Below are 144179 nucleotides of genomic sequence, written 5' to 3' on the forward strand. Positions count from 1 at the left end.
TGCGGTAGCCTAAATATATGACCACGTTAGCTATAATCCGTAGTATCCTTTCACTGAGAACCTGCAGTCAAATGTTCTACCACTGAGCTAAACCCTCTTTTTTCACTGATAACCTGAATCCAGATTAATTTCCCCCTTTTCTCAGAGCTCCAGCATCCCCATTTTTATAGAATAAAACATATGGGAGTATATTTGTTGAGGACTTGCTCTCTTAATTGCAAAATTCTTCCAACTTCCACAATTATGCTTGAAAAGCCAGGATGTGCCTGCATGTCTGTGTGTGTGCCTGTGTGTACATGTATGTGGGCTCCCGAGTACGCCTGTGCAGTGCCTACCCACCTACAGTCACATTCTTTGTGAGTGAATACGCAAGTCTGTCCTGGTCTGAATGAAATGAGAATTCGCCCTTTATACATTCAGCCAATCCCCACCCATGCATATTCTTTGCCCTAAAGAAATGTGGCACCTGGCCCCTAAGTTCTGCCAAGAGCAAAATGTTACCCTGTTCCAATCGGTTGCATGAGATTTATTTAGATACTGAAGGCGTTCTTTACATATCATCAGATTACCAAACTTCGTTCACGCTTCAAGGAGTCATCAGTACATGAATTCCTCAGCTCTTCTTGGTCCTTATGGCCCTGTTCAACCTTGTGGACCTCAACATCTGAGCAAATTTCCAGTTGTAATGCGACTTCATTTTTCTTTTGTGCTCACTAGAGTCAACAAACATGTGCTTAGCATGAGTGAGACAACCATGACTCTCAAGCAATTGTTTTCAATCCTGGAGTATCGGGGGCAGTTCTTTGGCAAACAAGGCATTTTAACAGACAAAGAATGGAGTGGCTGACAACAATATTGGCCCGTAATTATAAGCTGAAGAAAGAAGGAAAGGTCTGGAGGCCATGTGGGTTTGGGAGCCAGAGGGTGCTGTGGCTTCAGAAAGTTCCCTTGAAAACCTTCCAGAGTGGACACTCTCCAAACTTTCATTTGTGTACAAATGACTAGGAGGTCTCGTGAACGTGCAGACTCTGGTTCTCTAAGTCTGGGTGGGGCCTGAGAGTTGATACTGCTAATTAGCTCCCGGATGATACTGAGGCTGCCGGGTTGTACGCCACGTTTTGAATAGAAAACAGAAAATTACTGGGAACAAAAAAGTCCACTCCATTCGTATATATTTTCAGAACTATTAACTCCTGATTTGTTCAGTTTCACTCTGTACAATTAAATCTGATGAAAAACAGGTAAGAATGGAAATATTTTTTGTGTGAGTACAAAGTCCCCTTGACTCTGTTACCAGATAGCCTCCATTAAAGATAGCATTTTCCTGCTTGAAAAGAGGGTATTGTAAAGAAATGACATAAAAGGATATGAACTTTCAACATTTCACATTTCACAACATTTCAACTTCCAGCCATAACATCTTTGAAAATTGTTTTGAATAAATACCTTAAGTTATAGCTGATATGCTGCATAGAAATGCATATCCTTTCAACACCAACATGGCTAAATGTCTGTCCACTGGACATGACATTATTTTAATTGCCCTACACCAAGTTTTCGAAACTATAGCCCCATTTTAGAAAGTAGGAATTTTGAGAGTTTGCTTCAGACAAAGCCTTTTTAAAAGGAACCTTCTCAAAACTGGAAATGCTTGCTTAAGTGCCAGGTCAAAGGGAAAAAATGGATTTTGTATGTCTGTATAGTTTTTTAGAAAGAATCCACACATTCTCATTTGCACAGTAACCTGTGCCTTCAAAGGGAGCTCCGACATGGAAAGAGCTCACAGAGTTAAACCCGGGGCGACCACCACCATCAGACATTGCTCTGTTGTAACAGAAGAGTTCTTAGTTCTCTTTCCCTCAGATCTTCCTGCCTGTACTTCTCCTCAAGCTTCTGCTTCTCAGAATCCGCACAGTAGAAGGTGCAATCCGGGCTCTTTCGGATCTGTTCAAACTGACTGAAATCAGCCACGTACTTTCCATTTTTTGAGAGAGAAACCACAGGCACAAACTCAAAGCCCCAGTAGATCTCCTCTGGAATATAAGATGTGCGGCTCTGGCAGACTGCACTGGTGGATTCCACAGTGGCATTGAGGAGGACCACGAGTTCAAACTCCTTCTCCTTCAGGTTTTGGGGTGTGAGATCTCTCAGGGGGCTTGTCTCATCCAGTACGTGGTAGAATGTCATTGGCAAAATGAGGAAGGGGCTCTCTGAAGAGGAGTCCACGTGAAATTTGACAGTGGCTTGGTTGAGAAGAATCCGTTCCCCCTCCTTAGTGACATGGGTCTGGAGGAGCTTGCCGGAGAGCTGGCATTGAATCAGAAGGCTCTTCCTCATGTTGGCCACCTGAATCACCAAGCAGAGCTTCCCATTCTGCTTGGTGATGACGGCACAGTGGCTGAACTTGATGGTCTCCGCCCGCTTTTTGGGTCTGGCAATCTTGGCCAGAAAGGTGCCCGTGATGAAGATCTCAATCAAGGTTGTGATGACCAACTGAGCAACCAACAGGAAAATAGCATGAGGGCATTCCTCCGTGATGGAACGGACTCCATAGCCAATGGTTGTCTGGGATTCCAGGGAGAAAAGAAACGCTCCAGTGAGAGAGTCTACTTTCATGATGCAGGGAGTATGATTTGAAACGTCCTCCCTTGGTTCTAAATCACCATGAATAAATGCAATGGCATAGTAGATCACTCCAAAAAGGAACCAGGTCATCACAAATGTGGCGGCAAACAGGGTGAGCTTGTATCTCCACTTCATGTCAATGACGGTTGTCCACAAGTCTTGAAGATAGAGTAAGTATATGCCATCCACTTTGTCGATTCTCACGTTGCTGTGCCCACTCTTGGACATGACCCGGGGTCTGTTGGTCTTGAGTCCGGCTCCTGCCGTGTGCTTTGCCAGGGGAGCACTGGACATGCTGATGTGAATGGCGTCCATTGTCAGGCTATTGGGACCACCTAAGGAAATGGCAAAGAAAGATGTTCCTTACTGTCACATGTAGCAGAACATCCAGAAAACAGAAATAGGATAATCCCGTGAAATATGTAGGAATGTATATAGACTTATATAAGAAAGGAGAATTTGGAAGGCAAGACTAGTCTACTAGTATATGAGGAAGACAGTAGGAGTGACTAGCATGGACTTCAATTTATTTGCTGTGTGCCCTGGGGGAAGCTATTTAACTTCTCTGGATCTCAGGCCCCTAATCTGTAAAATGGAAATACAACATATTCCTCAAGTTTTTGTGATGGTTGAATGAGATAATAGCTAGAAAGTGCTGAAACAAAGTGTTATGATCAAAAAATGATGCCAGCCTTCTCGTTGCGAGATCACATTCACACGCATCTACCCCAGTGAGGATTATGAATATTTATGTATAGCTAGATAGCACAGATTTCCAGTTTCAGAAAATTTAAAAATAAGTTGTCTGAGCATAGGGTTGGTACTGATATAACTAAAATGTACCATCTATAAGATGGTTTTGATATCACAATAGAGAATATTAACACATATTTTTAGAAGATTTTATTTGACAGAGAGAGAGAGAGAGAGAGAGAGATCACAAGTAGGCAGAATGGCAGGCAGAGGAAGAGGGAGAAGCAGGCTCCCCTCCGAAAAGAGAGCCTGATGTGGACCTCAATCTATGACCCCGAGATCATGACCTGAGCCGAAGGCAGTTGCTCAACCAATTGAGCCACCTAGGCGCCCTGAATATTAATACATATTTTTAAAACTTTGGTAATATTATATAACTTTTAAATACTTACATTCTCTGTAACAAAAATTCATTTCCTCCCCAAACCCATGAATAATTTAGAATCCATAACCTCCCTTAGTTCTTGATGACATTGGAAAAGACTAAGTTATCAACCAACCAACACAACAAACACATAGTAAATAATTACACATTATTAATACCTTGGCTGATATGTTGGTTATCAAAATGTCATATTAGATATGACATTTAGGTGTGTCACAAAATTTCTGCCTCACTGCTTTAGAACTGACTAGAACTAACATAGGAATCTCTTGTAAAAATCTAAAGAACAGGCACCTGACATTGTGGCAGAACAGACCCACCTAGAAGCTGGGCTTGCATGCTGAGTCCCAGGGAATGTTCCCTCCTGCATCAACAGATAGGAACAAGATGGGCGTGAGGCTGTACATTCCCTTATACTACCTGCCTGGTGACTGAAATCAGTCACCCTACATTCTTTGAAAAAGATAATGTGAGTGATTACAGGGTAACTCTACCTGGTTGGCATTTTTTTCATCTCTTTGGTATTTTAAGGATAAAGGAAAAATCCCCCATTTAAAAAGGAACTGGATACAGTGGTCTGTGATTCATGCAATAATCTTTGCTGTTAGAGCAGCATTACCTCAATAGGAGTTTTGGAAGTAATCCTCTGGGCAAACCCTTTCAAGGAAACTGAAACCATCCATCAGAGGCTAACACTTCTTGGGGATGCAGGAGTTGTTGCACTTTTTTATTTTCCTGTTATATTAAGAGCGTGTCATTTACTGAATGGCCTTTGAAATGATTTTTTTTTTTTCTTGGAAAGGAAAGTTACCTTTTCATTTTCATTGCAAAGAAGGACCGTAAGCTCTTCACAATTTGTTTTTCTTGTTGAAGCCTAACCACTTATTTGGAGGTCAATTTAGAAGAAAAATCCAGGATATACCTAATGAGCATAGGCTTTTATCAGCTCCTCGGCAGCAATTCTCAGTAACTAAGAGGAAAGTGCCCACCACGAAAGCTTGGGAACAAAACGCCATGCCGCCATGCCCAAACGCCTAGTCAAGCTCAGAACAGGAGCAACGCCAAAAACAAATGCAGCTTATGTACAAGTAAACACATGCACTTTACAAAGACAGAGAGAAACTGCTAGGGGAAAGTGCATGCCATTCAATACATGGAAATAAAAACAGAGGCTTAACTTTTCAAGTGTGAGTGACACATGAGTGTCCTGCGGCATGAGAGCAAAGCTCCAAGCTCAGCTGTCTGCCAGATTCTGGAAAACTTGGCCCTGTTTACACGAAAGCAATGCTATGAAGCTTCTGTTCTAACCTCTCTTTAAAAGGGACAATGTGCCAGGCTGGGGATGAGCTGGATCTTTTCCCTCTTTTTGCTGAAAGCTCTTTGGTTGCATTTCTGCATGTCTGGTGTTGGAGGTTAAGGACGCCAATAGCTACCCAAGATTGGAGGTCTTAAAGGGGGAACAAGACCTCGAGCCTCTGGAGCGGAGGTCTCGGTGTTAGCAATCCGTCTGCGGAAAAGAGTGGCTGGTGGACCACATTAAAGGGTAGACACCTTTTCCCTCCCTCTCAACACCCTGTGCCCTCAGACTCTTTACTACCTTGTCACTCCCTCAGCAGGTCAGAAGGCGTCTTCTTCAAGGCAGGTGGGACGTCCTTGCTCTCCTTCTCCCACCTGGCTACCATGGGATTCTGCTTCTGCCTGAAAGAAAGAGGGACGTGTGGAGTTCCCAGGTGTTTACGAAGAGACTGACCCGGTGAAGCTGACCCTTAGCCGTCCCCCCGCACCCCCAGTGCTAGGGCCCCAGCATTCACCTTCCAATCCCTGATAATCTGGCATGGTGCCCAGAATAGACTAATGGCTCAAGAATTGTTTTAAGAATTAAATCGAAGTCCCAGCCATAGCCCTCCCTATAGAATTCCCACCCTCTGGAGGGAGCTCGATAGTAAAACACCCTGGAAAGAGTGGGTTAACTCACCCCCATTGAGGCCCACTATCAACTGACCGGCAAACAGGGAGGCAGGAAGGGGAAGTGCAGAGGAAGTAAACAGTGAGCATTGGAAGGGAAGAGTCTAGAATATTTTTACCGCCTGTGGAAATGCATTATTACTGTTGAGTCACAGAACATCAGAGCTGAAAGGATTGTCAAACCCGAGGCATCTGACACACAGTTTTCAAACAAAGACATAGACCTGCGAAGTTGGAGCGATTGGTTTGCATCACAAAGATGGTTCAAGGCAGAAAGAATAAGGTCCAGTCTTTAAAAGCTAGACCAGCACGCCAGACTTCTTGTCAGTACACCACAACTGCCTCTTTAGCCTCCAGGGTTTAATGTAATCTGTTCTCAATTCAAAAGATTGTTTCGCCTTCTGTTTTTCTGGAGTACTTCTTCCTAAGACAGATATCTGTAGATCTCCACACATTTTTGTCTGTCTTAGACCCAGGGGTATACATAGCCTCCACACTTGCTTTCTGATCCACCAGTTATTGTAAATAGTTTACAATAAGTGCTCTCTGATTGTGCCAAGAGTGCCTGTTACCAACCTGGGTAGCCTCTCACACACTTGATTCCCACAGTGTGTTCACCATGTTTGGCTAATGATCTCTTAATCATTTGCATCTGCATCTATTATCACGGTAACCACCATCTGTGAAGGCCCAGCATGGCCTTCTTTGCACCCATCAATCTTACCTGTATGTGTTATCATTTACATTTCATCATACGCTCTGAAGGTACAGTATTGTGTTCTGCAGCAGAATTCCTTCATGAAGTCTATTTCATTGTTCATACCCACACTCATTTCATATAATTTTATGTTGCTGCCTTGGATTTTTTCCTTAGTGATTCTGCAATCTACCTGGGTTCACTTCTAAAATGTTAAGAAATAAGAGCAGCTTTCAAAAGTGAGGGATGGAAAGAAACTGAAAGATATGCTCCTCTTAATTCCCCTGTCCTAATCCCACAAATAAGCACTATTCCATACAAGCCAGTGTAGTTTTCTTTAGCCTCTGGATATTGTATTTATTTCTCCAGTTTTCACTATATTGTTCCAAACTGTGGGTGGGATTGTAACCTTAGAACGGTGATATCTGTATTACAGTGAAGTTCTTGAAACTACTGAATGGAGAGGTCAACATTCCTCTTCCTACTTCAAGCCAATACACACACACACACACACACACACACACACGGAATGAAGTCATTTATTGCCTGTGCTGTGGAGCATTTGTTTTCTGGAGATAAAGGAAAGGAAAACATAGTTTTGAAACAGATCTAAACAGTAGGTACATTGAAAAGGGTATTTAGCTATATGAAGAATTACACTTCCAGTCTTGGGGACAAAACAGTGAGAAGAGAAAAATGAAAGGGAGTCCCCATCATTTCCTCAGAGAGGAAAATTTCTATCAAAGAAGAGGGTCCTATGAGAATGGATGATCAAAGAAATCAGCCACACCGACCTGGGACATTCTGTCCTATCAGGCAGAAATCAATCTACAAATGACCCAGAAAGCCACTGACCAACTAGAAGCAATATGCATGCAAATAGTCAGCATGAATAGAGTCAGAATAGAGGTGGAAGTGGTCCGATGTGGGAAAGATGCAGATGAATAATAACAATGACAATAACAAAATAAAGATGGAGAAATTATAATTATCATCATGATCATCAATAGATAAGCCTACAACACGGGGTGCAGCCATTGTATGCAGTGCCCTCCATGCACGAACTTAATTAACCCTCATGACAACTCTAAGAGGCAAATGCCATCACTAACCCCATGATGAAAACACAGGCACCAAGAGGTTAAGCGACTCACCCAGGCGATTAACTGCTGGCATGTGGTAGCAGTGCCCCTGTGAAGCTCCCATGCCTGCACTCTCTGCCCCCTTGAGAAAATGCTGAAGCTTCAGAATCACTGGGAAGGGTCAGAGTTTCTCATTTCAGTAGGTTTGGGACAGATCCCAAGAACTTGCACATCTAACAGCTTGCAGGTGATGCTGCTGCTCCAGGAACACACACATTGAAAACTACCACACTGTGATATACAATTCAAATAATATCAAGAGATTTTCCCCTCTTGAGAAGAACCCTTGTCCCCTCATTGTCCCCGAGCATTCTAAAATAACACTGTTGCACATAGGTACTGAAAACGTCTGTTCACTTTCAGGAATGTCCTGTCTCTACCATCCTCATAGGTGAATGCCAACTATCTAGTGGGCCAGTGGTAAGAATTGATTTTTTTAAAGCATTAAAGAATGATTTCCCCCCCTCCTAGTTAGTACAACCCACTGATTTCCTTCTAAACACTTAGTGCTCTGTTGCGTCAAATTTTGGGAGTTTTTAACTTGCCCATCATGATAAAAAAAATCATTCTGTGTTCCCTGGTAGGCAAAAAAATAATTAACTCCCATCTACAGAAAAATTGCTAATAAGAAAATAGGGAGGCAGCAGAGCTTGTCAGCCAAAGCTCAAGTGACGTTATCCTACCTACTTGCAAAGGGGTAGGGAGGCATGAAGTAATGAAATCCAAATCAAACTTAACTTTGGTTTTCCAGAATTGCAATTTGAGGGGACCTGACTTTAAAACTCTACCAAAACAGCTTTTTGTTTGTAAGAAAAATTGCTTCAAAAGTTTTCTTGGACATCAAATATTTCTAACAAAACAGTTTTTGCGTGATCTGTCTCTTGGCTATGAATCTAAAATACCTGGATTAAATTTCACTTTAAGGAACCATGGGTTTAACTAGTAAGTAGAAAAAAGAAATACTCGACAAGAATGTACTTGGGGTTCACTGAACTCAAAAGGTTTAAAAATAATTGAAAATAAAATCCATGAGGCTTGGCTCTCCTTTCTTTGGATCCTGTGACTGTGACCACACAAATACATGTGCTGGGACCTTTGGCTCTGGCCTCATGCCATACTCTTCCCTGCCCTTCAAAGCAGTCGACAACTCTCTTCAGTGGCTGGTCTGACTGTTCTTAATGCAGTCATCAACTACATCCAAGTCAGCTGAGGACATGGTTGACTTTGCCCAGGTGGCCTCAGAAATGGGCATGTCTACCGAAAAACAAGAATGTGGACAAAGTTGACGCTCAGCAGATTCCGAAGGGTGGCTCTTTGGTTCTTCTCTGTCGAGGAAATAATGGCTCTTTTCTTCTGCAAACCCGTTTTCCCCATCAGGCCATTGAGGACTGAGGTGGCTGAGAGGAATGACAGCTTCCGGGAAGCCGTGGAATTGTTCCTTCTTGTCCGCAAGAATCTTAATGATCTGAAGGGAAGCACCCGCTGAGATGATGGGAAATTTGTTACTGAGTTTCTTCTATCTCGCTCTGTGTTTTGATGTTAAGAATGTGGATCCTAACTGACAAAGCTAGAATCATTGTTGGTTGTTGTAGCCGACTGTGGCTTTCGGGTGTTTGTGCTTTCCTCTGCCGGGTCCATCCACAAGGAACAGTTCCCTGATCCTAGGAGTGAAGGGGTGGACAATCTGTTTTCATCCTTTTTTGTCGGATGTAGTCATGTGACTGTGTTGGCTAATAGGGTGTGAGCTGAAGTGACTCACGCCACACCTGAACAGAGGTGTCAAACTTGTGGCAGGGTCTCAGGTGGCTTCAGATGAGCTGTTCCTTCTTCTGGGGAATGGGGAGTGGGAGGCACCTGCAGGTGAGCTGTAGCTAAGCCAAAGCTGACTTGCAATGACAAAAAGACTGGTTGTCACTGAATTCTTGGAAGTGATTGTTACTGAGGAAAAATCTAGTGAAAGCCTGACCACAGGGACACCCTTACTGCATGTTTTTGTGTCTTGGGGTTATATGCCTGATCTAAAAGTTACTGTATTTTAAAGGAAATATGGAAAATTTTGAAATACCCTAATGTAAACTTTAAATATTGGTCTATGGCTAAGCACTAAATAGAAAAAGAAACCCAAATCTACAAGATTCAAGTAGGGAGAAAGATCTGCCTGACCTCTAAGACAACATAGAAAAGGCAAAGAAATTATCTTTAAATTGCTTCTAAATCAACATTTGTGTTTATATTGACAAGACAACTTTTCAGGGCGAGATAGAGGGGCCATAGATGTCATCACTCTAATATTCTGTTGAACAAGAGGCCTTTAGTTAAGGTGATGAGAGACCCACATTATCATTATATGAGTGAAAGCTTTCATTCGGGAAGGGGATACTTAAAAGGAACTTCCCAAAGCAGTTACAGACAATATGGTATTTCATTCTTTCTACCTTGTGAAGAAAGTATTTTCTCAATTTTCTAAATGAGGAAATGAAGCCTAGAGAGATGAGATAATTCACACATGTTCATAGAGTTAGTCCACGGAAGACCTTGTTGGCAAGACAAATCTGTCTGTCTCTATAGCTGTGTTCCTATCTAGCCACTGTGCCCCTTGGTCATCAAATTCAACTAACAAAAATCATCTCTACTCATGATGAGCTTTGATGCAGGATAAGGTAAGTTCCTGTTCACTCCATGTGAGTACCCATTACAGAATAAAAAGTTATATTTGCTTTATTGTTGATACTATGCCAGACCTTATAGAGGTATCATCTATTAATTCTCACATCGATTCTGAAAGAGACACTGCTAATTTTGGATTCCAGGTTAGGAAACTATGATACAGCACAAAGATTGTTTGAGCCTGTACTCTATGTCTCTAATCTCTAAACCATGACTTCTCTAACTTCAAAGGGCATCAGACTCTCCCAGAGGTCTTGGACATGAGTGGGCCCCACCCAGAGTTTCTGATTTGGTAGGTCTTGAGTAGAGTATGAGAATCTGCATTTCTAATGTGTTTCCAAGAGATGCTGACCCTGCTGTTATTGGGAACACTCTTTGAGGGCATGATATGCACTATGCATCACTTAATGAATTATAAAAATACGTAGAAATTCACAAGCACATAAATTGGGTTGTCCCCAAGTTCAGTCTCATTTCTTTCAAAGAAATGGACCCTTTGATGTAAGAAAAAAGAGAAAGTCAGTGGGGTTAAATATACAAGTAGGATAGATGCCTGGTAGGGTTTTCGATTGCCAGAAGTGTCCTAGGAGATAGAAGTTCAGGCACATTAGTGAGGGGAGAAAATGAGAAATTTGGGGGAAAAGGAAAATTTTCTTCCCTGGATGGTGGGTATCATCCTAGAGTGGATTTTAGGGTTCCTTGGCCAAGAACATCAGAGGCCTAGGGAGTGAACCTGGACTCTCTCGCCAAGGGAGTTGGAGGGTCTTAGGTGTCCTTTACTGAGTCTCCCCCCAGGTGTGTGGTACAGGCATTCCACAAATAAAGGGATTTGTACTCTGGTGATTTGGGGACACTGTGCCTGTGAAACATCCTAACAGCTCACAGTCCGCACTCACTAGAGATGGACGCCTCCTGGTTGCATACTGCAGGGTCTGAGAAGTCCTGCACAACAATACCCGGCAATTACATAACATTGGAGAACACTTTGGGAAGTGCTGATCCAGTCTAAACTCTGCACTTCGAACCTGGAAGAAAAGAGGACCAAAAAGTTGTGTGACTTGTTCAAGGTCACTGTAATTGTGGCAGGATTGGGGGAGGAAGCAAGGCTCTGTGCTTCTCAGTCCGTTTGACAGGCAGGTATCTGTGTTTGTTGTCATGAAATACCTTGAGATGAGCTCTCCATCTCACTGGATACTGATGACAGGGTATCATAGAGAGGGTGAACCTTTCCCCCCAACAACTGCAGCATCAGCACCACTTAGAAGCTCATTTAAAATGCCAATTCTTAAGTTTCACACTTCAGCTATTGAATTAGAAGCTTTGCAGATGCTGCCCAAAACCTGTCTTAAAAAGAACCCAACTGCCCAAAGGATTATGTGGCCAGAGTTTGTCAGTGATGCCTTGGTGGCTTGGCGAGGGCTTCCTTTTGGAAACCAAGGAGTATTCCTTTAAAGACAAATCCCACATTTTGCATTGCATGTGAGTGTCTGATGATCCAATTTGCCTCTGTGGTCAAATATTTAGACTTTTCTCTATGTTTCCATTCCATTATTATTGTTTCAAATTCCATAAGTACTAAAAAAAATCCGTTTCCATCTCTAAATGTGGTTTTCATCGTTATACCCTTTCTTCCTCAATGCAGATTCTTTTTTTAATTTTTTTTTTTTTTTAATTCTGTAGAACATCAACCTTTTTCTACTCGGCAAAAACAAGTTTAAACAGACACAGGGTTCAACAGGAGACTCATTTTCCATTTTCCATGGCAAAGAATCTGAGCCCTGGAATAAGGCAGAGGTATCATTTGCAGAATATTTTTGTAAAGACAGTTTAATTTCAAGCCCTTTATTTGTGAAAGAGCTGGCTAACCTAAATGAAACATTGTACATCTGTCTGTTGTTACAAGTGACCAACTTCAGCTGAACGTTATTACTTAATAACAGCTAACTTTCCTATAGAGTAAGAATGTGCAGCAGCTAAACAGCAAATGGAAATTTCCTTTGGTTTACCACCCTTGATCTCTCCGTGCTCCAACATGTGAAGAACTTGGGTAATAAGCATACTCTCCCCTCTAATCACAGCATGGCTTGGACATGCATTGTTGTGGAATGACTGGTAAAACAGGAAAATTTATGTCTGAGGGGGGGAAAAAAAACCCAAAGCGAATTGTGTTGCATTAGCTTCTCTAACAACATTGCCCCCGATTTTCTCATCAGGGAAGAGATTTCTTTAACTAGCTCATGGACACTCACTATTCTTGTCTGGGTTAGTTCAAATGTAACACAGAGATGGTGGCTCAGCGTTGTCCCCTTCAGATTTTAGATAAGGAGAAGAAAAGGCAGAGCATTTGGGTTTGTTTGAATGTAACCTGGAATGAATCAGAACGGAAGGCATCTGTTTTTGCAGACAGTGCTTGTAGAGAAACAAGTATTTTGTTTGGTGTTTTCTGTTTAATAAAACTCAAATTGAGCATAGTTGGAGCATTAAAGGAGGAAGAGAAAAACGGGAAGCAAACCACGATGTTCGTTTTCCCAAACCTTCATCTCCCTGCTTGAAAAGTCGCTTGAGACTAGAGCACTGTGCCGTTACAATGTATCATTATATAATTTGCAAAATTTCAAGTTGATCTTCCCCTTAACAAATCTCTCAGTCACCAAGACATTGGATTGGCCACCTTTAACCTCTCACGTCTTGCTTTGCCTCACATTTATATTTTTACTCTAATAAAGGCATAGAAATGTAGAAAGAGTATCACATTATAAATATACATACCAATTTCAGGCTGGCTTGTGTTTCCGGCTGAAAGCTGACTACTTTTTCTTCTGCTTAGAATTAATTTGGAATTGTTGGTCTCTATCAATTGATGATTTATGGACTTTGTTGTGATTCACCTGGACACAAGAGTGGAATTCTTGTCCTTGGTGATTTCCATGCTTATTATTACCATGATTGGAATCTCATCTCAGAAAAAGGAAATTCAGACTTTTGCTTGATTTGGAACCAGGTTATTTAACAATGGGACGAGTGTCAAAAGGTTTTGAAATTCAGTTTCACTGTCGATCTAAACTTGGACCTCATTCTCTGATAGAGAAACTGGATATTGCAGTATCGCAAGGGGACACAGTTTATACCCAGATTCTTAGATTTGTGGTCAGTTACTTAAAGAGCTGGTCATATTTCTGAGTTGCCTGCTGGCCCCAAAGTTGAAAACATAGATGCTTATGATCACTGAGTGATAATAAGAAAATCTTAAGCTTCAAAATCCAGCCCAATTTTCATGTTTTTAGGGTTGCTAGATGAAATATGAGATGCCCAGTCAAAACTGAATTTCAGATGGACAATCAATAATTTTCTGGCATAACTATGCCCCATGCAATATTTGATATGTACTTATACTAAAAATTATTCATTTTTATCTGAAGTTCATTTATATGAACTATATAGATATAGTATAAAGGAGACCTATGTATTTTTAAAGACTTTATTTATTTATTTATCGGAGAGAGAGAGAGAGAGAGAATGAGTGCAAAGCAGGGAGCCTGATGCAAAACTTGATCCCAGGACCCTGGGATCAAGACCTGAGCCAAAGACAGACACTTAACCCACTGAGCCACCCAGGGGTCCCAAGGAGAATCATATTTTTATTTACTGAATCTGGCATCCCTAGGGAGGAGCAAATGATGCTCTCAAAAGGAGCTCAGGAGGTCAAAAACTTTAAAGACAAGGTTTCATATACTGATAACATTCTCAGGAGAGCAGTCACCCAGACTCTCCCAGTACCAGGAACCCTGAAGACAAATGTAGTCTTTGTGGGATGAGAGTGTGGCCATTTCATGCATGGCTCACCAGAGCAGTAGGAAAGTCTAGCTAACTAGTCTCATTTTTGGTCTTTCAGTTCTGAGGTCCTTGACCATTTTTGTGTTGTGGTCCTTCAGGTCAGACCGCCTTCTCCGAATGGGTTTAAATACACAAAAATAAGGTAAAGAGGATTATAGAAGACACCAGGAATGTTAAAACACACTCATTAAAACATTTTAAAAAAACTGAGCTTCTTTTCTAAGCATTAATTAATAAGCACTGACATTTTGAAGGTGTACTGAAGTGAAACTTTACTTCAACGTATCTGAAACAAATGCATTGTGAAGTGAAAAACCATGATTCCTGCTCTGACCAAGTCACAGTTGGGACTGGTAGGATTATGGTGTGTCCCCCATTCATATATATATATATATATATATATACACACATACACATATATTTGTTGTTGTTGTTGTAGGTGATTGACAACAAACTGATCCTCCCCCCTGCCCCAGTCTAGGTCATGGATACCCCTGGATTCTGCCCCTAATCTCTCCAGGCTCCATGGACCTGGGTTTAAACCCTGTTGTGAATGAGGTTCTGAAAAGCAGTGCTTTTGATTCTGTCACAGAAGTAAGGCCAACATCTTGCATCCCTCTTGCCTGATTTTCCCATAGATACTCAACATTTTTAGTAATCCTTGTCTCTTTTAGAAGAATAGTTGGGATCCCTAACAATTAGAACCACACTTCATTCTTTTCCAGCATGCTGTCACTGCACAGTTAGTGTTGGCAGCGACCACGCATGGGTGCACAGGGACTGGAACGACAGTACCCATGCGGAGACACCTACTTGGAAGCGATGGTACAGTTTCTTCTTACACTGGAAACAAAGGAGGAAAAGACAGCTCAGATGCACACACAGCCCTCTGTCTTCAGAGCCTGACATATTGCACTTCTCAGAATTGTGAAGCTGGATTTTTACAACAAGTATGCTGTTCAGACGCACCCAGCTTTATCTTACCATGATTTCCTCCTCATTCTTACCAGGAAGAAAGAAAACTCATCTACGGAGTAGTCACCCCGAGAACACTCCCCTTTGTAAATCCTCCAGCGGCCCTCACTGCTGACAGGACCAGTCCTGCACACCTCTGCAAAGCTAAAGGCTCGATTTAAGCCTGGGCTCTTGTTCCCCTCAGGATGTTGTCTGGGTGAATACTTGCTTATTCCCTGTGTGCTTAATGCCCTCTGAGCTCCTTGTCTTGGACAAGCCATTCCTTCCTAAAGGTTCTCCTTCCCCCTTCTCCGTTAACTTCCACCTCTACTTTAAAAGTGAGGTTGAATATTACTTCCTCTGTACTTGGGGGGAAAAAAAGCCTTTCTTCAGAAGCACCATAAAGTTTAAGAGTACAGAGTCCCGCTTCTGTTAGTAGTAGCTGTGGGACATTAGACAACTTACTTAACCCCGTGGCGCCTCAGTTTCTCACCTGCAGAAACTGACAAGAACTCTTACCCATGAAAGGGTAGTGTGAGTTAAAATACATAAGGCACCACAATGTTCTGCCTGCTCACACTAATTATTGTATAAAAGCTATTATCATTATGTGTTTGCAAGGAATAAAACATACAAAATATGACTTAACAAAAGGAATTATGTTTAACAAAGATAACAGCAGAAGGTTAACATTTTGGTTATAGAAATTTCTTGTGAGCTATTAAAAAAACATTGCCCACCATACAGCAACCTTTATAAACATACACCTTAAAAAGGTTAAAAAGCTGAAAACTCTAAAGATATTTCAGTGTTTGTTCATTTGCACATCAAGCAATTACCGAGAACCTGTTATGTGCTAAGCCCTTGATGGGGTGATGGAGATCCAGCAGTGAATAAGACCAACATGGTCCTTGCTTTTGTGTAGTTTATAGTAGAGCAGGAAAGGGAGGTATTAAAGAAATCATTAGGTGGATTTTTAAAGGTATTCGTGGGAAGAATTATGGAGAGATTCAAGCATGGATGAGAGAATCGAACATGGGGTGTATGATACATATCAGTCTGGGGTCCCAGGAAGAGACTGAGGTGGAGACAGAAAGAACGTGGAGCACTAGGCAGGGAAGGAGGTGGGCTGGAAGTGAGACGAGTATTCTGGACAGAGGGACACACGGCGTTTGTGAAGGCCCCACGCAGCACAGAGTTCCCACCTTCTAAGAAGTAGGGAAGGACGTCGCATAGGGAGAGTAGAGGAGGATCCAGCAGGAGCTTGGGGCAAAGCCATGCCATGTAGGGCTTGGGGAACTCCTTGAGGACCATCACCCCTGTCCTAGGGGAACTAGAAGCATCTCAGGATTTTAATCAAGGAAGAGAGGATCAGACTTGTTTTTAAGTCATCATTTCTGGGGCACCTGGGAGGCTCAGCCAGATTAAGCATCTGCCTTTAACTCAGGTCATGATCTCAGGATCCTGGGATCAAGACCCACATTGGACTCCCTGCTCAGCTGGGGAGCCTGCTTCTCCCTCTGTCTACTATTCCCTCTGCCTGCTGCTCTTTCTCTGCCTTATGCTCTTTCTCTCTCTGACAAACAAATAAATAAAATCTTTAAAAAATAAATTCATCGTTTCTGACACAATATGCCGAATGAAGTGGAAGGAGGTGAGCATCGATGCTGGCAGTCTGGTTGGCCGGTGCTTCGCAATCCAAAAGGGAGGCCCCGATGCACGGACAAGGACAGCGTCCGTGGACTGAGAGGAGCCAGGGGCTCTGAGTCACCTGTTCCAGATAGTAAATAGACACCTTTAACAGGTGGGGTGGGGGGCAGGTGAGGTCTCCAAAATGGCTTCTGATGTCCTGGCATGAAAATGAGGTGGATGAGATCGGGGTGGGGAGGGGGTTAAAGTAAACATATGGTCTCATAGAACACTGGATCTAACTCTGGAATTTAAAAATCATTATGTCCTCAGGTCCCCATGCTGTTGCAACCCTTTGCATTTATATGTGTGCGGAGCTCACTCTGGCACACAATCTCAAGACAGAAGGAGGATCCAGAAGCTCCAGGAGTGAGGTCTGAGGGAGAGCTCTGGGGGATGCGAAGGACAGGTCTAAGCAGAGGTAAGACCTGGGGTCTGGGCTGATATTCAAAAGACAGAGCGGGGCAGGACGACTGCCTTTATGTTGAAGGTGGCAAAGGAAATTTGAAACAGGTAAGAGTTGTGGGAGAAGCGGTCCCAGCCTGAGCCTTGGGCAGCCCCGGTGCCTGGCAAAGTAGGCGACCTGGGAGCCATGGGTCTAAGAAACACAGCTGTTCACTGGTCAGGTCATCAAAGATTTTTAAAGATGTGTCAAAGGTCTATACTGACAAACATGCAGAGATGAATGGCTTCCTGAGCAGCTTCTGAGGCCGTCATTGGCCAGAGAGTCTTCTGGTGCCAACTGACAGAATGTTCAAGGTTTAAACTTATTTCTTTAGGCTGTTTGACCCAGCGACTTTACTTCAGAGTTAAGAAGAAGTGTGCATTGGGATTATGTACAAGCACGCCTTCCACGCTAGTTGTAATATTGAAACATTCAAATCAACCTGCATCGCCAATAAGGTAGAAATGATTTTAAATTTATAAAATAGTTATAAGCCAAAATATTGTACAGTCTTAAAAAACCCCTCAAAGTGCTTAATGTGTTCAGTTAAAAACAGGTATTTGATCAAGCCGGACACACAGTGTTCTTGCTCCACGTTTCCCTCTCTGGGGAAGATTAAGATAAAATGCCTCTAAAATGTTAATAGCAGTTATCTCTTGAAGGGGAAACAAAATTAGGAAGGTTTTTCAACCACACTTTCCATTTTTATGGAGTTAATCTGAAAATTCAATTTCCCTAGTACAGACCATTCCCAAACATTCCAGATTTTACTGTAATGGAGAAGTACTTACTGTGCCCTACTGAGAAACTTTCCACACACTGCTGTGGCCAAACAGTATGAAATAACTTACTTTCAGAGACATTTAGAACGTACCACTCTAAGAACCTAGTGTTCATTAAGTGTTCAGGGTTATTATCTCATGTCAACTTAAGGCTTCCTTTAATTGAGTGGATTAGAAGAGTTTGCATCTCACTCAGAAGGTGTGTTGATAAGGCAGGTTTCCTCCCCATTGCCTTTGTTCAGGCAGGTCCCTTTACCCCAAATTCCTTTTTTTTGTGCCCTGTGCCTGGCAACCTCCTATTCAACCCTCAAGGCCCAGCTCAAACATCACCTCCTTCAGCTTCTGGGGAGAGTTAGTCTTTCTCCAGAAGAAACTGCCTTTTGCCATTGTTCCCACTTCATGATAACATTTAAGTGTTGCTGTAGTGATGTGTTTGTGACCTCTGTTTCTCCTTAAACCAGGCTCAGTGTTAACTCATCACACACACACACACACACACACACAGATACATATATATGTGTTTATGTATATATATATACACACACACACACATGCATATACATATACATATATATATGTATGTATATCTATATCTATATATGTTTGAGAGAGAGTGAGAGCTAGAGAGAGAGAACACACACAGAAAGAGAGGGAGAGAGATAAGCAGGCTCCCCACTAAGCAAGGAACCCGATGTGGGATTCGATCTCAGCCCCCGGGATCATGACCTGAGCCAAAGGCAGACACTTAACCAGCTGAGCCACCCAGGCGTCCTGTTAATTCATCTTTTAAACCCTAAGGCCAACACAAGTTCTGCCACACGTTTAGGGACTTCATATCTGAGGGAAGAACGGGGCGGACAAAGATGTCAAGCAAGGGCACTCCCAGCTGTCCAGGTTTAGTACCCAATGACTCATTTAAAGATATGTGAACCGATGTTGTAGGTCGGAGGGGAGGCCAGTCCAGAGCGAGATGCCTCAGAAAGGAGAGGGGTACAAACACGCCACTGACTTGGATCACAACCAGAAATGAAGGTTGAGGCTTTCTATTTTGAGTCCTAGCTCAAAGACTATCCTACACGACCCTGCCTAGAAGAGAAAATGTGGTGTATATTTCTGCCACTGATGAAATTGACAAGCATGAGAGGCATCAATATATTTGATTAAGCCTAACGAACTACTGTCTATGGTCCCATGTTCCATGAGGCCCCAAGCACACTGGCTTTCACACACAGAAGACTCTAAGTTCCCTTTCAGCAATAGCTCTATGTTTGTTTCCTTAGAACGGGAGACTCTGGTATTTTGGGTCTCAGGAAACCAAGAGCAAGGAAGAAATAGAAGGATTCAAACTGAGTTTCCACTTCGGCTTTTCAGTGGTCATATGTTGTGTATATTTTAAAATGTATGTAATATATTACTACAGGACAAGAAGTGTATGTATCATGCCTATAGGTCCCAAAATGTCCGTGTGTGTGTGTGTGTGTGTGTGTGTGTGTGTGTGTGTGTGTGTGTGTGTTGTGTTTCAATCCTTTGCTTTAGGGCAGTGCTTATTAGACTTTGATGTGCAGACAGATTCCCTGGGGCTCCTGTTAAAATGCAGATTCTGATTTAGAAGTTCTGGGTGTGGAGCATAACAAATAACATGGAGGGTATGGGGAGTTAGAGAGGAGAAGGGAGTTGGAGGAAATTGGAAGGGGAGGTAAACCATGAGAGACTATGGACTCTGAAAAACAATCTGAGGGGTTTGAAGTGGTGGGGGGGGTGGAGGTTTGGGGAACCAGGTGGTGGGTATTAGAGAGGGCACGGATTGCATGGAGCACTGGGTGTGGTGAAAAAATAATGAATACTGTTATGCTGAAAATAAATAAATTTATTTAAAAAAATAAATAAAATAAAATAAAAATTAAAAAAAAAAAAAAAGAAGTTCTGGGTGGAGGTCCGAGAATTTGCATTTCTAACAAGCTCCCCAGCCAAGAGGCAGCTGCTACACTTGGGGTTGCAATCAGCATTTTGCAACCACAGTTCCTCATCTGAATGACACAACACAGAACACAGAAAATGATTTCAGGGACTCTGTTCTCTCTCATGGATGGCCATCACCAGCTGTGGGGCCTAGGAAGGCTGATTTCTCTCACATAACTGTGTTGCGAAAGGAGCTTTACCTACGGGAAAGTTCAAGGTCCCCAGCTGACTCCGTTTTTTTTAAAAAAGAGAACATTAAAAAGTATCGTAAGCCAGTCCTGTAGTCAGCAATTCTTTTCCCGTGTTGGCTTATAACTGGGAAACTCCTTTACAAGAAGCATAGCTAGAAACCAACGTCTTGACCACTTCTAACATCAAAGATCCAGCGGTGCTAGCGGTCAGCCGAAGAAAGTTAAGTCATATACCTGCACCCTGATGAGACCCTCATGCTGAGAGTCAGTGGATTGCAAATACTATTTGTCCAGAGGAAGAGGAGAAAAATATGTATAGTGCTCAATGAATATTTGTGAGTGAAAACACACGTAGACTCGTTATTGACAGACAAAATGATTTTCTTAATTCACAGAATGTACCTGGCCACTCTCGTTGGTGTCTCCCAGTACAACTTTCAAAAGACTACTTTGGTCTAATTTGAACCACAGGACTTAGCTTAATTTCTGAGCCCCGTTGTCCTCTGCAAGAGCAGTTGTGAACCCATTTTCAACTATCTGCATCTTCTATACTGTGCAGCTGGTATCAGGGAAAAGTGACATGTCATTGAGTTAGGACGATGCTTCCTCTGAATCTAGGCCCACATCCCACAAACATAAGGTAGCCCAATGGGACTCAGATTGGAACACCCCCCGCCCCATGCCTGGGAGCACATGTTTTGGATTAATAGAGACCGTGGAAAGGATGAAAGAGGAAGTTCTAAGGGGCAATGACATCGGCCACTTGACATGAACTGGCCCCTGAATTAGTTGGCCAATTCTTTATGTTCTACCTTGGATCTGGCTTCAGCCCTGTTTTCCAAGAGAGATGCTATTCTCAGAAGGTGGAACTGGGAATGGGACTCTGGTTGCAAAGCCCGGGCAATGCGTCCTTGTGTTCTCTGTGCGCCATCTCTCATTTCCTCAGGATCACTGGTAAACAACCCTCATGGAAGGAGAAGGGCCAAATTGCTGTCTTTGGGTTGTGGGAGGGACAAAACCTTTGGCTAAGGAGAATGACTTGTATCATGCAGCCAAGCTTGGAATACCCCGAGTTTGTCTCAGCGTCCTTAAAGCTGCCTCTCTCCCTTCTCACCACCACCACCTTGGTTTGGAGGCACATCCTTTCTTTGGTGACCACAGCAGGCTCAGAATCAGGTCCCTGCCCCCAGCAGCCATCCCTTTAAGGCATTCCCCATGGTACACCCTTGATGATCTCCCAAAAGCGCTCCTCCATTGCCCAGCTCAGGGCCCTGAGCTACAAACCAAAGCCTGAGCTCCTGACTGTCTGCATGTGGCATGCCTGCCCAGCTGTGCCACTGACCTCTGTCTTGACACCAGCTCCTCTGAAGCCTGCTCAAGCAGGCTGAATGACTCACAGTTGCCCCAGGGGGTTGGTCCTCTATTGATTGATTTGATGCTCCCAAACATGCCAGGCCATCTGCTAAAAAGATCTCTCCCTTTCATCACCTGCTTTCTCTTGTCTACCTTTAAGACACTGTTCATTCTAGGCAGGTGCTTCCCCTGTTCTCACAGTTTGGTGATTTCCCTACATGTTCCCCAGTCAGTCCCTGTGCTTCTGTCTCTTGGAATATTTACCTCAGTAGGGGGGAACTGTGTGCCTCCTTATGTATATCTCATTGCAGTAACACTTATTAAATTACCAGAAACCATGAGCTGAGAACACAGAGGTGACCAGCACTGTGTTGGTAGTTCCTATTCCTTAACTCTAAATGGTGGAGTAACTTTGGAAGAACTCTAGTAAAAATAAGGGGCTCCAATGGTGATGGTATGTGCTATGGTGAGTGCTGTGAATTGTGTAAGACTAATGATTCACAGACCTGTACCCCTGAAGCAAATAATACATTATATGTTAATAAATTTTAAAAAAAAGGGGGGGGGGACTCACACTCCAGAAAACAGTATGGAGGTTCCTCAAAAAGTTAAAAATTGAGCTACCCTATGACCCGGCAATTGCACTATTGGGTATTTACCCCAAAGATACAAAAAGTACTGACCAGAAGGGGCACATGCACCCCAATACCAGCAATGTTCACAATAGCCAACTATGGAAAGAACCCAGATGCCCATTGACAGATGGATAGATAAAGAATATGTCTAAGGGAATATTATGCAGCCATCAAAAAATGAAATCCTGCCATTTGCAGCAACGTGTATGGAACTAGAGGGTATCATGCTAAGTGAAATAAGTCAATCAGCAAAAGACGATTATGATATGATCTCCCTGATACGCAGAATTTGAGAAACAAGACAGAGGATCATACGGGGAAGACAGGAGAAAAAAATGAAACAAGATGAAACCAGAGAGGGAGACAAACCATAAGAGACTCTTAACTCTAGGAAACAAACTGAGGGTTGCTGGAGTGGAGGGAAGAGGGAGGGATGAGGAGGGTATGCGCTATGGTGAGCGCTGTGAATTGTGTAAGACTGATGAATCACAGACCTGTACACCTGAAACAAATAATGCATTACATGTTAATAAAAAATAAATAAATTTTTTTAAAAGTGGTCAAAAAAATTAGGGGCTCAGGTGAGTTAGAAAGTTTACTCAAGGTCACATGACTAGTCAGTAGTGGTGATAGAATTTAAATCCTGGTCTGTCTGATTCAAAATCTGACTCATTATGCATCAGACTCCATCGTCCCTCATTGGAATATAAGCTGTGGTACCTTATATCGATTGTTCTTATGCCAAGGTTCCAGCAGGGGCTTAATGTGGATGGATGGATGGATGGATGGATGGATGGATGGATGGATGGATCATGGAAGCAAAAGCAGCTTAGAGTCTAGCAGTGCTAGAAGGAGCAGCCATGGGTCTCAAAATGAAGGCTCTTATGTATTGGTGAATTGAGTGGAGAAGTTACTTTGCCTTGGTCCCCTGTAACACATGCCCCTGCTACTGGAGGAAGACTCAGGAGGGATCCTGCGTAGGAAGTCAGCCTTCCCTGGAAGGGCACCATTCTGAGGTCAGCACCCCCACCTGGAAGCTGCTGCTGCCCTTGTGTCCTTTCTGTGAGTGGCTCCATAGTCCCCGACGCCTGATGCCAGCCTGCCTCCCTTCCTCCATTCCTTTGTAACCACAACCTAATTGTCTTCCGTTCTACCTCCAGAATAATCCGTTTCCATCCACAGCTCCTCTCACCTTGTAAGCCTTCACTGTCCTCACTGTGTCCCTGCCTCTTTTTTTGCCCGCCCCCTTCACTCTGGCTCCCTCTTAGAGCAGATCTCCCTTTCAAAAATGAGAACATGTCTGTATCATTTCCCTATGTGGGCCCTCAAACTGTTTTTCATTTCTTACATGATAAAGTCTAAGCTTTTTACCCCATGTCTGAGTTTTCCAAGTGAGACTGCATGGCTACCATTTTGGTGACATCTCTGGATGTTCTCACCTTTGTCCGTGCTTCAGGGATGATGCACTGCTGTCACTTCTCTGCATGCTGCATGCTGTCCCACACCTTTCTACCTGCCGTGTCTTCACAGTGTCTCAGCTGCCTGAGAAGCCCAACCTAGTGAGAGATTCCTCAGCTGAGCCCCCATGGTTCACCCAACTAACTCCTCTCACTGAGGGTTCATTTAAGACCCTGCCTGTCCTTCACCCCTGTAACACATGCTAGCAGTACCTCACCCCAGCATCATGACTTTTCCTTAATGTGTCCATCTCCCCTTATGGATGGTGAGTTCTCCTAGAGCAGGGATTGGGCCGTGTTCATCTTTGTACCCATAGTAACACAATCCCTGACATACAGTGGGAGCTCAAAAAATTGTTTTTGATCACTTATACTCATATCTCTATAAATGAGTCAACAAATGAATCAATAAATGGATTAATAACCAACCTATAAATTAAAGAATGAACAAAGGCCAAATATATGACCCAAAACAGGTGAGCAGTTTCAACCCATTTATCAGTACATGTGATGTTTTCTGAATTCCTTCTTTGAAGTGACTTGTAGTTACATACTGTTTCCCTTCTGCGAGAAGTGAGTTCCCACCATGCTACAATTCCCTTTGTCTGTCCTGACTCAGATGTTCCCGGAAGCTGATCTGACTATTTCAGCTTCCTCCGCCAATGAAATAGTGAATAATCACCCTTAATGCTGTGATTCACAGGCATCCTCAAAGAGTACCTGATATGCCTGTTCTCCCCAAGGATGTCCTCTTTTTAGGGAATGATTAATCGTTCCTGTAGTTACTCAAGGGATGAGAGGTTTCCACTAAAGAAATGTAATTACTTCCACATGTGCTTTGGTTCCTCCCTTATTTCCCCTGCCCAACCCTACACACATGCACACACAAGCACACCACATACACACACATTCATACATACACACATATACACACATATACAACATTAGCCTGGAAATTGCTGCAGAACCCTCTTTGTCTTCATTAGCTTGGCGGCCATTGTAGCAGATTTCTCAACAATATCTTTAAGAGGCTTAACTTAAAGACTGTCATAAGGACAAAGGAAGGGTAGACTGCCACAGGGTAGGCAGCTGTTTCTTCTAATCTCTTCCAGTTCTTCCCTTTAACCATCAAAACCATCATATCTGATCTCTAGGATTTACTTATTAAAACCAAAGGAGCTAAGTATTATTTTGCGCAGACCATTACCCGCTCCTCAGTCATGAGACATGGGACCTAGTTTCTAATGTTATTCTTATCACTATTTCAAATAAACCCTGGAAAGGATGATTGAGCAAAACTATAAAACTCACACATAGCCTAGGATTAAAAATGATGACAAGGGTTTTAAACTCCAGCACTATTTCCTGGAAGCTGTTACTACTTCCCAATGAGGCTTAATTGCCAGCATGTCATTCACTCACTCACTGACTCACTCACTCAGTCAGTCACTTATTCAGCAAACATTTAACACTATTATAAGAAAATGCAGTCTTATGTCTTGTCCTCGTTCTCAAATCACACCACCTAATGGAGGAGATGACATGAACATGAATTATTATAACAACACACGAAATAGAATCCTTTATGGCTAGATGCTATCTTGTGGACACTTACAGACTTCCATCATAAAACTTATGTTACTTACTTGCTCATGTGTTTCTCCTATCCTACAAGACTGTGAGTTGTGTGAAGACGGGGACTTTGTCTTACTCCAATATTGTATGTTCTTATCTAACTCAGTCTCTTTCCAGTTGACATGAATGAATGTAACATGTAGAAAGATACAAAAATGTCCAGGAAAGGATTGATTCTTTACAACTGAAAGAATCACAGAAGTCTTCATGCATTTTTTATAGGAAAAGGAAGTAGACAAAAGAGAATGGTCTTTGAGGGGAATTGCCCAGGCTAAAGAATGATGTGGTGGCGAAGTACTTTACTGAGTACGTTCTTTCGATTGGATCATAGGATATATCAATAATTCTCAACCGCGGCTGCATATAAGAAACTTCTGGGGAAATCTTTAAGTGCCCTGATACCTGGGCTTCCCCACATACCTGCGGAATCAGAATCTCTCATTAGGAGGAGGGAAAAGAGGGACATATTACTTGGAGCCTGAGTTTTGGTACTTTTTCCAAAATTCTCTATTTGCTTCTATGGGTATTGAGGGTTGAGAATCACTGTGGTACCTCAAGAAAGTTAGTATGAGGATAGATTAAAAGCTATCCTGGCAGTAGATTTTGAAAGGCCTTGAAGATCAAATTGAAGAGTTTCAGCAGGTAAAAAGAAGCCAGGTTCATGTAGGAAGACATGTGGAGATGGGGAAAGCAACTGTAGAGAGATTATTCAGGATGCTGTTAAATTCACCAAGCAATGCATGAACTCAAGGGCATCACCACTTTGGCTTACTAACAGGTGAAACCAACATAGACATTAGACGTGAGTGGTGGCAGGGGAACCGGAGCTGACAGGTCTATGTGGTTTGGTCTCTGGAGGAAGGGGAAGACTTACATGAGAAGCAGAGAGCATTGAAAGCAACATCATGAGGTTGGCTCACATCATGTTTGCACTGAGGTGCTCCTCTCTAGGAAATAAATTTGGGACTGGTGATAAAGACTTGTAAATCACTGCACAAGGAGCAGAAGTTAACCACATGGGTCAATGAGATCTATATAAAAGAAAAATACCAAAAGCAGAAGGCAGATGAGGACAGAATCTTGGAGACTGACTACATTGAGGAGAAGGAGAGGGGACTTTCCAGCAAAGCAGCTGGAGAAAAGGCAGCCCGATGGTTGGACAGCCATGTATGTTCATCAGAGTGGACAACTAAGAAAATAAGATTTCAGGAAAGAGAACATGATCTAGAGGTCAAGGATTTGAGGGTGCACAGGAGACACTGACCCTCTGAGAGGTTAAGTCCTAGAAAGGAGGGGAACACCTGTTTCCCAAAGACAGGGCCGAAAGAGGAAATGTCATACCCACTACACATGTATTTATTGAGCACCTACTATTTTCTAGACTATTCCAGACACACAGGATACCAGTGTACCAACAAAACACTTATTCTCATGAAGCTTCTGTTCCAGTTGAGGGGAAGGGGAAGAGAAATAGGAAAAGCTGTAGGAAAATATTAAGCAATAGAGGATGAAACTTGATGAACTCTGCTCTTAGTCCAGCGAATGATAGTATGGTCCTTTGGAGTAAGATGAGCAGGGATGAAGATGTGGAAGGATCTGGGCTGCTTCCCGAGAAGCCAGGAGAAGAGAAAAGAGATGAAGAAAGAATTCAACCAGCCACAGGGTCATGAACCCCTCACACAGGACCTGGTCTCTCGGCTGCACCTGCTGTGACTTTGCAGACGCTGTGCAGCCTGGGAGCCCTGACTGAGTACGGAAGAGGGGAGGTGCCCAGAACCAGGGACTGGCAAGGCCTCCACGGTAAAAGGTTACCGGGCCTTGGGATTACAAATACCACATTAGAAACATAAACATCTGAAAACCACAGAATGTAAATGCTCAAGGTCACAGCACACTCATCAGCTCGTGGGATCCATACGGTAATTGAGCACATTAAGAAGCCTACTAGCTCTGCTATTGAGTTTTAGAAGGGCTGTAATTTAGTATCGCCAGCTATCAATTAGGCCTGTTTTCCTCATCTGTAAAATGAGAGGGTTGGATGAAATGGTCTCCAAGCTCTCTTCAGCATGGGCAGCGGTGAATATCAGAGCACACGCGAAATTCTGAAACTCGTTTACTTCTTTAGCATGTACACTGGATGTGTGACTCTCGGTGCTCAACAGTGCAACTGCAGGGCTAACCCAGCCATGGGCTAACTGAGCCCTTGGTCTTATGGGCCATCCTGGTTTTACAAACAAATTGCCCCATGAAAATACACAACCTAAATTCTGGTGGGAGAGATCTCAGGTGTTATGGGTAATGGATAAGTTATTGACAGGACATTGGAATAGACCGACAAGAAAACTATTAGGGATGAATAGGTTCTCATATTTGCAAGCTGGGGGAATAATTTTGTTAATATTGGGGGGAAGGGGGAGACACGGTTTAAAGGACACCAAGAAAGAAAGGAAGAGAGGAGGGAAGAAAGAAAGGAGAGGGATGAAGGAAGGAAGGAAGGAAGGAAAGAAAGAAAAGGAGCTTTTCAAGTATTAGAATGAATAGCCAAGGATATCAAATAAAGTTATATACATGCGAGAGCATGTGTTATCTCAGAGATAAGATGAATTTATAGCAATGTAGGTAGGCTCTTTCTCACTTCCAAAAATTATGAAGAGCTATTCAGGCCTTAAGTAGGTCCTAAAAACCCAACATAAAATGTAATCACCCGTACAATCAGTAAGGCTAACTAGGATACTAGTAATATTAGATGATTAGATAATCTAATTTAATATTAGATAATATTAAATGACAGTGGCTAACTAGGATACTAAGATATTTTGAATATCTTATCACTTTTCACACGCAATGCCATTGGTGGATAATATGATACATGATATTGAAAGAGATAAACCTAAGGATGTATGCCTGTTCACACAGCTGCATTCTTCGTATACTGTGTTACTAAGATCAAGAGCTTTAGGGCTCAAAACCCAGCACTGATTCTGCAAGTTATTTATTTGCAAATTTAATCTGAATTAAGAGCTAATTGCTATTTTTAGTAGTGTGCTTGATGCATTACTAACAGTTCTATAGCTTTTGTTTAAGCAAATAAATTGGGATTTCAATCTTTACAGTATAGGGTACAAGTATTATTCACTCTTTTTCCCAACAAATTTAATGCTGTATTTTATTTGCAATGTCATAGAGTCGTGCTAATACATAGTCAAGCACCAGACATTTCAAAAGTGGAAGTTTTCTTCAAATCAGTAAGATTCATACTAGTGGAAATGAAATAGAATAGAGAGTAGGGAAAAAATCATGCCTGAGGTCAAGCTGAATCATTTTGGTTGGACCTTCCAGAAATTCCCTGGTCTTTTGAGGTTTGGGTGTTTTATTTTTCCCTTCCTCTGTACCACCCTGGGTGAGCAGCAGGAAGCACTCTGGGGGTCTTACCTCGAGCCCAGGTGCTGGAGCCCAGCTCAGCTGAAGGTCCCAGGAATCCACGGTGGTCATGCCGGGACTTGGCTCTGCAGGAAATAATGCTGGGCTTCTGGGAGAGTGTGTAGTTCAAACCTTGGGCTCCATGCTCATGTGATAGCTGAGAGAATGGGTGGGAACCTGCCCTCTACCCCAGGAGGCAGACGCTGGGCGTTTGAGCAGTCCTCACCCATTTCCATGGTGGATGAACAGCAGGGCTCTGGGGCCACCAGGACTCCCAGCACAGGACTTTGGTTCTTATGAGTAAATGATGGTCCCTTTGTCAAAAAAGGTATCTATATCTGATTTTTTTTAATTTATTTTTTATTTTCAGCATAACAGTATTCATTATTTTTGCACCACACCCAGTGCTCCATGCAATCTGATTTTTTTTTTTTTTTTTTTTTTTTTAGTTATTTGGCAACAGAACTGTTAAATAGAACTACCATGTGAAAGGCAGTATGGCATTTTCTCATTCTTCATAGGTGCTGGGTGGGTGGTGGGAGACACTGGAAATTCTTTCTCTCTCTTGAATTCTCTCCAGAGTGCTCTGGAACCTTGGAAAATGATCTGACCAAGTATCACATTTTAGGGGGCGCCTGGGTGGCTCAGTCAGTTAAGTGTCTGCCTTCGTCTCAGGTCGTGATCTCGGGATCCTGGGATCGAGCTCAGTGGGGAGCCTGCTTCTCCCCCACCTCTGCCCTTACTCCCCCCACTTGTGCTCTCTCTCTCTCTCTCTCTCTCTCAAAAAATAAATACAATTTAAAACAAACCAAAACAAAAATAATTATAATTTAGTAGCTCTCATAGTTGTCACGGGCCTCCCACTCTGTCAGGAGCCTGATCCTGGGGCTAGGTCACAGGTTTTGTGGTTTGTTTTTAAAACACCAGGCTAAGATTTATCTCCAAAATATTTTTTATGTTTATGTTATTATAAATGGTATTGCTTTTTCAATTTTAATTTCTGATTGCTGCTGGAATATAGAAATAAAAATGATTTCTTAAAAATATTTTATTTATTTGAGAGAGAAAGAGTGCGTACAGACTCCCCACTGAGAGGGGAGCCTGATGCGGGGGCTCGATCCCAGGATCCCGGGATCATCACCTGAGCCAGAGACAAACACTTAATGGACTGTGCCACTCAGGTGCCCCTAAAAGTGATTTTTTTCTATGTCAATCTTATATCCACAACCTTGCCAAACTTACTTATTAATTTTAATAGCCTTGTTTTGTTCCATAGGACTTTCTACATAAATGATTGACATTTCTGAATAAAGATAGTTTTTTTTCCAATAAAAAACAAAAACAAATAAAAAGCAAACAAACAAATACCAGGCTACCATGGGCCTCTTGTGGTGAGTAATTATCTTAAACAAATGGGAGCACACTCCCCGACATTGGATGGACCTCATGCACCTTCCTTTTCCGTGACTTCCACAGAGGTTTCTTCCCTGCCAGTCTGCTCCCATAGCGACCTCTGGACAGGATGTGGACTATCTGCACGGAATAATAATGACCGGGCCTGCAGCGGGGGTGTGGATGACTATATAGTGCGAGCAGTGCGGCACACAGGCTCCCTGCTTTCTGACTAGAAGAGATGGAGTTCAGCTCAGTCCTCAGGGGTTTTCCTTATAGGACCGCCCTTAAGAATGACAGTTCAGGGAAGGGGCTGCTGACAGATGTCAACAGTTGAGGGACAGTAGGAATGGTTCACCTGTGTTAAACCTGTTCTCTCGCTCTGTACACACACATACACACACGCTCTGGTCCAATTTATAGATTTTTGTCATCTTCCCTTGATTTTGACAAAACTGGATGAATCACCACATATTCATCGAATGTTATTCCATCGTCAGCTTTGTCCTGTGCACTTTGGTGATAGGGAACAACATGATATCATGGAAAGGTACAAAGTTGGAGCCAGACAGACTTGGGTTCACATCTCAGGTCTTCCGCCACAGCAGTGGGGGGCAAGTCTGCAAAGTCTGAAAGCTAGTGCTGAGGCCGACTGCCGGGTGCATCCAAAGGACAAGGGAAAACGCCCCGTGGAGTGTACTTGGGCTGGTGGCTTCGGACAAGGATCCAGCCTCCCTGATTCCTTTCAGAAAAGGGAGAAGAAAAAGCTGGCCTGTAATAGACTAGGATCACCCAAATGCAGGGTGCAAAGCAGGACTCTGAGGAGGGTAGCTGGTTGCCACTTGGTCAAATGTGACAGACCCTGCTTAAGGGACCTGCCATCTGATTGGGGTGAGGGGTGATGCCTGCACTAAACCCATACACACTCAGGGACCCAATATATGAAAAGGTCTTGGTGTCACAGACATAGTCTAGGTCTGGTTCTGCCCAGAGTAAAGGAACTTCGGGGAGTCCAGGGGTGGGGAGACTCCGTGGAAGGGAAAGCCAAACTGAATGGGCCTTGAAGGAAGGGGGTCGGAGGTGCATAACGAGGCTGGGAGAATAAGGAAAGACGAGCACCTTTGAGGAAAGAGACCACGCGGGCAAAGGCAGTAAGGTGAGGACGAATCCAGAGCAACTGGACAGGGAACTTGGTGAGGAGAGGGGAGAGGAGTGTGCAAACTGAGCTCAGTGACAGAGAGTGCTGGCTCACAGGCACCCGTTCAACGCTTAGGACAGTCAGGTTCCACGCCAGCAAGCAAGACCGCTCCTAGCTGCAAAAGTCCCCGACTCTCAGGGACACCTGGTGTTTTGGTGCCCAACTTCCTCTCTGTCTCCTTTTCCCTGATTTTAGAGAGCACCGTGGTTTCTTTCCATACCAGCCGGTGCAGTATGTACTCAATTTATAGTTTACAGGGATTTCTCACACACCCATGTATGTTTTCCACTGAAGTCTGTACTTTTTCCTAGACCCACCCAAATTCCAGAGCATGGTTCATTCGTATGCCAAGTTCGTCGTATTTCTCTTTGTCACTCTCCTCTCCTCCTAAAACCTAGCAGAAAGTTATCTTTTTAATGTTTCTATGTGTTTTTGATATCAAAAAAAGAAGGATGTCAAAAAATAATTACAAGAGTAATTTCTGATTGAATGTGCATTGAGAACAACCCAGTAAATCAGCTTCTGCCAATTCGAAATCTTGTTCATCCAAGTTTGAGTAGCTATAGGAGTATAATCCCTTTTATAAGTAAAAGAATAATAAAAAAAAAAAATCTGTTTGAAGATTTTGTAAGGGTGGTGACCTGGACTTTGGATTCTAAGTCTGGAATCCAGTCTTCTGGATTCTGAGTTCCTTTATAAAGTCAGTTTTTAAAAAAACAGGATTGTATAAACAGGGAATTAAGTCCCTGGGGAGGAAAGTAAGCTTGTTCTGGTCATTTGGAGAATGATTGTTATCTATTGATTCCTAGAAGACAGAAGAGACTTCCCAACATTTTCACAAAAAGCATCTCATTTAACTCCCCCAAGAATTGCTCCAAGTCTACAGATGAGAGATTGAGAAGTTATGTAACTGGTGGAGGCCACACAGCTCTCCAATCTAGGACTTCTGCCTCCAAATCTACACTTTTCCTCTCTGGCCACCTTAAGGAAAAGCCTGTGTTTACCTTAGACTAGGGCGGGGGGCGGTAGGGATGCTGAGGAGTCCACATGGGGGGTGGGAACCTTGAACAGAAGAAGAAAGAAACAGCATGCTCAATTCAAGTCTTCCCATGTGCCCCCAACTATGCAAAGACGTGGAGGTTCTGAACATCAGTGTGCCTTACCCAAGGGCTCCATGGCTGGGAGTCTGCATGCCCAGAATTCACATCTAGGAATGTCGGCTTCCAAAGTCCAAAGTCTCTTGTCATGAGATCGGCCTGCCTCTCTTAACAACTACCTGCCAGGAGCTTGTTCTCACTCCTCTCCTGTTTCTGTTAGGGCTTTCAGAACTCTTGTCACATGTATATGTTCTCCTATCCAGAAGTTTCCGAAATATTACCCACCGGATTTTTGCTAAGAAAATGAAATTCTCCTATATATATATATGTTTAATTCTCCTATATATTTTAATTCTCCTATATATTTTTTTAAAATGACTCTCATAAGCTCTTTATGTTTTTTTTTTTTCAACATAACAGTATTCATTGTTTTTGCACCACACTCAGTGCTCCATGCAATCCACGCCATCTCCAATACCCACCACCTGGTACCCCGACCTCCCACCCCCCGTCCATTTAAACCCCTCAGATTGTTTATCAGAGTCCATAGTTTTGCTGAACTTTTGTTTAATCACAGCACAGCACCAAGAAACCAGAAGGTAGTCCCAGCAAAACAAACTTTAAGCTATAGGTCCAATGCCAACAGCAGCTAATTGTTCTGAGAGAACTGGCATTGCTTACTCATTCTTTTTCCCTCGTTAGGACTGTCTTTGTCAGATCCTGCTTGTGTTCAAAAGGTCACTGATCTTATGAAAGAATAAACTTGAAAAGTCTTGCTTTAATCACTGCAGTAATTAGCAAATTTGGACACTGCATTATCTTTCCCTTTTTACTGGAAACACAGTCAAGAATGGGCTTGTCATTTATCCAGAGTGTCTGAGGAGAACTGAAGCTTGTAACTTGCAAAAAGCAGGTATCCACCCAGGTGTGAAAGGGCCTGAGTTTCTAGAACCTTCCTTCAGGAGCACATGTAAGCTCCCCTCTGCACTAAGCCTATACTTTTAAATCAAGATAGAGGTGAATTTATTGACTCACTTATTTGAGTTTCAGGAGGAAAGGGAATGGGCTAGCCACCCTTAGAATGGGGCACGGAGGGAAAGAAACTCACTATCAATGGGCTCTGAAGGAGCCATCCTTCAGGCTTCCAAGGACTCTGATTTGCCAACCAAATGAAAATCTCTGTCCTCTAATTTTTTATCTGCAGTGTGCATTGGGAAGAAGCCATCAAGCCCTCTTCACCATCTTTTCTTTCTGGCACCATCAGACCACCAGCAGCTTCCTTCCCTCAACTTCCAAACCTGCTTCTCACCTGCTATGATAAATGAGTCAAGAGGATGTCAACAAGAGCCTCTCTAGAAAGCTCCTGCTGTCGGTTGCTCCTTTAGTCCTCTAACTGCTTCTCTGATGATTCATTCTCTTTGTGCATGGTAGACTTTCCCTCTTCTCTATCCCAGGCCCCCACCAGTTTTGTTCCCCAAGGTCCTATGCTCATCCACCTTTATTTCTCTTTATTCTGTCTCTTGTGTCCACCACCTAGCCCTCTGGACCATGCCTGGTTCCATCACGTTAACTGCTGCTGACCAACAGCACTTATTCTGAGATCTACTCTGTGTTTCCAACATCCCCTGGGATACCTTTCCTAGAGAACTGACCAGAACTGACTTGTCCCAAACATAAATCATATTTTTCATTCTCCTCGAATTAAGTTACTTCTCCTGATTTTTGGTTCCAAACAATGGCATCCTCATTCTACCACCTGTCTGTAAAATCCTTCTCTCCTGCCTAATCTTGTACAAGCCTAGATGTTCTGCCTTCTAATGTAACTTACAAGCACCTTCCTGTCCCTTTCTGCTGTCGCTCTGGGCTCCAGGTCTTCATGTCTTTTACTGGCCTCTCAAAACCACCTGGCAAGTCATGTGGCCTTCACTGCCAGACTGGTGTTCCTAAAGTGTAGCTCAGAGCCCTAAAACCAAAGCTTTCATTGACTCCTCACTGCTTACCAAACTGAACTCCAAACAGTGCTTGGCATCCAGCCTGCCCTTGAGTCTCATCTCTGGAGGCTCACCTTCAAGGGCACGGTCTCTTGAGGCCAATGACCTTGCTTCAAAGATGGCTTCACCTCTTCTGAAGCAAGTTACATAACCTCTGAGCCCTGCTTTCCTCTTGAAAACAATGTTCATAATAAAGTCTACTGGATAAGATGGACAGTTGTTAAAATTAAAGCAGTTCTATAATCAAGTAGCCTTCAGTGAGCACTCAGCATCATCACCTTGGCTACTGCCAGCACTGAGCCTCCTTCTCTCCCTGGTGCACCTGCCATTCTCTGACTGATGGCTTCCCCTCCCATCCTGACTATCAAAGTCCTCTTCATTCTCCAGTGCTCTCTGGAATGCCCCAGGGCTTTCCTGACTCTCCCAAACTATCTGGTCTTATCTCTTGATTATCTCCAGCTGTTCGGAATCGCTCCTCCAGCAGTTCTCATGTTCTGCCTGGCACCACAGATGTTCTGCTCTTAGAGTGGTTTTTATTATTCCTCCACCTCTTTCCCACCCACACATCCTCACAGCAGCAGACTGGGGCTCCTTGAGACCAAGGACTGAGTCTTCTCTCCCCGGATCTAGCCTCCTGCTGAGCAAGTTGCCCGCACACACATGGTGGGTGAAGGGGACTAGGGCTTGAGCTAACTATGCAAAATCCTGGTCAGATTTGATTAAAAACTCATTAAATATGCATTTCTACCCACTTTAGGGCTAGTATGTCACAGACCATTTCTTTAGCTATTGAAAACTAAATGAAATGTTCTACAAAAAGCATAGTTTATAGAACATCCCCAGTAGACTGGACTAGACAAGCTAATATATCCATCATTAAAAAATTTATTTTTGACTATAGATACACTCACACAGCCTTCGACTCTGAAACACTGTGTGTCGGCGTAGACTGCTCCCGGTCAGAGAGAGATGCGTTTGATGATGATCCCAGAAAGGTGGTTTTTGTAAATTTTAGTCCTAGAATGTTTCATCCCTAAAATGGATAATCTTAGGAAACTCTCAACTTAAAATTTAAAACACATTCAGAGCCAAATACCTGTATTGCCCTAGCTAGGCTAATACAAGCCCCGGATCAAACAGCCCTTGAGGGCGACTTGAATGATGTGACGTTAGGGCCTGGTGCCCTGGATTGGCCAAACTGGGGATAAAGATCACTGTCTTCTTCCCCAGCAAATTCCTCCTCTTCTTTCTTTCCCTTGTTTTCATCCTTCAGGTCAGACTTTCGGTCCTCACTCCCACGCCCAAACTATGGAGTTTTATTTCAATTTCCTTCTTTCCTAAATATTTTCCATGGCGCCTATTTTCCATGTATGGGTTTACTCGACTACTTTGTTGTAGGCTCAGTTTGCCCTGTAGAAACGCCTAAAAATGTGTCTCCCTTCCATAACAACCTCACTTAAGCAACTCTAGCAGTCAATCTATCACTGTGTAATGTTCACCAAGGGGGAAAAAATGTGCACCAGTTTGTAGTTTTCAGATATATGTATCTGGGTAAAAGTTTTCTGTTGGCATAAATGCAGGTCACGGTTCAACTGAAGATGTAATTATAGCAAAACCCCATCTGCATGCCAATGCGTGTTGATTCAACAGCATCACCTGAGGGACTGTTTGGGCCAAGCTCTGGGAGTGCCGTGGAAGAATCAGGGAAAATCTCCATTGCCGTGGACTCCCACTTCAGTAGGCGAAAGGGACACATTGATGGGCTCTTGTAATGTGGTGCCAAGTGGGATGAACCAGCTAGTGCGGGGAGGGGAGGGACACCTACACAGGGCCCCTAGCCTAGGTGTCGTGGGTCGTAGATGACTTTCTGGTGCTCGAGCCAGACCTGCCTCTAAGCAGTGGAGGACCTTCGTCCCCTTGCTTACAGACAATTAATTTATAAACATAGTGAAGAAAACAAAATCCCAAGAGGGAGAATAGACATGATCTTTCAAAGGAATTATAAAATGTGGTGCATGGTAAGACTAGACAGAGCAATGGCCTCACTGATTCCCCGGTTCAAATAAGAAGTGTATTTACAACTCACGTTTAATTCTGAGCCACAAACAAGATTCTGTGGCTGTGGGCGCGTACATGTAGTTTTTTTTTTTTTAATACATCAAACCCATAAAAAGCAAGCAGATGATTTAATCAAATACCTCTTCGAGGCTTACCTGTATTTTTCATTCTCATCTGCTTTTACGTCATGCTGTATTTGTGTGAGGGTATGTGGATGTGCCTTTGAAAAGCCATGTAAATCCCGAGGGAGTCAGATGGAGGTAGAGTAACAAAGAAGAGAAGAGTCAGTTCATTCTTAGGGGCTAACTACCTGTGGTCATGTTGCAGTCCCAAAAGCAGGCCAGTCACCCGTGGGGACAGCTCAGGTCCCAAAGGTATAACTCGCAGCCAAGGAGCACATGAACATCACAACATGTTCTTTCTTGGAACACATGACACCTTGCCCACCCCATACCAATCATAGCCCAGGAAGGTGTCTCCAGTGGGGGTCCACGAGATATTAGTCAGAGGAGCGAAGAGTGGTAGGAAGGAAGCAGGAGGAGGTGGGAGGCAGTTCCGTAGCCCAACATGGTTGCATGACTTGGGACTCAAAGTTAAAGGATGCGTCTGCTGCGACATTTGGCGGAGTTTTCACACACTGATGAGGACTGCAAAGGCCGAGTGGGAGCCACAGACTATGATAGATTCCTATCTGAGTACAAGCTGCTGTGTTTTTTGGCAGGGCGAGAGCGACATAGAACCCCTTTCAGGTCTCTTTGTTTGCCGGCGGAACTTCCCAGGGTAGACGATGCTTCAGGAGACCTCCTCCAGCTTTTTGGGTAGGGGAACCACTCCTGCCCCCAGACCCCTGAGCCAGGAAGAAGAGGACCAGCACCTACCAGGTCTCTCCCAGTCCCTAGAAACGGAATCATGGAGGTGCTGAAGGGGCGACCTCAACTCCCCTTACCTCCCAAGGCAGCTTTGGCCGCCTTCGAGAAGCCACGTATCCTGCTCATACAGGCCAGGTGGGTTGAGGTGTCAGAAACTGGACGCTGAGTATCTCTTGGTCGGATTATCCCAGTGTTCTCATGGACAAAATCGAGCCGCATGACGTAAAACCCAGCTCCTTTCCTAAGGAATGTTGTTAAGACCAACATCATGGGCACCTGGGCGGCTCAGTCAGTTAAGCATCTGTCTTCCACTCGGGTTCATGATCCCGGGGTCCTGGCACCCCGTGTCGGGCTGTCTGCTCAGTCGGGAGCGTACGTCTCCCATTGCCTCTCCTCCTGCCACTTGTGTTCTCTCTCTCCCCAATGAACAGATAAAATTAAAAAACTAACAAACAAACAACACACATTACCATGACAGCATTTTTTTTTTTTCTGGACACTGCTTAGATAGCAAAGTGGGGTATGTTTCATCTTTAATATGGACCTCAGGTAGAAATTACAGATTTGAAATTCATTAAAAAAGACAATATGTTGGAAATAAGGCACCACAGTATTGGGATGTTGTGAACACTGGTCTATACACAAACAGTCTCAATATCAGTGTCGAGGCTAAAGGCACAGCCTTGCTGCTTTTGTCACTTGCATATATTTATCTGTCTGTGGTGCGGCTCACTATCTGTTTATATGTAAATTCTTTCCATGGACTTTTGCAAACATAAAGACAGGGCGGGGTCTCATTCCTTAGTATTTGAAGAATTCTAGACAAAGGAACCAAGTATTCTAGGGTCACATATTTCTCTTCAGTCTCTAGCAGGCATGTGGGGCTGGGGTTTTTAGGAAGAGTACAGATGACATCAAGTTTTGTGATGTTTCAAAGCAAAGGATAAACTTCTCCGATGTGTTCTCAAAGGGAGGAGGAAAGGGAAACTCAGGAAGTAAGAAAGCCAGACTCGGGGAGCTGACCTTTGACAGAGTAGCGTAGGATGGAGCAAGATATCCATCCCACCATATTTGAAGACATAAACATCGCTAAGTGAGAGCGTTATCTGGCCTGGTGGGCATGGATTTTGCAAACATTCGTATGGAGAAATGGTGCAGTTACCCTGCTGCCTGACCTGGAAACACCGTTAACAGAAATGGAGGGAAGAGGCTGTCCCTTGCCAGACACATGGATGTTTCATGGACATTCGATGGGGGCAAACTCTCCAGTCTCTTAGAAGAGAAGCACATTCTCGCTGCCTTTAATATCATGCTCGGTTCTAGGCTCACGACTAGCGCGAGGTTCTGGTTTTAACTGGAGTTAAGGCTTTTCAAATGGAAAAGGTGCACCATTAATTCCCATACCCACACAGTCTGCTGAAGGAAAAACAGAACTTTGATAGCATCTTGCCCTTGGGCCTAATTATGGCCTAAAGGTTTGGCCACAGCACAAGGATCTACATTTCACGGCAACCTGCCAGTGAAATGAGAAACATTCTACATATCGCCCAGATCAGTTTTCCATATATCACCGATCATTAGATATGTATAAGCACGATGGTATTTTCGCTTATCACTTTCCAGTTACTCAGAGGCCAGCCAGCAGTTAAAATTTACATAAGTGAATACAACCATTCCTTCAAAAGGCAAGTACTGGGCCTTTATTATGTATGACACAGAGTGGATTTATCATGAAGGTAATGAAACCAAGCTTCAGGGAGCCTCACTTATACTCATACAAGCCCTCTCCAAAACCTTGTACCTAATTTTCTAGTCATGCTTTTGCATTCATTTTCCTTAAAGAGTCCCCCCAACCCCCAGCTGTATATTTTTCAAGCCCCATATGATCTTGATCAGACTTTGGCGAGGTCCTGGAGAAAACACAAGAATCTCAGTTATCAGCCTGAGACTAGGGCAACTTCGACAGAAATAGGATGTAGATTCAAACCCAAACCTGACTACCGGGTCCTCAAATCAGCTGAGAATATGATCCATGCTGCTGGAGTCCCCTTCTGAGCCCCCTGTGTATTCCCATGGCCCCAGAATGATCTGTAACCCCAGGGACGTGGTCAGGGGGAGAAGCCAGAAATGCGGATGGGAGGGTGAGTGTCCGGTGGAGCCTGGTGGCTCTTAACCAGCCGATTCCCTGGTGAGCAGAGAGCTTGATGCGGGGCTCGATCCCAAGACCCTGGGATCATGACCTGTGCTGAAGGCAGACGCTTATCCGACGGAGCCACCCACGTGCCCCAAGGATTTGTTTATTTTCCCCTTTCATCTGAACCAAGTAACACTTACAAAATAAAACTTTTAGATTATACATTATTTTCTCTCATTCTGTGCCCTCATGTCTCCCTTTAAAGGAAGGGAAGGAGGCTACCCTTTTCTCCTTTGGTTGAGGGAAGGTTTGGCATTCCTAGGGCTGCTGGTTTCTGGCTCCACAGTTCCCTTTCCCTGTCTGTGAAACGAGCACAGGGAAGCTGCTGGAAAGACAGCAAGGAGCCAGGGGGTAGGGTCAGATCTGTCCCCTGCCAGGGCTCTGCCTTCTTGAGGGGCACAGAGCACGGCCCAGTTTGGTTTGCTTTGCTCCTCTGCTACCCACTTCCCAGCTCGGTCACTCTCCATTCTCCAGCTGGACCCACAACCCCACAGCCCAGGGCTCCATGAGACAGAAGTACAGGGCAGGGGAGAGGGAAGGATGGATGATAACCGCTGCCTGATACGTCTCCTGCATTTACCCACTAACATGCAACAACCTCTTCTCTGCAAGCCTATAAGCTAACATTAACTCTGGCCAGAGCTCCCAGACTATTTTTGGAATAAACTTACTCTGACTTGAAAGATGAATTAGAACGCATTTGGAGACACCCCCATTTCCTCCAGCGTGAGGTGCTTTAATTGTTGCCAGTGGAGAGACAGTGGCTGAAGTACTCATATATTAATGACTGCGGGAAATGATTAGGGAGGTGGATATGTCCTGAGCAGGGGCTCGCCATCTGTGCCCATCATGCCTACGGCTCCATCTGTGGACTGCTGTGCTGGCTGTAAGATTCCGATGCAGCCAACAGGCAAATAGAGTCCACAAACGACTCTGGACTCTGATGTGGGGCATGTGAGGAAGTCAAGAGGATTGCTCAGTCTCTAACCGAGGAGGGGGTGAGGCAGGAAAGGGTATTTCAAGTGCTTGACATTCACCGATTACTTCTGAAAATGTTTGCCTCTACACAGTCAGTACCACACATTGGTGCTTTTTCTTGTACTGACCATGTTGCTGTCTTTCAGGTATATAATTACACACACACACACACACACACACACACATCTCAAAAAAAGAAAGCGCAGCCCTTCCCAGACTTCCTCCACACAAGGGCAGAGCAGGCGTGCACTGAGCCCTGTGTCAAGGAGCCAACAGACCTGCTTTTGTTGGCTTTCATGACGGCTGGTGTGGGAAGCCTAGGGTCTCTCTCTCTCTCTTCCCCCCCAAAAACAAGCTGTCTGCACTGGGTTTAAGCGTGAGGCAAGGAAATTGGGGAAAGAGCACTTTCCGTAAAATGACCACAACTGTTGGTGGAGGAAGGAGTGGTGAGAGGGTGCATGGGCTTTTTACTAAAAATGTGTTTTCCTTAAGCGACCAGAATCACAACATTCAACCACGTCTATTCCTAACAAACCCCCAAAGTACGTAGGCGTCTCCTTAGCTCAGTGAAGACGTGTCAGCTCCGTTATTTGATTAGCATTTCTGAGATGTGATTACCTGATCTGGTTGAACTCTTCTACTTTCTAGCCTTTTCTGAAGACTTGACAAGTGACCTCTGGGTGGCTCCCTGAATGGTCATTAATTCTATTCTCAGCTAGAAAAGTAGGAAAACTGCTAAAAAATCAAAACCAAACCAAACAAACAAAAAAAAATAACAATCCCCCCAAACCCAGGGAAGGAACAGCGGAGGGAGCTGAGCCCGAGGTGAAGTCCTCACTCCGTTCCCCTCTGAGCCTCCCAACCCGGTCCACAGAGAGATGGTGTTTCAACTCGCGGTAGTGGAGGCAGTTGACTCTTTTCTTGGGATTCTTGGGACAACTTTAAATTGAGAGAATTCTTCACCTAAGGCTGTTGTTGATCGTTACATGGCTGTTTAAACATTGACAAGAGAGGACAAAATGGGGTAAGATCTGGGATAACAGTCGATGGTGCTTCTGTGTGTGTGTGTGTGTGTGTGTGTGAGAGAGAGAGAGAGAGAGAGAAAGAGAGAGAGAGAGAGAGAGAGAGAGAGAGATTTGGGGGTTTCAAAGAAAGGATTTTACAAATCAGTTGTCATTTTTGTTTTCAAAATTATTCCTTCAGGTAAAAAAAAAAAAAAAAAAAGAATGAAAATATTTTCCATTCACAAGACATAAACCTACATGTGTGAACGGAGTGGGACGAATCATTTTGCTCTTTAATTTTCCTGAGTTGAACATTGCATTCGTTGTCAGGGTCCTAACCTGTGACTGTCAGAAGTTGGGAGATCAAGAAACACCTCATTGAAAGACAAATTCTTGTTTCCTTCAGGCGACTAAATGCGGAAGTGCAGACAGGAGATAAAAAAAAAAAAAGCTAGCTTCATGGAGGCAGCGTGGAAATTCCACCCAGAGGAACACTTCTTAGCTGAGAGCCATCTAAACTCACAGGAAATCATGCGCAGGTTCTAAGACACATTATCCACAGGTTGTGAACAAAGGTTCATAATGTTTCCAAAGTCCGAATTGTTTACCTTCCTTCCACCTACCGCGGAAAACTTACGTAACTTTTTTTTTTTTTTTCCTCGTAAGGATAGGTAACAGATTTTAAAATATTCCGGTGAGGTTTCGCCTTAAGGCAACCTACACTGACTTCTCCCTGGACAAAGGAAACTGACTGCCAGAAAAAGACCCCAGAACTCTATAATCACTGAAAATCAGTAACAAACTTGCTCTGACAGACACTGTGAGAGAAAAACACTTGCAAGGAGAAGTCGGAGTCATTCCTTCCCTCCACCTAGATCACTTACACCCACAGCAAACAAGACAACATCTGGATATTGTTTCACAGGCAAGGCAAGAATAAAGCACTTTCCCCCCCATCATTAAGTAAAAAACCCGTTTTCCACATGCAAACAGCACTTGTAAATTTCCCCCAGATAAGCTTGGAAGTTTTGAATGATTTAAGTGAGTTTTAAGAGAGTCACCGCTCGCTCATTGCCTGGGAGTAAAGTTTTTCAGAAATCTCTCCAGCCGGCTGAGTGCTCCGGTGTTGACCGAGGCGCATACCTCCTACCTGCAGGGACAGATGCACTGGACTCCTGCCTCGATGGCGAGCTATGCCCCGGCGAGGGAATGACCGGTGGATGCAGGTTGTCTTGGGGAAGATAGGTGTTCAGGTTCTCTCAAAGTGAAGAAAAGTCTCTCGCTGCTCGCTGTCAGTCAAAAACAAGTTGGTACAAGTTTGAGTAGGATTTACCTGAAGGAACTGAAGAGAGGAAGAAGGAGATTGGAAGAGATTGAGCCGAGGGAGGAGGGACAAGGAGGGAGGAGGGAGGGGGAGAAGCAGAGGGAGAAAGGGAGAGGGAAAGAGGGCTCCGTGATGTCGGCAGTATGCCTTAAGGAGATCTACAGACCAGCAAAAGATTCGAGTGGACACCCAGTCCTGAGCCCTCCGAACACCTGTAGGAAAGAAAACGAACGTCCTTTTAAAGAAAAGAGCCAGTTAATCTTTGAAGAAACTTTGGCTACTCTTATCAAGCCCTTTTTAAAGGCCCTTTTGCCTAAATAAACCGTAAATAAATAACCAGATGATCTCTTCTAACCAGCTCTCCTATACCCCATGTTCCCTCCTCCTCTTCCCTCTCCCCACTGCAAATGAATGGTGACAAAAATCCCTGCTTCTTGAGAGAAGCAAAGCAAACTCATACAGATGACACACATATGAAATATATAGGAGCAAAATGTCACAGACGAAAACTCTGCGTTTTTAGCCCAATCTCCCTATAGCCTCTCTTTTCCCTGACCAAAAAAAGCTTAAAGAAGTTGGATAGATACGGGTAAAATTGGGTTCTTTAGGATCATGGAGGTTGGAATGGAAGCCGGTTTCCAGCATTTGTGCCCAGTGTCCATGCTTTTATGAGAAATGGTCAAGTTTTCATCTTTGAAGCAGAAGTCTAAGGGGAGGTCTCCATCTCTGGAAACGGAGGCAGAGTTTCTTTCTGGAACACAGCTGTATGTCTTCCCTACACAGAGCCATTGCTTATGGCCGTCGCGCCAAAGCCCGGGTAGGTTGCCAGGCTTCCTGCGGCCAGATTGCACGCGGACCCTGGCAAGCCCCCGAAGGAAGGACGGCTCTCCCGCAGGCGCCTTCCCGGCGAGATCCCCTGCACTGGTCCAAAGGCAGCACCAGGGGAAACCAAGGGTCTCTGTCACAAGGATGATGATGACACATTCATGCGTCCCCCATGCAGGCTCCCAGGCAGGGTCAGGGCTCTGCAGCCGCTTTAGGCTGGAGAGGAAAGGGGGTAACTCATTCCGTTTGTGGGAAGCAAATGATAGTTTCCCTCCCCTGAGTGCTGGTTCTACACCCCTGTGCGCTCTCTCCACTTCACCCTGGGAGCAGCTGGTGCTTTCCAGGGGCTTGATCTAAATGGGGGAGAGAAGGGGGGAAGGGGTATTCTTTTTTTTTTTTTTTTTTTAAGAGGAAAGTGTGAAACTGCCTACTTTATCCTACCCCCTCCCTTGACTCCAAGTCTTGGCATGAATCATGCCCTTTATTCTGATTCCCAGTGGGCACAGTGTGAACGGTGCATCAGCCTTTGTACTTCTCCTTCCCAGGGAGCAGGGGCCTCCTCTTCAGCCTGTGAGAGTGGGGCGACCCCTCGGAGAAGATGCGAGGCTCCCTGGGGACTCGGGGCTGGAGACAAGGAAGAAGACATGCCGGGTGCAGAGGTCTTCAAGCTGCAGCTCTTACTCCAGATCACGGAATCGGATGCACATCAGAGGAGGACGTGATGAAAGCCCCATATAGAACAGGGAAACACAGGGGTCCAAAACAACAGGAAGGGGAAAACCCAGCTTCAAGGCCTGACCACATCCCAGCCCAGGTGGTTTGCACAGGCTGTCCCATCGCCTGGAACATTCTCCCTCAGATCTTCATTCCCCCAGAAAATCCCAGTCAGGACTTTGCTCAGTGACCCCTCTTCAGGGGGTCCAAGTACCCATCTCATACGGCCCCAACCCACCTGGTTACCTGGGTCCCCCTCTTACTCCACGTGCCACTTCGCACTGTATACATTGCTGTGACTCTTTATCATTGGCTGTCGGTGTCATTTAGCATGTGACTCTAACTGTTCTTTCACTACATGTCCCTTGAGGGACACGGGGCACATCACAGTTCCTCAAACAGTTAATTTTCAAGTAGATTGATACAAGATTATAAAAGGACAGTATGACTTGTTACAATTGAAATTTAATTCTTATTTTCTCACTTTTTTAAAATGTTTATTTATTTTTTATTTTTTTATTTATTACTTTGACAGAGAGAGGAATCACAAGTAGGCAGAAGTAGGCAGAGAGGCAGGCAGATAGAGAGGGAGAAGCAGGCTCCCCACTGAGCAGGGCTCGATCCCAGGACCCTGAGATCATGACCCGAGCCGAAGGCAGAGGCTTAACCCACTGAGCCACCCAGGCGCCCCTTCTTTTCTTACTTTTAATGAATACTTCCCATCTCAGCTTTAATTAGTCAATTAACATTTGAATAGTTTTTCTCAATTTATAAAGTTCGTTCAGAAATGTTATTTCATCTGATGCTCAGACCAAAAAGGCACGATTAGTTTAAGGGTGAGGAAGTGGAAGCCAGAGAGGTTAAGTGATGTGTTCAGAGTCACAGAGCTGGACGGCGTGAGGGGTGAGGCTCAAAACAGTTCTCTCTCTCAGTCCATGCATTTTTCATTAGGCTACATTTTTCTCAAATTAGTCTATTGTGGGCATACATATGCATGTGTCAGTTCCTTTGAATATCAAGCCACACGCTACGTGAATGATAATCACAGGCTAATACTTTGGCGAGGTTTAGTTCTCACAGGACCGTACACAGCAGAGCTCACAACCCTCCACAAAACACTCTTAAAAATGAAGGAAGAAAATGAGTTCAAAATAGTGTAGATGCAGGAAAACCATTCATAGGTTAAGACACTATGCTTCATGTGGTTGATGTTTACCTGTTTTCATTTTTCGTGTGGGGCTACATCAACAGTCAGACATTGACACTGTAGATATGACCGAATTCATGACAGGAGGCGAGGCATTATATATGCATGAGAAAGTGTAGAGTCCTGAGTGGGAAAGCTCTAGAAAAATATCTATGAGATTTGTTTGTTGTTGTTACAGGGGACAGATTTTCCTTGGCATGTTTTAATAACTGAATGATTTCAGGATTTCCAATGCTACATGAGAGAGGGAAATGGGGCGAGTTATTAATGTTGACGAAAACCACTTTGTGTCACCGAATCTCCCTCCCACCCAGTGACTAAAACCTGCTTTACAACCCACTTCTGAGGAGAAGGGTCCAGAAGCTACAATCTGGTTACTTAAAAAAACACAACTAATCATCTTATAACTGAAGATGATCAATGTTACTGATCTTTTAGCCTAAAATAAAAAATAAGGATGAATGAATATACGGTAAGTCTTCCTTCCTTCTCTCCCTCCTCCCTCCCTTCCTTCCTGTGTCAAATTTTAAGCATACAACTAAAGTCTGAATTTTTATCCAAAGTTCTAAAGTGATGTCTGAAAACTGGACAGAAAAGAGCACAAGAACTAGCTCTTTCAAGAGAGCCATTTCCCAAGAATAATTATTAAAAAAAAAAAAAAATGCTGCAGTGCCTCCAGTTCTCATCTTGGCTTAAATGGAGACATAAGCAAATAATACATTATATGTTAATAAAAATTAAAAAAAAAAGTTGAGACAAAAAATAAGAGGAAAAGAGTACATTTTTACTTTTTTTTTAAAGATTTTATTTATTTATTTGACAGAGAGAGAGATCACAAGTAGGCAGAGAGGCAGGCAGAGAGAGAGGGGGAAGAAGGCTCCCCGCTGAGCAGAGAGCCCGATGCGGGGCTCGATCCCAGGACCCTGAGATCATGACCTGAGCCGAAGGCAGAGGCTTAACCCACTGAGCCACCCAAGCGCCCCACATTTTTACCTTTGACTAGATTTATTTAAGTTGCATTAGATATGGGACTACTTACGGAGAATTATGCCAGTTTTTAAAACTTCTTAGAAGCTGTGGATGGCCCCACTGGCTTCAAGTGTCCCCCATAGGCCAGGCAGGACAAGGTTGGGGTGGGCGGTGGGGGGTGGTCATGCCTCATTTGTTCCCATAGCCCCTGGCCCAGAGATACTTAAAACATCCTATCGGAATGCAGATGAGCCTTGGAGAATGAAGAATGACCATCTCAGTCATTTCAAGACTTTGCAGACCAGAGCTAGAGGCCTGTTTGCCTTTGACCTTGCCAGTGGGAGGCTTATCTCAGGAAGACCCAAAGTTGAAATCTTGTCTTGGAGTGGCTCTCTAGAAGCAGCTAACTCAACAAGGATGCATGTGCCATTTATTAAAGTGCTCCCGGGAAAAATCTGAGGATAGGATGGAGGCCAGCAGGGGAGGGATGAAGCTAAGTAAAGCGGCAGTTTTGGGCTCAGGCCATTTCCCTGCCTAAATCTGGTGAGGGTTTTGGAGTGAACGTGGCACCTTTGACAAGGGAGCTGGACTTCTCTGCTCTTGCCCAGCCAGCTTTGCTAAGAGTAGAAGGGCTAAAGGGGTATCCCACTGCCTCTGGCTTTCTGTATCTGCAAGGGAGTGGGACTGGTAGCCCAAGGACAGCCTTATGAAGAGGGTTGGGGGGCAGCTGCAGGACATCAGAAGCAGTATGCATGGAAGCCTGCGAGTGTGCACCCAGAAGCGGGGGAAGAGGTCCGAGGGGATCTGCGCAGACCACCAGTTCTCCCTCCCTCTAGTATAGGTCCTCCCTCTACTGTGAACTCTCACTCCCTTAGCACCCCCTACTCTCCTCCTCCACTACATCAGTTTCCTGCTCAAAATGGAATTGGGTAGGGGCGACAGGGTGGCACAGTCAGTTCAGTGTCAGACTCTTGGTTTCAGCTCATGTCATGATCTTGTTTTTGTTCATTTTCATCTGTTTCACCCCCACTGGGCTCCACGCTCAGCATGGTGTCTGCTTGTGATTTTCTTCCTCTCTCTCCCTCTCTACTCACCAACTCACGTGCCTGTGCATGCACACACACTGTCTCCCAAATAAAAAAATAAATATTTAAAAAAGAAAAAAATTAAAAATAATAAAATTGGGGATCTTGGCACTAAAATTTAGACTTTGACTTGAGATGCATATGGTCATTTTATGCACATGGGCAGTACCTCAGAGTGCCAGGAGGATCTCAGCAGGGCCTTCTAGCACCAACAGAGGACTCTGTTATTGATATCCCATCAATCTAATTGGATTCATAACTAAACTGGGTGTCTCCTCTTTGCTGGGTTATTAAGACCCCACAGTCGCAAGACTGGAGTGAAGGGCAGTTCAGCAGAAAGACTGGGAAAGAGCGGACCATAAACAGTGTGGTAAGTACTCTGTGATGGAAATATTCTAGAAGCCCACAGGAAGGGTAGTAGACTCTGCCCGGAGTTGGAAGGTAGGCTTCCAGAGGAGGGGACAACGGAGTTCCACTAACAAGGTTTTCATAGGCAGGAACAAAGACGGGCTGTAGGCATGACAGAAAGGAGGAACAGAACGAATAATGGTGCAGATGAAACAAGCCATGTGAGCTCGCCCTGGGGCCCCTCAGCAGTGTAGCTCGAACCTTAGCCTCATGGAATTTTGTCCAGACGGCAAGAACCACAAAAACAAAAATGGATTCCGTTATTGAGTCATTAGGGTGTCTCATTGAGTGTGAAAGTATATCGGTCAAGTTGGCCTTAGTATGACCTCATGAGCCTGAAATTTATCCTTCTTTTAATAAATTGATAGAATAAAGGCCACATTTTTATTTATTATTAATATTTGGTTGATATTACTTTCTTTTAGCTTAAGTGATCTGAGCTCACATTTGTCCTCTACCATTTCTACCTTCCATTCAGACATTTTAGTCACCAAGCAGAAATGAGCTTGCCCAGAGCTAACCCCATAAATCCCATTTTATCCAGGCAACTCACCAGCTCTCCAAGCCATCCTGTACTTAAATACCTCCTCTCCCCACTTTGTAGTCCTGCCTCTCTCACTGAACATCTCTTCATGGTGTGGCTTTAAGGGAGAGGGAAGATTTTATTAGCAGTTATGTTCCAAAAAGCAAGCAAGTAGAAGAATCAGAGAAGCTTAATTATAGCTCGAAGGTACTTACAGCCATCCAAACCAGTCTCTTAATATTTCAAGTTTGACTCAGAAGACCAGAGAGTGACCTTCACAGGGTCCACAGAGCCTGAAACCCAGGATCTACACCAACATCTCATTGAAGGTTCTCATATACTGTGCTATACTAGATTGGTCCCTACTTTAACACATGTTTGTACACATATAATTCATTCAAGTGGCAGAAACCCACATCAAAGCTTGTATTGGTGTAAAAAGAGAGTGGGTATCGGTTTGACGTGGTCAGGATGTGAGAATGTGCCCTTTGACTTATTCCCTCCCCGGATTTCACTGATGGGCTTGGAGAATGTGCCCTTTGACTTATTCCCTCCCCGGATTTCACTGATGGGCTTGGAGGCTCAAGCTGATTGAATGTTAGTAGAACAGTAAGAATAATTACTCCGAAGTTGCAGGTGTTAGAAACTACACCAGGTTAGGCTAGAAACAAAATAGTGTCCCCAGGCATTTAATGCAGAATGGAAGCAGGTGGCAGCCCTCATCCCAAAGCTCACCCTTTGCTTTTGGTGCTTTAACAGCTGATGATTGATGACATATACAACATCTTTGAAGAATACAAAGATTCAGAATAGTTCTGTTTTCCTTTCAAGGATCGTTCCCAGTTCTAGCATTCTCTCTCTTTGTTCCTTCCTCCCATAACAGCCATATGGCCCAGACAAGGTTCCTGTGGCATCAACTTTCTGCTTCCCACTTGCTTCAACCTAGAACTCAGAGTCACTCATTTTTTTTTTCTTCGTTGAGGCTGAGACAGATAGGGAAGTAGATAAACATACATTTGGCCCTCTTCTGTTGAATACAATCATGACCAAACATGCCAAGTTTTAGGGCATCATTTAGAAAAATGTGGCTGTTCTGTGTTCCATGAAGGACCTGTGAGATTTTGAAATTATCAACAATAACAACAAATTCTGAAAAGTTGCTAAATAAGCCAAATACTTAAGTCGTAGGGGCTTACCAACTGAAGAGTAAGACAAAATAACTGTCTTTCTGTAAACCTAATGGAAAAGCTTGCCTTGTAGGTATGCTGGCTTTAAAAGTTTTCCCAGATCCTGTGACAAGGCCACTTACTCCTGTCTGATAGAAGAAAGACCTCTTGCATAGAACAGGTGAATTGCCCTCACCAAGTTACTTATAAGGTCATATGTTTTTGAACTTGATATCATGTACTGGTTTTTAAATGAGGTTCCATAGGACACAGTCCCTCCAACTAATAGATCACATTCCCTATTCACTCTTCTAGCAGATTTCCAAAATCACCTGTCTCTCTTTGTCCTTCGGGTTCCTAGGGGAGAAGCAGATGGGACTGAGAATAACCTCCAGTGACCAAGAAGATTTCTCCATCTTCCCACCCCCATTCTCAACACAAAAGAATTCCTCCTCAGGAAAGCACAGAGACTTTCTCACATGCTTCTTTAATGGGATGGCACAGAAAGTATCCCAAAACACAAAAGTTCCTTCACAGAAATATAATCTCCATGTTATTCCTCTGGAGGGTGAGCAAACACCCTGGTTTTCCCATGACTCCCTGAGTTTTAAGTTTGAAAGTCTCATATCCTGGAAAATCCCTCAGTCCCAGAAAAACTGCTGTGGCTGGTCACCCTATTCCCATGTGTGTCCTTAGTTCTTTTGTAGTCAAGCACTAAATGTTTAAAACTTGATTTGAAAATGAAAGTGTCATATAGGCATGATCCTAATTTATTAGCTCCAATCTGACCGTTGCTGGGGCATGTATAAAATCCAATTCTGTCACACAGGAATATGTGTGCATAAAAAGTCAGACACAGAAATGCTCACTATTCTGTATAGAGGCTGAACACTTTCTTTTAAACCTCCACCAGAGTGAATTGGTGATTTAGGTTCCCCCCAGTCGCATGACTTAGGAGTTGGCCAGTTACCGAGCACCGCTGACATGAACCCAACCATGACCCAGTTTCCCCCTGCCTCATTCAAGCTGGCCATTGTGGCTTTTGCTGTTGCTGATGCAAACTTACACCTCATTTTAGATATGCGCAATTTGTTTCTGGTTCACCTCAGACCCATTTTTACCAAATGAACCGTGACACTTCCCATCAGTGAAAGGTATATTGCAGGGTCTGATTTTCAGTGTTGACAGTATGGGCAGGTAAACAGAAATGCAACATCTAGAGGGTAGATTCGCCCTTCCAGGTCATTGCAACTAATACGATGCCACCTTCCTTTCAAAGCCTAACCATATCACTGATCTGGCAACGTGTTACACGCATTATTTAACTTCTTCTGTTGCTCTCTTATTGTTGTTTAATCCTGAACCAACTATACAGGTAATCTGCTAGGCCAGACAGTGAGACATGCGTGGCCATGGACCCTTTCTCCACCAGATGGCCAAAGACAGTATTTTACACATGGTAGGTTGAATCTGTGTTGGAGACCCCTCGAGCTACATTTAGAATATTTAAAATAGGATGATACAGAAAAGGTTAGTAGCATCCTGAATAGTTTTAACAATCCAGTGGGGAAGGCAGAAGCAGTGAATTACTCTCCTCTAGCCCGGTTTTCGTATTTCAGTGATTGCTCCTAGGTTAGTGCTAAACTATACACTTCAGCTTTAAAAAAAAACATCACGGAGTTGATTGATGGTGCCTCTTTCTTTTGGGGATGGAGACACCAAAGGACAAGCAAGGTGTGCAACTTCTTCTGCTGCTGTGGATGCTACCCTTCCTCACCACACTGCACTAGACTATCCCCTCTCTACAGGCCTCATTGTACTGACACTTCTTGCCCTGAGTTTTGGGTTCCTGAGCACGCACAGAGCTTTTTCCACTTCTCCCACACTCAGTCACTGGCTTCTGGCTCAGCCAATGGGTGCTCATTGCATGTTCTCTTGCCCTTTATTTGGATTAGCAGTTAGGGATATCATTATGCTGTAACTCTTCAATTTGAAATTCCCAGAATCACTTCCCTAGGAACCCGTATAGCCCCTATCTCTTATAACAACACACAAGAATGTCATAAAGTGTTCTGTTTCTGCCTCAATACCGCTATTTCTACATGACATAAAGGTAGGAGGGCTGAGGAGAATTCTCAGGACTCATTTGAGGTATTTATTATTAGCAGAGCTGGGTAAACAACTCAGGCTTTTACTTTGGGATCTTTCCCATTGTAGAATTATACCTTTTGACAAATATTCTAGTTTTGGTGGAAAAAGTGAGTGATGTAAATTGGCTAAATTATACTACATGCCAGATCCCAGCTGAGGTTGTCACGATCTCCGAAGGACTTCACACCAGAGATGTAATATGAGTGTAGAAAGAGGGTGTTGGGCACTCAAAGTAACAGCTGTAAAGCCCATCTGTTCCCTGTCAACCTCAAGAGAGGGTCCATGCTGCTCAGGGAAACACGGCCTGGAGAAGGTACAGCTCTACTCAAAGCATACACATGTGTTAGACAAAAAAATGGACTCAAAGGGCAGTGTCCCTGGTCACTCGTGTCCTTGCATGGCACCTCATCTTATCCAGTGCCCTTGTAGACACAGCTGAGTCACCAGCAGAACAAAGAGATGATAAAGAAGGCAAAAACAAGGAAGCTTTTTTTTTTTTTCCTCCTTCTGTTCTCCTCCTTGATGGTCCGAGCCTGAATCAAAGAGTCTGGAGAATTCTGAGGCAAGCCTGGGCTCCTGAAGGCCAAGTTGTGCCACCACCAACTTCCTTGGTGGTTGCTAGCACCTATCCAGGCTGGAAATGACATGACTGGATTTGCTTTAACCCCCCATGAAGAAATATTCCTTGGGTTATTTGTCCTTTGTGCATTTATTTTTGGCCATGGGCTGGAGGACATTTCTGTCCCCATCATCTGTTCTGTCCCACGAGCTTGGGTTCATCACTGCGGTCCCCCTCGTCCAACGTCAGCGTTGACTGATAACTCCCTCATCACACTATTCCTGTTGTCGACTTCCTGCTACTCACTGAAAACTTGCCTGAGCTCACTTCCCTCCTGGAATCTGTGTGTGCTTACGAGGCAGCGGTGATGCCAAAGGCCCAGCGTTCTGGTCTATCAGTCAGTAAAGAGCACGTATCCTATCGCTCAGTGAAGCCTGCACACCAGTGGGAGTGCTTGGATTATCAGCTCAGACTCATGCTGATCTCTTGGGCAAACACCGTCATGTATTGTTTTTCAAATTGCCTAATGGTATATCTTATCCGACTCGTCAGTTCTCACTTTACAGTGCAAGATTTAACAGAAGAATTGAAGGCAAAATGTCATCCTGGCCTTAGAATGCTGACGTGTTTCATTATTTCTTTCTGGCGAGCAGTACAACAATATAATGGGAAAAAGTGTAGATTTAGTCTCAGACAGGTGTGGGTTTCATTCTAGAATGGCTACATACTGACAGCATGACCAGGGGTAAGTTAACTCACTTCTCTGAGCGGGTTTTTCACTAAGGAATGGAGGGAAACAAATTTACCTCGTGGGCTCCTATGCCTTTAGGTGGGAGAGGGGGTGATAAGGGTCTGACTCCAGAGCACTCTGTCAGGGGACACTGGGAAGGCGGCTGGTATCAAGACACTCTTCCTGCCCGTTACACTTGGCCACTATGACAGGATACTCTTTTGTTTTGCCGGAACTCACACCCACTAATGGTCCTATGCGTATTTCTGTCCTAATACCTAGATTATCCTTTCTTCTTCTGTGTCTGAGCTGTGAGACAGTTAAACGGGATACTCCAATTCCTTTAGGATCTCCTGTGTTTTCACCAGTCCTTCTGCAGAGACCCTAAGCTGGCTTAAAATACCTTCCATGATTTGCATTCCCTCAAGGGTGACAGTGTAGGTCTGAGAGTTTTCTGAGAATTACTTTTATTTATTTATTTATTTTTTTATCAAAAAAAAACACTTGAGTAGTCAAATAGTTAGATTACTTGAATAAATAAAACTTAATTAGCTCATTCCTAGGAACCTTGTGTTTTATCAACTAATTTTCCTGATGTGACTTGCATTGCAATGATAAGCTATAAGGTTTATGCTACTTAGTTAAACATTGTTTTTTGACTTTTATGGGACATCAGTGTTCCCAGGAATCAAGTCTGGGAATCTATCTCCTATCTTGGTTACAGAACCTAGGATAATATTTGATGTGGCCCAGACACCCCTTCTGTTCCTTGTTTGCTGCTGAAGTGCTTACTCCACCTGATGCTGAATCAAATACGACTAACTTGTTGATGTGTGTAAGCAAGGGGGGGGGGCGGAGATTAAGAGGTGGGGAGTGTAGAAATGGTGTTCTTTCTTCTTATGATGCAAGGTGCTCTTACCAGCAATGTACACAGGGAAAAGTTGGATTGTAGAAATCATGTGGGCAGGGTCAGCAGAGGCCAAATTTGGAAACAGTGATGCTTCTCAGTTCACTGAGTCCTACCGATGGAATTTCAGCTAAGAGGGAAGCCTTCATTAGCAAGGTCCTCTCTGGTGTTTGTTGGGTGTTGGGTTCCCTCTTCAGAGTGCAGTGAGAGGGTGGCAGATAATGGAAAGCTTCTTTTATAGTTGTACAAGCAAAACCATGTGTGTGTGTTCCTGATGCACCTGGGGAAACAGCACAAGATGGAATAACAGCAGCAACAGTGACGTTGTCCTAACACTGAGAGGCTAAGTGTACCAGTGGCCTTAAGAGCGTGGTGTACACAGTAACAGGGATTTCTTTTAACTCCAGTGTCTTATTAAGTCTGTCTATCATCTGTCTATCTATCTGCCCATCCATCCACTCAGCTGTCCTGCATTTTCAAGTTTTATGATGGAATTTACTCTTTTTCTTTAAACTGAAGCTCAGGATAACTTCCCACTTTAAATGTCTCCTGTCAAAAGGACTAAGTTCAAGTTTGGTTTTCAAACATGCATTTACACTCTTATGAATAGCAAATCCCAGATGTGAAATTTGTGGAGTAGAACTGGTTCTACTAGTCTAGTAGAGAAGTAGGTAAATACATGCCCCTTCAACACACACACACACACACACACACACACACGCACCATATTGGCCAGGTAGCAAGTGTTGTGGTCATAAGGTAGGGCTACATGAAACACAATTTTTCTCCTAAAGATTACATTGGAACTCTACTTGCTTTGTAACTTATTTCTACTTTATTTTTTTAATAATTGAAAACACAGGGTTCATACTTTGCCTTAAATGATTAATGTTTATTTTAACCAAGATTTTAGAAACATGCCTTTCTGGTTCCTGTAACTCATCTCTTAACCCCCAGCAGATAGTAGGGAATATGGAAATATCCTCATCCTTCATATGAGTTTCTGTGAATTCAAAGAAAATCAAAAGGCAGCCCTGAAGTTTTTATTTTTGGCTAGCAATCTGCAGAGAGTTCCCTCCAAATGTTTGTCTTCATTGTATGGCTTCAGTAACCAATACTCCTGGATCTGATTGAAGTTGGCAGCACAAGAAAACTCTAGTGAGCTCACTGCTCAAGAAAAATCAAGACTTCATTAGTGGGCATGATTCTTATTCTGGAGCCATTATCCCATATGACAAGAAATTGTGTGTCTGGCTCAGACACACAACTCATATTAGTTTTAATCCTAAGAACTACCATTTGTGGAACTCTCACCATGAACTGGGAATTTGATTTAGGTGTTTTACAGCCACTATCTTATTCAATTAACTATTAACTATTAACTATGAAGTTATTTATCCTATAGTACATCTACTACCATAGTTAGCAAATCAGTGTCTGTAAGATAAAGATTATTCTTTCTACTTTATAGATGAGAAAACTAAGCCTTCGATTAAGTCACTTGCCCAAGACCAAATAGCTAGTAATGTGAGGCACAGAGATTCAGATCTTGGCCTCACTTCAAAGCTCATTCTCTGAATCACTGTATTTTACAGTCACCCATGAGCTCACAACCCATGTGGGTCATAACAGGGTTAACTGAGCTCAGTAATGGGTCACACCATGAAGAAGTCAGAAATGCCTAAAAATGAACACATGACATCAGGCACGAGTCCTGTTTGATTTCTAGCTATATACATCCTTCATCTTTTTAAAAGAATATATAAGTGGACTCATTTACAGTTTAGTTTCAGATGAGAGGGTTCTCAAGCGAAGCGACTACGGGGCAAACTGTAGCCTTTGGTAACTTCCTTCCAGTAGTGTTTTTAGCATCATGATGGTCATGAACTAGAATGGTGGTCCTCAATCCCGACTACACGTTAGAATCACCAAATGAGACTTTTTAAATGGCCAAAGGATTCTGATTTAATTGGCCTGGGGTGAGGTTTGGACATCAATGCTGTGCTTATGATTGTGGGATGAGGAGAATAAAACCAGGGTTGAGAAACAGGGAGGCAAACAGAGAAAAGATGCTGAGCACAGACCCAGCATAAGGTAAATTCAGATTTCCAGTCCAGGTGTTCGGGCTTCTATCTCTTCCCACTGAGCTTCCCTCTGCGACTTCCTCCTGTTTTCAGACCTTCCTTGTGATCGTGCTGCCTGTAGAGCCTTCCATGGCCACTGAAAGGCTTTCCCTGAACCTTTCCATGCACGGTTCCCAACCTTGAAAAGAGCATCTTAGACCCACAATGTCTATGTGGTCATCTGCCTCCAGATGTGTCCAAGTCCCTTAGTTGGCCCGTTGGTCTGCTCCCAGGCAACTACTCTGGTTACTTTGATGACCTCTTCTTAAGAATGGAGGCTGTTCTTAGTCTGGAGTCCCTACTGGTTCCCATTAGTTCTGCAGAATAATTACCTTAAAAATTACAAGACAGGGGCACCTGGGTGGCTCAGTTGGTTGAGTGTCCAAGGTCTGGTTTCAGCTCAGGTCATGATCTCAGCGTTACGGGAATGAGTCCTGCCTCTGGCTCCATCCACAACAGTCTGCTTAAAGATTCTTGCCCTCTGTCCCTCCCCCCATCTCTGAAATTAAATAAATCTTTAAAAAAAGGTACAAGACAAATGCCCACTCTCTCATTAGCTACCTGCGCCATTGTCCCTAGGGCCTGGATGAGACATAGCTTTTCCAGGGGTCAAAGGAAAATGTTCCTCTTTCCCCACTTCCCTAAGTCATTTTGAACTCTGAGCTGTGCAGAGGTGGGTGGAGACAAAGGTGAAGATCTTGTTGGTTGGTCTTAGATCCGTTTAGAGGAGGCAGTTGGAGACTGGGCAGCTCTGTTTCCCCCACCCAGGGAAATCAGAAGTTCTACAGACAAACTCCAAGCCACTCCAGATGGGACAGATGCAGTGTGTTTGGATGAAGTGGAAGGCACAGCTATGCAGAGGATGGTCTGGTAACCACTAGATGAGAAAGGTCAATGGTCTATGGTCAGGTCCCAAGATTCAGTTTAGGTTGAGTTTCTGTGCCATGTCCAGAAAGTGGGTTCATCTCTGCTTTCCTGGTATTTTTAGGATCTCAACTAAGGGACCGAAGTCCATCCATTTGTCCTTGCTTGTATACAAGGTGCATATGAGAACTAGTTGTTGCTAGGCTCAGGGAGAATTAGGAGGTGCAGTCTGGTTTATATTACATATCGATCCCTCCTCAGAATACATCTAATCTGGTACAGTCCTTTCTTTCTCCCTGTCGGACTCTGGTGGGTGAGAAACCAGTTTAACCACAAAGAGCTTAGCGAGCCAGCGCCAGGAGCTTTGTCTCGGGTTCGGTTTGTGTAAACAAGGTAGTCACAGAGATGGGGTATTATTTAAGAGAAAAGGGAGGAAAAAAGAAAAGGCATTGCCTGGGTGCATTTCTTAAGTAGGTCAAGCTCCATACCATCTAAAAATGAAATGAATAAGGATTCAGGCTTGGGAGTCACTGAGCAAGTCTTTATTCAAGTAACAAATGGGCAACAATAGGAATGCAATGGAAATGATCTCACATAGTTTACGTCCGATTCAACACAGTAACTCCAAACTGTCTGCTTTACTAATGGTCACTTTATGGTAAGTACAGTCTAGCACAGAGACTAGCAAGCCACCGTCCGGAAGGTCAAACAGGGCCCGCCACCTGTTTTTATAAATAAAGATGTAGAGCAGTGCAGCCGTGCCCATTTGCCGACAGATTGTTTATGGCTGCTTTCATGCTGAAGCGGCAGTGCCACAAAATTGTGACTAGGAAGTGTGGCCCACAGAACAGAAGATATTTACTATCTGGTCTTTTTGAAAAAAAAAAAAAATTGCCAACCCTTGATCTGGCAGATCAAACAGTATAAAATGAATCATTGGAAACAATTTCCTGGTCACAGTAAGTACAGAAAGTCTCCAGAAAAAAAAAGGGGGGATTCTTTCCAAAAGTAATTATTGAGCACCAGGAGCACAGTCTGTGCTGGGCATATAAGAGAACAAAAAGATGCTCACTTTATAATCCTGCCTTACAGCCCTGGAGAAAATGTCCAAAAGAAGATAAATGGTCCTAAAATGTTGTTGTATGAAAAACACCCCAAATTGTTACTTTCTAAAAATTCAGCCCAAATCTCGCAAATGGTGCAGACAAGGACAAGAGGCTTTCAATGTTTCTGAATTACACTTCAGTTATGTCAGATGGTTTTAGCCGCATTTCCATTGCTGGCCGTTCATTCCTTGAATGAAGACTTGCTACATGACTCTGAAGCTTGAGTCCTTCTTTATTTCATTTTCAGGCTGTGCTGAGGTCACAGAGCCAGGGGGAGAGGCAGGGAATCGAATCTCAACTATTTGTTTCCTCCTCATACACTGCGCCATTTGACTTCACAATCTGGTTTGTTCAACATTCACCAAGTTTAATGCAGCCTGGTATGCACCAGGCTCTCTCCTACCAGCTACGAAGACAGCAATACATAGAGCAGAGGTTGGATTTTCTTTCCTCTTTCCCTGGAGCTTCTAAGTGAGCACACAGATGCTTCATTGGTCAGGAGGAAAAGAAGACAGAGAAGGCGAGTGGAGGTCCTGGGGTCGATGAGGTGGCTGGGAGGCTGGGAAAGGGACCCTGAAGAGGCTGGGTGCAGGCGGAGAGCTGTGGGGATGGAGGAGTCGGCCGAGCAGATAGAGAGCGTGCTGGAGGGGGAGGCAGGGAAGCGAAGGTTTGGGTGTGTGTTTTGGACTCAAAGGGTGCATGTTTGCATGTGTGTGCCTGTGTGTGTGTGTGTGTGTGTGTGTGCACGTGCGTGTATGGGAGGGGTCTTTTTCCCCACACAGCCTCATGTACCCCAGGTCGCTGCCCATGTGGCAGAAACAAGCACCAGAGAGGCAGCAGTGGGACAACATGTATTTCAGAGCAACTATGGGTGGGTCTGGGAGCACATGAGCGCGATAGTGCTGGCGTCCTGATTATGTTTTCTGTTTGGGTAAAAAATCAAGAAAGATCATAGAAAATGAACCGTTTGGGTGTTGCCTGAACAAAGCAAAATGACCCATGCACACAGGGGGAGGGTAGAGGCGGCCACAGGTCCAGGCGCGTGTGTGCGCCTGTTGAGGAACATCCCTCCCTGGACGGTAGAAAGGGTTTTACACCCAACTCTAGGACCAAGCAAGAAGAGAGAGTACATTTTTCTTGAAAAGTTTAGACTAAAAAGGTGGGGTAATCCATGGAAGTTGAAAGTCCCATATTGCTCTGCCCAAATTTATCCAGGCAGTTGCCTCCACTGTACACATTGTCACAAATTTGTTGTTTATAGTAGAGAGTCTGGATCTGGAGAGCGAGTTCATTTGTACAAGATGAAATTCCATGGGCTGCTCCTGTCCTCGCCATCCAGAGAGACGGGAGGTATCCCGCCGGCCTCATTGCAAAGGCCGCGGGCTCATGCTGCCCACTGGGGAGCTGGGCTCCAACATCCGGCCTTCGATGAGACACCGGGAACTAAAGCCATGCCCCACTGCATAGGAAGGTGACCTGGCTGCCTTGCATCTGGGGAAATTGCAAACCTGAAAATTTTCAGCAAGAAAAACATGTCTTACCAAAGCACAAACCAGACACTTGGCACCCACTCTCTGTGACGCAGGGCTCCCCGGCTGGCAGGAAAACCACAGTAAAGAACTGATTAGGCTGCTAGAACACATGCCATGGGCTGTCCAAGGCTATTTTTATTTTACAATAAGGTACAAGATGTTCCATGATGCTGTCTCTCCTGGACTTTTCTTTTCATTGCGTTTGCCATACTCATCGATCCTGGCACATCACAGAGAATCTGCCAATCATTTGAACAAATTAACTAGTTTGGGTGTGTTGATTTAATTCAATAGCAACAATAGTACACACAGGTAACCTCTGCTGTGAGCAATCCACAGACGGCTGGTACCGGTACCACCTGCTGACCATGGAAATCTCTGGGGGAGATGGTCCTTTATAGAAACTGAGCCCCGGGAAATCTTTTGAGTTTACAGACCAAATACTTGCATTTTTAAATCTTTTTTTTTTCTTTCTTCTTTTAAGAGAAGTCAATTGTGAAAACAATGTTTGGTCAAGTGTTATTTGGTCAAGAAATGTACTAACTCCTTGTAATGGAGCATTCCAAGAACTTTACCCATAAGAAAACAAATGTGCCTGTTTTCACTTAGACTCCATAAAAATTACAGTTGTTTTGGAAGAAGGAATAGCTCCCCTGTAACATAATGGATATTCAACAGCTCAGATGCATTTGGGGAATGACTTCCCACCCACCTCTGAAAGGAAAACAGACAACTGGTGTAAGATTACTGGTAAAGCCCAGACCATGCATTAAGACTCACGCTCAAGAAAAACTTCCTTGCTAATGCTTAACTTGTTATTGTAACCACTTCTGATTTTTCAGAACTTCCTAGCTACTTTTTAACCGTTTCAATCAGGAAAACTGGACAGAGTGCACCCAATCCAGTCCTCAGGCCCTCTGAAGAAGGTCTAGCTTCTATGACCTTTGAGAAATCCCCATTATTTTAACTTTTTGTGACCTTGAAAAACCCAGAGGTCATGAGTTTAGCCATCTGCCACGCCATGGTGGGAGTCTACATTTCTTGATGGCTGTTTAAAAAGAGTGTGAGACACAACGATCCCTGTGATAAAACACATTTTCAGACAGTAGTCCTTGGAGATATAAGAGTGAGGGGAAGTAAAATGACTAGAGAGTTTATTCATAACAGGGAGAAAAAATAGGGAATATACCCCAGAACTAGAAGCTCTGCAAGGGGCTGCAGTAAAAATAATGTTCATATGAGCAAATTTACACCTCATAAGGAAACACACATAAACCAAGAGTCTTATTCTAATGTCTTAGCATCGATTTGGCTGACAAGATCAGGACGCATGAGCCAAACATCTGCATGGAATGACAAAGTCACAGCAACAATGTCCTTTTTCCATTCCCAGGCCATCACAGTGAAGCAGACACACAGAATGTTTGCTGCTTTCACCTCAAGTTGAGAGGAGAGCCCAAGGGAATCTCCCGTGCTATGAGCACCGGTGCTGGGGCTTCCTTTGTAGCTCTAATTTGTATTTTGAGATAAGGTTGGAGGAGTGGACTTCTTTTGTGCCTTTGGTTTGCTCATTAGTCTGCAAAGATCTTGCACATTTATGCAGTACCTCGTGCATTGTTTAACTATTATTTTTTTATTTGGCTTTTATAGGGTACCAAAAATGTGGTTGGAGTTAAGTACCTTTTCTGCTTTTCCAGCTACAGTGGAAATTATTTTTGTTTGAAGCTCTTAAAATTAAAAAAAAAAAAAAAGTGGCAGGAGGGAGGAAAAACATATAAATATATCAGGACCCAGAAAAGGTTTTTCAGAACTCATATGTTCATATTCCCTGCCAAGGGAGTCTTGTGGGTTGCCCATGGGTTCTCTGGGAAAGTGGGATGCCTTCACTGAGTGCCCTAGGTGGCTATTAAATTTGGTGTACTTTCTAGCTTGGTGGCTTTGTGACCTTGGGTTGGTCAGATAACAATCTCGTGGGAGCTAAGCAATGGTTACAAATATCAAAGTTGTAAAGTAAATGTCAAATCAAAGATATTTCTAGTTGAATGCTTAGTAGTAAGTGTGAACATGCCTCCAGGAACATCTGGCTCCCTGAAATACTGAAAACAAAAACAAAAAGAAAACTAGTTCTGAATTCTTCTCCATCCATGCCAAGTGGAAAGGTCTTTTCTTCCTCCTGTAATATCAAGCCAGGAACCACAGCTTCTATGGTTCAGTGGGAAGTAGCTCATTACCTTTATTCAGCAATACCCTAGATGTGTCCATGGTCACAGTTGTGAACCTACTGTTAAGGTCTGAACTTACAGAACTTCCCAAGGGACTTGCCCTCCAGTTTCAGCCTTGTCTTTAACCAGCGTGTCACCTCTGAGTACAAAAATGCTTTGTAAGGGAAAGACAGGTAAAGAGATTTAGAGAGCCAAAGGGAAATGTTTTTCTCCTACACTCCTGTTTTTCCACACCAAACCCCAGACAATATAATATTGGAAAACACTTTAAACTAATTATGCTATTACTTTCCTCTTTTCTTTCCACTGGAGAAACTGTTTTCCTTCTACGAATAATCTTTCAGAGGATTTCTTCCTCGGGTTTAAAGCATTACAACTTTCAACCCAGAAGCTATAATTAGGCTGGCTTTTAAATAACATGTGTTGATTTTGTCTTTGCAATTAGAAAAAATGAGGTATCGCTGTGATCAAGCTTTAAGATGCCTATATTCATATGCTTGTATTTATAACAGAACACACACTGTGGGTCTGGCTATGGCCCAAAGGGTAGCTATCAGCCCCATTCTCAGAGTTGCCCTGTTGCTCCTCTGAGCCTTGGGAAAGCCCAAATTGCTATAGTTCACTGGACCTGGTCATCTACCAAAAATGGTGTTCAAGCACACCATTGGTATTGATGGACAACCAAGATCACTTTTCATGTCCAGATGAAGAACAGCAGGAAGAACTATTTCAATAGTTGTTGAATGAAGACAATAGGAGGAAAGAGACTGCTGATTGCCTAGGTCACCAGCATCTTCAAATCTTTATGCATGAAGAATCAGACTTCCATTATAGAAGCTAAAACACTACACTTCTCAGGTACCTATGAGAAATAAGCAGAAGATTCCTGGATGGTAGAATAAGAGTCTGACTCCATTTCTGATATCTGACTGCTTTTGAGTCTCACCTGCCTTCCTCTTCTGCCTCACATTTAGGAAGCTAGTAAGGAAGCCTGGATGCTCCTTCCTATGATGTGGTGGAAAGTTTCAATCCCACATGCAGGAACTTCACTCTGGCTTCATCTCCTACCCTAAGTAAAAGTTAAGGCAGTCTCCTTTCTCTGCTGTCTTAAGCTGTTTTGGGATCACCTTGGGGGCCTGCTTTGCTCAGCTCAGAAGGCCTCATTATGTTATAGTTAACATTTCCGTCCCCTCCTGGTGGACACATGTACGGTTTCACCTGTTTCAACATCTGAGTCAAATTTCAGGTAAGGTGTCCATTCACCTCTGGAAGACCTCTTTACAAGAATTTACTTAACTGGGTATATCACCTTTACCTTTTGCCCTTTCCCTATTCCTGCTGGTGGTATAACAGCCAGCTCTCTTTCAATGTGGAGAAGCAAACCTATGCTAAGTATAGCTGAGTGGAAAGAAAGAGGGAACCTAGATCCCTTGTGACATTATGAGCTATTCTCCTATCCCTACACTGCCTGCTTCTGAGAGTCCCTCAAGTCATGAAAGGACAAATGTGTTCAGCTGCTTGTAGCTGAAGACAGTTACAAGTATAGGACTATGACTGAGTTGTGTCTTGACCTCATGAGCGGAAATTAGTACTTTTGCCAGGATATGAACATGTGAATTTCAAGATACTTGAAACATCTAGGACTAAGTCATTCTTAATGGAGCGTCCCTGTAAACAATGACATTCACTGGATATTTTCTGGGCCGGATTTCTTTGGGGAGAAACAAGCCTACATGGGCTTACAGAGAGAACCTGTTTTCATAGCTGGGAAATGGTCTGGAGATTGGTCTACAGTAGAATTTGGAGAGAAGTTCAGAACGAAGCATTCTGATTGTGAGGCCACCCATATATCCCACTCTTACTGTGAACGTACCTAAGAGAACCAAAGTGTCAGGAAGAATGGGGACTGCTTATTGAGTGCCAATTCTTTCTCTGGTAATGTGTTAGATGTGCAAAGAGAAGAGAATGTGGGCTTCCTATAGAAGAATTAGTGCAAGCATGCTAAAGGGTCATGAAGGGAATGACAACCGTCTTCTTCAAATATAATCAGAATGTGATTTGGATAAATTGACGTAAGAGGCCAGTGCAAGGGATGATGAAGAAAACCACGTGAGCCAGATACAGGAAACTGACTAAAGCTAGATCCACACCACCGCCCTCAGTAAACTATACAGTAGGTCCCATCCTGACCTGGCAGATAATGCAGAAAAGGAGAGAGCTGGAAGCATGCCTCCTGATGGTGTGGCTTTCTGTACAAGCACTGTGATGAAACAACACAGCATTTATTTTTTGAGGAAATGAGTAAATACTAAGTTTATAGGCAAAAGGAAGTAACAACAGAATTGCAAAATAGAAATGTTAACAGAGTCTAAATCACTTATCTTTACAAAAATGACATAGTTATTCTAGAGATAATCATCTCTGACTGGAGCTCATCAAAGTTCCAAGTATTTTATCTTCACATTTCTCTTTGTTTTTGGTCAAAGTTAATAGACAACTTCCAGAATGCATCACAGACCAATAGCTGCTGACGTGAAGCACTTTTTAAAAATAGGTTTAAGTACTCACTATCTCAGTGTTTTTGATAGTCCATATGTCAAAGACAAAATGCTAAACATTCATGTTGTCGCTAGAGTGAACACACATCAAAGAAAACAAGAAGGAAAAATTCCCCTCACAAGGCTCCCATCACAGTCCTGCTTGGGGTAGCAGTGGGAGTGTCTATACCTTCTTTTCCAGGACTAACAAATAAGCTCAAATTCCAGCTTAATTCTTTGGGCAAAAGAAGAGAGAGTTTAGTCAAAACCTGAAGCAGTTTGTTGACAGATTTTTCTAACAAATGAAGGCAAAAGGAAAAGGGAGGAAACTTCCTGAACTACTTCAAGAAACGTCCCAAGCTAGAGTCTCTGTGTCCAAAAACCTGTTCAATCTACTGAAACCATTTGCTGACCATAATGTTTCTTTCTGGAAAGTAAAGTTCTCAGTTAAACCCCCAGGATTTCTTGATTTTAGCAGGAAGCTACCTTACGTGGGTGTCTGGACATCACCCTCTGCTGAAGCATGGAGAAAGTGATCTAGCAACACACCTAACCTGCCTGACAGGTACTGCCTCTACCTGGATGGCTTATTCATGAGTCAGAAAACACCTCTGTTGCCAGTCTTGCATTTCATTTCATTCTTAAACCTGTCACACTTGGGATGCTGAACAAATTTAAAAATCCAGAAATATGAACCATTGTAAAAACCACTCAGTCCTCAGCTTTCCAAAATAGCAGAGGTCTTCATGCATAAACTCCTATTTATTGAAATATTTACATAGGCAAGAAGGAACTCTATAATGATACTAATGACAGCACTTAAGCTGGGTCTCTATAACCACAGGGATATCAGACATTGAAGCATCAGTTGTGATGATCTCAGGCCCCTGTTGACCCGTACAAGAAACATTCCCAGCTGTGAAGCACTCTTCCATGAATTGGAGATCTTTACACCCAAACTTAGTCTGTCCTTCAAAGAGATCACAAGGTCATGAAGTTCCTTAATGGCCATCCCTAGATCTTGCTGGAAAGAAATTTCGTTTTGGTGTTTCTTTTTCATCTACATGCATCCCAGGACAGCAGTAACTAATCACTTTGCCATATTGTGTAGAACTTTTATTCAAAGTATGATTCAAGGCTTATAACATATATTAATGTAATATGTCTGACTATGACAGCATAGAGAAAGTGGAAAGGAGCAAAGCTGTGTTGCAGTGAGATGACACAGATGGTAACTTGAGTCTACAGGAACAAATGAAAAGAATGAGAAAGGAAAAATACAAGGATCAATATAACAGTCATTAGATACATATTTATAGAGATATAATATGTATAACAGTAATATTACCAAAAAAGGGGGGAAGAAGAGTTGTGTAAGAGAAAAGATTCTAGGTCTCACTAGTATTAAGTTAGCATAAGTCTAAAGTCAATATCATAAGTTAAGACATAAACCATAAACCTTAGAAAATAACTTACTCTAAGTCACTAAGAAAATAACTAAAAAATTTAGTTAAAAAGTCACTGGGGGAATTAAAATATTACACTAAAATATGCATTTAATACAAAAGAGAGTATTAAAGGAAGAATAGAGAACAAAATGTGACAAGAGCCTTAACAGAAAGCAAAAAGTAAAATGGAAGATGTAAATCCAACCTTATGAATAACAAGATTAAATGGTAATGGATTAAACAGTCTAATCAAAGGCAGAAATTGTTAGATTGGGTAAGAAAATGTTATTCAACTATACACTATCCACAGGATGCAAACCTTGGATTCAATAATACAAGTAGGTTGAAAATAAAAAGGATGGAAAAAGATACACTATGCAAACAGCAACCATAGAAGAACTACTAATACCAGAGAAAGCAGATTTAAAGACCAAAAAATATATACAGATTACTAGAGATAAATAATGACATTTTATAATGATGAAAGTGTCAATTGATCAGAAAAATAAAATAATTGAAAACATACATGCAACTAGCAATACTGCCCCAAAACACATGAAGCAAAAAGTGACAGAATCAAAGAAGAAATAGACAATTCAACAATAATAGTTGATGGCTCCTCTATCCCACTTTCAATAATGTATAGAACAACTAGGAAGTGGGTCTAAAGGATATGGACTTAAATGGTACCAAAAACAAATAAGAACTAACAAACTTAAAGACCATTTTACTTGACAATATAATATATATATTTTCTCAAGTGCACAGGGAACATTTTCCCAGATAGACCATATGTTAGGTTCAGTAAATTTCAAAGGCTGGAAATCATGTAAAGTATGTTCTCTGAACCACAGTGGAGTGAAACGAAAAATCTATATTAAAAAGTAATTTGAGAAATTAACAAATATGTGGAAATTAAGTATACACCCCTAAATAACCAATCAAAGAATAAATTACAAAGGAAACTAGGAAATACTTTGAGACAAATTAAAACTAAACACAACATATCAAAACATAGAGGATGCATGTAAAGCAATGCTTATCAAGAAATGTATTGCCATAAACATCTACATTAAAAAGGAAGAAACATGTCAAATCAGTAACCCAAACTTCACCTTAAGACACTGGAAAAATAAGATAAAACTGAAGCTGAGTAAACATAGGGAATACATAGTAAAAATTAGAGTGGAAATTAGTGAAATAGAGATTAGAAAAAAAATGTAAAATATAATTAAGCCAAAAGTTGGTTCCCTGAAAAGACCAACAAAATTGACAAAGCTTTGACTATACTGACTAAGAAAAAGAATTAAAAACTCAAATATTAAAATCAAGAATGAGAAAGGAGACTAGTTCTCATTACCAATCTTATAGAAATAAAAATGATTTTAAGGGACTAGTATGAACTGCTCTGTGCCATGGACATATATGACATGAATAAGTTCTTAGAAAGATACAAACTACTACAATGGACTCAAGAAGAAAGAAAATCAGAATACACATATAACAAGTAAAAAGATTAAATTTCTAACTTAAAATCTTCTTGCAAAGAAATACCCAGGCCAAGATGACTTGACCAGTACATTTTACCAAACATTTAAACAAAAATTAATAGCAGCTCTTCAAGGGGCACCTAGGTGGCTCAGTTGGTTAAGCTTCCGACTCTTGATCTCAGCTCAGGCCATGTTCTGAAGGTCATGTGATCCAGCCTTACGTCATCATGCTATGCACTGGGTGTGGGGCCTGCTTAAGAATCTCTCTCTCCCTCTATCTTTCCACCTCCCCCAAATAAAAAAGAATAAATAGCAACTATTCAAAAATTACTTGAGCAAATAGAAAAGGAGGGAATAATTTTCAACTCATTCTATGAAACCAAGTATTACACAGATACAAACATCAAACAAATCCATCATAAGAAAACTCTTAAACCTACAGGCCAATGTCTTTTATGAATACAGACCAAAAAAATCTTCAGCAAAATACTAACAAACTGAATCCAGCAATATATAAAAAGGATTATCCACTACAACCAAGTTGAATAGATCTCCAAAATGTAAGACTGGTTTAACATCCAACAATCAGTCAATGTAATACACAGTATCAATAAAATAAAGGACAAAACCACATGATCATTTCAAAAGAACAGGAAAAGCATTTGACAAAATGTAACACCCATTCGTGATGGAAAAAAAAAAAAAAAGCTCAAAAGACTAGGAAGAGAATAAACTCAACATAATAAAAAAGCATCTACAGAAAATGCACAAATATCATTACACTTAATGATGAAAGATTGAATGCTCTTTCCCCAAGATTGAGAATAATATCAACATGTCCATTCTCAGCATGTATATTTGACAGTATACTAGAGGGTCTAGCTTGGGAAATTACGCAAACAAAAGGAAGAAAACCCATCTAGATTGTAAAGGAAGAAGGAAAATTATCTCTATTTGCATATGGCATCATTTTATATGTATAAAATTCCAAGGAATCCAGTAAAAAGTCATGAGCTCAGCGAGATTGCAGGACACAAGAACAATTTAAATACATCAGTTGCATTGCTATATGTTAGCAATGAACAATCTGAAAATGACATTAAGAAAACAATTCCATTTTAATAGTGTCAAAAAATATTTAGGAATAAACTTAACAAAATAGTATAAGACTTATACACTGAAAACTATGAAAACTTGTTGAAAGTAATTAAAGTAAAGCAAATAAATGAGAAAGTATGTCATGTTCACGGACTGAAAGATTTCATATTGTTAAAATGGCTGCAGTGTTCCTCAAACCGATCTACGGATTCAAGGTAAAGCCTATCAAAATTGCAGCTGGATTTGTTTCAGAAATTGACAATTTACACAAAAATTCAAAGGACACAGAATAGCTCAAATGATACTGAAAAGGACCAAAGTTGTAAATGGCAAGAATGTCATTCTTTTGATGGCTGAGTCAGTCAGAGAAAAACAAATGGCATATGATTTCACTCATATGTGGAATTTCAGGAACAAAACAGATGAAGGTAGGGAAAGGAAGAGAAGGAAAAATAAAGTAAGATAAAAACAGAGAGGGAGGCAAACCGTAAGAGTCTCTGGACTACAGAGAACAAACCGAGGCTTACTGGAGGGAAAGTGGGTGAGGGGCTGGGCTAATGCGTGATGGGCATTAGGGAGGGCACTTGTGATGAGCACTAGTATAATATGAAAGTGATAAATCACTAAGTTCTACTCTACTCTAATACTACAATATACGTTCACTAACTTGAATTTAAATAAAATCTTCAAAGAAATAAAAATTAAAAAAAAAAAGACCAAAGTTGAGGAATTCACACTTCCTGATTTCAAAACTTGTTACAAAATTACAATAAGACAGTCTAGTACAGGCAAAAGGACAGGCAGGTCAACAAAACAGAATAGAGGTTCCAAATAAAGTCTCACATTTTGGAACAATTAGTTTCAATAAAGGGCCAATATAGTTCGATGCGGCCAGGAAAGTCTTTTTGACAAATGGTGCTGACAGTCCCGGATGCCCACTTCCAAAAGAACGAAGTTGGATGCTCTCATTACACTACACACAAAGAAGTAAACTCAAGGGGCACCTGGGTGGCTCAGTGGGTTAAGCCTCTGCCTTTGGCTCAGGTCATGATCCCAGGATCCTGGGATCAAGTCCCGCATTGGGCTGTCTGCTCAGCGGGAAGCCTGCTTTCTCCTCTCTCTCTGCCTGCCTCTCTGCCTACTTGTGATCTGTCTCTCTGTCAAATAAATAAATAAAATCTTTAAAAAAAAAAAAAAAAGAAGTGAACTCAAAATAAACTATAGAGTTAAATGCAAAAGCTAACATTATATGATTCTTGAGAGGAAACATGAAAGTAAGTCTCTAAATATGATGTTAAAAACCTGTAAGTAACAAAAGGAAAAAGTAGATAAATTGGAATTTAGCAAAATCGGAAGCTTGTATGTTGCAAATCACACCAAGAAAGTGCAAAGACAACCCACAGAGTGAAAGAAAATATTTGCAAACCACATATCTGATAAGGGACTTGTGTCTATATCTTGAGCCACTCAATAATAAAAAACAAGTAACAGAATTAAAAAGTGGGTTATTGGTCTGAACCACATTTCTCCAAAGATAAGTAGCTGGTCATTAAGCACATGAAAAACGTTCAGCATCATTAGTTATTAGGGAGATGCACATCAGAAGTGCAGTGAGATACCACTTGGCACGCACTAGGATAAGGATCATGACAAAGACATGGGGTGTGGAGACATTGAACCTCCTGTGTTCCTGGTGGAGATGCGGAGTGGCTGCACTAGTTTGTAGAACAGCTTGGCAGTTGCTCAAAATGGGAAACATGGACTGCTGTGATCTAGTAATTCTATTCCTGGGTACGGGCCCAAGAGAAATGAAAACACACATTCACCCAAGAATTTTTGCATCAATGTTCATGCACAAAATCACCAAAGAGTAGAAATAACCCAAATGCCATCAATGGATGAGGCATAATTAAGATATAGTTTATTTATATACCATGTTATTCATCAGTAAAAAGGGATGAATTCCTGACATCTGCCATCATATGGATGAACCTTGAAAACGTGATGCTAAGTGACAGAAAGCAGACACAAAAGGTCACATATTGATGTGTGAATATACATTGATATGAAATATACAGAGTAGGAAAATCTGTAGAGCTAGCAAGCAGATCAGTAGCTGTTGAGGGCTTGGGGAGGGGGGGATGGCACGTGATATAACATGATGTGACGTGATGACAAAAGTGGATGAAAACGTAACTTTTGGGCCACGATCAAAATATAAAATTGTAGTGGTTGCATAAGTCTGTGAGAAAATTGAACAACATTGAATGACATACTTCAAATGCCTGCAATTTGGGGTATGTGAATGATATCTCAACAAAGGTATTAAAAATTCTAATCCTTATAGATTAGTCATGTAGTATGAGTTTTGGTTTCTTTGGAAAAATTATTACGGGAGCAGTTTTCAATGTATTGTCACTGTTGACATTTGGGGCTAAATCATTATTTGTTATTGGGGAGCATCCCTTTGGTCTGCGCATTGTAGGATGCTTGGCTGTATCCTTGGCCTCACCCGCTGGGAGCCAGGAGCCCCCCCCATCCCCTAGGTATGGCAACCAAAACTGTCTCTGACATTGACAAATGTCCCTGGGGTGGGGGGATGGTGCAATGATTGTGTGGCATGCTTAACAGCAGTAATTGTACAAAATTCACATGTCAGCTCTTATTAACACTTTCGGCTGCTAGAAACTTAAACATTTGCCCCTTATTTCTCACAACGAAACTAAGGAATAGATTGTTTTCATTACTTTCAGCTTTGGTCCTGGAGTTCAAGGGGAAGGCAGTGAGGAAAATTGTCCAGGTGCAATTGCAACTTTCCACAGATTGATGCCTGTGCCGTCTCTCTGTTTAACTGCTGCACTCAGGGTTGTAATTTAGCCTGTGCCTAATGAAATGTTAAATTTGCTTGCCACACGTTTAGTAGACGGTCCTTCTAAATACAAAACTATTTAGAGAACTAAAAATGCATTTATCTTTTATTCTATTATTGGTTATAGAGTAAATATTATGAATATCTATGCAAGGTAAGAAAAAATAATAAGCAGGATTCCATGGAGATTTAAATAAAAATGTTTCAGTTGAATTTAATTGTTTTTGGCAACTTAGCCAAGTGAACTTCTCAGTCTGTATTCAAGGAGTCCCACTAAAACTGCAGTGATCGGAAAACACGACAGTTGATTTCCAAGTAAAGCAAGAAGGCATGTGATTGATTCTACCACTGCTTAACACAAAGCTGAAAAGGAACGAATGAGAAAGATTAATCATCTTGAAACCCCGGGAGAGGCCAGAATCAGAACTGTGAGTCCCAGGGAGGAAAAAAAAAAAAAATGGGAAAAATGTGACAAATGTGACAAGAGGGTGTTGAATCAGTCACTGATAAAAGGGAGGGGGTGGCTCCCTCCCCGAGTTGCAGCAATAGAAACAAACAAGGAAAGCCAAGGCCGATGCAATGGGAAAACGTGTCAGATTTATGCACACGTCCTCCCAAACACATTACTCACCACGGAGCAGTAATGCTCATCATCATGTACTCATTTCATGCTATGAAAATTGGATATCTCACATTGACTGTCTTTCCCCCATAGCAAAATCAGGCAGTCTTCCCATTACTGACCTCTTTGCAATACCCCACCGTGTCCTCCTGGACATCTAGAAAAGACATCAGGACGGCGATGGATGGGTGGGAAGTGGTCTGACGCGTGCACTCTGGCTTTCCACATTGCCCCGGATCGGCCGGGGATCAAAGCCAGTGTTTTACAGCTCATTTGCGTTAGCGATTTCTTGCCTTACCCTGCACTTACTTCTTTTTCCAGTCTATCTGATTCAAAGAAAAGGACAGCATCAAAGTCATGCCCCCATCCTACCTTTTACACTCGCACCCTGACCTGAACACCTGGCATCACCTTTTTTCTTCTTCTTGTGACTAAATCTTATCTTGGACTTTTTCATCTTAAAGTTCTGCCCACTCCCTCATGCTGAGCTTCCAGTTCCAAAAGCCTGAATGACTGTGGCTACAAGCTAGGAGAACAGGGGGCCTCTAGCCATCGAGCTCTCCGTTGTGCAAAGCCATTTTGTCACCCTCTTGGCTTTAACACTTACCACTCGGACTGGTCCTGTCTTGTTCCTCTGGAAAGTTCCGGGCTCCTGTGATGAGAGCAGGAGAGGACGAGGAAGCCCTCCACGTAGAGTGTGTGCTAACGCTGGGTATGTGCGCCCTCACCTGCGTGTGTCTCTCTGTGGCTCTGTGTGCAGAGTGCGAGGTAGAATGAGAACTTGAAGTCCTCTAAAGGAAGGCATCGGGGCCGTGATTGTTACAGCTCTTCTCCGCAGGCTTTCTAGTTTCACAAGGAATTTCTTCCACGTCTTGGAGTTGACAGGAATTGGACAAGCCTTGGTCTTACCACAACCCAGCGCATTGGGCAATCTAAGGGCGGGACTCTCCCTCAATGTTGGGGTTGCCAGTTCAGTAGGGCCTGAAGTTCCTTTTCTGAAAAGGAAAGTCCATGCTGTGGCAAATCGACTAAACTTGGTTTTTTGTTTGTTTTGTATTTGTGTGTGTGTGAGGGGGAGTTCCACTTTTAAATCAACCCGAGTAAGCTATAAATAAATAAATAAATAAATAAAAATAAAGGTGTGTTACTATCAAAGGAAGAATCAGCTGGTGAAAATGCTCCATTAAATGCAGACTTTCTCCCACTTTCGATATTTTCCCCTCCTTGTCCTCCTGCTCTGCTGTTGGGACAACCACTCTTCTTTTTTTTTTTTTTTTCTTGAGAAAGTTGAACAAAATTTAGAGTTGTGCTGGCAGAAGATATTTTCCTATGTTGTTTGGGAGAGATTAAAATACATCAACTTCCCCAACTGCCTCAAGCTTCCTACAACCCCAGCCCTCCACCAAAACTCTCCTTTTCATGATAAATGGTGCTCTTAGGATTCTGAACCTCCTGGAGGCCTTTCCCTAGAAGCTGCTTATATTTATGCCATCTACTGGGTGTGGGTGGAACTGCATTTGTTGCTGCAAGCCACAATACCTTATTCTGTGCCCAAGGCTTTCAAGAAAATAGAGGTCTCAGAAATGATGAAAAATTTAGGAAACACAAATATATATCACTTAGAACATAAATAGGGACACCTGAGATGTTAATTTTATGTTTAGAAGTATTTTTTTTTTCAGAGGAGAATATTTTAACCCTTCATTTCTTTTTTGTGTTGAATCTAAGGAAACATCCCTGAGATCGGGTTGGAGAATAATATAGGTCTTGTTGTAAGCCTTGTGCTCTAAATATTTAAAAATACTACATATTGTTTTTTTTTTAAAAAAAGAAAAAAAGCTCAAAAGAGGTGCTCGAATGGATCTTGGTTTAGGAAATGCAGGAGCCAAAATCTTCAATACACATACAGGGACAAAAGTTGAGGTCTTAGACCAGGAATTGAGATTACCCCATTAGGACTGGACTGTGACAGCTGGACCGGAAAATCAGCTCTTGTTAGCACAGGGCTACAACAAGGATAACTACCTCTTTCTGTCTGGATTTAGGTGCAAAGATTTTTAAGGATATTCCTACCTTTGCACCTAAATCCAGACAGAAAGAGGTAGTCGTCCTTGTTGTGTGTTTAAGATGACTGAAGATAAAAGTTTAAAAACATGCTAGTAAAAAGGAATAAACAGATTATGAAAAACCAAGCTATATCTTTGTGAAATAAAACATAGTTGCTGAAATTAAAATCTCAATTGGCAGGCTACGTTAACAAGAGATATAGCTGGAGAGATTATTAGTAAACTGGAAGACACATATAAGAAAAGTACTAACAATGCAGCAGAAAGCGAGAAAGAAATGAGAAATATGAGAGGATAAATAACTCTAACATATGTTTTATAGATGTTCCAGAAAGAAAATGGAAAAAGTAAGGAAGATGCAAAATTCAAGGAAATAATTGCTGAGAATTCTCTAAAGCAGACAGTGGAAGACAAAGACCATATGATTTCACTTATATATGGTATCCAAGAAACCAACCAACCAACCACACAAGCGCAAATTCAAAGATAGAGAACAGAGTGATGGTTACCAGAGGGGAGGTCAGTGGCGGAGAGGGGGGCAAAATAGGTAAAGAGAAGTAAGAGGTACACAGTTTCAGTTACAAAATATGGAGATGAAAAGTACAGTATTGGAAATAAAGTCAATAATATTGTAATAAAGTATGGTGATAGACATCAGGGTGAGCACTGAATAATGTACAGAATCATCAGATCACTATGTTGTACACGAACTAATACCACATTGCATGTCAATTACACCTCAATAACTTAAAATATCAGTTAAAGTCTTTTAAAAAAGAAAAAATGAGAGAGGACAGTCAGACTCAAGAAACACACTGAGTTTGGAGCAGGAAGATACGAATTTAAATCCACCCCAGGACCCATTGTAACAAAGATAGAATATTAAAAAGTAGCAGAGAGAAAAGCAGACCAACTACAAGGGAACAAAACTAGTGTAGTGTGAATCAGAGTTCCTGAAAGCAGTAAGAGAGATCAGAAGATAGTAACATAATAGAGTGAAGAGATAAGCAGAGACTTTTATATACAACTAAGCTATTCTTGAGGAGTAAGGATGGAATAACATTTTCATTTATTTATTCTTTAAGATTTTATTTATTTATTTATTTATTTATTGGAGAGAGAGCAAAAACATGAGTAGGGGGAGGGGCAGAGAGAGGAAGAGAAATTCAAGCAGACTGTGTGCTCAGGGTGGAGCCCCATGCATGGCTGGATCTCGAGACTCTGAGACCATGACCTGAGCTGAAGTCAAGAGTCAGGACACTCCACTGACTGAGCCACCCAGGTGCCCCAATTATATTTTTATTTTTAACTTTTTTTATTTATATAAATATAGGCATATAATATATATATTCTTACTTATATAAAACCTGAGTATGAACCACAAACATAATTGAATATGCAAATAACTATAAGTGATTTAGGGACCATTAAAAGATTTGCAGCTGAATACAAGCAGAATGAAGAGGCTCAACTACACCAGGCGATGAACGCTGCATACAATGTGGGAGGGGGAGCGCTGGACTGAGGTTGAGTCCCTGTGGTTCTACAGCTCATGAGAACAGCTGAGACAATCATTAACATTAGAACCCAGTTAAGCATGCATGCTGAACATTTAAGTGTTACCAGGGAAAGTCCAGAAGTACAATATATAACTTTTAAAAGTAGACAAGAGGGAATTTAAAAAAAAATAAAACAGAACTTAATTTTTAAAAGAAAGGGAAGCAGGACAAGAGAAGCAAAAAATCATGGCATGTATAAAACTTAAAAGAACATGGTAAAAATTAATTTTTTAAAATTTTTAATTGACTAATATGGTCTGGGTTTATGAATTAAAAGATACGGGTTTTCAGTTTTGATTTAAAAAATCCAACTATGCTGTTTAAAGTAAACAAAAAGTAAAGATATAAAGGAGATGGAAGAAAACTAATGTAGCTGTTCATAGCAGACAAAATAGGCTTTAAGGTAAAAAATGAGAAGAATAAATGAAAGAAGATGGGATTGGGAGGGAGACAAACCATAAGTGACTCTTAATCTCACAAAACAAACTGAGGGTTGCTGGGGGGAGGGGGTTTGGGAGAAGGGGGTGGGATTATGGACATTGGGGAGGGTATGTGTTTTGGTGAGTGCTGTGAAGTGTGTAAACCTGGTGATTCACAGACCTGTACCCCTGGGGATAAAAATATATGTTTATAAAAAATAAAAAATTATATTAAAAAAAAAATGAAAAAACAAAAAACACAAGAAACATGATTTGAAATCATGAGGGTCACCGCATCATGAAAAAGGAATAATTCAAGAAAAAATATGTAAGAATTCTGATATTATGTTTATCACACTAGGTAGCCTGAAAATAAAATGTTAAGGTGAGGAAATTATCAGGTTGAAATTGAAACATCAGCAAGAAGAACGGAAAATGTTAACACATCCATCTTGGAAAAAATAGGTGAGAAAAAATAAATTGTTAGGTATAAAAAGAATTTTGAAGTGGGCAAATTAACAACTTGACGTGGTTATCATCCATGGAACCCCTATATCGTAATGAGAGAATGTAACGCTTTTATGCATCTGTGAACACGTGGAGGTTGACCTCATAAGAAGTCACAAAGCAGATCTTTAAAATACCAAAGAACTTCTATAATGGAACCATGATCTTTAGGCACAATATTTTTTTTAAATAGGAAATAATTATTGGTATTAACTTAAAACATATGTTTTAAACATTTGCAAGTTTAAAAACACACTTCTTAATAAACCTGGCTCAAAGAACGGGTCAAAGTAGATGATGGTTAAAAATGCATAAACTGGGTGTTATACTGAACTAATGAGTCATTGAACATCATATCAAAAACTACTGATGTACTGTAACTTGGCTAATTGCATTTAAATAAAAAAATTACATTAAATTACAAAATATAAATGTATGAAAATACAACAGTACACCCCAAAAATGGAGCAGTATTTTGAAGGAAATATATCGACTTCAGTAGGAATGTGTATCACAGTCATTAGGGAAAAAAGGAGCAAATCTTAAAATTAATGAGCTATGTCGTCAGTGTGAGAAGTTAGAAAAAGGACAGATGTAACCATAAAGGAAGTAGCTCAAGAAAACAAAATAAAAGCCCCAAACAATGCAATGACAGATAAAGAAAAAGTAGGTAACATCAACTATGTTGAAAGAATATTGTTAACACCAAAAAATATATATTTTTAACACCAGAAAATACGTCTCAGAGAGACAGAGAGGACATGAAGTCAGAATAAAAGATAAGTTACATAAATTGAAAAAATGTCTTTATGAAAAATGATTATATTTTTCTTCCCTCTTACGATCTGCCCTCAACCCTTGAACACTTCTTTATAGACTGGCCTGAAGTTTTGAGCTGCTTTTTAGAAATGATTGTATCACATCCTGAGTTTCCTGTTTTGATAGCATATGCTCAATATACTTCTACAAGCCAAGAGATTTTTATATAAAATAACACTTTTAGGACATGCACATAATCGAGTTAAAAGCTGTGTTTCATTTATCTTTGAAATATCCATGAGTTTAAAAATTAACAGGAGAAACTGTTTAGCTCAATACACCAAGTCTTTGGAATTCTCTGATGTGTTTAGTGACCCCTTACATGAGGCCCAACAAGAACTAAATCCCCCTCTCTCTTCTCTGACCACCTTCTGACATATGCTCCCAGCGGCATGTTAAAGAACTACTCTTATTCTACGATTTTTGTGGCACAGGCACAGTTGAGGTGACCACAATAGGCAAACTGTATTTTATTCTTACACCAACAAGGCACTTTAATGGTCAATCTTCTCTTGCTATTGTTCTAGATTCCTTTTGCAATATTATCAATAGTTTCATTTGAAACTCACAAACCCTAGTAGGGCCAGAAAAGCATTTCTGACACCACATATTTTGAATTAGTAAATGAAAGGCATGGACAAACTCCTCAACTCAAATTATGCTCATGTGGAATCTTCTGGACGCACAGGTTAGTTGGAAGAGATGTCAAAATAACCTGTGTTCATAGTTCTATTTCTTACCCGTTAATGAGTTACTCTACAAGTCAGTTTTCTCAACTGTGAAAGCAAAATAATAATGATACCTTCCCCTGAGGATTGCTGTGGGTGAAATTATGGGACACAATATTCTCAGGTCGCTGTTGGTGCTTTTTACATATTATATGCACTCCCTTACTTCCATAGATGTTGTAGCAGCATCGGTAAAAGTAACAAAGATTTATAATGAAATAACAAGTATTATTATTAAAAGTTATTAAAAGTTAAAAATAGAAATAATAACAGAAACAATAGTAGTTATTATTGTATTTAAGGAATATTATGTGGCAGGCACTTGGCTCAACAGTGCGTATGCATTAACTCAGCCTTCAAACAGTTCTTTGGGGTAGGTACTATTGTCATCATGCCCATTTTACAGATGAAGAAACTGGGGACTTCAGAGGTTAAATCAGAGTTGGGTGAACCGCAGCCTGCAGGCAGATCAGGCCACACCTATTTGCTTACCATTTGGTGGCTTTTGTGCTATGCTGGCAGAGCTGAGTACTTGCCACAGGGGTGCAAATGGCCCACAAGCCTAAATAACCTACTTTCTGATTGATCCTTTACAGAAAAATCGTGTGGGCTCCTGAGTTAGATAATTGTCCAAGTTCACACTATGATGCCAGTCTTTAGAGCTCAATAGTACCTTCAGATTGTGGGGCTTTTTCCTGGCCATGGTTTTATGACTTAACAAATGTATTGCCTTTCTCCATTTTCTAACTGTTACATTCCCACTATTGACAGCCTCTGTCACAAGTGAACTTCGGAATCTTGTGACTTACAGTGACAGAAGTGTATCTCACAAAGAGTCCACAGACGGTCAGTAGGGGGTAGCTGGCTGGGAATGGGAAGGAAGGACTCCAACCCCTTGCAGTCATTCTAGGGTTGTGGCTGCCACAGTTGCAAGGCCCCCTTGAAGATCGACATCCAAGGCAAAGAGAGAGTGGGGGGTAGCCTGGGAGGTGTTTTGGAGCCGACCCAGCAGCTGCGTGCATCACTGCCATCCCCATCTCCTTGGCTGTAACTCAGAAATATGGCCTTATTTATGCAAAGGATGTTAAGAAATACAGCCTCTCAGGAAAGGAAAATGGCATTAGCATACGATGGGCCGGTTCCTGCTAAAGGATGATTTGAGAACTTCTTTTTTCACTGACCGTGTATTACACCTTCCACCTTTTATCCATGTTGATGGGTGTAGATGGAGTTCGCTCATTTTCCCTTCTATGTAGTATTCTGTTGTGTGGCTTTCCCACAATTTATGTGTGCATTCTACTGTCGACAGGCCTCTGGATGGCTTCCCGTTTGGGGTTATTGCTAAGAATGCTGCAAAGAACGCATCTGAACTGGTCTTCTTGGACATATAGACAGGACCCCTATTGTATACACAAACAAAGAGAATGGCTGGGCCCATGGTCCATTGACTTAGAGGTTTACCAGATAGCACAAAACTGCTCTGCAGTGTACGTGAAACAATTTACACGCCCAGCAGGAATCAGGACTAGTTTCTCATTTATTCTCATGTGTTTTAAATTTTGTCCATTGGATGGGTATAAATAGCTCATTATTATTTCGATTTTTTCAAGAAATTTTGAAAAAGTTGACTTGTATCCAGACTTTATAAAGAATTTTTCCAATTCAACACTGAAAAGATAAATAATTCGATTGAGAAATGGAGAAAATATGTCAATAGACATTTCTCCCAAGAAGGCATGGAAATGGCCAAAAAGCACATGAAGATAGGCACGTCTTTCTTAATTACTGGGGAAATCAAGTAGAAACCTTGACAAAATGTCAATTGTCCTCTAGGATACTTCATTGTCCAAAGGCAGGCAATGACCTGGGCTGGTGGGGTTTTGAAGAAATTGGAACCCTCATGCATTGCTGGTGTGATTGCAAAACGGTGAAGCTGCTTTGGAAAACACTCTGGCAGATTTGGAAATTGTTAACAAGCAGTTACTATATTACCCAGCAATTTTAGTTCTAGGTAGATACCCTTGAGAAACAAAAATATATGTTCACCCAAAAATGTGTACATAAATGTTCACAGCAGCATTGTTCATAAGAGTCAAAAAGTAGAAACAACCCCAATGTCTATCAACAGATGAATGGGTCCATAAAACGTGGTCTATCCATGCTATGCAATATTATTCAGGCTTAGAAATGAATGAAGTACCAATAATACAGCACAGCATGGATGAAATTTGAAAACATGACCCTAAATGGGAGAAGCCAGTCACAAAAAGCTCTGTACTGTATGATTCCATTTACATGAAATGTCCAGAATAGGCAAATTCATAAGGACAGAAAGCAGGTTCATTTTTCCTAGGGGGTGAGAGCAGGGAGGAAGAGGGGGTGACTGCTAGTGGGGACAGACTTTTGAGGGGGAGAGATGAAAGTATCCTAAAATTAAATAGTGCAACAGATGAATGTAACAAAATCCACTGAGCTGTATGCTTTAAAAGGGTGGATTTGATGCTATGTGATTAAAGTTCAATAAAGCTATCATTTCAAGTAACCTAGAAGGGTAGATAGTATTTCCCTATGTCACTCAGCCTTTCAAGCTGCTCACATGTGATTCACCTACAAGTATTGGCCAGGTTTTATCAGCTATGTGTCCGCTTTTATGTGATTTTAGGTGTTTACTTAACATCTGGTGGCATAAATATCAACTCCCTTTCTGTTTTGACCTCCTTCCTTTTCAAAACTGTCTTGATGATTCCTGAACTCACCCAGAGAAACATAGAGATCAGCCTGTCGTTTTCCACAAAAAAACTACTGGTTGGACTTTGTCTGAAATTAGATTAAATTCAGAGATAACAGGGAATTCTCAGAATTGAGAAATGAAGTTTTCTCATTAGTGACCGTGGCGTATTTCTCTGCTTTGAATGCCTCTGTATGTCTTCTGGTTGGTTTTTGTTTTGTTTTTACTTTTTCCACAAGCACCTCTGTGTTCCAGTGGCTTCTATTACACAGAGGTATTATCTCGTGTATATTATAGATATGATGTGTGTATACATATGTGTGTATATACATACACATAATTGGTTCTCACTGTTCACAGATTCTAGATTTGTAAATTTGCCAACTTTCTTTTTTTTAATATTTTATTTATTTATTGACAGAGAGATTTGACAGAGAGATCACAAGTAGGCAGAGAGGCAGCAGAGAGAGAGGAAGAGAAGCAGGCCCCTGCAGAGCAGAGAGCCCAATGTGGGGCCCGATCCCAGGACCCTGGGATCATGACCTGAGCTGAAGAATTTGTCAACTTTCTAAACTGTATCTCTAACTCCCAGATCTAGACTCACATCACCCTTACTGTCATTTACAGACATGCATGCACAAGTCAGTGACAACTCAGAGATGTCTAGTTTTGATCTTCTCAGCAGAAGTTAAGTGAGGCAACGCCCTCCCTTTCAGCTTCACACTAGTCCTGTAAGCAAGTGTCCTTGCAGTCTATTTAGTGTGACATTTTTGTGCTTTCTGTGAGTGATTTCACAGTTTAAAATGCCTCCCACGCCCAGCATGGTGCTGAAATGCTGGCTGGTTGGTGTTCCGATGTGCAGGAAGGCTATAAGGTGCCTTACAGAGAGAATGTGTGAATTAGATAAACTTCACTCAGGTAAGAGTTACAGAGCCAATGGGCGTGAGCTCAATACTTTTTGTTGTTTTTGTTTGTTTGTTTGTTTTGTTTGTTTGTTTGTTTTTGTAAGATTTATTTATTTGAGAGAGAGAGAGCATGAGTGGGTAAAGGGGCTGAGAGAAAGAATATCCAAGCAGACTCGCGCAGAGTGTGGAGTCCAGGGTGAAGCTGGATCCCATGACCCACAGGATCAGGACCTGAGCCGAAACCAAGAGTCAGACGCTTCACCGACTAAGCCAGAAACGCTTCACCGACTGAGCCATCCAGGTGGCCCCCAGGAGTTCAATGTTAATGAAATAATATCTATTAAATAAATATCAAATTATGTATTTTTAAACAGAAACACACACAAAATAAGTTTACGCATCTATCTATTGATAAGGACATTGTGACCAGAGGCTTGAGGGGACCTAACTTGTATTACAGGAGCAATGGCTCAGGACAGACTAATTCAGTGTTCATGGTGACTTCATAGAAAGCAAGTACCTTGAATAACCAGCATGAACTGTGTGTGAAAATATGTTTAAATATATATATGTGTATAATTCTAAATGTATGTAATAAAACATTTATGGAATCTTATAGTTTTGTAAAAGGAATATTTTGATAAAATTAAATGAAATATTTTCAATATTTCATATGATGTTTATTTCCTATGTAAAGGAATGCAATTTCCTTTTTTGTACTATTCTTCTTCCTGGCAAGGTTGCTAAAATGTATTTTCTCTAAATTCTTCCATACAGTATTGAACAGAAAAGAGTAGGCACTCTTTCTGGTTTTATAGGAAATGTTTATAAACTGAAACCAAGAGTCAGACACAACCGATTGAGCCATCCAGGTGTCCCCCATGAATTCAATGTTAATGAAATAATATCTAGTAAATATCATATTTGCTTATGATCAATACCAGAATTCTGTTAGAGACATTCTATCATTTTAAATTCATTAATAGATTTTTTTTAGTAATGAGTCCTAGATTGTTTGTTGAATTAATTTTCTACATTTATTGAGATGACCGCGTTTACCTCCCTTAAATCTGATAATATGATGAATCAGAAAATAGATTATTGAAGTTAAACCATTAATAAACTCCTGGGATAAATCCCATTCCATTATGATGTATTTATATATAAGTTCTATTTGATTTGCTATCTTTTTTTTTTTCTGATTTTTTTCCGATTTTTTTCTTCTTTTTTCCCCACTTTATTTTATTTTATTTCTTTTCAATGTACCAGAATTCATTGTTTATGCATCACACCCCGTGCTCCATGCAATCCGTGCCCTCCTTAATACCCACCACCAGGCTCCCCCAACTCCCTATCTTCCTCCCCTCCAAAACCCTCAGTTTGTTTCTCAGAGTCCACAGTCTCTCATGGTTCATCTCCCCCTCCGGTTTTCCCTGCTAATACCTTTTTAAAAGATTTTATTTATCTGACAGAGAGAGACACAGCAGGAGAGGGAACACAAGCAGGGCGAGTGGGAGAGGGAAAAGCAGGCTTCCCACTAGCAGGGAGACTGATGTGGGGCTCAATCCTAGGACCCTGAGAACACGACCTGAGCCCAAGTTAAGCCCAGATGCTTAACAACTGAGCCACCCAGGCACCCTGGTTTGCTAATATATTATTTAGATTTTCATACGTAATGTTGTTTGTTTCTATTAGTGATACGGGTCTTATAATTTCCTTCCATGTATTGTGCTTGTCTGGCTTTGTTATCCGGGTGTTTTGTTTTGTTTTTGGTGTCTTACGGTATGTTGTCCAACTTCCTCTGTCCATTGCTCGTCTGGAAATGTGATGTGGAATAAGAATATCTATTTCCTGAAAAATTGATTCACGTTGAACCATGTGATAATATGCCTTTTTCGTGTGGAGACAATCTCACTATTGATTTTATTTCTTTAATTGTTCTAGATCTATTGACATTTTCTTTTCAGTCAATTTTGGTAATTTATTTATAAAGCTATTACTATGTGACTTCCTTATGATCAGTCATAAAAAAACACCATTGTGGCTTCCCTCTTACTTACCCTTGGGTCCCTCGTTCTGGGTGAAGCCACCTTGAGTATCATGAGGACACACAAGCAAACTTATGTCTGAAGAGGTCTACGTGGTGAACTGAGACCTCCTGCCAACCGCCGATCTGGGGACCCTCCAGCTCCAGTCAAGCCTTCAGCTCCCTGCCACGCCAGCCAGCACCCTGACTGCAGCTCTGCAGAGATCTGATCTAGAACCCAACAGCCATGCTGCTCTGGAATTTCTGACCCACAGAAATTGTGAAATAATAAATGTTTCTTGTTCTATGTCCTGATGTTTTGGGGTAATTTGTTATGAAATAATAGATAACTAGTATAATCATATATTTTTTAAAGGCTGGAGTACTTATATTATATATGACAAATACAGTTATAGTATCATCGAGAGCTTATATAAACACTAAGAAAAGCACTAAAACTTGAATAGAAAAATAAGAACTATACATGAAAAAATAATTTAGGAAAAAATGTGTCAATGACCAAAATGCATATACATTCAACTTTCCTAAAAACTCAAAGAAGTGTAAATAAGAAAAGCTATGTTACAATTTTTACCTATCAAATTAGCAAATATTTAAATAATGTATTTAATGAGAAGGAAAAATGATAAGACTTGAACTCTCCCTCAGTGATCATAGGTTTATGAATCAGCACAATATTTCTAAAGAGAAAGTTAACTATAGCCCAAAGACTTAAAACCACTCTTTAATATCTACAGGAAGCCCCCTTAGTATATTATTAAATCAATCAATCAATTGATTAATTTATTAACAATAAATTAAATATACATTGAAAGGAAATACATCTCAACATAAATAGTGATTTTCACAAGCTGATTTGTGGGATGTTTCTTTAGAAATTTCTGTATTTTCCCACAGTTTTTCTCTAATATTATTTTATAAACAGAAAAATAAGCAAGTGTTGATTTTCAGGGCAAACAGAAAATTGTGTATGAAATATGAAGTTGTTGGGGTGTTACGAAGTCAAGAAACAGTCAAGACACGCACACATGCAGTGTCCCCTTTCAAAGGGACATCTTTCTAGGCCACTTCAAGTCTCCACAAATAAAAGTTAAATTCACTTCAGGAAAGATGAATTATGTGCTTCACATGTGCCAGCCATGCACTTCCAATGGGGGAGATTTTACTTTCCCAAGTTTCAGATTAGGAAACAGTCATGTGCTTAACTCACAATCAGGTAGGCTGAGAACAGCAGAGCTGGGGCTGACATTGAAATCACTAAATACAAGGGTAGAGCACTTTCCAAGACCCACAGACCCACTCAGGCCCTACATCCTGCAGGAATGACCTCCATTCATAACCACTGGGGGCCAGGGGCTAGACATTTTGCTGCAGGACAAGGGGAAAGCTTGAACTAACCGGGCATGAGGCCTGTTCTTGGCAACAGCCAGGTGTCTCCTGCTTTACCATCGCTCAACTTCATGTTCCAACATCATGGGCTTCTAATTCTGTTGAGTGAAGATTCCCCATTTCTGACCCCAGACTTGTTGCTCAGATTTGTGGAACATACATGTCTTTTCTTATTTAAATTCAATTTAAGTTAACATATCCTGTATTATTAGTTCCAGAGGTGGAATTCAGAGACTCGTCGGTCGTACATAACACCCAGAGCTCCTCCGTCCTGTGCGCTCCTTGATTCCCATCCCCCAATTACTCCACTCCCCATCCCCCTCCCCTCTAGCAACCTTTGGTTTGTCTCCTAGCATTAAGAGTCTCTTAACTTTGCCTCCTTCTGTTTCCGTCCTATCTTATTTTCCCTTCCCTTCTCCTCTGCCCATCTGTTTTGTTTCTTAAACTCCACATATGACTAAAATCATATGGTATTTGTCATTCTCTGATTGACTTATTTTGCTCAGCATAATACCCTCTAGTTCCATCCGTGTTGTTGCAAATGGCAAGATCTCATTCTTTTTGATGGCTGAGTAAGACATGAACAGACATTTCTCCAAAGAAGACATACACATGGCCAACAGACACATGAAAAAATCCTGAACATGTATTTTTTAATTTAAATTTCATTTATTTATTTATTTATTTATTTATTTTGAGAGAGAGAGAGCATGCACAGGTGGAAAGGGATAAGAGGAGAGGGCAAGCAAGTCTCAAGCAGACTCCACAGTGAATGCAGATGCAGGGCTCAATCCCACAACCCTGAGATCATGACCTGAGCTGAAATCAAGAGTTAGAAGCTTAACTAATTGAGCTACCCAGGTGCCCTAGAACGTATTTTGCCTCCCTGTCTTGATTCTGAGCATGTCATTGGGTAGAGCCAGCACACACAGTGATTCTTCACACCTTGGTCCCTTTGGGCTGCCTGCCCAGCTCAGGTCCCTCTCCCTGAGCCATCACACAAGGGAGCTCAGGGCTTACTTTCTAATTCTCCTTGAGGTTTGGATTGTTTCCAAAACTTGGGTGGTCTGGAGGAATAATAACTAAGCTTTGTTTTCAGATATATTCTGGTTGTACGCAGGGCTGTCTCCTCCCATCAGTGTACCTGCATATCCACACACGCACGCACGCACACACACACACACACTCGCACACGCGCATACACAGTCTGGATAAGAAGCCTCACGTTACTGGGCAAGTGAAATAAATGGATGTGACTTCTTCGAAGTGAGTCTTTCCAGTAAACTGAGTGTTTCAAATGAAGAGAGCTCACCTAGAGTGGAGACCATCACGTTTCAGTTTGTGCCCTGGAGAACCTATCGAATGCCTCTGATTCTGAGCCATGTTTCCTACTGTTCAGGCAATAGTAAGCACATGTCCCATATTAGAATCCTAAGCCTAAGGTCTTTTGCTTTAATCCCTTGCTGCCAAATCTGTTCCAGCATTGCCCTGGAGAAGTGAGAACACCCACCCTTTCCCACACTACCAGGAATTGAGCTGTGGTCATGCAGTGCCAGAGGAGGTCCGTCATGGTGCCAGTACTGACCTGATGCTGAAGGAGCTGACGGTTTCATCAACTGTCCCCCAGTTGATGACTTCAAAGGAAGGATGCTCAGTATTCCTGGACATGAAGAGTATTACTCACAGAAGGTAAAGCAAATACCTTATGATAAGTGGGAAATTGCACCTTCCAGTGAGGGCTAAGAATCATATTCCTTTTGATTTCCTCTGAGGCGACAAATGGATAATTCTTTTTTTTTTCCAATGTAAACAAAATTTTTAAAATTTAAATCATGGCATCTTAAGGATGATTTTTGCTGTCACTATTATCATCTTAGGTAAACTTGGTTCTATGGGGAAAGCGAATTCTTCAGTCATTGGGTATTTGAATTTTAACCTTTTATTGAGCAAGACCTGGAAGCAAGATCTAAATATCCTTTCAGAGGTATGAGTATAATTTGTTTCTAAGATCATACATAATAATAATAATTATTATTATTATTTAATAAAAATCGCATTAAGGAGAAATCTGGTGAAATTAGACTCTGAAAGACCATTTGGGGTTTACTTGGCAATTTCCTAGCTTGTTGCAAACATCCAGTTTGAGCTCTAATTTTTTTGTGTCCCTGCTGCAATTAACTGCCTTTACTGGATTCCCATAAATCACTGAGGAGTTACCAGGATCCTTCGCGGTGCTGTGGGAATACTGGTGAGAGGTGTTTGCTCAGCTGCTCAGAACAAAGTAGAGAACCAGGCACAGGACCAGCTGTTATTGGCAGCCACCAAGGACACAGAGAAGCATGGCTGAGACAGACCCAGGGGAGAAAAGGATTATAGGCTGAATTGTACCCCCCAAAGATGTTAAAGTTCCCAGTACCTGTGAACATGACCTGATTTGGATGTAGAGTCATTTGGTCACAGTTGATCAAGTTAAGATGTGGTCATTAGGGTGTCCCTAATCCAACAGGACTGATGTCCTTGTAAAAAGGGGAAATTTGGACACAGAGAAAGGGACACACAGAGGGACACACAGTGTGAAGATTCAAGGAGAAGCTGGCCATCAAGCCAAGGAATGTCCAAGGCCACCAGAAGCTCTCCAGGGAGAGGCCTGGAACAGATCACTCCTCAGGGCCTTCAGAAGCAACCAACCCCGCTGACCCCCTTCATCACCGACTAACTCCCAGAACTTGTTGATCAAGTCAACTAGTTTGTGGGTATTTTGTTATGGCAGCACCACAAAATTAACAGAGGAGACAAGTAGCTCCTCCCATCATCAGTCTCTGACCTGCTAGGTGAGGTCAGCGGCAGAGCCCTCGGAATCTGCTTAAAAACAGCTGGTCCTGGGCCAGTGTGCTGGGGCTCATGCTTGAGTGAAAGACGGAACTTCAGGGTGGGTGGGAAGGCTTAATTTGTGCCTTGTAACCCCTTCCTAGGTGAATGGATGGAGACACAAAGCCCCAAATACTTGTTTTTGTCTTTTACAGTGCATTTATTCAAACTACACAATTATTATACCCTTTCTGAGAAAGCATTTAATAGATGACCACTCCAGGAAAAATCAGGCTTATTCAGTGCCCTGTCCAGACTCCTCTTTGTCCCTTAGTGATGATCACTGAATCAGCTCCAGAGATCAGTACTCTGAAAAAGGATTCCTATTGCAGTCATAATTATTGGTCCTCAAATACTAATGCTTATAGAAATCTCCTGGGGGGCTAAAGTTCAGATTCCAAGCATCCTCCACAGAGCTACAGAATCAAAATCTTTGGGGGTGGGCTTAGCAATCTCTAATTAACCATGCTCCCTTCCCCCACGCCCCTCCCCTCGGTCGCTGATCCAGGCAATTTCATCACCCCTCCTTGAGAAACACTATGGCAAATGACTGATACATGTGTGTGGCTTTCACTCTGTGACACCTGCATTTTTGTAAGTAATACAACTTCAGCAGTCTAAAGACAAAGGTATGAAGATCTAACTGTGGAATGTCAGGCTTGGGTGAGTTGGATGGTGGGGCTATCTCCTCCAACAGCTCCTCCCTCAGCTGGGTTGGGCTCATTTGTAAATCACTGGATAGGGAGTTGTTTCTCCATACATCTTTCTGTCCCCCAAATATATGGGTGGCCCCTACAATGGTGACTATCAGTCTAGATCAGGTGACACAATGGGGAGTTACGACCTTCTGTGAAATGAGTCATGAAACACTGACACGTTTAATTCCATCTTTGAAGCGCCATGGCTGTGTCTGTTGAGAATGTGACTTCATGTGCTATTAATATAGTGGAACAGCCTGAAGAATGTGAGGGCAGCAAGCAAGCTCGACATGAGGACATGTCAAGCACGAGTGCCACGTTGATATGAGGACATGCCAAGCACGAGTGACGCGTTCATGGCTTATCTTTTGTCATACAGTGATTCACTTCTTCGTAGGCCAGCAGGTAACCAAAGAAGCCCCAAATGCATGACATTTAGTGGAGAAAATTGTTAAGTAAAAAGTTGGGACCCGTTGGTTTCAGTTTTTGTTTTTTTTTTCTGGAAATCAATACATTTATGTGTAGTGAAGGGACACCTCAGACCAACTTAAGAGTTCGGTGACAGATTCATTTTTCTTGAGGAAATCCACTTCTGCCAAGCCTTGAAGTTACAGGCAAGGAGTCCCTAAATGGATATTAGATCTCCCATGTGTATATGTTGGCAGGGTGGGCAGAGTTACATACAAAAATTACCAGTGGGTTTTTCCCAGGGACCAATGGGCATTTTAAAGATGCTTTCTAAAATCAAGCAAAAATAAATAAATAAATAAATAAAATAAAAATTCTTAAGTGTGTGGCAAGTATAAGTGTTTGTTTATTAACTTATTATTTTAGGGTTAAAATGGCATAACTGAAGTGTCAAAGAGCATAGGGAAATAGCGGCTTTCCTTTACATAGAGCAAACAATATTTTATTTTTATATTTTTTATATATTATATATTTTACAAAATATTTTATATTATGTGTATTGTGTTTTTATTTTCCTATAGTAAATTTTACATTTCATATTTATATACTGCATACTTTATATTAAAACAAATACAGATAAGTTTTAGAGTAGACTATAAAGTTCAAATAAGTGTTTTAGAAAAAACTCTAAAACTCTAAATTTCAAAGAGATATTACATTTGCAATGGGCATCCTAGCAATTCAGCCTCTCAGATACCAACACATAAAAATATAATTAAGTGAAAAGGCACAAGACAAATATGTATAGTGCCTGAACACAATCTTGTAGAAAAAGGGGAAAAAGTATGTATCTCAGAAAATGGTTATCTTTCATGATAGAATTTGGTAATTTGGGTGATTTTTATTTTCTTCTATATGCAATATTTTTATTTTGTGTATTTTCCACTAAAAATGTATATTACTTACATAATCAGAAAAATATATAATTCCCTGCCAAATTTCCCATGCAGTTTTGTATTTCCTTAATTATATTTGTAGGTTTCTTTTCTACCTGGTGTTGCAAGCTCCCAGTAAAACCGTGAGGAGAGTTCTTCAGGATTCAGCAACACTGACTCCTGGGGAACACCACTACCCATCTCCAGAACTGCTATTTTGCTCCCACTTATGATCTGGCTCTCAAGTTCTGTTTCCCTGATTCCCAACAAACACTCCTCTAGCTAAAAGAACATTCATGCATGCATGGCTTTTTCATCATACAGTAAGTAATTGATGTTAATTCCAAGGAACTTTGTGAGGCAGTCTTGGAAATATTTGCTCTAGCGTTTCAAAATGACAGGGTTGGATCTCTTGTAAGCTTTCCACACTATTGGGTGGACTGCAGAGTTCAAGGGTATGTTTCTCTTTGGCAAGGTGTAAAATGTGAGCTCACTCAAAGAGTGAAGACAAGTGAGTTAGTTGGAACCCCCCAAATTCTGGTGCCTGTTCGTCATGCCAGCTTCCATGTCCTGATTCTCTGCACTGAGAGAATTTGTTAGAAGTTGTATCAGTGGCCATATTTGACTGAAGCATTACAAGGAAGGTAACACCACAGACAGCCTTCTATTTTGGAAAAGATGGTTAAAATTGGCTGGAAAAGCAATTTCCTTTTTACCTCCTGTTAAGACATTCATTAAGAGTGTTTATTCTTGCATGATGGAGATTAAGGGAAAAGGTATTTCAGATGTTGGTGTGGGACTCGATGCAGATATGCTGGCTTTCAGCTTGTGACATAATTATATCATGCACACTTTTGTAAGAGCTGCTTAATCCCTCCTAGTTAGGGGGCTTGCTAACTAAAAACAGACTTCCTCATTGATATTTATGACTAATGTCTTGGTAGTCACTACTTAACTTTTTTTGTCTTAATTTTTTTTTTTTTTAGAACTACTGTTTTCAACAATTCTTTACAGCGGTGTGATGAGAGAGATGATTTCCTTCCATTTGGAAGGCATGAATCCAAGCACAAAAAGAGGAGGAAGTTTCTGGGAGGCAGGGCATGGTCAGGCTTGACAGCTTAGAGAACAGCCCACCCGCTCTCTCCACAGGCACTCATTTGTACTGCTGCACACCTGTACCCCACCCCAGCACAGCTGAGCAGAGTGCTTGTACACTGGCCTGAAGTTTACTATCATCTCACCAGAGCTGGTGCCAACCCTGTTTCCAGATCAGAGCCTCCCAAGACGGGAGAGAAAACCTGCTAGCTCTGCGGCCCTCTGTTCTGTGAGAAGCTTCAAGCCTGCTCCATGATGTACATCATTTCTTCAATCCCCAACTTGACTTTGAGGTTGACATTACAGGTGAGTAAGCTGAGGCTCAAGAAACTAAGGGAAGAGCCTGACATCCTGTTTGTAGATGACAGAAGTGGATTCAAAGAGGGGTTTTTCTGGAGCCTGAGATACTCTTTACATAACATGCTATCTTGTTGTTTTTAATTTGTCTTTAAATATAAATAAAAGGAGAACAGAAAAGGACCAAGGCAAGAGAGGAGTTAACTGGGCAAGACAATTGGTTTTCTTTCACAGAAAGATTAAATTCTGAGGATTCTTCTTTGTCCTTTGGAGAGCCTTAAAGCAAGAGTATGAGCAAATTATTCATATCTGTGCCCAGATTAGGCATATATAGGACCTGTGCAAGAAACAAAGGAGCAGGGCTCTTTGCTCATCTGTACACAAAGCTGGACCCTCCATATCTCATGGTGTATAGTTTCCCCAAGACCAAGTCTGGAACAGACTTTTGATTACCAAGCACCAGAGTTACTACCGTCACTATTGTTTGGACAAACTCTGGCCTTTGCGAAGATACAACAAGAAAGGCAACGGGAATTTCTTCTACACAACTTGAACGTGATAACCATTAATTTGGTTCCTCTGGGCAAATAGTCCTCATTGATCAAGACTCAAAATATACAGTCTAGAATTTTTTTTCAGTTAATATGCAAGTAATTAACGTTTCTTTAGCGTAGAGCCAAAACAACTAGAATGAGGTTGAACAGAAAAATGCAGTGATTCTGAATAACTCAGCAAGGCCTAGTCCTCTGTGAGGAACAGAGGCCTGGGAACAAGCAACCCGACATGCCACCATGGCCATATTGTAACCCCCAAAACAGGGCCGCACAAATCTTTCATTTTTCAGGATCCTGTGTAGAAGCAACACATGAAACGTGCGCTGTGTTTAATGGGCCCAGGCTGCGGGAGCCAGTGTTGGGTAGGGGAGGGGCATATCTGTCACTGGGATTTGTGGGATATGGAAAGGAGAAGCTGAAAGAGGAATGGGGAGTTTCCTAGGGTAGGGGAGACTCTGAGAGGTAGGTGGGGGGGGAGGAGCCCTATGCTTGCTTCTTGAGGAAGGCCAATATTGCTCTATACTGCCCTCTTTGGACTGTCTTTGCTGTGTCCCAGAGGTGTTGGACTGTCGTGTTTTCATTTTCCTTTGTTTCCATGTATTTTTTTAATCCTTGAATTTCCTGGCTGACCCATTCCTCCCTTAGTAGGACGCTCTTTAACCTCCACGTATGTGTGGTCTTCCCAAATCTTTTCTTGTGAATCACTTTGTGTTTCATCCCGTTGTGGTCTGAAGCTATGAATGGTATGCTCTCAGTCTTGGTGGCGGCCTGATTTCTGGTCAAAGTGGCAGCTGCACCCCAATGTTTATAGCAGCAGTGTCCACAATAGACAAACTGTGGAAAGAGCCCAGATGTCCATGAACTGATGAATGGATAAAGAAGATGTCATATATATATATATGTGTGTGTGTGTGTGTGTGTGTTTATACTGCAATATTATATAATATATACTGGAATATAATATATACTGGAATATTACTCAGCCGTCAAAAACCTTGCCGTTTGCCATGACATGGATGGAACCAGAAGGTATAATTCTACATGAAATAAGTCCGACAAAGACAAATGCCATATGATTTTAGTCATAGGTGGAATTTAAGAAACAAAACAGATAAACATAGAGGAAGGGAAGGAAAAATAAAATAAGACAAAAAAAGAGAGGAAGGCAAACCATAAGAGAATTTAACTCCAGGAAGCAAGCTGAGCGCTGCTGGAGGGGAGGTGGGTGGGGGATGGGGTGACTGGGGGATGGGCATGAGGGAGAACACGTGATGTCATGACCACGGGGTGTTCTATGCAATGGATGAGTCACTAACTTCAACTCCTGAAACTAATAATAAAATATATGTTAACCAACTTGAATCAAAATAAACTAAAAAAAAAAAAAAAAAAAGAAAAAGAAAAGAAAGAAAGGCAGGCAGCACCCTACACGGAGGTGAGGAATGCTGTGAGCTCCTGAGCACAGGAGACCTGAGAGGACATACAGGCTGTACACCGAGTGCAGCAAGTAAGGGTTTGAGGTGAGGGAAGGGGTGCTTCTGTCTGGGGTCCCAGAGAACAGTTCACATGCAAGGGACAGTGGGGATAGACTGCAGGGGACACTGTATGATCAGGGTGATCAACCCACACTGGAAATGTGTAAACTGTGACGAGGTTAGAGATTATACACGTTAAATGTATAATTTACTTAAAAAATAAAAATTTAATAAATACATTTTAAAAACCACAAAAAAAAAAAAGAAAGGAAACAACAAGACAGAACAGCAGGAAAGGAGACAGGACAGGAGAGGCACAGAACACAACACAGAGAGGAGAGAAGAGAAAAGATTCCTCCCGGCTTCTTTAAATTCCACTTCACAGAAAGCTACTGCGGAAGGAGTACCAGTCCAGAACATTCCCTGAGTCCTCTCTCTCTATATTTTCTTGCACCTGCTTACGTAAGTCCAGAAAATCCCCTGGAATTCCTCATGGATCAAAGGTTTCATGTTATTTCACATTTCCAGGGCTGCTATTTAGAAGACTACTGTCATTTTTTAACCCATTTTCATTCCTTTTAAAAGACCAACCACTTCTGGTTACAGATTTGGCTCTTACTGCCCTGAAAGGAACTTCAGGGGGAGGCATCACTGTCCCCCGCAACCATGTCCACTGACCTACTTTTGTGGACCCTCCCAGGACACTGCCATGACCATGCCTGCCTCCCTCTCCAATACCGCTGTGACAGAGAACCTGAGTAGCAGAGTCAGGAGATGGACAAAGCGCTCTGAGCGAAGAGCTGTCGCAGAGACCCTAGCACAGGCACCAGTAGTTTAACGAGATAAAGGGTGGCGAGCTAGACATAAACAAGAGTCCCCTACCAGGAGGCAGAAAAGTGGGGATGACTGGGAGCACTGGGAACGATCCCGAGGGAAAAGTCTGGAGTGAGAGGCTATGGATGGGGGGACCCACGGGGCAAACAGCCTGGTTCACTGGGTTACCCTAGAGCAGAGTCAGCCCCTGCCAGCCACCCCTGGACTGAACAAGGACAGGCTGGCTCCACAGAGCTCCTGAACCTGTCAGACCCCGCCAGTTCCCACAGCTTTCTCCCCAGTGGTTCGCTTTGCAATGGTGTTTTCTGAGTTCATACTCTTGAGGACAGCTTTGCCCTCAGACCCACAGTCACCTGCCTGCCCACAGAGACCACATAGACGGGGTAAACCTGGGACCTTTGCAGATAGGACCAGAGTGCCTGCTGCAGAAGCAAGAGGCAGATCAGGAGAATGGGCCTCGGCCGGGGAGGAGGCCTTCACACTCTGTCTGCCCTGACTTGTCTGGTGGGCATGGAGCAGAGGGACCCAGCCCTGCCTCGAGCCCCTAGGTTGGCTGGGTGGCCAGGTGGACCTGGAGGGGCTGAGCCCAGGCCGGCATGAGCCCTTCCCACGAGCCTGGGGTTTCTGTGATTGACACCACTTGGTCCTGGACAGCAAAGTCAGGAGGAACTCCTGCCTATAACCTGGCTGGGCTCCCTTCCCCCAAGCCAACTGCTTTGCCTGGTTGCCATGCACAGGTCGACCTCAGAGATGGAACTCTCCACAGGGTTCTGAGCGGTCAGTTGGGGCCCCAGGACGCTGGCACTCGGAGGCGTAGCCGTGGAGCCGGACGCAGCCATGGAGGCCCCTCCTCCAGCCAGCGGATCCACGTGCCAGGTGGTGCTGGAGCACGTGTGGGATGCGCTGCTGCTGACGACCAGAAGCTGGACACGTATCCCTGGGTGGTCCTGGGCGGTGCTGCTAGGGACCCTGCTGCTCCTTTTCCTGCGGAGGAGACGGCTCCCTCCGAGAAGAGCGAAGGCGCGGGGACAAGGGTGCTCTGCCCGCTCCCAAGTCTGCGGAACCGGCTGCCAAGATACGGGCCTGACCACCCAAGCCCAGGATGCCCTCGGGCCACCTGGGGTGCTGGCCAGTCTTCCCTCCTTACAGACCTTGTGCTTGGCAGCCATGAGTCACCAGCTGAGCCTCCGGGGCCCTGCCGACGTCCTAAAGAAGGACCAGAGGAGCCAGCCCCCTCAACGTCCCCGGGTCCCTGGAGAAAACGCCGTCGTAGGAACAGCAGGCGAGGATGGAGGACAACCTGGGAGGAAAAGCGCGATGGACGGCAGGGACCACACGGCTTTTCCAGAGCCACCGGGACTGCGCAGCCAACAGGCTTCCAGAGGGAGGCAGAGAGGGCAGGAGGAGGAGGGGGAAGAACGGCCGGAGCCATGGAGGGCACGCGCGGAGCCGGTCCTGAAACATCGACCCCTCCAGTCACCGTCCAGGGCAGGACCCGGGCTGCAGACCGGCCCCCCGCTGACCTCCCAGCAGGTGACGCCAGTGCCGGGACCGCGGAGTCTGGCCAAAGAGTGGAGCCCGGAATGGCGACCACCCCGCCCACCGGGCAGCCCTTGAGCCGCAGGCTGTCACCGAGGACACTGGCTTCCCGGTGTCCCCTCCAAGTCCCGACGCGGGTCTACAGGACAGAGCCACACGCCTGGAGGCAGAAAGGCGAGAGATGGCCGAGCTGGCCCGACACATCCACCGTCTGCACACCCGGGAGGCAGCTCTGCAGCGGGAACATGCCCAGCTGGACCGCGACATTCAGCAGCTGAGGCGGAGCCTGCAGAAGCCGCTGGACGAGCGGGACGAACTCGCCCTGCGCCTGCACGGAGCCCTGTTCCGAGGGGCGGCTCAGCGCGAGGCCCTGCAGAACCAGCTGGCCGGCCCGCGCGGGGACCTGGAGCTCACCTGCCACTTGCGCAGCCTCCACCAGGAGATGGCCCGAGAGGTGCGCCGAGAGCTGCAGAGACACCGCTCCCACGGCCGCGAGCTGGTCCTCTTCCAGCACAACAGAGCCGCGAGAGCCTGGGAGGCCGCTGTGTCCAGCGAGAGAAAGTTCTGGGAGCTGAGGAGAGAACATGACCGCCTGAGGCAGACGCTGGCCGGCCTGGAGGCCCACCGCCTGCCTTTCCCGCGTGACCCTCTTGCTCCTGCGGCTCTGCCCGCAGCCCGCGCAGCTGGGGAATTGTCGGGGGGTCCCTGGGGTCCTCGGGCCCCCGGGGAACGGGGAGGTACCCCGTGAGGGCACCGGGATCCGGGGTCACTTGCGGGTGGGACCAGGCTCAGGGCCGCTGGGCGCTCAACAGCCACAGCCCGGCTCAGCCTCTGCGGGGAGGGCCGGGAAGGATGGCCCCCGGCTCGCTCTCTAGGCAGGCGCCTGGGTCTCCCCTGCGGCCCCAGGGACGCTCAGCCGTGTAGCCCGCTCACCCTGCCGCCGCACATCCGGACAGACCTCCGGGCATATTGTCCTCAGTCCGGACTGTCCCCGTCAGACCCTCTACAACGGTGCATGGAGGATCGTGTTGGCGTTGAAATCCCCGTCACTAGGACGGAAGACATCCTCTCTTGTGGACGTGGACAGAGACTCCAAACACGACAATTTCTGTGGGTCAGGACTAGCCTCACGGATGTGCAGAAGCAACTCGGTATCTCCGGGAATAACGTGGAATTGCTTGAAAGAAAAAGAGCAGAAAATTTCAACTAGACAACATCCCACACAGCTGTAAAAAATCGTTAGTGTACTTCTAGATTCCACTGTAGTCTGAACTCATAGTCTAGTCCTAAATCCAAATTTTAGTCCTTCATTCAAATCTTAGTCCTCAACTCCAATGTTAGTCCTCCATGCATAGGTTAGTCCAGACCTCATAGTAGTAGTGCAGTCTTCCATTGATTGCTAGGAAATCGTAAGAATTTGCAGCCATTTCTTCCCTGTTCTGTAATACATTCCCTTCATCCTCGTTCGTTTGTTGAAGATACTGTTTCTGGTTTACCACGTAGGAATTTTAAGCGGTCCAAATACCGAGGGTTCTCTGGACGACAGACACACCGGCCCGTGCACGAGGGCACGTGCACACGCTTCTCTTCCCACGACAACGACTCCACACGATGGTCGTTGTTTTGTGCGGACCAGAAAAGTGTAAAAATAGAGTTGGAAATTTTAAGAGAGACTCATTTTAAATGTTAAAAGAGTACAAAAAGGTATCTAAAGATCAATAAATGCCTGAAAAGAAACGCCGTGTGTGCGCCGTGTGTAAGGAGAGGAAGGCCTCCGTGCTCCTCCTCCCAGAGAGCAGAGTGCCCTGAGGGAGCAGGGAAGGTGGCAGCGGGGAGCACTGTCCCACGGGGTGCAGAGGAGGAGAGCAGGGGACAGTCCCCAGCTGCGGCACGGAGGAGGGCAGGACCCAGGAGGGGCTCGCAGGCTCCAGCCCCAGGAGGGAGGGGGGCGGTCCCATCCCTGTGCCTGGAGGGAGGACAGGGAAGTGGCATCTGAGCCCCGTGGGGGCTGTCCCAGCAATGGGGCCAAGGGCCCCCCTCGGCCACCTGGGCCTCTGAGGACTGCTGTTGCAGGGCAGCCCCCCAGAGGGCCTGGGCAGTGCAGGCAGGGGAGGCGGCCTTGGGCCCAGAGGCGGCAGGAGAGGGTCAAGAAGGAGTTTGGAGAAGGACCCACCCCCGTGAGTCTCTCTGACCCAACGTGGGCCCGGGGTGACTGCCTGCCTTCGCACCCACACAGCGAGTATCTCTGCAGCTTCCCAGGGTCTTGGGCGCCGTTCGGGTGTGTGCGGGGCAGTGATGGAGACAACAAGCCCCAGAGGCCCAAGGGCCCTCAGTGCTTCTGTCCTAGTGAGGGGCAAAGCCAGGAAATCGAGCCAAATGGGGCAGGTGTATTAGTCATTGCTCTGCAGAGAATTTCAATCGTTCGAGTGCAATGGGGTCAAGGGCTTCTGCTACAGGGGACATTCAGGCTGAGACAAGGGGGACAGGAGGTGGGCTGGCAGGACAGCAGGGAGCCTCTCCCAGGCAGGGAGCACTGCAGGGAGCCTCTCCCAGGCAGGGAGCACAGCAGGATACATGCCGAGGGCTGTGCGCCTAAGGGAGCTGGGGAACCAGAGCAAAGGTGACAGACAGGTCACGGGGCAGGGAGCAGGGAGCAGGGCTGCTGCACCGCCCTTCCCTAGGGCAGGGTAGAGACAACAGGGGAGGGTGCAGACCTGGAGACACAGGGCGCTGTTTGGCAAAGGTGTGATGTGTTCTGCACAGATCTGCATGACGGTGGGGGCAAGGGAATGAGGGTGAGGGTGACGGGGATGGATCATTCTGGGAGGGGGCTCACAGGGTCCGCATGGAGCACTGGGGGCTGGCCCTGGGCTGGTCCTCGTGGAGATGGAGGAGGCGGACAGACTGGGGTTGAGTTTGCGCAGCTGTGGGGTCAGGATAGGCGGCAGGAAAGCCTGGCACCTTTGGTAAGAAGGCTGTGTGTTGTCTGGGCGTCTCCAGGAACCTTCAGAAAACCTCTGCGTGGGACCGTGAGGAAGGTCAGCAGGCGTGGACCCATTCCACCCAGCGGGCAGCTGCTGTCTGAGGAGTGGGGCGTGGAGGACGCCTGTCGTTTGGGCTGCCACCAGGTTTCTGCCATCCCTGAAGGCCCTCGTGAGCAGGTGGTCTCACCTCCCAGCTGCTCCCACCACAGAGACCTCAAAGACAGCTTCAGGAACGAATGGGTACAGGGCGAGGATTCCCAAAGGGACTCACGTCCTCCCTGATCGAGTTGATGCCACTCCCCATGGGAACCAGGGCAGAACTGGAGGGCTCCCTGGAGGAGGTGGCCTCGGTGCTGAATCCTGATCTATGAGCAGCAGGGACCAGTGGTTTCACACTCGTAAGCACAGGGGAATCTCATTGGATACCTTTTCCCAAAAAATGGGGATCCCTCAGTTCGTGGCGCGGAGACCCTGCGCAGCCCCCATGTGCTGTCTCTGAAGGGACCTGAGGGGGAGGAACATGGGTCCTTCAATGAGGATCGGACGGGCGGGGGCCGCGGGGGGGGACACCAAACTGCTTACACGGCTGAGCAAGGCACGTGGGTGCCGTTAGCTCCCTGGAGGCCAGCAGCTCAACACTGGGAGGCGGGAGCAGGAGGCAGAATGGACGCACACCCCGCGCACTGGTTCTCTGGCCACTGGCCTGTGCAGGGCTCCTGTCCTCACGGTCCATCTGACCCCCTCGGGAAGCTGTCTCGTGGAATCTCAAGCACCTGGAATCCTCCATCCTGGGGCTGCAGGGGCCCTGCAGAGGCTTTGTACATCCTTTATTTGAGAACTAACCTATCGCACAGAAAGCAGCTGAGCCAAAAGACAACAAGACACCAATTCCTGATCCCTGAACCCAGTGATCCAGCTCTTGCAGAAGCCTCTGTCCTGGTCTCAGAAAGGACTTCACCCAAGTCCCTTTTGAGGCCGAAGCAGGTCGAGATGAGTTTCAACCACCCGCACGTGAAAGAGTCTTATTGGTTTCCCTGGAACCCAGGTCTCCTGATGAGCCACCAGTGTGCTCTGAAGAAGAGTCTGTCCAGAGTGCCAGTGTCCCGGAGAACAGACAAGAAGAGACAGTTCTCAGGGTCAGGTGGCCACACTCAGCCTCTTACCTTCCAAGTCTAAGGACAGTGACAAGCTTCCTTGTGACTGAGATGACCGGGCATCTCCCTCTGGAGTCCATCACTGCCCATGACAGCTGTCCTCTTCCTGGGAGGGCCCGGGTCATTGTGCTCCCAGGCGTGGTTCTCAAAGCCAAACCCCACCCCGTCCTCAGGTTCATGACATCAGAGGGAGGACACTGGATCCCCAGGCTCTGCCATCCCCTCACATCAAACCCCACCAGAGCTCTTGCCTAAGCAGTTATGACTAACCCCCTAGGAACCTGTGTGAGGGACGGGGTCCCAAGTTAGGCTCCGAAGGGTCCTCCATCCATAGCTAGGGTGACAAACCGAGGGTACTCCCTCCCCCAGGACTCATGGCCCGCGCACCCTCCTGGAAGGGCAGGCCATTCCCACCGCTCCCAGAGCAACCAGCCTGCTCCTGGGCTCCATGATGGACCCTAGACTATCACGTGAGGGGGAAAGCCTGCTGGCCACCCACAGGCCCATTTTGTAGGACACATTGACAGTGATTAACCCAGACCCATGGAGGGAGGGACAGGACCCCGTGGGAGTTGGGGGACCCTGATGGCAACATGTTGCCTAGCCCTGGCCTCTTACCTTTGCTACGTCCAGACCCCTGTCCTTCCTGATATGTGTGCTAAGGTTCTCCAGGATGTAGTCACAAGAGGTGTTTCTGTGACTCACAGAGGTAGGTGACAGATACACCCATTTTGTGCTTAGGGCCCCTACAGTTTTGAATAGCTTCCCCCCAGATTCGTGTCTGCCTGGAACCTCAGAAGGTGGCTGATAATGTTGGCACCTTTCTCTATGCTGATTGGCGTCTCAGTTCCCTCTGTTACAGGGTCTGCATGTTTTTCTGTAGGTATCTGAGAGTAAACATCTTTGGCTGACAGGTCAGACGGTCTCCGCTCTAGTTTCCCAGGCTTGCTCTTGTATGAAAAAGCAGCTATTGACGATACAGGAATGAGTGGGCATGGCCGTGTTCCAGTGAAATTTTATTTATAAAATAGATTGAGGGGTAAGATTTGGCCTCTGGAGACTTCATTTCTCCACCCCTGCTCTGGGGTAAATCATCTGCTCTGGACGCTTAGCAATTGCTAAACGGCTTTTCTTGAGTCCTCTTATTGATCTGTACAAGGTATCTGTAAGTTCTGGATCCCAGTCTTGTGCTACAAATCATTTATCATGTTCTGGAAATGAGAAGAAATCATGGTATTATATCAGACCATTTCTATAGCTTTGTCCTCGACGTTTCCACCACGAGGACCCTAAGGTAGGAGATGACAGGTGTCGCGGGTGGTTTCCTCCTGACACGGGGACCCAGCAGACCTGTCCACTGCCCTACCATCTGAGTGTCAGCACAGCAGCCCAGAGCCCTGTGTCCCTCTGCACCTCTTACCGTAGATCACCGTGCCGTGATGGGCTACAGTAAAAACGGCCCCGACTTGCTAAAAGGCACACATTTCCCAGAAGGAACAGAAACTTAGTATGGGTCATGAATGTATGTGCCACAGGACTTTTTTTATCTGAAGGAAATTTTCCAGTCTTTCAGATCAAAGATGGTCAAAGTCAGGGAGCTGGTAGGGACCCTCTTTCCATTGCTAGTCTAAAGCTTTACAGGCTGGGCGTTGGCTGACAGAGGGTTGGAGGGGAAATGGGTCCCATTCAAAGATGGGGTTGGAAGAGCTGCTCCTGGAAATCTGGTCAGGTTCTGCACACCAGGACGAGGCCTTGAGGTCTTGTGGAGGGAGAGGGCTTGGTCAGAGGACTCGTCACTCAGGCCCCACAAGCCGGCTGCACAGCTGGGACGAGAACCCACATTTCCCCAGTCCGAAATCTTCCTCACATCCTCCCTTTATCTAAGTAACTGACTTTGCCAGATGAACCGTAATGTGAGCTGCATAAAAAATACCACGTAGTTTGTCTTTTTCTCTACCACACCCATATCCTCAAACAGCTGAGGAGCCCTATCTGCAGAACAAACGGATCATAAGGAAATGAGTGTAGCCGGTTTGATTGCATCTTGCAGAGATGTTTGGGTCCGTCCCTCCATCCTTCCCTCTCAAGATGGACAGGGTGGCTCGATGCCCGGCATCAGTCACGACCCGCGGCGAAGAGGAGACTCGTGGCATCAGACCTCGTTCCCTTGTGCATTACTAACGTCGTGGAGGTATCACACTTTGTGTCCTTCTCGGGTGCTCTAATCACAAAGAGAAACATCACAATTTGGGAACTTGTCTCATCCAACCTGGCCTCAGATGGCCAACTACTCTTACTTTCAGTTTTTCCTGATTCCAAATGCACAGCACCTTAACAGCATAGGAAAGCTGTTCCCAGCCCCTAAATGCGGGATTTACCAGTCATGCTTTGTTTATTCTTGCACAATTAGGGACATCATTTCTGGAAAAGGACTTTCAGGATTGAATAAATCTCTGTCACTTTCCTAGCAGCAATTCTGCTTCTTTGGACATGCCCTCCTTTCATACCAAACTGGGGTTACGGGAAGTTTGGGTCAACAAAGCTCTTATGATAAATTAGTATCCAGTTAGAGCAAGGTTTCTTGTCTGTGGGAGTCAAGGCCTCTTTCTCCAACCTGTTAAGTAGGTCAGGCGTCTGTTTACAAAGCAAGGCCCATGCTGACCGCCCAGCCATTTTACTAGTTGCTGTTAGTGGCTAGATGTCTACAGAAAGCTACTCTGTATTTTTGTTGGCCCTCATTACCAGTGGAAAGTCAAGACTGACCCCCAGTGACCTAGGTCCTTCCTTTCTGTGTCCATCTTGTGGGAGATTCCAGCATCACCAAGAAGCTTCATCCTGACCCAGAGAGAAGGTCATGACACTGTTTTCTGGGTGAAAGACATTGTTCTTCCCTGTTTCAAATGATGAACCTGGAATGAGCCTCTCTATTGAACAGGAGTTTGTGCCCAGTTTATTTTTGCCAACTTTGTATTATACAAATGTTCAAATATACACAAAAAGCAAAAGAAGAACACAATTAACATTTGTATAACTGCCCTTAAATTCACCAATTGTCCAAATTTTGCTGCACCAATTGAAAGTGAGTTACACTTTAAATATTTCTGCATGAACTCCTAAGAATGAGTTCATTCTTTAATACAACTAAAGTAATATTATCACAAAGAATTTATCATTTCTTTTAAGTTATTGAATTAATTAGAATAAAATTGATCATGTTTCCTTTTTTTATTTTTTTAAATTTATTTTCAGCATAACAGTATTCATTGTTTTTGCACCACACCCAGTGCTCCATGCAATCCGTGCCCTCTATAATACCCACCACCTGGTACCCCGACCTCCCACCCCCCTGCCCCTTCAAATCTCTCAGATTATTTTTCAGAGTCCATAGTCTCTCATGGTTCACCTCCCCTTGCAATTTCCCTCAACCCCCTTCTCCTCTCTAACTCCCCATGTCCTCCATGCTATTTGTTATGCTCCACAAATAAGTGAAACCATATGATAATTGACTCTCTCTGCTTGACTTATTTCACTCAGCATCATCTCTTCCAGTCCCGTCCATGTTGCTACAAAAGTTGGGTATTCATCCTTTCTGATGGAAGCATAATACTCCATAGTGTATATGGACCACATCTTCCTTATCCATTCGTCTGTTGAAGGGCATCTTGGTTCTTTCCACATTGCTGCTATAAACATTGGGGTACAGATGGCCCTTCTTTTCACTACATCTGTATCTTTGGGGTAAATACCCAGTATGCAATTGCAGGGTCAGAGGGAAGGTCTATTTTTAATTTTCCTTCTTATCCTTTTAAAGTCTATTGGGTCTGTAGTGATGCTTCTATTTCATTCCTGAGATGGAATTCTCTTTATGTTTCTGAGTAAGTCTAGTTAGATCAATCAATTTCATTAGATTTTTTTTTCTCAAAGAAACTGCAGTGGGATTCTTTTTTTCTTTTTAAAATTTTGCATTTCATTGATTTATCATTTTGTGTTTATTATTCCACCTCTTTTGGGAGGCTTAGTTTTTTCTTTTCTTTTCTTTTTTTTTTTTTTTTTGTCCTTTCTAACATTCTAAGGTAGAAGTTCAGATATTTTAAGACTGTATCCTAATTTTATTTTTTAACTTAGTTGTAAATATTCTTATTCCCCTTGTGATTTCTTCTCTGACCCAGGGTTCTTTAGAGGTATGCTGTTGAACTCAAATATTCAGAAGTTTTAGAACTATTTCACCATATCATTGTTCAACACTTGCCATTGTCTGTCTTTCCTCCTTTTATGTTAGCCATTCTAGCACAGGAGACGTGCTATGCTGTGATGGTTTTGATTTCCATCTCCTGAAAGACTGATGAGGCTTAGTGTGTTTTCATGTGCTTATTACCTATTTGTGTATCTTTTTATAGAAAAGTTGACTCATTGGGGTGCCTGGGTGGCTCAGTCAGTTGAGTGTCTGCTTTCAGCTCAGGTCATGATCTCAGGGTCTTGGCATCAAGACCCAAGTTGGTCTCTCTGCTCAGAGGGGATTCTGAATTCTACCTTTCACTCTCGCTCTGTGCTCTCTCTCTCTCTCTCAAATAAATAAATGCCTATTCATATATATATATTTTTTAATTGAAGTATGTGTTGCACTACTGTTGATTTGTAAGTGTTCTTTTTCTATGCCAGATGTAGGTCTTTCATCAGATATATGTCATGAAAATCTTTCCTTCCATTATGTGGGTTCCTTCCACTTTCTTAATTTTGTTCTTTGAAGCACTAATTTTTTGGTTTTAATGAAGTCCACATTATCTTGTTCTTTTGTCCCTTGTGTTTTTTGGTATTATATCTAAAAACCTATTGTCTAATTCAAAGTTACAAAACTGTCTTGTGTTTCTTTCTAAGAGTTTTATAATTTTATCTTACACTTAGTTCTAATTTTGTGCTAATTTTGGTGTGTAGTATAAGGAAGATGTCTACCTTTATTATTTTGCAAGAAGACATCTAATTGTGCCCTTGATCATTCATCATTAGCCAAGAAAACAATTTCTTCTAATATATAAATGAAAAATTTTCTAATTTTTTAAAGTCATAGCACATTACTTCTAGAATTCCGCTTACAGGCACTTAGTCCAAATGCCTACAGACAAGTCAACTGATTTATCCAAGGCCATCCATGCACCAATTCTGGTCTCAGCTTATGTACCCAAGATTTGCACCAGCCCTGATCCTCATTGTGGTGGTATTTGGAGATGGGATCTCTGGGAGGCAATAAGGTGGAGAGATTAGAACCCTTGTGATGGAATTAATGCTCTTAAAAGAAAAAGCAGGAGAGATCTTGCTTCCTCTCTCTCTCTCTCTCTACTATGTGAGGATACACCAAGGAGGCCATCATCTATAAATCAGGAAGAGAGTTATCGCCCAGAACCCTACTATCCTGGCACCCTGCCTGATCTCAGGTTTTCAACCTTTAGAATAATGACACATAAATGTTTGTTGCTTGCACCACCAATTCTATGGTCATTTGTTATGGCAGCTTAAACTAAGAGCTGGCTGTATAAAAATGTTTTTTGCTTGTCTTGAAGCCTTTTTCCTTATCTTTAAAATGGCATAACCACATTTACCCAAGGTTTGGGGAAGATTAATTGAAATGAAATATACCTAGCCCTGAGTACACTGATATGCTTGGTCAATGGAGCATAACCCTGTCATGACCCAAGGTTGAGAGATGTTGATCGTGAGCTGGATGACAGACCGTCACTGACTACTTAGCTCAGGGGGGCCTCCTTTTAGAAGCATCCCTCTTTCCTAGGGCTCTCTAAAATTGGCAAGACCCCAGTCTTAGTTGATAAAGCCTGAAGCTTCCTAAGTCACACTCCCTGCCTCCTGGGGACATAGGCAAGTGACCCTGAGACCTGTCATTTTAACTTTTCTTATGCTCTTCCTGCTGGAGGGGCAGCTCTGTCAGAGCTGTTAGAGCCATCATTCACTCTGTGTAAGTTCTGTTCTGCTGCTCCACTCGGGCCACTGACCAGCTCTGCAAGTACTCTCTCTTCTGTCCAGACTCCCTTACTTGCCTGGCTGAGACCAGGCCCAAATAATTATCCACTTGGCCTATTGCAGTGTCTTTTAGCTGGTGGTCTCACCCCCAGTCCTCCCGAGTTTCTAAACCCTTGTTACACTGCCACTTGAGCAATCTTCCAAAAGTCTGTGTAAGGTGTGACCCTGGTAGCTTCTGCTCTCAGATGATACAATTCTCCATTTCTACCACTGGAAATCACTATGGGGTCATTATTCTGAGAGAGAACCTTGACAAGTCTACATGGAGCTCCTTTTCCCTTTCAGTCCAAAATCTAAGCTTTCTGGAGGGGAAGGCCCTTGGTCCCCGGCCCCTGCTGATGTTCCAGCTCCAGCCCTTGTCACTTGTCCTGGAATTTCAAGCTTTTCCCAAACTAAGCTAAATGGTTCCTGCTCATGCACTTAGCTATGTCCTGCCTCTTGGCCTTCCCTTGTCACTTTCCCTGCACCTGGTTTATCCTTGCCTCTCATCCTCACCCACATAACACATATGCTATAATCTCAGCTCAGGGTCTCCTGCTTTCAGAAGGCACTTCTTGGGGCCCCAACATGCTTAAGTGCCCCTTTCATGGTCCCACTCTTCTAAGCCTCTGATAGGTCCTTACTAGCTGGCCAACTGCCTTATCAGAGGGCAAACTTTCTGTCCATTGTTGCTCACTGCAGTCCTAGACTTAGCATCCCACTGTCAGTGAGTGCAGCTCTTAAGTGTATGTCAGTAGGTGGGGGAACCTTGGTTAGGGAAGCTGGGTAGAATGAAGGCATGCTCTCCTTGTCAGAAGAACTGTTGAGTGGGTGGGAAGGCAGCCAGGAGAACAGATCAAAGAGTCTCCTGGGAGAAAACTCAAACTGTGGGCAAGTTTCCAGCTACAAGTTGTTTCATGCTATTATTTGTTGAACTGGTCACCTTCACTTTCCAGAAATCTCAGATGAGAGGCTGGGGTATGGTGGTGGTGGAGGATGGCACTGGAAGGAAAACCATGGGATGGAACAGAACAGCATGGCTTCCAAATTCTCTGAGGATAAAGGTTTTCCTGCTGGATCACTGTGGTCCACACCACACACATTGCATGCCCATATACACAGGCACACACCTTTGGTTCCAGCACATCTGTAGTCGAGCTGCGCAACCTCTCCAAGTTCCATTTTCTTGACTAGCGTGGAGTGATCAGTGTAGAGCCTAGAACATAGTAAGCCCTCATTAAACAGCATTACTGTCCTTTTTATTATTAGTATCTTACTTTGAAGAGCCAGAGGCATTCATGCTCGCATGATGAGACTCATAATTTGTTATGCAACAGTGGAAGCAGGTGGTTAATGTATGCACACAGATATGCCCGGACACTTGGTGTAACTGTGGAGAAAGGAGTGCCAAGACCATACCAAGGAAATATCCTTTGCAGTCACGTGCAGCAGTGATAGCAACATGTTTTCTCTTTCCAGGAGGCTGGTACTGTGATAAAGTGTCCTTTTATCCAAGTCAGTACAAAATCCAATCCCCACTGATCTCTTCATGACAGCCCTTGGGGGAAGGCAGTGGTTGCTGCTATTTCTGCTGTCTGAAGACACAACTCTGCATCTCTACTATTAGGGATTATACAAGGAGATATCAGTCTGAGAGTGAACACTTAGTAAGCTCTGAGCACAAGAAACAGTGCCAGAGAAATGCCAAAAATGGCAATTCCACTTCCTCATCAACACTCCTGCCATTGTATTAGTCAATTAAAAGGCAAATCCTGCCTTAAAATGTGATTCTTGTCATTGTTTTTCAAATTTTAATCTATTTCACAGAAAGTCTTCCTTAAAGTAACTTGAGGAATTTCATTATAAGAAAATTCTTAAATAAAGATATAGTGTAGAGGGAGAAATAACACTATATACCCTTCAGACAATGGAAAGAAAATTATTACCTACATTTTCATTTTCTAATGGCACTTTGCTTTACTATTTCATTGTTGTTTGAGAGCAGAAAAATATTGTCCTTAATTAAAACTTAAAACAACTTCTTCTTCTATACAAAAATCTAGGGTCAGATTCAAAATAACTTAGTTTCCTAATGGTTTGTTTGATTCAGCCATCTGTCAAAGGAGATTATAATTTTAATTATGGGGTCATGCAGTCCTTGTGTTAAAGTTTAAGTTTGGTCGTAATTATTTGATAATTTTATTTGGTCATATTAACTTAATAAATATAAATACTGATAAGTATTTCCTGGTTTATATAATAATTACATCATAAATGTTTACTTTTTAGGGCACCTAGGTGGCTCAGTGGGTTAAAGCCTCTGCCTTCGGCTCAGGTCATGATCTCAGGGTCCTGGGATCAGGCCCCGCATCGGGCTCTCTGCTCAGCAGGGAGCCTGCTTCCCTTTCTCTCTGCCTGCCTCTCTGCTTACTGGTGATCTCTGTCTGTCAAATAAATAAATAAATAAAATATTTTTTAAAAAAGAAAACATAAAATTATTTTAATGAATTCCTGCCATTAATTTGTAAATTCTAATTGAATGAAAACACAGAAGTCCTTGCCAGAGTATGTCATGTGAGGGTAATAACAGTGTTAGTAATTAATATTTATGAGCATCTATCATACTTTGATACAGTGCTATATACTTTGTATTTATTTATTTGCTTTTTATTTATTCCACATAGTAACCGTATTAGATGGGTGGTATAGATACTTGTTAGCATCTTATAGATAAGAGAAGTGAGAGGTAAAACATTTAAGGAACTTAACAAAACGTACAGGTAAAATGGCTCTAGCATTTTCTATTTCTATGCAAATTTCTTGAAGCAGAGCTGTTGATGTGTTTCTCTACCCAAGGGTGAGGAGAGATTTCTTTCCAGTGTAACTGAGGCATCAGCTGCTTTCTGGCACTGTCCCTTACTGTGGTCATTAACTTTGTTAGTAAATTTATGATCTGGGTTTGTAAATTGCACTTGTTTGTTGCATCGATGTTAACATGTAGTGACTTTTGGTTTGGTTGTAAAAATATTAACCCTGGGCAGAAATTAGCATTGAAGTTGTTCCCCCCCCCCCCAAACTACTTCCAGGTTTTAAAACTTGTAATAAAACAGAAATTCATTGGTTTTTCTATGCCTTTTTGAACTCTTGTAATTGAGTTTTTATCACATTTTATATCCAAGTGGCCAACACATGGTTTAAAAAAAATGTACAGGTAAAATAAATGAAGTGTACTGAGTGTATGGACTATAATGTGCTAAGTGTACTGACTATATAATGTGCTAGTCATTGTGTTGGGCATTTAAACTTCCTCCTGCCTCCCTTGCTCCGTGCTTTCCTACCTCATACCTCGTCCTTCCTTCCTTCTCACAAATATGTATTGAGTAACTGTTATGTACTGGGCATATTTTCACGCACGCAGTGTTACAGTGATGCACAAGACAGACAAGGCTCTTGCTCTCATGGCATTTAATCACTTTACAGAAGGTGTCAGATGTATAATTAACTAAAATGAATATGAACAAAGAAGACCATAACAAATGCAATATAACATTCATTAGTGGCTACTTTATGCTAATTTGTCAAGGTTAGGCTTTCTAAAATAGTGACAGTTGAAAGATAGAAAGAAACCACTGCAAGACAGGCAGGAGGCAAAAGAATTTCAGACAGGGAAAGCCATGTTTAAACTCTTTAGTAACCTTATGAGATAAGAATCATTATTTCCACCAAAAAGAAAAATGGATACTCAAATATATTAAGATATCCAAATTAACTTTTGAACATTCTTTACATTGCATATATTTAAGTGTTTGACTGCCTTTTAGAGAAAATATCATGCATAGATCAAGCAAAAAATGCCAACATGACTGGAGCTATTGATAAAAGGAATAGGACTTGTACAGGAACAAGTTAGCAATAAAAGAATTTATCTATCGGGATACCTGGGTAGCTCAGCTGGTTAAGTATCTGCTTTTAGCTCGGGTCATGATTTCCAGGTCCTGGGATTGAGCCCCACATCAGGCTTCCTGCTCAGCTGTGAGTCTGCTTCTGACTCTCTCCCACTGCTCATTTTCTTTCTCAAATAAATAAACAAAATCTTTAAAAAAATGAAAGAAAGTAATTTATTTACAAATACCTATCTTGATCTTCTTTATAACTCTTTTGTATTATAAGCAAAAAAGAGTGTAGTGCTCAATCATTTGCTTGAATATTTGTTTCTTGGGAGGAAATGCCTAAATCATTAGCTAGAGAAGGAAGATTTCACTTTTCTTTGAGAAAAACTAAGCAACAGACCATTGGTATGTTCCTGGAGTTCAGGGATGTAAGGAAGGTTGCTCTGAAAGTATATGGTATAAAATTAAGCAATAAAGAGCACCGTGCATGTCCATTCCAGGACTCAATCATTGCAAAGGCTTTGACAAACATTGTACGAAGCAAAACTTATTTCTGTTTTTTCACAAGTGAATATTGGCTGCCTGCAACAACCAGGCGTTTGACACGGAACTCTGCACATTGGTCAGTTGGTCTGGAAAAGTCTTCCCCATCCTTCTATTTTGCTCCCAGCTTATACTGAACATCTGTAAGAAGGGAAAAAGCCAAGGTATGCTGGTTGTTCTTTGTGAAGGATGTTTTAGTTCTCTTTTTTTTTTTTTTTCCAAAATACAATCTGGCTCAAGGTATACCATCTGAGGTAACTAGGGGGCTCAGTCAGGCAAGCGTCTGGCTTAGGCTCAAGTCATGATCCCAGTGTCCTAGGATCGAGGCCCCCATAAGCTCCCTGCTCAGTGAGGAGTCTGCTTCTCCCTCCTCCCTCTGTCCCCCACCCCAGTCATTCTCTCGCTCTGCCTCTCTTTCTCACTCAAATGAATAAAATCTTTAAAATAAAAGATACATCATCTGCATTTACCACTTATACTTCAAAAGTTTGGGAGGAATCAGAGCAGTGCATATTCAAAAGAAATTAAAGTCAAAGGACCCTACCAGTTTGTTGTTGCTATTGCTATTTTTATTACTTATTTATCTATTTATTTATTTATTTACGTTAATCACCACACAGTACCTCATTAAATTCTGAAGCAGTGTTCTATGGTTCATTGTTTGTGTATAACACCTAGTGCTCCATGCAGTCTGGGCTCTCCTTAATACCGGCCACCAGGCTCACCCATCCCCACACCTACCCCACAAAACCCTCAGTTTGTTTCCCGGAGTCCATAGTCTCTCACAGGTTTTCTCCCACTCCGATTTCTCCCCCTTCATTTTTCCCTTCCTTCTCCTAATGTCCTCTATCTTATGCTTATGTTCCAGAAATAAGTGAAACCACATGACAATTGGCTTTCTCTGCTTGACTTATTTCACTCAGCATAATCTCCTCCAGTTCCAATTGTGTTGATGCAGAAGTTGCATACTCATCGTTGAGTGATATTCCATTGCATATATGGACCATATCTTCTTTAGCCACTCATTCTTTGATGGACATTTCAGCTCTTTCCACAGTTTGGCTATTGTGGACATTGCTGCTAGGAACATTGGGGTATATATGGCCCTTCACTACATCTGGATCTTTGGGGTAAATACCCAGTAGTGCAATTGCTGGGTCATAGAGTAGCTCTATATTTAACTTGTTGAGGAACTTCCACACTGTTTTCCAAAGTGGCTGTACCACCTTGTATTCTCACCAACAGTGTAAGATGGCCCCCCCTTTCTCCACAGCCTCTCTAACAATTGTTGTTTCTTGCCTTTTCAATTTTTGTCATTTTAACTGCTGTAAGGTGGTATCTCAATGTGGTTTTGATTTTAATTTCCCTGATGGCTAATGATGGTGAACACTTTTTCATGTGTCTGAACACTTTTTCATGTGTCTTTTTCATGTAGCCATTTGTATGTCTTTGGAGAAGTGTCTGTTCATGTCTTCTCATTTTTTGACTTATTTGCTTTTTCGGTGTTGAGAAGTTCTTTACAGATCTTGGATACCAGCCCTTTGTCTATAGTGTTATTTGCAAATATCTTCTCCCTTCCATGTGTTGCCCCTTTGTTTTGTTGACTGTTTCCATTGCCATGCAGACGCTTGATTATCGTGAAGTCCCAAAAGTTCATTTTCTATTTGTTTCCCTTGCCTTTTGAGAAGTGTCTTGAAAGAAGATGCTGTGGCCGATGTCAAAGTGGTTACTGCCTATGTTCTCCTCTAGGTTTTTGATGGATTCCTGTCTCATATTGAGGTCTTTCATTTATTTTGAGTTTGTCTTTTTGTATGGTATAAGAAAGTGGTCCAGTTTCATTCTTCTGTATATAGCTGTCCAATTTTCCCAGCACAACTTATTGAAGAGGCTTTTTTCCACTGGATATTTTTTTCTGCCTTGCCAAAGGTTATTTGACCATAGATTTGAGGGTCTGTATCTGGGTTCTCTATTCTGTTCTCTATTCCACTGTGCCAGTACCATACTGTCTTGGTGACCACAGTTTTGTAATATAGCTTAAAATCAGGCAATGTGATGCCCCCAGTTTTGTCTTCCTTTTTCCACATTTCTTTGGCAATTTGGGGTCTTCTCACACAAATTTTAGAACTGTTTATTCCAGCACTTTGAAAAATGCTGTTGGTATTTTGAATGCGATGGGATTGAAAGTATAGATTGCGCTGAACAGCATAAACATTTTAATAACTTTATTCTTCTGATACACAAGACTGGAATGTTTTTCCATCTTTTTGTGTTTATTTCAATTTCCTTTTAAGTGTTCTGTAGTTTCCAGAGTATAGATCCTTTACCTCTTTGCTTAGGTTTATTCCAAAGTATCTTAAGAGCTATGGTACTATTGTAAAGGGAATCAACTCCCTAGTTTCTTTCTATAGTTACATTGTTAGTGTTTAGGAAAGCAACTGATTTCTGTGCATTGATTTTGTATCCTGCCACATTACTGAATTGCTATATGAGTTCTAGTAATTTGGGGGTGGAGTCTTTTGGGTTCCACATAAAGCATCGTATCAACTGCAAAGAGAGAGCATTGACTTCTTCTTTGCCAATTTGAATACATTTTATTTATTTTTGTTGTCTGATTGCTGTTGCTAGGACATCTAGTACTATGTTGAACATCAGTGGTGAGAGTGGGCATCCTTGCTGTGTTCCTGATATTAAGGGAAAGGCTCTCAGCTTTTTTTCATTGAGAATGATATTCACTGTGGGTTTTTCATAAATGGATTTTATGAAATTGAGAAATACTCCCTGTATCCCTATACTATAAAGAGTTTTAATCAGGAAAGGATGGTGTATTTTGTCGAATGCTTTTTCTTCATCAATTGAGAGGACCATATTGTTCTCTTTTGTCCTCTTATTAATGTGTTCTATCACATTGATTGATTTGAGAATGTTGAACCATACCTCCATCCCAGGGATAAATCCCACCTGGTAGTGGTGGATAATCCTTTTAATATACTGTTGGATTCTATTAGCTAGGATCTTGTTGAAAATCTTGGCATCCATATTAATCAGGAATATTGGTCTGAAATTCTGCTTTTTGGTGGGGTCTTTGCCTGGGTTTGGGGATCAAGGTAATGCTGGCCTCATAGAATGAGTCTGGAAACTTTCCTTCTCTTTCTATTTTTTGAAACAGCTTCAAGAGACTAGGTACTATTTCTTCTTTGAATGTTGGGTAGAATTCCCCAGGGAATACATCAAGTCCTTGATTCTTGCTTCAATCTCATTACTGGTTATTTGTCTATTCAGGTTATCAATTTCTTCTTGATTCAGTATTGGTAGTTTATAGGTTTCCAGGAAGGCATCCATTTCTTCTAGGTCTCTTAATTTATTAGTATATAGTTGTTGGTAACAATTTCTGATAATTGTTTCTATTTCCTTGGTGTTAGTCATGATCTCTTCCCTCTCATTCACAATTTCATTAACTTGAGTACTTCTTCTTCTTCTTCTTCTTCTTCTTCTTCTTCTTCTTCTTTTTTTTTTTTTTGGATAAGTCTGGCCAGTGGTTTATCAATCTTATTAATTCTTTCAAAGAATCAGCTTCTAGTTTCATTGGTGTGTTCTACTGTATTTCTGGTTTCCAACTCATTGATCTCTGCTCTAATCTTAACTATTTCTTCTCGTGTGTGGGTTAGACTTAATTTGTTGTTGATTCTCCAGTTAAGGTATAAAGAACATTAGTGTATTAGGATTTTTCTTTTTTTTTTTTTTTGAGTGAGGCTTGGATGGCTATGTATTTCCCCCTTAGGACCGCCTTTGCTGTATCCCATAGGTTTTGGACTGATGTGTTTTCATTCTCATTGGTTTCCATGAATTTTTTAAGCTCCTCTTTGATTTCCTGGTTGACCCAAACATTCGTGAGCAGGATGGTCTTTAGCTTCCTAGTATTTTTTTTTAAGTTTTTTTTTTTTTAATTTTTTTAAATTTTTTAATTTTTATAAACATATATTTTTATCCCCAGGGCTACAGGTCTGTGAATCACCAGGTTTACACACTTCACAGCACTCACCAAATCACATACCCTCCCCAATGTCCATAACCCCACCCCCTTCTCCCAACCCCCCTCCCCCCAGCAACCCTCAGTTTGTTTTGTGAGATTAAGAGTCACTTATGGTTTGTCGCCCTCCCAATCCCACCTTGTTTCATTTATTCTTCTCCTACCCACTTAAGCCCCCATGTTGCATCACCACTTCCTCATATCAGGGAGATCATATGATAGTTGTCTTTCTCTGCTTGACTTATTTCACTAAGCATGATATGCTCTAGTTCCATCCACATTGTCGCAAATGGCAAGATTTCATTTCTTTTAATGACTGCATAGTATTCCATTGTGTATATATACCACATCTTCTTGATCCATTCATCTGTTGATGGACATCTAGGTTCTTTCCATAGTTTGGCTATTGTGGACATTGCTGCTATAAACATTCGGGTGCATGTGCCCCTTTGGATCACTACGTTTGTATCTTTAGGGTAAATACCCAGTAGTGCAATTGCTGGGTCCTAGGGCAGTTCTATTTTCAACATTTTGAGGAACCTCCATGCTGTTTTCCAGAGTGGTTGCACCAGCTTGCATTCCAACCAACAGTGTAGGAGGGTTCCCCTTTCTCTGCATCCTCACCAGCATCTATCATTTCCTGACTTGTTAATTTTAGCCATTCTGACTGGTGTGAGGTTATATCTCATTGTGGTTTTGATTTGTATTTCCCTGATGCCGAGTGATATGGAGCACTTTTTCATGTGTCTGTTGGCCATCTGGATGTCTTCTTTGCAGAAATGTCTGTTCATGTCTTCTGCCCATTTCTTGATTGGATTATTTTTTCTTTGGGTGTTGAGTTTGCTAAGTTGTTTATAGATTTTGGACACTAGCCCTTTATCTGATATGTCGTTTGCAAATATCTTCTCCCATTCTGTTGGTTGTCTTTTGGTTTTGTTAACTGTTTCCTTTGCTGTGCAAAAGCTTTTGATATTGGTAAAATCCCAATAGTTCATTTTTATCCTTGCTTCCCTTGCCTTTGGCGATGTTCCTAGGAGGATGTTGCTGCAGCTGAGGTCAAAGAAGTTGCTGCCTATGTTCTCCTCAAGGACTTTGATGGATTCCTTTCTCACATTGAGGTCCTTCATCCATTTTGAGTCTATTTTCATGTGTGGTATAAGGAAATGGTCCAATTTCATTTTTCTGCATGTGGCTGTCCAATTTTCACAACACCATTTATTGAAGAGGCTAGGTCTGACATTATTCTTATGTTCCTCCCTCTGTACATAAGGAATCTTTTCCCCTGAACTGCCCTTAAGATAGTTTCCTTGGTTCTAAGATTTGCGAGTTTTACTATCACATGCCAGGTAATTAATCTGTTCTTCTTGATCTTGAGAGGTGTCCTCTCTACCTCTAGGACACGAATGCTTGTTTCATTCCCCACATTAGGGAAGTTCTCAACTATGATTTGCTTAAATATGTCTTCTAGTCCTCTATTTCTCTCTCCACCCTCTCAGGGATCCCAATAATTCTGACATTGGAATGTTTCATGGCATCATTTATTTTTCTAATTCTTTTTCATAGAATTTAAGCTGTTTGTTCCAGGCCTCCTCTTGCTCCTTCTTTTCTATCAGTTTGTCTTCTAAACCACTAATTCATTCTTCTGCCTTGTTTACCCTAGCTGTTAGAGTATCTAGATTAGATTCGATCTCACTGATAGCATTTTTAAAAATTTTTAAAAATTTTTTTTCAGCATAACAGTATTCATTGTTTTTGCACCACACCCAGTGCTCCATGCAATCCATGCACTCTATAATACTCACCACCTGGTACCCCGACCTCCCACCCCCCACCCCTTCAAATCTCTCAGATTGTTTTTCAGAGTCCATAGTCTCTCATGGTTCACCTCCCCTTGCAATTTCCCGAAACTCCCTTCTCCTCTCTATCTCCCCATGTCCTCCATGCTATTTGTTATGCTCCACAAATAAGTGAAACCATATGATAATTGACTCTCTCTGCTTGACTTATTTCACTCAGCATCATCTCTTCCAGCCCCATGTTGCTACAAAAGTTGGGTATTCATCCTTTCTGATGGAGGCATAATACTCCATAGTGTATATGGACCACATCTTCCTTATCCATTCATCTGTTGAAGGGCATCTTGGTTCGTTCCACAGTTTGGCGACTGTGGCCCTTGCTGCTATAAACATTGGGGTACAGATGGCCCTTCGTTTCACGACATCTGTATCTTTGGGTTAAATACCCAGGAGTGCAATGGCAGGGTCATAGGGAAGTTCTATTTTTAATTTCTTGAGGAATCTCCACACTGTTCTCCAAAGAGGCTGCACCAACTTGCCTTCCCACCAACAGTGGAAGAGGTTTCCCCTTTCTCCACATCCCCTACAACACATGTTGTTTCCTGTCTTGCTAATTTTGGCCATTCTAACTGGTGTAAGGTGGTATCTCAATGTGGTTTTAATTTGAATCTCCCTGAGGGCTAGTGATGATGAACATTTTTTCATGTGTCTGGTAGCCATTTGTATGTCTTCATTGGAGAAGTGTCTGTTCATATCTTCTGCCCATTTTTTGATATGATTGTCTGTTTTGTGTGTGTTGAGTTTGAGGAGTTCTTTATAGATCCTAGATATCAACCTTTTGTCTGTACTGTCATTTGCAAATATCTTCTCCCATTCTGTGGGTTGCCTCTTTGTTTTCTTGACTGTTTCCTTTGTTGTGCAGAAGCTTTTGATTTTGATGAAGTCCCAAAAGTTTATTTTCGCTTTTGTTTCCTTTGCCTTTGGAGACATATCTTGAAAGAAGTTGCTGTGGCTGATATCGAAGAGATTACTGCCGATGGTCTCCTCTAGGATTCTGATAGATTCCTGTCTCATGTTGAGGTCTTTTATCCATTTAGAGTTTATCTTTGTGTACGGTGTAAGAGAATGGTCGAGTTTCATTCTTCTACATATAGCTGTCCAGCTTTCCCAGCACCATTTATTGAAGAGACTGTCTTTTTCCACTGTATATTTTTTCCTGTTTTGTCGAAGATTATTTGACCATAGAGTTGAGGGTCCATATCTGGGCTCTCTACTCTGTTCCACTGGTCTATGTGTCTGTTTTTATGCCAGTACCATGCTGTCTTGGTGATCACAGCTTTGTAGTAAAGCTTGAAATCAGGTAACATGATTCCCCTTGTTTTATTTTTGTTTTCCAACATTTCCTTAGTGATTCGGGGTCTCTTCTGATTTCATACAAATTTTTGGATTATTTGCTCCAGCTTTTTGAAGAATACCAGTGGAATTTTGATCGGAATGGCATTAAAAGTATAGATTGCATCAATTGAGAGGACTATGTGGTTCTTCTCTCTTCTCATATTAATTTGTTATATCACATTGATTGATTTGCAAATGTTGAACCATCCTTGTAGCCCAGGGATGAATCCCACCTTATCATGGTGGATAATCTTTTTAATGTGCTGTTGGATCCTGTTTGCTAGGATCTTGTTGAGACTCTTAGCATCCATATTCATTTGTGGATCATAAAAAATAGCATGGAGGACATGGAGAGTTAGAGAGGAGAAGGGAGTTGGGGTAAATTGGAAGGGGAGGTGAATCATGAGAGACTATGGACTCTGAAAAACAATCTGAGGGGTTTGAAGTGGTGGGGGGTGGGAGGTTGGGATACCAGGAGGTGGGTATTTTAGAGGGCACAGATTGCATGGAGCACTGGATGTGGTGAAAAAATAATGAATACTGTTATGCTGAAAATAAATAATTTTTTTTTAAATGTATAGATTTCTCTAGGCAGTATAGACATTTTAACAATGTTTATTCTTCCAATCCAAGAGCATGGAATGGTCTTTCATCTTTTTGTGTCTTCTTCAATTTCTTTCATGAGTGTTCTGTAGTTCCTCGAGTACAGATCCTTTACCTCTTAGGTTAGGTTTATTTCCAAGTATCTCATGGTTCTTGGTGCTATAGTAAATGGAATCGATTCTCTAATTTCCCTTTCTGTATTTTCCTTATTAGTGTATAAGAAAGCCACTGATTTCTGTACATTGACTTTGTATCCTGCCATGTTGCTGAATTGTTGTATGAGTTCTAGTAGTTTGGGGGTGGAGTCTTTTGGGTTTTCCATATAAAGAAGCATGTCATCTGCAAAGAATCAATAAGATCGATAAACCATTGGCCACACTAATCCAAAAGAAAAGAGACAAAGCTCAAATTCACAAAATTATGAATGAAAAGGGAGAGATCACAACGAACACCAAGGAAGTAGAAACAATCATCAGAAGTTATTATCAATAGTTATATGCCAATAAGCTAAGCAACCTAGGTGAAATGGATGCATTCCTGGAAAACTATAAACTCCTAAAATTGAAGCAGGAAAAAATTGACAACCTGAATAGACCAATATCTAGTAACGAGATTGAAGCAGTGATCAAAAACCTCCCAAAAAACAAGAGCCCAGGACCTGATGGATTCCCTGGGGAATTCTACCAAACTTTCAAAGAAGAAATAACACCTATTCTCCTGAAGCTGTTTCAAAAAATTGAAGCAGAAGGAAAACTTCCAGACTCTTTCTATGAAGCCAGCATTACCTTGATCCCCAAACCAGGCAAAGACCCTACCAGAAAGGAGAATTTCAGACCAATGTCACTGATGAATATGGATGCTAAGATTCTCAACAAGAACCTAGCAAACAGGATCCAACAGCACATTAAAAAGATTATCCACCATGACCACGTGGGATTCATTCCTGGGCTACAAGGATGGTTCAACATTCGCAAATCAATCAATGTGATAGAACAAATTAATAAGAGAAGAGAGAAGAACCACATGGTCCTCTCAATTGATGCAGAAAAAGCATTTGACAAAATCCAGCATCCGTTCCTGATTAAAATGCTTCAAAGTATAGGGATAGAGGGAACATTCCTGAACTTCATCAAATCTATCTATAAAAGACCCACAGCAAATATCATTCTCAATGGGAAAAAGCTTGCAGCCTTCCCTTTGAGATCAGGAACACGACAAGGATGCCCACTCTCACCACTCTTGTTCAACATAGTATTAGAAGTCCTAGCAACAGCAATCAGACAACAAAGAGAAATAAAAGATATCCAAATTGGTAATGAAGAAGTCAAACTCTTTCTTTTTGCAGATGACATGATTCTTTATATGGAAAACCCAAAAGACTCCACGGATAGCATTTTTAAGTTCTGGCACATTAGCTCTCATTTCTGCTCTTAGAGAATCTATGTTGCCATTAATGGCTTTCTCCAACCTAGCTATTGTCTGCATAACTGTTACCCTAAAGCTTATATCTGACATCTTGCTTATATTCATATCCATTAGTTCTATGGCAGAGGTCAGAGTCTCTGAATCTTTCCTGTGTTGGGGGTTCCTTCTCTTAGTCATTCTGTTGAGTGGTGGTTGAAGAAATGTACAGAATCCAGATTATTGACCACAGCCCAAGCAAGATGCACCTGTTTTATAAGGACCTTAGAGTTGATGGCTTCTTATTCTTCCAACTTGTCTTCTTGGGAAGGGTCCTGTTGTGCTTTTACTCAGGCAACCCTGTTTAGGCAAAGTTGTCCTGCCCCCCTGTGGTGGAGGGGGATGGGCTCAGTGAAAACCTTGTTTGGGGGGCTTTTGTTTTCTGGCAGCTTTCCCTGGTGGCTTTCTGCATCTCTTCTGAGAGTCAGAGTAAAAGTGACCATATCCAGAGGCGCCTGGGTGGCTCAGTGGGTTAAAGCCTCTGCCTTCAGCTCAGGTCATGATCCCAGGGTCCTGGGATTGAGCCCCAAATCGGGCTCTCTGCTTGGAAGGGAGCCTGCTTCCCCCCCCCCCCCTCTCTGCCTGCTTCTCTGCTTACTTGTGATCTCTGTTTGTGAAATAAATAAATATATATATTTTTTAAGTGACCATACCCAAACCTCTGTCTCAGAATGGAGAGATCACAGTCTGTTCTTTAGTAAACTCTCCAGGCCACAGTGTCTCCATTTCTGTCTGTTCTGCTAAAAACCACAGCATCCTGGGTTGTGCACTCCACAGGAGCACTCCCGGCCCTTGCTTCCAGGTCCAGTCACATTTCTGCCTTTTGTGCTTCTAAAACTGCCAGCTGCCCCCAGTTCTCATGCTGCAGCTCCAGGTTTCAGTCTGGGGGGTTGTCCTAGAGTCTTTTCCCTGCCACTACCAGTCTGCCCCCATTTCTCATGCTGCAGCTCCAGGTTTCAGTCTGGGAGGTTGTCCTAGAGTCTTTTCCCTGCCACTACCAGTCTGCCAGTTCCCCGGTGCAGGAGGTTTTTGTGCTCTGGCAGCAGAAGCTCCCTCCCTCTTCTGTTTATTTTCTGATAACTGCCTGCAGAATCCCTGCTCCCTGCTTCATACCTCCAGGCCAACTGCCTGAGATAGTCTGTTTGTAGAGATCCAGATATATCTTCTAACATCACAGAGTGATTTCATAGGTGTTCAGAATGGTCTTGTAGATATCCAGCTCAATTAGGGGACCAGTTGAAATAGGGTCCCTTACTCACTTGCCATCTTTTCTCCCCCAACTGTTACTATTTTTAGAGTAGTTTAAGGTTCACAACAACTTTGAGGGGAAGGTGCAGAGATTTCTTAATATCCCCACCACAATGCATACATAATGTTTCCCATTATCAACCTCCCCCACAAGAGCAATACACTTATTCCACTTCATGAATCTACAGAGACATCATTATCACCCAAAATCTTCAGTTTACATTAGAGTGTACTTTTGGTGTTGTATGTTCTATGAGTTTTGGCAAAGTGTATAATGACGTGTATCCATCATTCTAGTATCATACAGAGTAGTTTCACTGTCCTGAAAGTCCTCTTCACACCACCTATTTAACCTTTCTCTCACCATAGCCCCTGGAAACCACTAATCTTTTTCTGGTCTCCACAGTTTTGTCTTTCCCATAATGTCATGTGGTTGGAAAAATACATGATGTAGCCTTTCCTGATTGGTTTTCTACACATAGTGATATGCATGTAAGGTTCCTCCATGTCTTTTAATAGCTTGATAGCTCATTTCTTCTAAGTGCTGAGTAATATCCAATTTATCTACTCACCTACCAAAAGACATCTTGATTGATTCCAAGTTTGGGCAACTATGTATAAAACTGCTACAAACATTTCTGTGCAGGATTTTGTGTAGACATGAGATTTTCACCATTTTGTTTTAAAAGGTAGGTTTTATTATTATTCAGGGGCCAAAACATCAGGAAATGACAGCCTTTGCAAACATAACTTGTTATTTATTGTTCCCAAGAAGGGAGGGCATGCCATGCCGTGCAGGGTCACATGGGGAAGCTCTGGGGCCTGAAAGGAGAAAGAATTAGAGGAAAACATGGGCAGAAGACTTTGTGGTGTCAAGGTAAACAGACTAAGCAGATTTAGGATTGGCTAGTTTGGATAACTTCATTGGGCTATGGGGTATAAGGACTATCTCTAGTTGTCTGGTCTCTGGCCCTGGGATATTACAGTAGAAGAATATTTCCTTCTGAAATGTAAAAGTCACTCAAAATAATCTTTTCCAGTCCCATCCATGTTGATACAAAAGTTGGGAGGCATAATATTCCATTGTAAATGGACCATATATTCTTTATCTATCCGTCTGTTGAAGGTCATCTTAGCTCTTTGTATAGTTTGGCGATTGTGGCCATTGCTGCTGTGAACATTGGGGTACATATGGTCCTTCTTTTCACTGCATCTGTATCTTTGGGGTAAATACCCAGTAGTGCAATTGCTGGATCCTAGGGTAGCTCTATTTTTAATTTCTTAAGGAATCTCCACACTGTTTTCCAAAGTGGCTGCACCAAATTGTATTCCCACCAATAGTGGGGAACCATCCTCTCTATATCCACTCCAACACTTTTTGTTTCCTGTCTTTTTAGTTTTGGCCATTCTAACTGGTATAAGGTGTTATTTCAATGTTGTTTTGATTTGAATTCCCTGATGACTAATAATTATAAGCATTTTTTTCATATATCTGTTAGCCATTTGTATGTCTTTTATGAGAAGTGTCTGTTCAATGTCAAAGTCACAGTCGCCAAACTGTGGAAAGAACCAAGATGGCCTTCAACCAATGAATGGATAAAGAAGATACAGTCCAATGCACTATGTAGTATTATGCTTCTATTAGAAAGGATGAATACCCAACTTTTGTATCAACATGGACAGGACTGGAGGAGATTATGCTGAGTGAAATAAGTCAAGCAGAGAGAGTCAATTATCATATGGTTTCGCTTATTTGTGGAGCATAAGGAATAACACATAGGACATGGGGAGATGGAGAGGAGAAGGGAGCTGGGGGAAATCGGAGGGGGAGAAGAACCATGAGAGGCTGTGGACTCTGAGAAAAAAACTGAGGGTTTTGGAGGAGAGGTAGGTGGGGGGTTGGGTGAGCCTGGTGGAGGGTATTATGGAAGGCACATATTACATGGAACGCTGGGTTTGGTACATCAACAATGAATTCTGGAACATTGAAAAGAAATTTTAAAAATAAATAAAAATTTTTTTAAAGGGCTTAAAAAAAAAAAGTCAGATAGAGCAGGTGTTTGGAGTAAGGGCTCTGTTCCAGATTGGTTAGTTTGCATACTAAAGGCACACTCCCAGGCAAACTTTATGTTATCTGTAAGAATTACCTAGCCTTGGGAGGGGCAGTCTTTTCTCAATCAACAAGGTACTGGATGCCAGAACATCAAGAATACACAAAATAAGAGCATATAATACACACTTCAGCAACAAAATAAAATGAAAGTGTATTTGTTTTCTATTGTTATATAACAAATGACCATACTCTGTCACTTAAAACAGCAAGAGTCATTATTTCACGTGGTCATGGCTAGGAGTACAGGTGCAGCAGTATGGTTAGGAATATAGGTCCTCTGCTCAGAGTCCCATTAGGCTAAACTCAGTCAGGCAGGGCTATGATCTCATCCGAGGCCTGGAGTCCTTTTCCAAATTCATTAGTCCTTCACAAAATTTACTTCCTAGCCTTGTAGGACTGAGGCCCCATTTTCTTGCTGGTTGTTGGCCTAAGGTTGCTCTCAGCATCCACAGGCCACCCTTGGGTCCTAGCTACACCCTTAGGTCCTACCTCTTGATAGTACAGGCAGCTCAAACATGACTGCTTTCTTCTTCCAGGCCAACAGGAGCATGTTTCTCTTTGACTTCTTTCTCCGACCTTATGACCTTAAGAATTCACATGCTTAGGCAAAGCTTACCCAAGAGAATAGCGTTTTCATTACCTCAATGGTTTAGGAACCTTAATTACATCTGCAAAGATCCTTTCTGCCATGTATTGTCAGATAATTACTGAAGTGATATTTTCTTATATCCACAGGTTTACACTCAAACTCAAGGATGTAGTCTTTGTGGGTCATCTTAGAATTCTGCCTACTACAGAAGGAAACTACTCCTTTGGAGGCAACATTTAAAAGGAGCTCAGAAACATTTTCTCCTTTCCATATGGGATGTATTCTGCATTTGAAATGAATTTGTCTACTGAAAATGAGTATCAAGTAATATACAGTCTCCCAACAGACAGAATGGACATTCCTTTTGAAAGGTCACCTAAATTCCATGATACGTGTTTGGATCTAGCCTTAGGACCACCAAAAATGCAAATATCCCAGAGGACTGGTGACAGCTCTTGAGAAAGTTTACCCAATGTCATCTGAACATCGGTATCTAAGCTGCAGATTAAATGCTCTCCCTTAAGAGAGTTGGATGTTGCTATGAACTGAATGTTGGTGCCTTGTCAAATTCTTATGTTGAAGCCTAAACCCCTCAGTGTGATAGCATCAGGAGGCAGGACCTTTGGGTCTGGATTAGATCCTGAGATCCCTCTCTGCTGTATGAAAGTACAGACCAAGAAGCAGACACTCACCAGATAGTGGATCTGCTGGCATCTAAATCTTGCATTTCCAGTCTCCAGAACTATGAGAAATCAGTGATTGTTGCTTAATACCACCACCACCCCCCGCCCCAGCTATAATATTCTGCTGTAGCAGCCTGAGCTAACTAAGATAGGTATGAAGGGTGGACTTCATGAGACAGACATCGGGTGGCACACAAATGACGTGGTCTGAGCAAGGCATCTCTTCTCCCACTCTCTGGGCTTCCCAGACACGCGTTCTCAGATGCCCTAAATAGTCCAAACTCTGGGATAACTCAAAGGCCAGTCACTGGGGTGACGGTAAGAATATTCTAAAGGTGGTAACAGGAGGAATGGGAGTCATTGGCAGTCCATGTCCACATTCGTTGTGCAGGAGATGTAGGTTTTGCTCTTTCTCACCTTTGCTTCCAGGATTCCAGGGCCTCGCTGTGACTGTTGCATTCAAAGCATGGAAGGATACTGTAAGCTATTTCTGAAACCTCCTGCAAAGACCACTAGGTGAGGTAGAGAAAAGTTGTGTTCACCTCCTGGGCATGTCTGAATGACAATGTCCCCCTCCTCCCCATCCTTGAGCCAATCTGAGAGGCCATTTCATGACTGGTCTTAAATAATTGGGGGAGATGAGGTCGATGCTGGGTTCTAGGAAGGTTGAGTTCAATTTCAGAAATTTTTATTTGTTCTGGAATAATTAGACTAAACCACTGGTTCTTATCAGAAGATAATTTTGTCCCTAAGGGGACATTTGGCAATGACTGGAGGTGCTCCTGGCATTAGTGGTGGAAGTCAGGGGGCTGCTAACATCCTACCGCTCACAAGAAGGCCCTAGAAACAAAGAATTATCTAGTCCAAAATGTCAATAATGCCAAGGTTGGGAAACTTTGGGCTAAACTAAACCTATGAGCCTGCCCAACACTGTGTTATTCCCACCGAGGCATCCTGTGTGGGAGGACACAGGGAAGCTGAGTTCCAGAGCTGTGGATGCTTTTGCCCCTCCTTATGCCTCTTCCCCAAGGAGGAGCAAATACTAGGGTACCACCCAGTAGAAAGCTCAAGATCCTAGATCTAGAGCCCAGCCTGCCACAGAAGCTCCAGGCAGGACACGGACAAGGCTGAGCATGGGACCAGTGCTACTTTCATGCCTGGGTCTGTTGACTTCTAAGGCCATGTGAGAAGGAAGCAACAGCCCAGAAGTTGGGCTGATTCTCATCTTTTTCAAGACTGCATTTCCTGTCTCATGTTAAATCTTGAATAAATGTCGTATATTTGTGCTTTCAAGAGAAAAAGGTACAGATTCGCCAAATGAACTGATAGAAGGGGTTCTATAAAAGGAAAGAAAATTCACTTCTAGGTTATGACAGAGGTAAGTCAATGCAGGAGGCCTAAGCTTGAATCCAACATGCCTTACAAACAACCCTATTCTATACATTTGTGTGAGGCAAGTTCCAGGGAAAAAAGATAAGGTATAGATAATATTTAATATTTGGCAGGAAGAATGTGAGGGAGGTTTAGGATGGTGAGAGCACAGATCCTGAATGTTTGCATGTATGCACATCTCTGGGTAGAGGCAAATCTCCTAACTCTGTAACCTTGGGTGTGATCTCGTGGCTTGCATGATTCTTCATCAGCTGTGTGTCTTTGAACATGTTACTTAACCTTTCTGTGTGTCTGTTTCCTTGTCTGTCAATTGGAGATAATGCTAGTGCCTATACATATAGCGCATGTACATAGGGTCACTGAGGGAATGAAGGAAAGAAATATTTATGAGGTGCTTAGAACAGAGTCTGGCCTCTAGTTAATGCTGTGTCAAAGTCTGTTCCCTCCACCCCCAAAGTAACACCCTGTGTGTCAATGATTCTTTTCCATTGCTGCCTATAATATTATGTCATAAAAATTCTGGCCCCAAATATTGACCCTGTTGACAGTGCCTCATTCAGAACCAGCAGACACTGTGTGATATATCCCCTTTGCTGGGCTTTCTAAGTAACCTGCACCTATAAGGGTTTTCATCAACAAGGGTTAAATGCAGAGGTCTTTGATTAGACTGAGCTTTGCCAGAAATTCAATTCACTGGACTCTGGTCCACCAGACTTCATCAAGATAAAAAGCTGCTGTACAGCGAAGGAAACAATCAACAAAACTAAAAGGCAGCCTCCAGACTGGGAGAAGATAATTGCAAATGATGTGTCTGATCAAGAGCTAGCATCCAAACTTACCCAAACTCAACACCTCAAAAAACAACCCAGTTAAGAAATGAGAAGAAGACATGAATAGACCATTTTCCAAAGAAGACATCCAGATGGCCAACAGACACATGAAAAGATGCTCAACATCACTCATCACCAAGGAAATACAAATCAAAACCATGATGAGATACCAGCCCACACCTAACAGAATGGCTAAAATTAACAACAGGAGGAAACAACAGGTATTGGTCGGATGTGGAGAAAAGGGAACCCTCTAGCAACAGAATTTTGGATGAGATTTTCCTTCAAGACTTGCATAGTTTCCAATAGACAGCACGTTGCTTTCTTTACTTATGTTTCTGTTTCTTCCTGTTATTTCTCTTGGGTATAGGTTAATGCTCTTGTTTTGTCTGGGGGTAGGTTGGTGCTGGAGAAGGTTCTAGAAGGAGTGTGGAGATAGTGATATGCAAAGCCTCATTTAGCCGTGGGGAGATGAGGCCCTCTCCAAGGACTGGTCAGCCTGGAGTGGTGCAAGCAGGGCTCTCCACTCACGTGTCAATTAAACTCAGGACCTCACAGAAATGGCAGGTTGATGGTAACCAGCCATTAGTCCCACTCCCTTTTCGTGAGAAGAGAAGTGGCACCATGACAATTGCAGAGGATGCTACAGGCAGTGGGAAGAAAGCTGAACTTTTTTCCCACTCAGTTCATTCTGCAGGGTGGGTGCTGCCAGGACTGAGACTGCCAGATTCTGCTCTCCCAACCACATAAAACCAGGTTCCCATACACATCTCTTCAAAATACTTAGTGCCATCCCCTTCTTCTATGTCTTGTGGTCTCATAGCCTCCTCTGCTGGTGGGAGGTGACAAGAGTTTGTCCAAAAGGGAAGGTGACTTATGTCCAGTTTCCACCTGTTGGCCTGTTATTAATAACAACCCTTTACTCTCAAAAGTGTACTAGTTTGGAAGATGTTTTAGGATGCTTCATACACTTAGAATCTCCTGAAATTCTGCAGGTGGGATGTACTGAACCCTGAATGTCTCTACTTGAATAAAATGGTAGAACCGGTCTCTCCCAGAGATCCCCAGGTAAGCCTGACTGTGGAACAGCACCTGACACCCCCTACCCCCCTTCCTCACCTAGCATTAGTCCACTGGTGTAACCAGAGGTGGGTCCACACAAAGTAGGTACAGTGGGTTTTCCCCTCGACTGGCATCACCATGAGGGAAGGATGGCAGGCAGGACTGGGTACTAGGTTTGCTCAGAATATGATGAACCAAGGGGCACCTGAGTGGCTTAGTCAGTTAAGCGTCTGCCTTCAGCTCAGGCCATGATCCCAGGGTCCTGGATCAAGCCTCGCATGGGGCTCTCTGCTCAGCAGGGAACCTTCTTCTCCTGTTCCCACTCCCCCCGTTTGTGGTCTCTCTCTCTCTCACTCTTTCTTTCTCAAATAAATCAATTAAATATTTTTTGAAAAGAATATGATGACAAACATTCCATGAGAAAAAGGGAAGAATGGAATCTCTGCCTCCGGGCAGATGAGGTGAGGGGGAATCCTGATAGACCTCTGCAGCGTTTGGGGGAGGACTAAGGGTGAGGTACATAGATCACGCTTGCAGATCTGAGAGCTCAGATCATGCCTGGTATCTGATTGCTGCAGATACCTTAGTGTATTTACTGTGAAACCTGTGTTAATATCATTGTGCCACTAGTATCCTTGCATGCTGGAAATGGGCTCTCAGCCTTTGAGATTTTGGTGGGACTGTGGAGGTCTCTACATGGGAGCAGCATAAATCAGCTCTGGAAGCAGCCAGCTGTCTGCCCAGCAATAGAGGAGCTTAAATGGGCACTAGAGTGGTTTCTACCCAAATGGGCCATCAAATTGCATGTACATAAAACAGGCATCTCCTCTCAAATGCCTACTTTCATTAAGCATTTTCATCGGGCTGATGAGGCTCCATGGAATTAAAAGCTTTAAGCACCTTTCGCCTTTCAGATTCACTGCACCGGGTCTGAGGGATGTGGGCAACAGCCACAAACACATGCTGCAGGAGAGACAGACACAGCAAAGGCAAGGTCTGACATGGAATGGTCCAAGAAGGAGGAGGGGGGAAGGCAAGCTTCCCCAAAGCCAGTGCAAAGCCCAAAGTGGAAACAAGTGGGGTTTTTTCCCCCAGCTAGATAAAACGCAACACTGTCTTCAGTTGTTAGTAATCAGTGGACATTTTGGTTGCAGTCTTACTTCTACCTAGCCAGACCCAAGCCCGACGGGGGACCGGGACCCTGTCTTCTACATCACACACTCTTCCTACCTAGTTAAGGGCCTGGTACCTGATAGGTAGTGAGAGTACTGTGGGATGGCTGGGTGGGCCCTGCACGGGAGCAGGAACTGACCCTTTCACCTGCTTCCCTGGCTAGGTATGTGGCCTCCAGTGAGCCAGCTGTGGGGAATGATTCAGAGGACTATGGTCTCACTGGGTGCATAGCACAAAGGAACAGCTGGGGAGACCACACCACCAGTCCCGGACAGCTCAGGGGCCTGGGTGGGTGGGGGTAGGAGCTGCTCTGTAGGGAACTGTCAGCAATTTGTGCAACCAGTTTTGTTTAGCTGCAGGTGACAAGCAGCACCGGAGGTGACAAGCACCAGGGATATTGAAACAGCAGGCTCTGAAAAGGATGAGATTTCCTCTAGGATGAGTGTGACATGTAATGTGATAATCATATAATATATAGCGTCACTAGTGTAATACATAATGTGTGCTAATGTGATATATTATCCATGTAATGAATCTTGTAATCCTGTGATGAGTTATTAGCATAATATATGTGTATAAGTGTGATGTAACATGCTAGTCATGTAAGGTAGAGGGTGTTCGTATAATACACAGAGTGTATTACTGAGTTTTGTAAGGGGTATTAATATAACGGACAATGTGCTATTAATGTAATATGAAATGCATTAATAACATTATACATATTGTGTTAGTGTAAGATGTCATGTGTATTAACAGAATGTGCACTGTGTGTAATGTAATATTGTTAATGTAATATGCAATGCATGTTAATGTAAAGTATAATATGTCGATAATGGAATGTGGAACATGCTAATGCACTAAGGAGAGTGTAATAATACGTAACGTGTATTGGTACGCTATGCAATGTCATGAACAGGCTGGTAAGGTCTGTGGGATGTAGTTAGAATGACTGAGGACGTGGCACATCCCACATGGTCTACCCTGGCCCAGGTCTTTTCTCAAAGGCTGAGTGGGGACAAAGCCACAGCTACAAGGTCTCAGGGAAAGACCTGGATTTTCCATAGTCGAGGGAAAGTCCACAGGAATGGAAATGGGAGCCAATCACACACACACACATGCGTGTACACACAAACACGCTGCATTTTCAAGGAATGATAACTCGTCATTGACTTTTCTGTCTTTGAAAAAAATTATTTTCCAAGGCTTTCAAAATAAGGAATACTTAATTTTTATTAGCTTTAATATAAATTCAATTCACTAACACGTAGCGCGTTATTAGCTCTTGATGCAATGTTGAAACGATTCATCAGTTGTGTATGACACCCGGTGCTCAATGAATACTTTAAAAGCCTTTGAAAAGACTAGGATTTCTAGCTGTCTTCTAAAAGCAGAGGGAGGTCATAGATGGTTGAGAGACAGACAGATAGACAGGTAATAGATAGATACCTTATTTATGTGTCTGTGATGTGTGTGTGTCCTGTGATTTCTCTTTACTAGACCTCTCAACATCAGCATTACTGATATTTCGGGGCAGGTGACTCTGCAGTGGGGGCATCCCATGCCCTATAAGGAGTTACCAGCATTTCTAACCTCCACCCCTTCAATGCCAGTAGTACCCCTCCAGCTGTGACAGACAAAAAGTCTTCCAAACAGGGCCAAATGTCCCTTGTCAAATACAAAATGGTGACCCATAGAGAAGCTCCCTGCTCTGCCTTCTCAGGGAGAGTGTAGCAACAACACGTTGAGGAGCACATCCCAGTGATAGCTGACTCTCCTTCAAATCTGGATGCCCTCAGAACAGCTTGCTACCCTGGGCAAACGAACCCATTCTGTGCTTCGATATCCGCATCTGTAAAATAGGGTTGATGATAGCAGCTCCAACACCATGCCATGCTTTCTGTGTTCAGTGAGTTAAAATGTAGAAAGCATGTGCTGCAGATTCTGGCACTGAGTGAGAACTAACTCTTGTTATTCTAAATCTCCAAAGAAACAGAACGGAGAGGAAAGTTAAGTGTGTTCTGCATCCATAAACAACCAAGAGTAAGGAACATGGGAACAAGAAGATCCGGGCATGTACTTTGGTTCTTAGCCAGAAACCCCTTGTGCCGGCAATCTGATGGAGTTCATTTGAAATGACATCTTCCTTGAATTAGAACAGGATTTACAAAAACACGAGTATTTCAATAACAGGAGAGTGCCTAGCAGACAATAGAGGCACAGTGCTTGGCAAATAGCTGATTCCATTCATGTTGAGTCTTTTGATCATTTTTTATAATTACTGGCATGGCATTCATTGCAGGGTCTGGCTTTACCCAGACCCTCCTCCCCCGCCTCCCCCTGATAACTGTTAGCAGAGTCAGACCCTGAAAGGAACCAGACTCGGCCACGACCATACTCAGGATGGCTTCACAGCTTCATTTTCACTGGAAAATTAGAGAAGTCTGATAAGGTAAGAATGTAGGTTCCATGTCAAGGTCACAGCTATCCTTTTCAAAGTACATCCGGGCATGTACTTTGGTTCTTAGACAGAAACCCCTTGTGCCGGCAATCTGATGGAGCCACGCCCTCGTGACTTTGCAAGGGAAAAGCCAGCATTTGGTGGATCCCGGGTGACAAGGCAAGTATCCCCAAGCTCCCGAGGTGGCGGGGAACCCACAAAATCCAGGCCTCCGTGAGATGTTCAGAGGCCGTCCCCAGTGCTGGTGCCACTTGCATCAGATGCAGAAGAAGAGAGAGGACGCTGTGCATGCCTTTCCTCTGGGGAGACTGAGTGACAGAGGCGCAAAGGATTGCCTTCCTACACAGAGGTTTTACTTCTCATTGGGTACAAAATTACCATCCTCATTATTATCATTAGATGAGACTAAACCGGATATCACAGGCTGTGTGTGTATGTGTGTGATTTAAAAAAAATACCCAAGTTCCCGCATTAAAGATAAGAGGCTTGACTTTTCCTAGAATATACAGTTCCTAGGAAGAATGAGGAGCTCACCAAAAGTCAACGTCACCGTCTGGCGTCTGACTGACTTGGCAAGTGAAACATAAAGCGTGCTGGTCTTTAATACAATCGATCGCTTTGGCATGTAGATGAAAATTAATTGAAAGTATGCAAAATTTATAACTGTTGGCAAATCTGCTGGTGATCAACTTTGAAACTTTTGTGGCTCCTTTCTTTCCATTTATCACCATTTGTCATACTTGACTTCCCATGTTTTTGGAAAGATGACCAGATGGAAAGCAGACTGCAGCTATCAGGCAGGTGAGAAACAGATGGCCCGGGAGGGATAGAAACCAGAAAGCCCGTGGGCGAGCAGTCTGCCTGATTCTGGCGCCAGGACCCAGGTGGCTCCCGAGGACTGTCCCTATGCTGGTGGGAGCTGCACTTTGTCCCTGTCACATTATCAAGGACAGGCCGCATGTCACCTTTAGCTCGGAATAAGTGTGCTGGAGCCTACGGAAAGGGAGGACTGCAAGGTAGGGCAGGCCCTCCAGCTGCTGGCAGCGAGTCAGGGTGAGGCAGGTGAGGCAGGGTGAACACACCTGTCCTTCTCAGGCCTTTGAAATCTGCATGCTCCTTTTCCATCTATGTGTCTACCTGTTGTCTTCTGCTTATTGTCAAAAGAAAAATGGGGTCCTCTATAACCAGACTTTTTCCCAAGTGCCTTGGTGGTGAGTACAGACGTGCCCATGCACCTATAGTAAGCCCAGCATCACAGGGGTCCCTGGCACTTCTCAGGACTGGAAGCCTCCCCTCCCCCATGGTGCTCCCCGAAAGGAGAGCTCATGGGTGTAGCATGGGGCAGTTTGTCTCACTTTCAGTGGGTCCTTGGCAAAATCTCTGGGGCTTGATGTCATTAAGTATCGATACCCCATCGGGAAGAATTGGGTCTGATGAAATGAAATCAGACCATTGTCTCTCAGGATAAGTATTTCTGAAATGCAAAACTGAAACTCAATGTCGCCTGTGGTTTGGGGTTTCTTCCCTCTCTCCCCTGGGGGGACCACATGCTCATGAGACAGCTCCGAAACCATCTCATCTCATACAGTAAGGGTTTTTATTCGTGTCATTTCCTTCCTTTGGGCTGAGCAAGAGGAGCTTTCAGGTTTTCTCACCAAGCGATGGCAGGATTTGGGACTCGGGGAGACGGTTCTCCGGGCGTAGAAAGGGACAAGAGACACGGGGATACAGCCTAGCAAAGACAGAGGGGGTGGGTGGACAAGGTGGACAGTGGGGGTGCTAGAGAGGGCTGTGGGGTTACAGGGGGTTGCCTCCCATGCTTTTGATTTGCAGGGCAGCTTTGCGCTCTGCCAACCTTTGTTCAAACACTGCCTCTACCTTCCTTAACTGTGGGCTCTTTGATGAGGTTCTTTGTCTCCTAAACCCCAGGTTTTGGCATCAGGCATTCCCGGCTGAGAGAAGTTCCGCGTCATGAGAGCCCCTTGAATGAGCAGCCCCCAGCTTCAGCGGGGGCCACTGCGTCCTGATTCCCAATGTGAACTGGTGCCGAAACCCAGCACAGAAAGCAATCAATATTGACTCATGTTAGCCAGCTGGCTAATAACCCCCTTGCACGTGGAAACGAATCTACTTTAAGAAAGCTGAAGAGCAGTATTTCCAGCTTGAGGGGTGTGTTTCATTCACAGTTTGTCAACTGTGGCCCAGGTGAGCAATGGCATCATGCTAAAAAGACAGAGCTTCAAATCATTAAGTAACACGCTGGGGGGAGGGAGAGGCAGAGGGGAGGAAGGAGGAGAGAGAAGGAAAAAAGGGAGGAAGAGGAGGCGGGAGGAGATGAAGGCACAGAAGAAGAAAGAAGATAAGGAAGAAAAACAGCTACGGCGCTCAATCTGGGGTCAACTACTTTGCCTTCAGATTCGTTAAATCTGGAGAGAACTATGTAGAGAAACCCAAAGGAGGACGGCCGTTCCGTGGAAAGCCGCGTAAGAACCAGATGGCCGGCCTCTTCAGATCCTCTCCCTGCTGCTCCCCTGGGCAGCCCCGTGTGTGCGACGGGGTCGAGAGGCCACAGCAGAAGGGTGAGCATGAGCTCTGTGCCCAGCAAGCTGGTTCAGGTCTACCCAAGCACCCAGTGTGTCGCCGCGCATGCCCTCCAACACACTGGGGTCTTTCAAGGGGTTCTATGGGAAACGCTTCTGGACAGCTGTGTTTGGGAAACTCTGCACACTGTGTTCTCCTCTTGCAATTCCGACATTTATTAGCACACTAAGGGCTCTGATAAGTCCTGAGGCTCAAAGAGATACCAAAGAACCCTTCAGTACCCCTGAGGAATTGGGATTCCCTGGTCACCTTTGGGGATCACTGGCTGAACAACAATGTGTTAAGGTGTCCTGTGTTCATATACCACTTTAGAGTGTACAAATAGTTTTCACCTGTTACAAGCTTATTTAGACTTCCATCCCATGCCACAAATGATGCTTTACGACCCCTACACCTCCTGCTTTTCTTTAAAAAAAAAAAAAATTACTTATTTGACAGAGCGGGTTTTTTTTGTTGTTGTTGTTCTCAAGATTTTATTTATCCTGTTTTTCAAAGGAAGAAACTGAAGTTCAGGTGTTCCAATAACTTGTCAAGATCACTAGGGAGTAGGTAAACCAGTAAAGGGCTCTATCTCCTAATCCTTTTTGCTGTTAGAATAACACATACAGGAGTAGCTGGCTGGCTCAGTTGGAAGAGCATACAATTCTTGATCTTAGGGTCATAAGCCCAAGCCCCACATCAGGCATGGAGTCTACTTAAATAATAAAATAAAATAAAATAAAATAAAATAAAATAAAATAAAATAAAATAAAATAAAATAGAAGAACATATACAGGTTAAGACAAAGTGCCAGAAATGCCTCTGTTCTCAAGGCGTCCATCTGTTCTCCTGCTCACTTATCCAGTGCACATTGCTCTCGAATGTTAGGAGACAGGGTCAGGCTCTGAACCTCCAAACACTATAAAAGGGGATCCATTTTCTCAATAGAAATGCTTAGCTGGCGTAAGTTGACTTTGATTCGTCTTTCAAAATCTTACTTAATTGGCTTCCTCAGAATTACTACGGAGCAAAGATATGTTTGTAAACATGGACTTTTGGGTAGTACATATAAGAGTCACTCAAGAAACATACTTTCTCTTTTGTTAAATTAAATATGCCATATATTTCAAGAACTAGGTACAATTTACTCACATTAATTTTGGTGCAAGTTATTTGTGTTGACTGAGTACTGCCAGGACCAAGGCCAGGTGCATATGCTAGATGAATTCACTTGGTCTCTAGAACAATCTCACTGGGAAGGTTTAATAATTCTGTTTTGTAGATGGAAGAACTCAAGCTGAGAGGATATAACATTTGTCCAAGATAACACAGTCACGAAACAGAACTGGATCCAGATATGCCTGGTTTCTGCCTTAGCTTTTCACACCTGCCATGCAGTCAGCCTACAAGCACTGGCACTGGAATTGGGAGGGGCAAGTGTAAAATGAAAATGCAGTTCTGAGCCCTTTAGCACACAAATGGGAAGGTCACAAAGGAATCAGCTCTAGCAGAGTGTGCCAGACATGGTCTAGGATTCTGGGGGCATAAAGAGTCTCAGGGTAAACAGTTCTGATCGTTTGGGGCTTTGCTGTGAGATGAGACCTTTCGAAGATTCTTCTAGAAGGTGGTGACTTTTTAAGACAAAGTTTTAGGGAAACGTCTTTAAATATATTCTTAATGTCAGTGGAGAATTATTATCTTCTTGAGAGGTGGTTCTTAAATTTAGGGAATGCAAAACCATCTATTGATTTGTTGCATATTCTGTGCATCAAGAAAGTCTGATTAACTTTGAACTAGGGCCCAGAGCCTGGAGTCTTTTTTTTTAATTTATTTATTTATTTATTTATTTATTTATTTATTTGACAGATAGAGACCAGAAGTGGGCAGAGAGGCAGGCAGGGAGAGAGAGAGGGGGAAGTAGGCTCCCATGAGTAGAGAGCCCGATGCAGGACTCGATCCCAGGACCCTGAGATCATGACCTGAGCTGAAGGCAGAGGCTTTAACCCCTTTAACCCACTGAGCCACCCAGGCGCCCCGAGTCTGGAGTCTTGACAGATAGCCTGGAGAATTCTGAGGTAGAAGATGCTTGGCCATATTGGAGAGGTTTGGTCAATGCCCAACAAGCCCTACAGACTGCTTTACCCACCAGGGATGGACACCACCAATTCTTCCGCCTCTGCGAAATAGCTTTCATACTCTGGAGACCTTGTGTGTCCTGTGCTAAACAAGTGAGTTTGCCATAGTTTTCACTCTTCTCCATTTCCTTCCTGCCTACTGTGGATTCAGGATGTCCACTGCGTCTCATGCTTCCCAGGATTTAGTTACAAAAGGCTTTAGATTTGGTTGGCTCAAAAAGTCTGAAATATTTTAAGGTAAAGATCTTTCTTTCTTCCACACACTAAAACTTCTGTCTCTTGAAAAACAAATATTTATTTGTTTATTTGACAGACAGAGATCACATGTAGGCAGAGAGGCAGGTGGGGGCGACGGGGAGTGGGGGAGCAGGCTCCCTGCTGAGCAGAGAGCCCAATGCTGGGCTTTATCCCAAGACCCTGGGAATCATGACCTGAGCCAAAGGCAGAGGCTTTAACCCACTGAGCCACCCAGGTGCCCCAAGAATTCGGTTTCTTTCAGTTGTAACATACATATAGGAAAAAAAGGACCAAGTAAAAGGGGCTTTTTTTTTTTAATTGTACATTTACAATAGCTAGTGAGTCACACAAGAACAATCTGAGAAAACTTTTTTTCAAATGATGTGTAAGTGTAATCACCTTTCCCAGCAGAAATACTCAACTTGGCACTTTTCTGCATCAAGCATTCCCAAAATTTGCTCCAAGAAACTAAATTGGTTAAATGATATGTATATATTGCAGTGGAAAGGATCGAGCCTCCAACCCTTTCTTTTCCATGTAATTGGTGCCCCCTAGTGGCCTAGAGGATTTTCCCTCACCCACGAGGTGGATGGTCTCAGAAGCAGCAGACCCAACCTACTCTGTCCCTTAAATTTGGGTTTTCCAGTTGTGCCCCCAATTACTTGTGAGACCGCCTGGGACTGAGGACTGAGATCAGAGGTGGAAGAAACCGCCATCCTGTAGATACACTATGAGCTAAGCATTTCCCACCAAATGTCTTATTAAGTCCTTCAAATCTGCAAAAGGTCTAAAGTCAGTCTACTGGCAATTGGCAAAGCCAGGGTTTGAAGCCAGGTTGGCCTGACTCCCAAACTCATGCCTTTTGCCAGCACACTTTAGAACCAGTCAGAAGAGAAGGGATGGGGTGGGCCTGCTGCCATCGGTACATTGTGGGGAGGGAGAGAAGCTTTACCACCTGGGCCTCTGCAGGAGACTTTTGGCCAAGTCAAGCCTCAGTGCAGGGTGTTCCTCTTTGCAAGTCCCCTGATGCCTTTCCCCAACCCCTTCCTGGAATGAGCTGCAGATCACACTAGAGAACCTGTGAGTAGAGAACCCTCAGACTCGGTTTCCCTTGAAATAAGACCTTTAACAGCATTTTGTTTTCAGCACCTGCTGACTTGACATGGGCATTTTTCCCTCCTTCTAGAAAAAGAAATCCACCCATAGAGATATTTTTCCCCTTATTTTCCTTCCTGCGCTGCTGGCAACACACAATGAGTGTGTCCTACAGTAACCTCTTTGACTGTCTATCTGCAGGGAAATCGATTTCACATTGAAACGTATGCTTACCCTCCTGCAGATGCTGGAGGCCACGTGTTATTGGACTGGAATTGTTGAACTGTAATTGGAACAGATTAGGAATCTGATAAGACTCTTAACTCAACCCATCCTGACAGAAGGGGTGAGGACCAACACATTTCATTCAATAATATAGAAACTAGAGAATAGGTTGTGTGAGAGCCTTAAACAATAAGAACAAAGTCCAAAGCTAAGTGGCCTGTGTAAAACCCTCAGTTTTTTTTTTTTTTTAAATGTTCATAAATCTACTTCCTTGAGTAAATTTAGTTTCAGGGGGGATGTGGGAAAGTGAGCCAGCATCACTGTATTTTGATGAGACAGGCATATTGAGGCTGAGGACATCTTGGTACTTGTTGTGCTGGGTTCTGCCTTGGAGGGTGTCAAGGGAAGTTGGCTCAGCCTATCTGCTCCAAAATGGGTGGAAGTCACAGAGGCTGAGAACACATAGGTGTCACATTCTCAAGTCCCAGAGCAGCCGCAGGATACCGCCGTCTGCCTCAGGAAGCTGCAGTGAAATCACACACATCCATGGAGTTGTTGTTGTTCCTCTCAATAGCACAAGACATAGCTTTGCTTTAGGCACAATTGTGTCTAGAAAGATGCTGGCTTCTTGACACTAACAGACCTATTTGGAAAGCCACACCTTTCTTCAAAGAAGGCCAGAGCCAACCAAGGGTTTAATTCTGAGAAGGCATTCAGAGGGGTTTTCTGCTACGTATGTCAGAGCAGGAAAATCTACACATGAAAGATTTGTCTTTCATTCAGTTATATTTGTTGAAAGCCCGGTGGCTGTTGGGTGTTTAGAGGTGACAAAGCTCATCCCACATGCAGAATGAGGGTGTGCAGTGCAAGCCAGATGAAGAACTCCAGACTGGAGGATATCTCAGTGATTGACCAAATGCCAAACCAAATTCCACATGCAGTCCTAAACCACAAAGAGAACTGTATGAAGGACAAGACAAATTATCAACAGCAATGGCACATTTTTTTAAAAAGCCACCACAACACCGTCAAATTCATTAGCTAGGACCAAAACTCAAAACTCTGTATTTTCTGAATCACTGGACATGGAATAAAATTACAATTTTAAAACATCCCTAGAACTGGCCAGGCAGCAGTGTGAGCTCATTTGGAACCAGTGCTCCCCATACAGAAGCTCAGAATATTTTGCCCTAAAGATCCTCAAGTTTGGTAAGACATCAATAGTGCACACCAGCTAAATATCTACAAGAATTTGAACTGCATCCATTACCAAGGACCAGCCTTTCCCTTTAAGATAACAGAATCACCCTTGTAGGGCCCTATGTGCTGGAGATTTATAGACTCTAACTTGCTTTAATGCTTTTAAACAAGATTGTGTGTGTGTGTGTGTGTGTGTGTGTGTGTGTGTGTGTTCATTGTCTGTATGGGATTCTCCTACCTCCCCTGAAGCATTTTTATTTCTGTTCCCTGAGCTTACTTCTGTAGTTCTTTGCATGGCCAGCCACCTGTCCCCCCCAACAAAAATAAGTTTCCAGGAAACCTCATCTTCCAAGAACCCAAAAGAATTATGTTTCTTTTACAACACAAAAGCCACAACATGGAGGAGTCATTGTCCATCATGGACACACCTCCAAAGTATTGGGGTTCTGTTTGACAACTCCAACAAAGTAAGTATTGCAATAAAATGAGTCAAATGAATTTTATGATTTCCAAGTGCATATAAGTTACATTTCCATCATACTGTAGTCTATTAGGTGTATAATAGCATTGTGTCTAAAAAAATGTACACACCTTAAATGGAATTTATTTTGTTGCTAAAAATGCTAACAATTATCTGAGCTTTCAATGAGTCGTAATCTTTTTGCTGGTGGAGGGTCCTGCCCTGATGTTAACAGCTGCTCACTAATCAGGGTGGTAGTTGCTGAAGGTTGGAGTGGGCATAGCCATTTCTTACAATAAGACAATGAAGGTTGCCACATAGGTTGACTCTTCCTTTCATGAATGATTTCTCTGTAGCATGTGATGCTGTTTCATAGCATTTTACCCACCGTAAAACTTTTTGAACATTGGAGTTGATAGTCTCAAACCCTACATTTGTTTAATCAACTAAGTTTATGTAATGTTCTAAATCCTTTGTTGTCATTTCAACAAACTTCACAGCATCTTCACCAACAGTAGATTCCATCTCAGGAAACCACTTCTTTTGCTCATCATAGGAAGCGACTTCTCATCTGGTCAATTTTTAACATGAGACTGCAGCAATTCAATCCCATTTTCAGGCTTCACTGCTGATTCTAGTTCCCTTGCTGTTTCCACCACATTTTCAGTGGCTTCCCCCATTGAAATCTTGAACCCCTCAAAGTGATCCATGAGTGTGGGAATCATCTTCCTCCAAATTCCTGTGAATGTTGATATTTGACCTCTTCCCAAGAATCATGCATGTTCTTTTTTTTTTTTAATTTTTTATTATTTATCCCCAGGGGTACAGGTCTATGAATCACCAGGTTTACACACTTCACAGCACTCACCAAAGCACATACCCTCCCCAATGTCCATAATCCCATCCCCTTCTCCCAAACCCCCTGCCCCCAGCAACCTTCAGTTTGTTTTGTGAGATTAAGAGTCACTTATGGTTTGTCTCCCTCCCAATCCCATCTTGTTTCATTGATTCTTCTCCAACCCACTTAAGCCTCCATGTTGCATCACCACTTCCTCATATCAGGGAGATCATATGATAGTTGTCTTTCTCTGCTTGACTTATTTCGCTAAGCATGATACGCTCTAGTTCCATCCATGTTGTCGCAAATGGCAAGATTTCATTTCTTTTGATGGCTGCATAGTATTCCATTGTGTATATATACCACATCTTCTTGATCCATTCATCTGTCGATGGACATCTAGGTTCTTTCCATAGTTTGGCTATTGTGGACATTGCTGCTATAAACATTCGGGTGCACGTGCCCCTTTGGATCACTACATTTGTATCTTTAGGGTAAATACCCAATAGTGCAATTGCTGGGTCATAGGGCAGTTCTACTTTCAACATTTTGAGGAACCTCCATGCTGTTTTCCAGAGTGGCTGCACCAGCTTGCATTCCCACCAACAGTGTAGGAGGGTTCCCCTTTCTCCGCATCCTCGCCAGCATCTGTCATTTCCTGACTTGTTGATTTTAGCCATTCTGACTGGTGTGAGGTGATATCTCATTGTGGTTTTGATTTGTATTTCCCTGATGCCGAGTGATATGGAGCACTTTTTCATGTGTCTGTTGGCCATCTGGATGTCTTCTTTGCAGAAATGTCTGTTCATGTCTTCTGCCCATTTCTTGATTGGATTATTTTTTCTTTGGGTGTTGAGTTTGCTAAGTTCTTTATAGATTCTGGACACTAGTCCTTTATCTGATATGTCGTTTGCAAATATCTTCTCCCATTCTGTCAGTTGTCTTTTGATTTTGTTAACTGTTTCCTTTGCTGTGCAAAAGCTTTTGATCTTGATGAAATCCCAAGAGGGATATCCCTACACTTTCTTCATCCATTTTGAGTCTATTTTTGTGTGTGGTGTAAGGAAATGGTCCAATTTCATTTTTCTGCATGTGGCTGTCCAATTTTCCCAGCACCATTTATTGAAGAGGCTGTCTTTTTTCCATTGGACATTCTTTCCTGCTTTGTCAAAGATTAGTTGACTGTAGAGTTGAGGGTCTATTTCTGGGTTCTCTATTCTGTTCCATTGATCTATGTGTCTGTTTTTGTGCCAGTACCATGCTGTCTTGATGATGACAGCTTTGTAATAGAGCTTGAAGTCCGGAATTGTGATGCCACCAACGTTGGCTTTCTTTTTCAATATCCCTTTGGCTATTCGAGGTCTTTTCTGGTTCCATATAGATTTTAGAATTATTTGTTCCATTTCTTTGAAAAAGATGGATGGTACTTTGATAGGAATTGCATTAAATGTGTAGATTGCTTTAGGTAGCATAGACATTTTCACAATATTTATTCTTCCAATCCAGGAGCATGGAACATTTTTCCATTTCTTTATGTCTTCCTCAATTTCTTTCATGAGTACTTTATAGTTTTCTGAGTATAGATTCTGTGCCTCTTTGGTTAGGTTTATTCCTAGGTATCTTATGGTTTGGGGTGCAATTGTAAGTGGGATTGACTCCTTAATTTCTCTTTCTTCTGTCTTGCTGTTGGTGTAGAGAAATGCAACTGATTTCTGTGCATTGATTTTATATCCTGACACTTTACTGAATTCCTGTATAAGTTCTAGCAGTTTTGGAGTGGAGTCTTTTGGGTTTTCCACATATAGTATCATATCATCTGCGAAGAGTGATAATTTGACTTCTTCTTTGCCGATTTGGATGCCTTTAATTTCCTTTTGTTGTCTGATTGCTGAGGCTAGGACCTCTAGTACTATGTTGAATAGCAGTGGTGATAATGGACATCCCTGCCGTGTTCCTGACCTTAGCGCAAAAGCTTTCAGTTTTTCTCCATTGAGAATAATATTTGCGGTGGGTTTTTCATAGATGGCTTTGATGATATTGAGGTATGTGCCCTCTATCCCTACACTTTGAAGAGTTTTGATCAGAAAGGGATGCTGTACTTTGTCAAATGCTTTTTCAGCATCTATTGAGAGTATCATATGGTTCTTGTTCTTTCTTTTATTGATGTGTTGTATCACATTGACTGATTTGCGGATGTTGAACCAACCTTGCAGCCCTGGAATAAATCCCACTTGGTCGTGGTGAATAATCCTTTTAATGTACTGTTGAATCCTATTGGCTTGTATTTTGTTGAGTATTTTTGCATCTGTGTTCATCAAGGATATCGGTCTATAGCTCTCTTTTTTGATGGGATCCTTGTCTGGTTTTGGGATCAAGGTGATGCTGGCCTCATAAAATGAGTTTGGAAATTTTCCTTCCATTTCTATTTTTTGGAACAGTTTCAGGAGAATAGGAATTAGTTCTTCTTTAAATGTTTGGTAGAATTCCCCCGGGAAGCCGTCTGGCCCTGGGCTTTTGTTTGTTTGGAGATTTTTAATGACTGTTTCAATCTCCTTACTGGTTATGGGTCTGTTCAGGCTTTCTATTTCTTCCTGGTTCAGTTGTCGTAGTTTATATGTTTCTAGGAATGCATTCATTTCTTCCAGATTGTCAAATTTATTGGTGTAGAGTTGCTCATAGTATGTTTTTATAATAGTTTGTATTTCTTTGGTGTTAGTTGTGATCTCTCCTCTTTCATTCATGATTTTATTTATTTGGGTCCTTTCTCTTTTCTTTTTGATAAGTCGGGCCAGGGGTTTATCAATTTTATTAATTCTTTCAAAGAACCAGCTCCTAGTTTCGTTGATTTGTTCTATTGTTTTTTTGGTTTCTATTTCATTGATTTCTGCTCTGATCTTTATGATTTCTCTTCTCCTGCTGGGCTTAGGTTTCTTTCTTGTTCTTTCTCCAGCTCCTTTAGGTGTAGGGTTAGGTTGTGTACCTGAGACCTTTCTTGTTTCTTGAGAAAGGCTTGTACCGCTATATATTTTCCTCTCAGGACTGCCTTTGTTGTGTCCCAGAGATTTTGAACCGTTGTATTTTCATTATCATTTGTTTCCATGATTTTTTTCAATTCTTCTTTAATTTCCCGGTTGACCCATTCATTCTTTAGAAGGATGCTGTTTAGTCTCCATGTATTTGGGTTCTTTCCAAACTTCCTTTTGTGGTTGAGTTCTAGCTTTAGAGCATTGTGGTCTGAAAATATGCAGGAAATGATCCCAATCTTTTGATACCGGTTGAGTCCTGATTTAGGACCGAGGATGTGATCTATTCTGGAGAATGTTCCATGTGCACTAGAGAAGAATGTGTATTCTGTTGCTTTGGGATTAAATGTTCTGAATATATCTGTGATGTCCATCTGGTCCAGTGTGTCATTTAAGGCCTTATTTCCTTGCTGATCTTTTGCTTGGATGATCTGTCCATTTCAGTAAGGGGAGTGTTAAAGTCCCCTACTATTATTGTATTATTGTTGATGTGTTTCTTTGATTTTATTATTAATTGGTTTATATAGTTGGCTGCTCCCACGTTGGGGGCATAGATATTTAAAATTTTTAAATCTTCTTGTTGGACAGACCCTTTGAGTATGATATAGTGTCCTTCCTCATCTCTTATTATAGTCTTTGGCTTAAAATCTAATTGATCTGATATAAGGATTGCCACTCCTGCTTTCTTCTGATTTACCATTAGCATGGTAAATTCTTTTCCACCCCCTCACTTTAAATCTGGAGGTGTCTTTGGGCTTAAAATGAGTTTCTTGGAGGCAACATATAGATGGGTTTTGTTTTGTTATCCATTCTGATACCCTGTGTCTTTTGACAGGGGCATTTAGCCCATTCACATTCAGGGTAACTATTGAGAGATATGAATTTAGTGCCATTGTATTGCCTGTAAGGTGACTGTTACTGTATATGGTCTCTGTTCCTTTCTGATCTACCACTTGTAGGCTCTCTTTGCTTAGAGGACCCCTTTCAAGATTTCCTGTAGAGCTGGTTTGGTGTTTGCAAATTCTTTCAGTTGTTGTTTGTCCTGGAAGCTTTTAATCTCTCCTTCTATTTTCAATGATAGCCTAGCTGGATATAGTATTCTTGGCTGCATGTTTTTCTCGTTTAGTGCTCTGAAAATATCATGCCAGCTCTTTCTGGCCTGCCAGGTATCTGTGGATAAGTCAGCTGCCAATCTAATATTTTTACCATTGTATGTTACAGACTTCTTTTCCCGGGCTGCTTTCAGGATTTTCTCTTT

General features: G+C 42.9%; 1 protein-coding gene across 3 annotated transcripts; it reads right to left on the reverse strand.

Moving 5' to 3' along the window:
* Positions 1-1155: 1155 nt before the first annotated feature.
* On the reverse strand, positions 1156-72724 carry KCNJ15 (potassium inwardly rectifying channel subfamily J member 15). 3 transcript variants are annotated; one of them, XM_045084502.1, is made up of 4 exons: positions 42520-42850; positions 5361-5461; positions 4084-4127; positions 1156-2960 (listed from the first exon to the last, which is right to left on the reverse strand). In XM_045084502.1, the coding sequence occupies exons 3-4, from the start codon at positions 4100-4102 to the stop codon at positions 1813-1815; spliced, it is 1167 nt and encodes a 388-aa protein (XP_044940437.1). In that variant the 5' UTR covers positions 4103-4127; positions 5361-5461; positions 42520-42850; the 3' UTR covers positions 1156-1812. The 3 variants fall into 3 exon arrangements, with proteins under 3 accessions (XP_044940437.1, XP_004762220.1, XP_044940438.1); XM_004762163.3 differs by lacking the exons at positions 4084-4127; positions 42520-42850 and adding an exon at positions 72456-72724; XM_045084503.1 differs by lacking the exon at positions 4084-4127.
* Between the last annotated feature and the right edge of the window lie 71455 nt (positions 72725-144179).

The sequence above is a fragment of the Mustela putorius genome, unplaced genomic scaffold (genome assembly GCF_011764305.1).
Source record: "Mustela putorius furo isolate JIRA1106 unplaced genomic scaffold, ASM1176430v1.1 tig00000765_pilon_pilon_pilon, whole genome shotgun sequence".
Lineage (NCBI taxonomy): Eukaryota > Metazoa > Chordata > Mammalia > Carnivora > Mustelidae > Mustela > Mustela putorius.